Below are 144,179 nucleotides of genomic sequence, written 5' to 3'. Positions count from 1 at the left end.
GGAACCTGGGTGGCTTAGTTAAGTGTCTGACTCTTGATTTTGACTCAGGTCATGATCACAGGGTCATGAGATTGAGCCCCAACTTGGGCTCCATGCTGGGTATGAAGCCTGCTTAAGGTTCTCTATCTCTCCTTCCCCCTCTACCCTCTTTCCTCCCTCTCTCTCTCTCTCTCTCAAAAAAAAAAAAAAGAAAGAAAGAAAGAAAGAAAGAAAGAAAGAAAGAAAGAAAGAAAAAAAGTTCTGCATTAAAGATCGATTTTTTTTGAGATTATAAGACAAATATAAGTATTGTGCAATAGTGTCATGATAAAAATACTGTTCTGACAGTCCTATAAGGCAGACATGGACTTGCAACTGGATTGGAACTCCTTTACCATACAAGCAATATTCTACTAATAGAGAGATACTATAGTATCAAATTTTAGAAATTATTTTAAATCCACATGTAGATTAAATGAACCACAAAAATTTTGTGATAAGGTTATAATGAATACCAAAAGGTCCTTCAATACAGCAGTATACCTGATCTCTTACCTACCCATTATCAATGTGATTTTTAAAATTCTTGTATCTTTGAAAAACTACTTTACACAGGGATTAAAACCTCTTTTATAAATGAGCCCTAAAAACCTTTCTCTCCAAATTTGTTCAAAGCCAATTAGGATTCTTTATTATAGTCAAGGAATACAGCACCAAAATCATGAAATAGTAAAGCTATTAGAAATCTGCAAATATTAGATGAAATATCACAAAAATATCTTTGCTAAGTGACCTCACAGCCCCCCCAAAAGTGAAATTTCTGGGTGTCATGTCAATAGCCATGCCCCTCAGTGAAAGCAAACTAAAATTAGAAATCTCCCATCAGGGATCCCTGGGTGTCTCAGCAGTTTAGCGCTACCTTTGGCCCAGGGCGTGATCCTGGAGTTCCGGAATGGAGTCCCACATCGCGCTACCTGCAGGGAGCCTGCTTCTCCCTCTGTCTGTGTCACTGCCTCTCTCTGTGTGTCTCTCATGAATGAATAAATAAAAAGCAATCTTAAAAAAAAAAAGAAAGAAAGAAATTTCCCATCAAGGAAGGAAGCAAGCAAGCAAGAATTTAAAAAGGAAGCCTATCTCTTATCTCTTTCAGATTCTGATGGGGAAATGCAAATGTTTAGATTTTGAATTTTCTCTTCCTCCCTGGTATAAGAGTCTCCAAGACAATAAATTGACATATACATTAGAACATGTTAGGGGCTGGTGATACCTTAGAAAGTCTAGCAGAGCAAGCACAAAACACCTTAGAGATTCTCAACAGAAGAAAAAACAACTTAGCTAAAAATTATGACTCACACAAGGAAAAGCTCTAGACAATAAGCTAATATTTAATGGAAGGATTAAAAAGCACATTAGACAGCTGAATAGAGAACGAGTGAATCAGAAAACGATTTTAAGGAAATTATCTAAAATACAAGACCTTAAAGAGAAAGACATAACAATGAATATAAGAGGTTAAAACAAATGCAGGACTGAATCAAGTGGTCCTATACATGTCTAACTGGAGTTCTAAGAAGAGGCAGTTCTGGGAAGAGCTGGGTCACTTCCTAAGTAGGATAAATGAAGTAGTGAACCTTAGATTATCACCTAAGAAGCTTTAAAATTAACAAAAAACAGTGCCTAGACCTCCACACCCATCCACTCCACCCTAAGATTTTATTTTATTTTTTTTTTAATTTTTTTTTTAATTTTTTATTTATTTATGATAGTCACAGAGAGAGAGAGAGAGGCAGAGACACAGGCGGAGGGAGAAGCAGGCTCCATGCACCGGGAGCCTGATGTGGGATTCGATCCCGGGTCTCCAGGATCGCGCCCTGGGCCAAAGGCAGGCGCCAAACCGCTGCGCCACCCAGGGATCCCCACCCTAAGATTTTAGAATTGTTGTGTGGTGGGTCAAGGTATCTATGTTTTCCTCAAAGCTTCCTAAGCTCTTTTAGTGAGCATCCAGGGTTGAAAAGCTGTGATGCATACCTACAAATAGCTAGTTAAACCACTGAACAAAAATAAAGAGAAAAATGTTTAAAAATAGCCATAAAAGGGCACTTGGGTGGCTCAGTTGGTTGTCTACCTTTGGCTCAGGTCGTGATCCCAGGGTCCTGGGACTGAGTTCTGCATCAGGCACCCTGCTCCGCAGGGAGCCTGCCTCTCTTTCCTCTATGTCTCTCATGAATACATAAAATCTTAAAAAAAAAACAAAAAACAAAAAAAAAACAGGGCAGCCCCAGTGGCTCAGCGGTTTAGTGCCGCCTTCAGTCCATGGCATGATCCTGGAGACCTGGGATGGAGTCCCACATCAGGCTCCCTACATGGAGCCTACTCCTCCCTCTGCCTGTGTCTGTGCCCCTCTGTGTGTGTGTGTGTGTCTCATGAATTAAAAAAAAACAAAAAAAAAAACAGAGAAGTAATTTTACCTACAAATAACCAAGACTGACAACAGACTTCTCAAAAGAAGCCAAAAGAATAAAACAGTGCCTTCAAAGTGTTGAGAAAAAAATAACTGCCAACCTAAACTTCTAGATAGCTTGCAATTGTGATAATGAAATAGACATTTTTAGTCAAAATCTGAGAGGTTACCATTTATAAAGCTTTGTGGAAATAGCTACAAAAAAGGGGAATGCTTCAAGAAGAGCAACACTAAATACAGAATGGAATGGGATACAAGAAGAAATTCAAAACATAAAAGCAAAACACAACAAACCGCTGCTGCCAGCTACACTCCCATTTCATATTTCTTTCCTTTCCTAAGTAATCACCAGTATGAAATCTTTCTGGTCATCCATCCTGCTAGTTCATAAACGTGACCAAAGTGACCTGTTTTTAAAATAAGAACAAACAAGATGGGCCCCACCCTACATATACTATAATTCTAGGAATATGGACTTTTTACAGTAGGCTCCACACTGGGTGAGACTTAAACTCACGATCCTGAGATCAAAGTATGAGCTAAGATCAAGAGTCAGGGGCTTAACCAACTGAGCCACCCAGGCACCCTAAGGGCAGACGGTTTTTTACAAGCCTACTACACCAAGAAGATAATCAGATTTAGAGATGTTAGATTCTAGCATTTTCTTCATAAACCAGTTCTCAAAGTATGGTTCCTTAAATGGCAGCATCACCATTACCTGGGAACTTGGCGGAAATACAAATTCTCAGGACCCACCTCAGATCTGCTTTATTAGAAAATCTGGGTATGGACTCAGCAACCATGCTTGAACAGGCCCTCCAGGTGATTCTGATGTCAGCTCAAGTTTGAGAAAGCTGCTTTAGTTTCATGCTCATATTATTCTGTTCACACTTTTACATGAACAAAAGTAATGCTGTCTTACCCATAAAATCTTTCCATTTAGTACTATAGAGCAATGTTCTGTGGTTAAGCAATTCCCATATATTCTTAATCTTTTCAATGAATTTTCTTTGCATCTTTTGCCTTAACTGAACCTAGTCCACTTCTCTTATACAGTCCTCACATAAAAGCTATTCACTCTCTCAAACCATGTAGCTCAGGCTCTGGCAAGTGAGGTCCACTCATTCCCTAGTAACTCCAAAAACATTTGGATAAAGATCTGGCCTTTTCTGAAACTCTCTAATCTTCATGCCTTTTCAACTGTGGATGACACTAACTTCCAAATTTCTCATGATGTTCAGACCAGAGAACCCAATGATTACCCAACATTCCCATTTGGATGATGCAAAGAAACCACAAACTCAATACATAAAAATCTAAACCTGTCATGTTGTCCAACTCTGTTCTTCCTACATTTTCTATATGAATATTTCTATATTTCTATATTAGATTAGAAAATATTTCATATTTTCTATATGAATGGACCACCACTTATCTATCCAATTATCCAAGTCCAAAACCTGAAAATAAATCATCGATGAAATCCCTTATTAAACATTGAATTAAACACCCACTATTATCAATTTCACCTTGTACAAATAAATTATCATCCCTAACTAGACACCCTATACATCAATAACCTCTTAACTGCTCACTAGCCCCTCCAGTACTGCACTCCTCCAGTTCATTTTACAATCCCGAAATTTCAAAAACATTTTTAAACCATGTGGTAACTTATGGAATGTAAATTATGTTCCAGTTTTTAAAAATCATGTGATCTTACAGTTTTAATACTTCTATTATTTTAAATCATCTTTAAATACAAGCTTTTACAACCAGCTCTTTAACTCTATTGTTCTGGGTCACCAACTTATTGACAGTTTATCATAACTATGTAACACAAAGAACATCAATCAAAAAAGTATCAAATTAAATACAAATTAATTCTTAAAACTTAAGAGCTATAATTGGTAATTTCATTTATGTAAACTTTACTGCAATAAATTTTTTGTTATAAACATTTGTTGAAGTGCCATTATTTATAAGATGAGCAAACTAAGAACACTGTAAATTTTTTTTTAACTCAAGGAAAGTAAACATTTTAGATTTTGAGAAGATGAAAACTCACCATACACACCTGTAGGAGTAGAATTGTTCATGGTAAAAGGTCCGTTAATAACACCAGAAGAAAGAAGCTCATCAGATCCCCGCTGGAAAGCAAGGGCAATATTATATTAATAAAGCAAGCCTTGGATAATGGTCTACATTTACTACCAGAACTATCAAAAGTTAATATTACTTTGTCTGAATATCAAGGCATTTAAGGAGAAGTCCTTAAGAATCACAAAACCTAAAGGTTGGAAGTAAATTTTACAGAAGAAAAATTATTGCATACCCACAGGTTATTAAAAAAATTTCTATCACATAAATGGGGACATAATCCTGCAACCCTTTTTGAACACACCCTATCTTCAGATGTTATATTTGAAGTATCAAAAATCATATTTAGGGGCTTCACAAAACTGTTTTTCTAACTTATTTTAAAGTAGATTTAGTATATTAAAATGTTAAGTTTTTGTAGTATATTTATTTCTAAGTACTCATGTGAAAATAATTTGTGTAGTACCCACTAAGAATCCCCATTTCTTCATATCTATGCATTTTTTTAAGTTGAACACAAAGATGCAATTTATTTCTATGCTGACCAAATCCTTTAAAATCTGTGATTTTTTATTTTATTTTTATTTATTTATTATTTTTTTTAAATCTGTGATTTTTTAAAAAAGATTTTATTTATTTGAGAAAGCCAGCATACACAAGTAGTGAAGAGCAGAAGGGGAGAGGAAAGACTCTCAAGCCACTAAGCGGAGATATATCTCAGGACCCTGAGATCATGACCTGAGCCAAAACCAAGAGTCGGAAGCTTAACAGACTGAGCCACTCAGTTTTATATCTAGAACTTTCTAAGAAAAAGAAAAAAGGAGGAAAAAAATTCTCATTATTAATCCTAAGAAAAATTTAAGATAAAAAGAAAATGACAAAAGGGGTATCTGGATAGCTCAGTGGGTTAAGTGTCTCTGCCTTTGGCTTAGGTCATGATCTTAGAGTCCTGGGCTCAAGCCCTGCATCAGGCTCTATGATCACCATACTGTCTGCTTCTCCTTACTCTCCCTCTATTCGCACGCACTCTCTCTCTCTCAAATAAATAAATAAAATCTTTTAAAAATGACAAAAGAGGGGATCCCTGGGTGGCGCAGTGGTTTGGCGCTTGCCTTTGGCCCAGGGCGCGATCCTGGAGCCCCGGGATCGAGTCCCACATCGGGCTCCCGGTGCATGGAGCCTGCTTCTCCCTCTGCCTGTGTCTCTGCCTCTCTCTCTCTCTCTGTGACTATCATAAATAAATAAAAAAAAAAAAATTAAAAATGACAAAAGAGTTCAACAGGCATCTAACAAAGTGGTAGACTTAATTTTTGTTCCAAAGTATTTGCACTTTCTCCTTTTCCTGTGAAAGGATTTTTCACCCCCATCCATGGTCATGTGACTTGTAATGCCTCCTGTGAGAGAATACTTCCTTCACCCACTGACACTGAGCATGGTTTTGTGATATGCTTGGCCTGTGGAATATGAATAAACATGACCTATACTAAACCCAAGCAGAAGCTTCAAAAGATATTAGTAGTTTCTGTAAATCCTTTCCTCTTTTCCTCTGAAATAAGAGCATATTCCAAATAGAGGATGCTCTTTCAGCTTGATTTTCAGAATAAGAACACATAGCTTCATAACAGCCACCAACACTGTAAGTGAGCCAGAAATAAACATTTTTTTCTAACCAATATCTAAGTGACCAATATCATATCCAATAAACATATGAAAAGATGATTAATCTCACTGGTTATTAGAGAAATGAGAGTTAAATCCACAATAAAACTACATATTAAAAAAGACTGACAATATCAAGAGTTGATAACAATGTGAAGCATCAGAACTAGTAAGTTGTTAGTTGAAGTGCAAGTTAGCACAACTCTGGAAAACTGACCTAATATACTGAAGTTGAATATATGACTATCCTACAATCCTTATGTATTTTACTTCAACGGATATACTCAAGAGATTGCATGCTTACGTGAACCTAAACATATAAAAATGTTCTCAGCAGCATTATTTCTACTCATCAAATTGCAAATAACCAAATGTTATCAACGACAGAATGGACAGATTTTTTTCCTAAGTAAATGAAAACATTTTTATTTAAATTCAATTAATTAACATATAGTGTACTATTAGTTTCAGAGGTACAGTTCAGTGATTTATCAGTCTTATATAACACCCAGTGCTCATTATATCACATGCCCTCTTTAATGTCCACTACCCTGTTATCCCACCCCCCCACCCCCACTCCCCTCAGCCAACCCTGTTTGTTTCCTATGATTAAGAGTCTCTTGGGACACCTGGGTGGCTCCATGGCTGAGCATCTGCCTTTGGCTCAGGTCATGATCCCAGGGTCCTGTGACGGAGACCTGCCATCAGGCTCCCCGTGGCAAGCCTGCTTCTCTGTCAGCCTAGGTCTCTGCCTCTCTCTGTCTCTCATGAATAAATAAATAAAATCTTTTTTTTTTTTAAGTCTCTTATGATTTGTTTCCCTCTGTGATTTAGTCTTATTTTTCCCTCCCTTCCCCTATGATCCTGTTTTGTTTCTTAAATTCCACGTAAGTGAAATTGCAAATTGTCTTTCTCTGATTGACTTATTTCACTTAGCATAATTATCCTCTAGTTCCATCCATGTCATTGCAAATGACAAAATTTCCTATTTTTTGATGGCTGAGTAATAATCCATTGTGTGTGTGTGTGTGTGTGTGTGTGTACACACACACACACACACATCTTTATTCATCTGTCGATAGACACCTGGGCTCTTTCCATAGCTTGTGTATTATAGACATTGCTGCTATAAACGTTGGGGTGCAGGTGCCCCTTCATATCGCTACATTTGCATCTTTGGGGAAAATATCTAGTAGTGCAATTGCTTGGTCATAGGGTAGCTCTATTTTCAATTTTTTGAGGAACCTCTGTGCTGTTTTCCAGAGTGGCTGTACCAGCTATGCATTCCCATCAACAGTGTGAGAATACATAGATTTTTGTAATTCGTGATTTATAGTATTAAGAATGAACTACTGCTCCATGTAATAATATAGATGAATCTCACAAGAAGTCAGTCACCAAAGAATATATACTATACTGCTGCATTTATCTTGAGTTCAAAACTATGGTCAAAACTAAATTACACATTAGACAACAATGAACCTGGACCACTTTCTTATACCATATACAAAAATAAAGTCAAAATGGATTAAAGACCTAAATTTGAGATCTGAAAAAAATAAAATCATAAAACTGTAAAAGTCCTAAATTCTTTGACATCGACCATAGCAACTTCTTTCTAAATATGTCTCCTGAATCAAGGGAGACAAAAAAATAAACTATTGGAACTATATCAAAATAAAAAGCTTCTGTACACCAAAGGAAACAACACAATTAAAAGGCATTCTATGGAACAGGAGAAGATATTTGCAAATGATATATCAAGTAAAGGGTTAGTATCCAAATATATAAAGAAATGATACTACTCAACACCCCAAAAACAAATAATACAATTAAAACATGGACAGAAGACATGAACATTTTCTCAAGAAAACACAGAGAGCTAACAGACACATGAAAACATCACTCATCATGAGAGAAATGCAAATCAAAACTACAATGAGTTATCATCTCACACTTGTCAGATCTTACCAACAGGTGGAGAAACAAAAGGTGCTGGCAAGGATGTGGAGAAAGGGGAATCCTTGCACTGTCAGGGGGAATGCAAACTGGTGCAATCACTGTGAAACACATTGTAGAGGTTCCTTTAAAAAGTTAAAAATAGTACCCTACAATCCAGCAACAGCACTATTTGCCTAAAGAATACAAAAATACTAATTAAAGGAATACATGCACCCCAATATTTACAGTAGTGTTAATCTACAACAGCCAAATTATGGAAACTGCCCAAGTGTCCACCAAGTAATGAAGGGACAAAGATGTGTGTGGTGTGTGTACACACACACAATGGAATATTATTCAGCCATAAAAAGAAGGAAATCTTGTCATTTGCAACGACATGGATGGAGCTAGAAACTATTATGCAAAGCAAAGTAAGTCATAGAAAGACAAATATAATATGATTTTACTCATATGTGGACTTTAAGAAACAAATGAGCAAAGGGAAAAAAGAGAGGCAAACAAAGAAACAGATTCTTATTATAGAGAACAAAAGGATGGCTACAGAACAAAAGGAAGTGGGTGGAGGGGAATATTTAATAAATAGGTGATAGAGATTAACACTGCACTTGTGATTGAGCACAGGGTGATATATGAAAGTAGAGAATCACTACGCTGTATACCTGAAACTAGTATTACACTGTATGTTAACTGGAATTTTTTTTTTTTAAGATTTATTTATTTGAAAGAAAGACAGGTAGATCAGGAGGGGGAGGAGGAGGAACGGAGGGAGAGGGAGAAGCAGACTCCCCGCTGAGCAGGGAGTCTGCAGGGCTCAATCCCAGGACCCTGAGATCATGACCTGAGCCTAAGGCAGATGTTTAACCTAACCGTTTGAGCCACCCAGGTGCCCCTGTTAATTGGAATTTAAATAAAAGCTTTAAAAGCCAAAAAAAAAAAAAAAAAAAAACTATTATACTTCAAGGGACATCATCAAAAAATGAAAACACAAGCTGGAGGATGGGAGAAAATATCTGCAAAAGCTAAGTAATAAAAAGACAACCTAATTAAAAAATAGGCAAGGGATGCCTGGGTGGCTCAGTGTCTGACTCTCCCTTTGGCTCAGATCGTGATCCCAGGGTCCTGGAATTGAGTGCCCCATCTGGCTCACCATATAGAGTCTGCTTCTCCCTCTACCTATGTCTCTGCCTCTCTCATGAATAAATATTTAAAATCTTTAAAAAATAAAAATAAAAAATAGGCAAAAAGCATTTGAAAAGACATTTCTCCAAAGATGGACAAAATGGCCTACAAACACATGAAAAGATACTCAACATCATTAGACATTAAGGAAATGCACATTTTAAAACCACAGAGAACACTTCAAATAAAATTTAAGACTGTGACATCACCGCATACCTATCAGAACAATTAGAATAAGGAACAGTGACAATATCAAATGTAGGTGGAGATATGCAAGAAAGTGGATCTCTCATACATTGCTGACAGGAATGGTACAGCCACTTGGAACAGCTTGATGATTTCTTTATAAAAATGAAATATACACAGTAATCTCAAACGACTGTATTCTCAAAATGAAAATTCACATATTCTATGATTTTAACATTCTCAAAATGACAAAATTATAGAGATGGAAGAGACTAATGGTTGCAAGGGAGCAGAAATGGTTGGGGGGAGGTAATGGGCATGATTGTAAAAGGGTACCAGAAGGGAGATCTTTGTGATGACTGATCAATTCTGTTTCTTGATGGTGTTAACTTGACACATGCAATAAAATGAAACAATTATAAATAGGCATTGTATCAATGTCAAGTCTTTGTTTTGATAGTGTACTATACTTAAAATGTAACCACTGGAGGAAACTGTGAAGGGTACACAAGACCCCTCCACAGTATCTTTACATCTCTAAATTTTTTCCAAATACACAGTTAAAAAAACAAAAACAAAACAATGAGAGGGGTGTATCATTCTGAGCCAGAGGATTCCTATTGACTTGAGACTTGCCAGCCTAAAATAGTCCTTACCAATACCTATGCTGAATCAATCCTCAAGGGATAAGAAAAGATTGATCAAGCTGCCAACTAACTACAGTTCATTCTCAAGAGTTCATGCCTATACAGTGGTGATCCAAAAGGCCTACCTTCAAAGGCAGACAACATTCAAAAAAACATAAAACAAAACAAACAGAAAACCCCACAAAGGATCAATCAAAAGGCAACACACAGTAGAAAAATTACAAAACTCTAAATTATGAGTAAATAAGAGTGTTGTAAAATGAAAAAAAATTAAGAAAATGTAACAGCTGCTCCTAAAGAAAATGTAAAGGGATACAACAGCTCAAAGGAATGGAAAGTAAGAATTCTACCAAAGGATTTAACAGATAGATTGATGAAAAAAAGAATAAAGCAGTGTCATGAAAGTCAGCCACTACAAAGGGAAGTGAGCTAAAAGGGAAGTGAGCTAAAAGTACAACACACCTTTCTGCCACCCAAAGAAGAATCAACCTCCCCTGTGAGGAACCAACTCTTACTCTAAAATTTCAATATGAAAAAACTAACAAAGGACAAATTTTCAGGAAAGAACTCCCTTGAAGCGCATGAGATGACTTAAAATGCGTCTAGCGAAGGTGTCAAACTGTTAACACAGACCCCACGGTGCTTGACAGCTAAGATCCAAAAGAATTATCTGCAGTCTTCTTAATGCACACATGCCATTTCAGTTTCCATCTGGGGAGAGAACAGAGTTACTCATGGTTCTGTTTCTATCTCATTCAATAAACTGTTAACTCATTTCCTAACCAGGAAATCATCAATCAACCACTAACATGAAATTGTCTGCTGCTTATTGAATCAAGTCTAAACTTACTGCAGTGGTTATTAAAAGCTCAAACCAGGACCTCCTACTCAAGTTGCTGTCTTATCATTTGCCCCAGACACATCATCTTTATTCTTGCCTCTTTATGCTATTCTTCACCTCAAACACTACCCCTCCACTATACATCCATTCCTGCCTCCTGATCACAGATAAATAATATCACATCCTTGAAAATTTTCCTATCCCCAAATGAAGAGGTTGAACTTAATTTTGATTGTCTTGTGGCATTAAAATGTATGTTTTAGGATTTTAGCACACTTGCATAATATATTCTTCCTATATGTATAACCATCAGTATCACACATTTTGTCAAATATGTAAACAAAGTTTATTTTCATCCACTTTGAAGTCAATTATTGCATCTTACAATTGATTATATTTCCCCATAGTCTACAGCATATCGTCAGGTACATTACATGTAACGGCTCTCTGCCATAGTTATGCATTATAATCATATAACTAGTTTAAAATAAATACTAAGAAAAATAAATAAATAAAATAAAATAAATACTATTTGGGGTGCCTGGATGGCTCAGGGGTTGAGCATCTGCCTTCGGCTCAGGGCGTGATCCCAGAGTACCCAGGATCGAGTCCCACGCTAGACTCCCTGCAGAAAGCCTGCTTCTCCCTCTGCCTGTGTCTCTGCCTCTCTCTGTGTCTCTCTCATGAATAAATAAATCTTAAAATAAAATAAAATAAAATAAATAAAATAAAATAAAATAAAATAAAATAAAATAAATAAAATAAAATATAAAAACTATTTATCAGGTCCCACTCCAAAGATTCTTAACCAATAGGTCTAGGCTGAGGCAGAACCTGTATATTTCCAAAGCTCTGATGTGTACCCAACTACAAACTACTATAAAGAAAGTTGTGATAAATAAAGAAACCTAATAGTAAAGTGGTTTAAAATATAGTCTTGGGGATCCCTGGGTGGCGCAGTGGTTTGGCGCTTGCCTTTGGCCCAGGGCGCGATCCTGGAGACCCGGGATCGAGTCCCACATCGGGCTCCCGCTGCATGGAGCCTGTTTCTCCCTCTGCCTGTGTCTCTGCCTCTCTCTCTGTCTCTCTGTGACTATCATAAATAAATAAAAATTTTAAAAAAATTAAAATATAGTCTTATAGACCATATTTAGGTTTGAACAGCTTCCACAACCTTAAATTTACCGTTGTATGATACTACGTATTATTTAACCTAAGGCTCAGTTTGCTCAACTATAAAAAAAGGATCATAATGGTACCCATCCTCACGGGTCACTGAAGATTAATATTTCTAACACATAGGTATACTTAAACACTGGCAATAAACACAAATGATTAATTACCCAGTCTACCCAGTCATTTTCCAAAGTTACATGTATTCACTGTAATTAGTATTATATAACAATCTCCAAAAGGTGAAAGGCATCATTGTTTCAATAAAGAAAACTTTCTAGAGTTTTAAAAAGAAATGTCACCTTCCATTCTAAAAAAAAAAAAAAAAAAAAACAAAGATTAAAAAACCCTGATGACTTTTTAATAGGTTTTATTTATTTATTCATGAGAGACACACAGAGAGAGGCAGAGACATAGGCAGAGGGAGAAGCAGACTCCATGCAGGGAGCCCAACGTAGGACTCCAACCTGAGGTCCCAGGATCACGCCCTGGGCTAAAGGCAGGCGCTCAGGCATCCAGATGACTTGATTTTGATAAAACAGGCTTAAAAACTGAAAGCAATGCTTTCCGCATTTTACGTAACAAACTCTTATATAATATATATCCATTTCTAATAAATAAAATTGAAACCCTCTTTGTATAGGATTACATAGGAGATCTAATAAGGTCCCATATGATTGACCTCTGGGAATGAGAGGTGTATGTCGGCCTGGGCATTAGGACTTTTCCTGCAGTGCTCTGTTAAGATCTATTAAGAGGAAAAACAAAAAACAAAAAAGAGTAAAAATTTTCACGATAACCACCCTTGTTTACGCAACTTTGCATACTTATTCAATTATCTCAGAATAAATCTATAGATGTTAAATAGCCAGATTTTTATAATTCATTTTAAGTGCATTTTGCAAAGTTATAATATGAATCTATGCACCTCTCTGTAATCCTTTTATAACTGATAAGCTTTTGCTACATTTTTATTCTTCATAATTATTTCTAATGGATTCTTAAAACTTTAAAATGGCATATTTAACTATCCCATTATTAAATATTAGTGTTACTGTAATTTATTGATACCATAAATTATGCTACATTACTTCATTTAGAATGTAGTATTTTCTGTATCTTGTATTCTATTCAAAATAAATATTCAGGGGATCCCTGGGTGGCTCAGGGGTTTGGGGCCTGCCTTCGGCCCCGCGCGTGATCCTGAGGACTCGGGATCAAGCCCCACGTCGGGCTCCCTGCATGGAGTCTGCTTCTCCCTCTGCCTGTGGCTCTGCTTCTCGCTTTGCCTGGGTCTCTGCCTCTCTCTGTGTGTCTCTCATGAATAAATAAATAAGATCTTTAAAAAAATAAATAATAAATATTCATCAGAAGTGAAATAAATATTTTTCCTTTGTGAGCATAAAATTAAGACTGCAAGAAATCTCTGGTTCCTACTCAACAATGTAGAGTAACTTCAAGTTATTACTACACTCCAAATGACTAGTAAGAAGTGTTTTTATTTCTATAGGGGTCTTTCAAATATTATTAGAATTAGCACATAACCACTTCCTTTTATATTACTCAGAGTTTGATTCACAGTTCCTGTACTAAAGAATTTAATCTTGCCAATGAGAGGTCTGGCTTTTGCCTTCTCCTCCTGGGGGGTAATCTCTAAACCCCAGGAAAGTTATGCCTAAAAGAACGGTCTTTTTTTTTTTCTTTTTAAACTCGGAGGCTTTAGGTCACTGCCAGTCTTAGGGTAGGGACAGACCCCCCCCAAAAAAAATCAACATGTGATTTAGGGTGGATGTTGGCTTTCGGTCATGCCTGAAGACTGAGATTAGCTTCAAAGGCAATCAATAATAATGACTATTTGAAAGAGCTTCTAGACAAAAAATATACTTAATCACTAAAGCGCAAGTGAACTTCTGTATTTGACAATACTACTTAAGGGCTGCCACACACTGATGCTGAAAAAATAATGTGTCCTGATGCCATAAAGAGAGGACAAAGGATGCTCTGTGTTTAGTATTTCCCCAGTCTTGGCCATATGTGTTTCTTCTCTCGGCTTCAATCTATATCCTTTCCCTGTAATAACCAGTAACCATGACTGCAACAGCTTTCGGTGAGCTGCATAAATCCTTCTAGCAAATTATGGGACCTCACCACAGGGCTTTGGAAATCCTCGAGACTTAAAACTGGTGTCAAAAGTGAGGGTAGTCCTCTATGGACTATGTTCCCTAACTTCGCAGTTGGCCTAATTCCTCTCATGGTTAAATGATGAATCAATCAAATATAATAAAACTCTTCATTTAACAGATTTTTAAAACTTTATTCTTTTTTTTTTTTTTAAACTTTATTCTTAACCTCTCAATGGCCATTTGGATTTCTAACTTATAAGAGAAAAATTTAGCCTAAAATGTAATCAAGGGGCACTTGGGTGGCTCAGTTGGTTAAGGATCTGCCTTCGGCGGGGTCCTGTGATGGAGCCCGGTATCCAGCTCCCTACTCATCAAGGAGTCTGCTTCTCTCTCTGCCTCTATCCCTCCTCCTCCCCACTCATGCTCGCTCTCTAAAAATAAAATATCTTGGGATGCCTATGTGGCTCAGCGGTTGAGCATCTGCCTTTGGCTCAGGGCGTGATTCTGGGATCCAGGATTGAGTCCCACATTGGGCTCCCTGTGGGAAGCCTGCTTCCCGCTCTGCCTGTGTCTCTGCCTCTCTCTGTCTCTCATGAATAAATAAATAAATCTTTTTTAAAAATCCTTAAAATAAATACATAAATAAACACATGATGGTGGGATTCCTGGGTGGCTCAGCAGTTGAGCGTCTGCCTTCAGCTCAGGGTGTGATCCCAGGATCCGGGATCAAGTCCCACATCGGGCTCCTCACAGGGAGCCTTCTTCTCCCTCAGCCTATGTCTCTGCCTCTCTCTCTATGTCTCTCATGAATAAATAAATAAAACCTTTTTTAAAAATAAAATAAATACATGATCAAATATTCAAGTATAGAAAAACCAGAGTAATTTAAATTCATGACATTTTAAATAAATTAATATAACATCTGAACTGTCATATTCATTGCTTCCACAGGAAATATAAACTGTCATAATAAGAAATTAATGAACACTGCAGAGGCTACAAAATAAAAACATTTAAATCTGATAATTCTACTAGATCTTTCAAGAGTAACAGGAGATGCTTTTAAAAGAAAGTATGTCCAAAATTACACAGAAGTAAAACAAAACACTATCGAGTAAAGTGTTAGAATGACTTTTATTTTTTATACTTAATACACAAGAAAAAAGATTTGATCCTAAAATTTCATACCTAAAAATTCTGTTTTATATCAGAAAAAGGGCTATTCATTATAAAAAATAAATCATATTTCTCAAATAATATGTATTTTGACCCTAATAATTTCAGGATTGATAAAAAAAAAAAAAAGGCAAGTCGAGCAAAAGGGGCTTACATTTGAAAATGCAGTCATAGAAAAAGCATTCTGATAATCAAAATTTACTGGCTAAGCTTCCCCCCCAAGAATTCATTTTCAAGTTACAGAAAACAAAGGTTTAATATTACAAAGCTCAAATCCCAAAATTCTTATTACTTTGTAAAAGCTCTGTAAAAGATGAGAAAAACTCAATTAGTTCTCTATTACTTTAAACATTCCCTTCTTTTAAAAAGCAGCTTTTCTTCCCTAGACATAATTCTTTCTCTTGAAAACACATCACCACCTATAATTACAGACTACTTCAGTACAAAAAGAAATTTCTGAAAACTACTTAATATTTATATCTTAAGTGTCTGAAAAGCAATTTTCCAATATAGTAAGTAAAGAGCAATGCAGAACTAGGTAAATTGAGTATCTCTCACAAGGGCTGACTACTATGACATTATAGATTAAGAGATGGGTGGAAAATAAGCAGGATAAAGACTCCTGTGTTACCAATAAACAAATTAACATTATAGAAAAAGGCTCAAACAAGCCAAATAAAGAAGACATCATGGGCAGTGGGCTGTATGAAAACACTGGATCAACAGTCTCCTTAGAAACACGCAGTAAATTTACGTAAATGCAGCAGTTGCTCTGTGGACTTATTAGCTCTCTGGCTAAGTCAACACACCAATCAGCTTCACAGCCTCAACTATCAATTACTGAAGTTCTCTCCTGTTCAAGAATAATGAAATACAAAGGACCAACAAAGGAAAGGAATATTGTAATTAAGCAGCACAAATAAAATGTGTCATTATCAAATTTGATGGGAAGTGGTTTTAGTTAGCATTATAGAAACATTACTAATGTGATAGAAGGCAATCCACACAACTGAGAAATAGTAACATGTAAGGAAGATTCTGAAAATAAACCATTAATTACAGGTTAAATTTCAGACTATACCTAAAATGCATATGAAATTCAGACTAGTATATCATTTGTTTTACCCTATTAAGACACATACATTTTATGGTATGACCATAAAAAATAAGACTATCAAAATTACCTCAGAATTGTCTATAATCCTAGTACTTTTTTAAATAAAAGAATCTTAAATATTGAAAATTAATATCCAAGTTCTTCCATAAAGCCAAAGTAGCCCCCTCTATTAAATTTCTAGCAGTCTTAGACTTTGTGAACACTTTCCAGAACAGAAAACACATGTTAATCATGCTCTATTAACTGTTTCTCCACACAGAAATAAAAGTGATATGTAAAAGTCTCACCATATTTTATATACTTGTTGATTATGATCTCTTATTACTCACCTTTATATCCTTTTCCACAGAACCTACTATAACATTTTACATGGCATCTATGTTCAAAACTTTTTTGCTTAAAATATGAATTGAAAAAAATGAATAAAAATTACACAGAGAAGGGAATAAACTAAATATTCAGTGAGGCTTTCAGATTAACCATGAGGCAGTAACTTGAATCATTTTTTTTTTAATTCAGTCTTTTGTTAATATTCATCCTTTCACAGCCTCCTGTTACCCAAAGCACATCCAGAACCCAAAGGCACTAGCTATTACTGGTAACTCTATCCCTACAAATGACTTGGAGATCATATTCCCACAAACACTGTGGCCCCATTAACACTCTCCATCTACTAAATGTGTGATTGTGCCTAAACATATTTCTTTAAAAAGTTACCACCACCACCACTCCAAAATAGTTACCACATTGTTCATTTATGATATTTTCCTTTCCAAGGCTGCCATTGTTGAGATTTTAGGACAGTGAGAATTTTAAAAGGCAACAATGGGGCAAATTCTTCAAACATGCAGCTGTGGCAACCTTCAAAATCTCATTTATGAACCAGTTTCAGTAAAATGATCTTGAATACCTTCATTTTATATGGGCATATCAGCAATAAAATATTAACTTTTTTAAAAAAGATTTTATTTATTTATTTGAGAGAGTGAGCAAGTCAGTGAGAGACTGCATGAGGGCACCAGCAAGCACAAGTGGGGGGAGGAGCAGAGGGAGAGATGGATGCAGACTCCCTGCTGAACAGGGAGTTGGATGTGAGGCTCCATCCCAGGACCTTGGGATCATGAACTGAGCCACCTAGGCACCCCAAAAGTTAACTTTCTAAATGACTAAATTATTCCTCCAAAAGCCTAACTCATAACATGCAACCAAAATACCATTCATTTGAATATTTAGTTCCTACTATACAGCACAGCTCATACATCTTGAATTCAATATGTATGATGATTGTCTTAACAAGAAAATTCTTTCATTTAACAAATCCAATAAATATTTACTGAGCACCCAACTATGAAAGCTAGGTCTTTTTTTTCTTTCTTTTTTTTTTTTTTTTTTTTTTTTGAAAGCTAGGTCTTTAACCGCTGGGAAAAATCTCAGTGAATGAGAAAGGAAAAAAAAAAAAAAAAACCTTCCCGTAATGTACGGAGCTTACAATCTTGCAGAAGGAAACAAATAATAAGAAAAAAAATTTATATTATGTACTATGTTTTAAAGTCATAAGTGCTTTTTTAAAAGTAGGATAAGGAACAGCCACAGGTGAAGAGGAGAATTACAATTTTAAACAGGCAGTGAGGGCAGCCCAGGTGGCTCAGCGGTTTAGCGCCGCCTTCAGCCCAAGGCCTGATCCTGGGGTCCCAGGATCCGGTCCCGCATCAGGCTCCCTGCATGGAGCCTGCTTCTCCCTCTGCCTGTGTCTCTACGCCTCTCTCTCTCTCTGTCTCGAATGAATGAATGAATGAATAAATAAATAAATAAATAAATAAATAAATAAAATCTTTAAAAAGAATAAAAGTAAGAATAAACAGGCGGTGAAGGAAAGACTTAAAGTGACATTTAGGCAAAGTCTTTTTTTTTTTTTTTTAAGATTTTATTTATTTATTCATGAGAGACACAAAGAGAGAGAAAGGCAGAGACACAGGCAGAGGGAGAAGCAGGCTCCAGGCAGGGAGCCTGATGTGGGACTCGATCCAGGGACTCCAGGATCATGCCCTGGGCCAAAGGCAAGTGCTAAACTGCTGAGCCACCCAGGGATCCCCCAGGCAAAGTCTTAAAGAAAGTAAGGAGAAAACTATGTAGCTGAGAGAAGAATGTTGTAGGCAGAGAAAATTGATATAGAATGCCTTACATGTTCTAGAAAAGTCTGAGAAGGCAACTGTTACTGGGAGTGAGCAAGGGGAAAACAGAAATAAAGAGATTAGAGGGCATGTAATAGCATGTGTGGCACTGAAGGCCATTCTAAAAAATGCTATTGTGTGACATGAGGAACACAGAGTTTTGAACAGAGGAGTAACATGATCCGATTTACTTTTTAAAGGATCTCTCTGGCTACTGTGTTGAGAATAGTCTGTAATAACACAGAGAGAGAAGCAGAGACTCTAACTCCAGTTAGGGAACTATAATGATAATCCAGATGAGGAGCCACAAGACCAGCAGTTACTGTGGAGAATGGCTGGACTCTCTTTCTCAATAGAAAGATTCACTAATGAATTAGATATGGAGTGGGAGGGATCCCTGGGTGGGCAGCGGTTTAGCGCCTGCCTTTGGCCCAGGGCGCGATCCTGGAGACCCGGGATCGAATCCCACGTCAGGCTCCCGGTGCATGGAGCCTGCTTCTCCCTCTGCCTGTGTCTCTGCCTCTCTCTCTCTCTGTGTGTGACTATCATAAATAAAAAAAAATAAAAAAAAAGAGTTGAACTTATGTAATTTATTGAATACTATACTGAAAATGAAAATCAAAATGTACAAAAAAAATAAATAAAATCAAAATGCTATGGGTACAGAATAGTTTTTAACTATACTGGCTGTTTAACCTTGTGATTGAATGGCTGACTGGGAGCTGCAGCTCTCCTGCTACAGCTACAAAGCATCCTAAGAATATCACACTGCTTATCACTTGCCAAAGAAAAGATCAAAATTCAAGGTATAGTTTCTACAGAATGCATATTGTTTTTGCATAATCATAAAGCTGAAAAATCTTAAACCATCATAAGTTGGGGACCTGTAATCATCCTTTACAAGAGCAAAATAAAAACAAGGATATTTACGGATTACTTAATAAATACTAGGTACTGTTCCATGCACTCTATCATACATATTTCATGTAATCTAAGAAGCCTTCAAATTTTAAGACCTATAATTTTACTCAATATCTAGAAAGAAAAATTGCTGGCAATAAAAACTGGCACTATCGACTAACACACTATTGACTTAAGGACGCACCCCTGATGTCAGAAATGTTAATATTTAAAAGGTGTGCCTGAGAATCAATGAAATATCAAATCCTCACAAAATTGTATCATTCAGTATTATTATGGTGACCAACTGGTTCAAAATATTATATCTTACATATTATTGGTTAAAAACACTATTTCTGGGGCACCTGAGTGGCTCTGTGCTTGAGTGTCTGCCTTTGGCTTAGGTCATGATCCTGGGGTCCTAAGAAAGAGTCTCACATTGGGATCCCCAAGGGAGTCTGTTTCTCCCTCTGCCATTGTCTCTGCCTCTGTCTCTCATGAATAAATATCTTAAAAAAAAAAAAAATACTAGCTCTAGAGTGCTTGGCTGGCTCAGTGCGTAGAGCGACTCTTGGTTTTGGGGTCATAAGTTTGAGCCCCACACTGTATGTTGAGTTTACTTACTAAAAACAAACAAACAAACAAAACCTAGTTCTATTCTTTTCCTTTTTGCATTTTAACTATTTTTTCTTTGGGGAGAAAGAACACAAATGTGCATACACAGGGGCTCCATGTCAGCACAGAGCAGAATCAGTTCTTGATCTCTTGACCGTGAGACTGTGACCTGAGTAGAAATCAAGAATTAAATACTTAACTGACTGAGGTACCCAGGTATCCCCCACATTTGAACTTTTGAGCCTCTTTCAATTACCTTTTTTCCCCTCAAAGTGATAACTAAAGGAGTATTAGTGCGTAACTTTGAAACCACAAGCCTTTATAAACACATGTAAAATAAATCATTGCCAGGCAAGGAGAAAATGTTCTTTCTTTCATTATAGTTACAGAAAAAGAAACACCTCTGGTCATGAAACTGCTTACAAATGTTATTTCTAACAAAGGACTCATAAAAGTTACAAAGGTCTGCGTTTTGGTTAGTTGTCACATTTTACTGCCCTACTAGTAACACTTATATTGATACCTATTTTCTGAAATATATATATGCACTTTTAAGTTTTTTATTAAGTCAACCACTGCAACTTCCCTCTTCTCATATTCATAAACAAAACCTAACAATTTCTTAGGTTTCTCATAACAAAGTGTTGGAAAGATAACGCCAATATAGCAATGAAAAAACTAAGGCACAAATGAGTTATATAACTTAGACAAATCATACTACAAATAGAGTACAAATAAAGTACAAATTAGGATTCAAACCCATGTCGGGCAATTTCAGAGTCTATGCTTTTAATCATTACACTGAACTGCCAAAACATTAACTCATACTATGTTCATAAGAGATTAGTTAAATAAATTACAATATATCCAAGCAATGAAATTCTAGGTAGGTTATTAAAATAATGAAACACAATACTTATCAATCTGAATATAAATTCACATAATACTGTTCGTTTTGAAAGCCACATGTTAGTTATTATATGTAGTTTCCATTTTTGTAAAAATAAAATAATAATAAAGATGTACATTTACCATTAGCATAATGTAAAAGTCTAAAAGCAAATTCACCTACATATTAGCAGGAATTATTATATCTGGCTTTTCTATTTGTTGTGTGTAAATATTAATCAGAGAGAAAGGGGTTATTTTTATTTTGAAAAATAATGAACTTAAAAATTTTGCGAACATGTGTCTCAAGCTCCATACTGGATCTTTCAATCAGATACATTTCATGAGGATTTTTGGCCAATTCTATTACTGACCATTATGATATTACCATCTCAAAAATGTTAACAAATATTTATTTAACTTCTTAAAATAAAATTTCTTTAAAAAAAATAAAATAAAATTTCTCTTTGTATCATTAGTGACCTAACAAGCACCTCTAAACTTTTTAAGAGCCATACTATATGGACTTAAGCTAGTCTTCATGTTTTTCTAGATTAAAAACAAACATTAAGAAATCAGAGTGAATGGTAATGAGCCCTAACATATGGAATTCCAAAGCATCACAAAAAATAGGGCAATGTTCCAACCTCCTTCTGATCTTAGTGAAATTATAAATATACTTTATTACTTAGCAGACTGGAAACTATGCTTAAGTGACTGCTTAAATAGTAATATGCTTAAAATGATACTATTTATTTGTCCTAGAACAAACCAAGTTCCAAATGCTTATAAACCAAATGCTATACGGAATATTAACTTCCTTAAAACCAATACAAGCACGAGGGTATAAAAAAGAGAGCATATGCTTTGCCAACAAACCTCTTTGAATCTAGCCCCTGTCACTTACCGCCTGTTTGATCTAAGGTATTAGGTTACAGTAACATCACAGGTTTGGTATCCTCTTCTTAAAACTGGTCTAATTTTACAATAATTACGCAAAGTTCCTTTTAAAAAAAATGATTTTGGGGTAGCTCAGCGGTTTAGCGCTGCATTCGGCTCGGGGCATGGTCCTGGAGTCCCAGGATTGAGTCCCACGTCGGGCTGCCTGCAGGGAGCCTGCTTCTCCCTCTGCCTGTGTCTCTGCCTCTCTCTCTGTCTCTCATGAATAAATAAATAAAATCTTTACCAAAAAAAAAAAAAAAAAAATTTTATTATTTATTCATGAGAGACAGAGAGACAGGCAGAGACACAGGTAGAGGGAGAAACAGGCTCCCTGCAGGGAGCCCGACGTGGGACTCAATCCCAGGATCATGAGATCATGACCTGAGCCAAAGGCTCAACCACTGAACCACCTAGGTGCCCCGCAAAGTTTCTTTTTTTATAAAAGACTTCTTATGGGCAGCCTGGGTGGCTCAGCGGTTTAGCGCCACCTTCAGCCCAGGTCGTGATCCTGGAGACCCAGGATGGAGTCCCACGTCGGCTCCCTTGCATGGAGCCTGCTTCTCCCTCTGCCTGTGTCTCTGCCTCTCTCTCTCAATCCTCTCTGCGTGTTCTCATGAATAAATAAATAAAATCTTAAAAAAAAAAAAAGGACTTCTTATATAGAGATACCTAGCAAGATAGGAATAATATGCATTTTTTTTATAATCTGGGAGAGAGGGCCATAAGCAGTACTTGTAAATAGAATGCTGATGTTATGTCTGTTTATTCTAGCGATAATTGAGAAAAATCATAGGTTTTAACATCTCCTCAATTATTGCTCCTTGGTTGTTGATGCTATTGCTCCAAATGTCATCATTAGCAATAAAGCCACTGAATGAAGTTTTGTCTGCAGTAATAATGGAACAAAAACCACTGTTAATCTGCCAGTAGTATTCCCTCGTATGTAAAGAGGAAACTCTCCTCTGGCGTTAGTCTCAGCTACCGCCGCTGCTAATAACCTTCTTAAATTATAAAAATCTTAAATTCTATATACATTCATTTTCTCCCTCTCTCCAATTCCCACTCTCACATATACACACATACCCCTATTACTCAAAACATTTTATTTTTTTTTCAAAACAACATTTTAACGTCAATGCCTAGAATTAGCCTCAAGACCAACACCAGGTTCAATAATTCTCTAAAAAAGACTCACAGGACTTGGCATAAAGTTGTGTTCACAGCTAAGACTCATTACAACGGAAGGATACAAACCAAATAAGTAAATGAGAAAGAAAAATGGGGCAAACTCTAGGTACACCAAGTGCAAGCTTCCAAGAGTTCTCTCCTAGTGGAGCCACACACACTTAATTCCTCCATCGATGAACAGTGGTAATACATGTGGAATATTATCTACCAAGGAAGGTCATTAGAGATTCACTGCTCAGGGTTAAGTATCGAAAGCTGGTCACACAGATACCCTCTGCCTAGCATGTGCCAAAATTCCAGACTCCCAGATAGAAAGTATAAACCATATCATTTATACAAACACTCATGAACAATAAGACACTCTTATCATTTAAAGACAAGTCATATCAACGTAAAGAACTATTTACCACCCAGGATTCCGGCCAAGGGCCAACCTTACAAACGGCTGGCTACATTTTCTGTATACTAGCCAATCCCAAATGGCCACACATATCTTAACTTTTCTTGCAGCTCTCTGGTAAGGCTGGAACCCAGACATACTTCTTTAGTTCAGGTTCTAGTTCCATAGCCATTGCTGCTACAGCAGCATTAGCAATGAATTTGAAAAGGGGAGAAACTGGAGGTTTCTGTGCTGCTTCCACTAATCAGAGACAGGACACAGTGTTGTTGTAGGGTTAAATGTGTTAAACAACAGAGGCCTATGGAATCACTCTCTGGATCCAAATCCTAATTCCACTACTTTGTAAGTAAAGGATCAATTATTCTCTCTGTTCTGGTTTCCATTATCTGAGATAAGGAAAATAAAAACATCTTCCTCACAGTGTTGTGACAATTACACACAAAAATACAAATAAAGGACTGAGTAGCAATTATCATTTATAAGGAAGTTTCCCTCCCCTTCTGCCTACTGTTCTCTCTCAGGTTAACTGACAATTAGAATAACCAGGGTCATATACGATCATATTACATTTGCAACAGCTAAAGTACCAAAGTATCATCAATTTACAGTAGAGAAAATGTACTTCATAATAAATCGTATCAAGACAACTGGATAGCCATTTGGAAAAAGATAAAGTTGACCCCGTATCTCACACCACCTCATAAACTCCAAATGAATAAAAATCTAAATGTGAAAAATAATCTTACTAGTATTTAAAAAGATGGATAAATGAATTCCTCTATAAGCACTGAACAGGGAGAGCCTAGTCCTAGGATTTAAAATCCAGAGTTACACTAAAGATAAGCAAACAAATAAATACATAAAATTCAATTATTCAAAAGTCAAAAGCCTCCATAGGCAAAAAAAGTTCCATAAGCAGGTCAAATGACATACTGGGAGTAAATATTTGCAATTCAATTATTTGTAATTTACAAAAAGCTTCTAAATTGAAAAGAAAGATTGAGCCAACAGAAAAGTAAAGGACAAGAACACCCAAAAGAAAGGGGAAGGGTTGGGCAGCCTGGGCTCAGCGGTGTAGCGCCACCTGCAGCCCAAGGCATGATCCTCGAGACCCGGGATCAAGTCCCACGTCGGGCTCCTTGCATGGAGCCTGCTTCTCCCCTCTTCCTGTGTCTCTGCCTCTCTCTCTCTCTCTCTCTCTCTCTCTCTCTCTCGAATAAATAAGTAAAATCTTAAAATAAAAAAGTAAAAGAAAGAGGAAGGGCACCAGGGTGGCTCAGTTGGTTAAGTGTCTGCTTTCAGCTCAGGTCATGGTCCCAGAGCCCTGGGATCCAGCCCCTGGTCAGGTTCCCTACTCAGTGAAGAGCCTGCTTCTCCCTCTTCCTCTGCTCCTTCCCTACCCCTGCCTGTGCTCACGTGCACGTGCGTGCTCTCTCTGCACCCTCTCTTAATATATAAAATATTAACGAGGGGGAGGGTGTGCAGGGATCCAACAACCCTTAAAGAGATTAAAACTAGGCTCTACCTCACTCATAGTAAAATTTAAAAATTTTAAAAACCTAAACTGAGATAATGTTTCTCACCAGTAAGGCAAAAACCCAAGAGTTCAACAGCACAATCTCACCAAGAACTGGGTCATGCAAAATAGTACTACCCCAATGGAGTTTCTGGTCCTGTTTACCTGCAACACATTTAAACTCTGATATAGCAATCCCATGTCTAGACTCTACTTCACAGATACACCTGCATATACATGAAATATCTAAAGATTATTCATGAGGAACTGTTTATTATAGTATAATATTGTTAAAAAAAAAAAACACAAGAGTCCACCAATAGAGAACTTAATGAATTAACTTCTATATCCACAAAATATTTTGCAACTGTTAAAAAATTAGAATTGGAGCAGGGAGCACCTGGCTGGCTCAGTATGTAAAGCATGTGACTCTTGATCCTGGGGTTATGAGTTCAAGCCCCATGCTGAATATAGAGATTACTTTAAAAAATAAAAATATTGGGATGCCTAGGTGGCTCAGCTGTTGAGCATCCGCCTTTAGCTCAGGCGTGATCCTGGGTCTGGGGATCAAGTCCCGCATCGCACTCCCTGCATGGAGCCTGCTTCTCCCTCTGCCTACATCTCTGCCTCTCTCTCTCATGAATAAATAAATAAAATATTTAAATAAACAAATCTTTTAAAAAAATATTAATGGGGGGAGGAAACCTCTGAGAAGATCCCTCTGTTTTGTTGAGAAAATCAAAGTGTAGAATAGTGGACATAAATATGCTACCTTTTTATTAGAAGAGGAAGAAAAAAATATGTATACCTGCATAAAAGATACTGGAAAGGTATATAAAAACTAATATAATTGCTACCTTTAGGGAAAGATTAGGACAACACTGCAAATGACACTTCTCTCTCTCTCTCTCTCTCTCTCTCTCTCTATATATATATATATATATATACAGTTGAATTTATTTTATGTTCAATTACTTATGTTCTTTAAACATTTATGAATTACTTTCATCAAATACATACTCTATATCAACTATTAAAGAAGTTTATATGATAAAGCAAATCTCTCTACCCCAATCCTAATCTTTAAACAGTCCTCAGTCTAATAGTTGTCCCCATAACACTAGATAATGTGGTTATACCACTACTTTTGAGTCATCAACTTTAAAAATAAACAAGCTTAACTCTAATATGAAAACTTAAAAATTTAGCATTTAAACTTTTCCATTTTCTTGCCCTCTTAATGTTTGAAATATATCCTATTAATTTTAATTTTTAAATAAATTACCTTTAAATCTTAAACACTATAGTTTTATTGTTTGTCAATCTGACAACCTCTTAATTCTCCATTTTAAAGACAAAGCTGTTAAGCCAAGTAGCTGTTTTCTCCTTCCCTTCCTCTGCCAGCTTCATATATTTTTTTATTCTTAGAGTTGTGACATTCTGCCCTGCAACAAAAGCATTCTAGGCTTCCTTGACTCATGTCCTGTCCAAAGTTTGACTCAAAGCTAAAAAATCAATAAACAGTATTTGCATCTTTATAACTATGTAAATATTGTTCAAGGACACATAATCCTTACCACATTTCACTTTTTACTCTACAGTCTAATATCATAACCTTAGGACCACTTAAAAAAAAAAAAAAAAACTATTCCTAGAATCAAGATCAAGTGGTTTCTTTATTACATTCCATCTCTTAATATCACACCACATTCTAATTTGGTTCAGAGTTAGATCATGATTTCCTTTCTTTTTGTTGCTTCCTCCTGCTTTAACCAAGAATGCTTTCTAGGCCTTCTGAACAGCTATTAGCCCAAGTCGTCTTTTTACTCTTCTGGGTTGGCTTAACTTTTTTTTTTTTTGAACTTGTGTCTTCATTGTCCTAGTTTACTTTATCATTTTGCCAGGGTATATCCTTAACCACTTAAATGATGGTAAACTTCTAAGGCAAACTCTGGATCCATACATGTCTGAAAATTCTTATCTTCACAGCTGAACCCTCATAATTAATCATTTGACTTAGTAAAAAAAACAAAATTTCTGGGTTAAAAATTGTCCTAAGAAAATTATAAACACTATTCCATTTTCATTTAGCACATAGTGTGGCTGATAAGATGTCTGACATTTCTTTGAAGATGACTTGTTTTTTCCCACCTGAAAACTTTCACAGTCATGTCTTCATGGAATTCTAAAATTTTACAGTAACTATCTTAGGTGATGGTCCCTTTGTACTCATTGTACTTGGTAATAAACAAGTTAGTCTAAGACCTGAAATTAGCATGAATTATTAACTCCCGTCTCCAAAACCAACATGGAGAAACTACAGATGTGTGGATTTCAGGAATCAAAATAATGAGAGAAACCCTGAGAAAGTTGAAGACCAATCTGAACTGGTGCATAGGGGAGGGATAATGCAGATGAGTAGCTACAGACTGCAGCTGAGAATCCAAAGGTCTCAGTGTGAGGACAAGTTGGAGGAAAGCTTTCTGAATTCTGTTCTTGCCTAAAAACACTCTCAGAGATACAAAGCCTCACCAAATTTGTCACACAGAGATACAAAATGTTATATTTTTTTTGGAAAAAAAGCACTCAAATCGATTGAAAAGCAAAACTAAGAGATGATGTAAGAGATATAAAAAATAAAACTGATCAGGTATCTTGCTGAAGTTTATATTGTTAGAAAAAAAAAAAAAGTCGAGAGGCACCTGGGTGGTTCAGTTGGTTTGGGCCTCTGACTCTTTTTTGGCTCAGGTCATGATCTCAGGGTCACACTGACTCTCTGCTGAGAGTCAGATTCCAATCTATTACTCCCTCTGCCCCTCCCACCCTACCCCCAGCTCATACATGCTCTGTAAAATAAACAGATCCTTAAACAAAAAAAAGCTGAGTCCTAGAGAAAATGAGAAGCATGTATAATCCAAAACTAAAATTCTGGATCATCATCATTATGATGAAATATAATAAGGGAAAAAAAAAACAACAGTTGAGTTGAAATGTCAAAATACATGCCTCTTACAAACCAATAGAACATACAAAATATGACCAGAAAAAAACAATACAATCAATAACCTGAGTTAATAGAAACACTGACTGCTAAAACAGACATCCAGCTAAGAATATACACTTACAAAAAGATACTGTACTAGGTTGGCAAACTTTACTTGTAAAGAGCCAAATATTTAAGTATTTTAGGCTTTGCAGGTCATAGGGTCTCTAATGCAACTAACTACACAAAAGCAACCACAGACAATAGAAAAATGAATGAGCGTGACTGTGTTCCATAAAACATCATTTACAGACACTGAAACTCAAATCTCATCTATTTTTTTCACCTGTCACAAGACACAGTAATCTTTCAATTTCTTTTCTTTTTTTTTTTTTTTTTTTTTTTTTTTACTATTTGGAAGTGTAAAAAACACTTTAGCATTTAGCTTTCAGGATGTATAAAAACAGACGGCAATGAACTCTAACCCTTGGGTCATAGTTTGCCAATTCCTGAGTTAGTTCATAAAAGAAATCTCAATATATATATAATCCAAAAGATATATTGAACAGAGGCTCTACATAAAATTAGAAACATTAACAGAAGAGTAGCTAATGTTTGGAAACTAAAATTTTAACATACATTATCTTGAGTTAAAAAGAACATTTTTTTAAATCATAAGAAAAATGTAAAAATACTTAAGATACAATGAAAACACAAACTTGCAGTTTCCAGTTTTAATACTTTAAGATAAATTTACGGCTGAAACAGGAAATTTAAAAATAAGTGGGTTAAACATCCAATTCAAAAACGTAAAAAAAAAGAGCAAGAGAATGAACCCAAACAAACATGAAAGAAAAAATTTTAAAGAACAGAAAACAAAATCAAGAACTGAAAAATAACTTAAAGATTAATAAAAACCCAAAGCTGGTTCTTTCATAAGAATACCTGAGCCTCTGGCATAAAAGATCAAGGACAGAAGAAGCAATTCAGAACAAAAAAATAAATAACTGAAGACTACAGCTTAAAAATTGACGTATTATAAACCGCAGAATAATAAACTTATGAAATGAATAATCAAATGAATGCATTCCTAGAAAAATATAAAATTCCAAAATTAGTGTTGAGAGGAAACAGAGAGCTTGAGTTAAACCATATGAATTAAAGATATTGAATTAATAAATAAAGACCTCCCATCTTCTACTCTCAACCCAGACCCAGATTTACAAGTGAGATCAATCAAACTTTCAAGGGAAAAACAACAGATTTACAGTAGAAACCCTGGCAAACACAACCTTAAACAAGTGATCAAAATTAACATTACAAGTAATAGGACAAATCAACATCCTTTACCTTCTAATACAATACACTGAGAAGATCATAACATCATTTCTGTGGTATTCCTGCCAAAAATACACAACCTAAATCTAGCTACAAAAGGAATAGGTAAACTTAAATACATAAGAAAGCAAAAATTGACACAACTACAAAGAAACAAAAAACTCATATTTACGGATGGAAATGCCAACATTCTCTCCTCTTTCAGTAATTAACAATTCAAAAAGAAAGAAAATCAGTAAGTCTATCAGAAAACTTGCATTTTATTTTCTTTTAAAAGTAATCTGTATACCAAACACGGGGTTCAAACTCACAACCTTGAAATCAAAAGCTGGATGCTCTACTGACTGAGCCAACAAGGCACCCCAGAAGACTTGAATTTTCAACCAACTTATCTTACTGACATTTATAAGGCAATACGCTCAACAAACATAAACTATATAGTCTCTACAAATGAATATAGACCATTCATACAGACCATAAGCTTGACATTAAATTTCAGGAAACCTAAAAAGACTGAAATGATACAGGGGTACTTGGGTGGCTCAGTTGGTTAAGCATCTACCTTCCATTCAGGTCATGATCCCCTAGTCCTGGGATGGAGCCCTGAATTGGGCTCCCTGCTCAGCAGGCAGTCTACTTTTTCCCCTCCCTCTGTCATCCTCCTCCTCTGCTTGTGCTCTAATTTAAAAAAAGGGGGGGGGGGATTAAAATGATATAAAGTAACATTAAAAAACAGTAACATGGAGACGCCAGGGTGGCTCAGTGGTTGAGCGTCTGCCTTTGGCCCAGTGCATGATCCTGGAAGTCCTTGGATGAGTCCCACATCAGGCTCCCTGCAGGGAGCCTGTTTCTCCTCTCTCTGCCTGTGTCTCTGCCTCTCTCTCTCTGTCTCTCATTAATCAATGAATAAATAAATCTTAAAAAACAAAACAGTAACATGAAGATATCTGGAAAAACTCAAAATATTTAGAAATTAAACCACACATTTAGAAACAATCACGGATCACAGGAAAAGTAATAGAAAATATTTTTTTAAAAAATAAAAATAAATAAATTTTTATAAATGAAGGAAAGAAAGAAAGAAAGAAAGAGAAAAAAGAAAGAAAAATATTTTAAACTGAGTGAAAATAAAAACCCAGTATATCAGGGGCGCCTGGTGGCTCAGTCAGTTACGTGTCCAACTCTTGGTTTTGGCATGGGTGGTGATCTCATGGGTTGTGGGATCAAGCCCCTTCTTGGGTTCCCTGCACAGCAGAGAGTCTACTTGGAGATTCTTTCCCTCTATCCCTCCCCCTACTAAAGCACACCAGTATGTTGGGACGCCTGGGTAGCTCAGGGGCTGAGTGGGGCTGAGTGTCTCTGTCTGCCTTTGGCTCAGGGCAAGATTCTGGGCTGGGGATCAAGTCCCACCTTGGACTCCCTGCAAGGAGCCTACCTCTCTGTGTCTCTCACAAATAAATAAATAAAATCTTAAAAAAAAAAAAAAAAAACCAGTTTGACAAAATATGTAGGATACAGCAAAAGAAACTTAACAACTGAATTAACACAGAATCTATTTTTATTTTTTTTTAATTTTTTATTTATTTATGATAGTCACAGAGAGAGAGAGAGAGAGGCAGAGACACAGGCAGAGGGAGAAGCAGGCTCCATGCACCGGGAGCCCAACGTGGGATTCGATCCCGGGTCTCCAGGATCGCGCCCTGGGCCAAAGGCAGGCGCCAAACCGCTGCGCCACCCAGGGTTCCCAGAATCTATTTTTAAAAACTGAACTCATAATTAAAAACTTTACGACACACACAAAAATGCACCCATAAATAGCTGCACTGAATTTTGTCAAAGATTAAGGAATAAATAATATTTTATACAAACTTTTTATGAAAAGGAATATTTTCTAACTCACGTCAGCTTTGGTCATCTGATATTTTCTATCCTTCAAGGAATTTGAACATTCAAGTTACATATCTCCTACTTCCTTGCAGTTTTATTTACTCTCAATAAAAATGAAAACAGAACAAAGCAAACTCAAGATGTGGCTAAAGCTGTGCTTAGAGGAAAATTTATAGCAGTAAACTGATTACATTTAAAAATCTCAGGTGAAAATATCAAGTGTTGGTGAGAATTTGTAACAACAGTAACTCTCAAACACTGCCATTACTAATCTAGAACTATCTAATAAAGCTGAACATGTGCATTATCCCTACACCACTCTACTTTTTCTCTTCTGAAGTAGTAAGCAAACCTCTGGTCCCCACTGCCTAGTGTTCACATACAGGTGTTAATACCCTACCCTTCAGTGTAGGCTACGCTACACCTAGTGACATTAACTCTAAGAACAGAATACTTTAGCAAAAGTAAATAGGTTGCCCCCTCCCAGATGAAGTCGCAAAAGACTGACTCCTGCTTTACTTGGTTACTTGAGAGAAAGAAATTGCTGAGGCAAGCTGCACTACAGAGACACCCACATGGCAAGGAATTGAGGGCAGCCTTTAGCCAACAACAAATGAGAAAGTGAGGCCCTCAAGTCAACAGCACAGGAGAAACTGACTCCTGTCAAACATGTGAGTAAGCTTGGAAGATTCTTCCACAGAAGATGACTGCAGCATCTACCAACACCTAGATAAGTCACGTGCAAGAGCCCCAAAGTTAGAGTACTCAGCTAAGCCACACCCAGATTCCTGACCCACAGAAAATATGAGAATAAATCTTAATAATAAAGAGTGAAAGTGATGAAATAGAAAGGCCAAACAAGGAAAAAAATAAATGAAACCCAAAATTGCCTTTTGAAAAAAATTGGTAATATTGGAAACCTCTACCTACATCAATCAGCAAACAAAACGAACGAACGAACGAACGAACGAAAGAAAGAAAGAAAGAAAGAAAGAAAGAAAGAAAGAAAACATGAATTACTAATATTAAAACCGAAAAGAGGGCAGCACGGGTGGCTGAGCCGTTTAGTGCCGCTTTCACTCCAGGGCCTGATCCTGGAGTCCCGGGATCAAGTCCCATGTCGGGCTCCCTCCATACAGCCTGCTTCTCCCTCTGCCTGTGTCTCTGCCTCTCTCTCTCTCTGGGTCTCTCATGAATAGATGAATGAATCTTTAAAAAAAAAAAAAAAAAAACGAAAATATGGAAATCATTACAGGTCCTAGAGATTAACAAGATAAGGAAAGATGAACAATTTTATGCCCATAAACAATTTAGCGCAATGTATAAATTCCTTCAAAGATCCAAATCCAACATGCATTCATGTTAATAAAAAACAGCAATGAACAGAAAAATTTTTTAACATGAGAAAGGCATCTAAGAAAAACCTACAGCTAACAAAAATGGACTGCTTTCCCTTATAAGCAGGAATAAGATTAAGGAATGTTGTCACCTCTACTTAGCATTATACTAAGGTCTCAAATTTTGGATTACGGGAAGAAAAAAAGTCATCCAGATTGGAAAGGGAGAAATAAAACTATAATCACAGATGACATGATCCTGTACATAAAAAAAAAAAAAAAATCCTACGCAATTTAAAAAAATACAGTAACAGCAATGTCATAAGTAACAAAGTAAATGTGCAAAGTATTTCTATATATCAACAAGAATACACAATTTACCATACTAAAATAAGAGGCAACATTTAAAATATACATGTAAACCTGTACAGTGAAAACTACAAAACATAACTAGAATTACAGAAGACCTAAAAAACTGAGATACTCTGTTCCACAGAATACAAGACTCAGAATGGTTTTAATGTCAACTTTTCCCTAACTGACCTATGTAGTCTGTGTAATCCCAGTCATTATCCCAGCTTCTAAATAGAAACTGACAAGCTGACTGTAAATTCTTAAGTAAAATGCAAATGACTTAGTATAGCTAAAACAATATTGATAAACAAAAACAAAGTTGAAGGACTTAACAGTACTTGATTTTAAGATGCACTATAAATCAATTGTTAACAAGACAGTGTGATATTAACATAATAAATAGATAATGGATTAAAAAATCAGTGTGCACTCACAGAGAGTGAGCTGATTTTCAAGTAATGGTACCAACACAACTCATTACAAAATCGAAAATCTTTTCAACAAAAGGGGTCCAACTAACTTAAGATAACCACATGGAAACAAGTCAATCTCCACATCTACCACACACCACGCACAAAAAGCATATATGAGATTCATCTCAGATCTAGCCTTTTTTAAAAAGATCATTTATTTATTTATTCATGAGAGACATAGAGGCAGAGACATAGGCAGAGGGAGAAGCTGGCTCCCTGCGGGGAGCCCGATGTGGGACTCAATCGAGGACCCCAGGGATCACGCCCTAGGCCAAAGGCAGACGCTCAACCGCTGAGCCACCCAGTGGCCCCTCAGACCTAATCTTTTATAAAAGTTCAAAGTACAGGGCAGCCTCGGTTGTGGTTTAGCGCCACCTTTAGCCCAGGGCCTGATCCTGGAGTCCTCACTCTGCCTGTCTCTCTCTTTCTCTCTCTGCGTCTCTCATGAATAAATAAATTTTTTAAATCTTTAAATTAAAAAAAAAGTTCAAAGTACGGGCTTCTTAAAGCAAACAGAGTATCTTTATATCCTTGGGATGAGCAGATTTCTCAGACTAGAACAGAAAGCTATAACCAAAAAAAAAGAAATTTTTCAAAATTAAAATTTTCTATTTATCAAAACATTAAGAAATCAGCAGCTAAGCAACAGACTAAGAAAAAATATTCACAACGCATATATCTGAAAGAGGACTTATACCTAGAATATAGGTATATATTCAAAGAATATATCTCTCTTCAAATAGAGTTCAAATAAAGAAAATATTGAAGATCCCAGGGAAAAAACAGAGGGGAAAGACACCTTACAGACATACAGAGGAATAAAGGTAAGAATTACAGGTTTTTTCTCATCAGAAACAATGCAAGCTTCAAGAAAGTAGAATGAAATATTTAAAGTATCAAGGGAAGGAAAAAAAAAAAAAAACACCACTAACCTAGATTTCTACATGAAAAACATCCTCAAAAGTAAAGGAGGGGGCACCTGGGTTGCTTATTCAGTTAAGTTTCTGACTCTTGGTGTCAGCTGAGGTCTAGATGTAAGTTCAAGCCCTGTGCTGGGCTCCACGCTGGGCATGGAGCCTACTTTGAAAAGGAAAAAGTAAAGGAGAAATAAAGACTTTCTCAAACAAAAACAAAGAATTGATTGTCAGTAGACCTGTTCTACAATAAATGTTAAAAGAAGTTCTTTGGAGGGGCACCTGGGTAGCTCAGATAGTTAAGTGGCTGCCTTCTGCTCAGGTCCTGTTCTCAGGGCCCTGAGATCAAGGACTGCATCTGGCTCCCTCCTAAAGCTCCCCTGCTCAAAAAAAAGTTCTTTGGAGAGAAGGAAAATTACACACATCAGAAACTCAGACCCACATAAGCAAAGGAAGACTGTGGAAGAAGAGATTAAGGTAAAATAAAATATTTTATACATCTTATTCCTAATTGATCTAAAAAACAAGTGTCATAACAGTAACAATGTATTGAATGATTATTCCACTTGGTTAAGTAAAATGAAGGATAATAATGTCATAAGAGACAGGAAGGAATAAATGAAAATGCTGCCATAAAGTAACTGCACACTGAAGCAGTGTAGTGTTAAAGGTGGATTTTGAGGAGTTGTAAATGTATATGGCATGCACTACAATGTATAGGGCAACCACTAAAAAAAGGTTTAAAATTAATACGCTAAGAGGAGATAAATGAAATCATACAAATTGTTCAATTAAAACCAAAGACGGTGGGCAGCCTGGGTGGCTCAGTGGTTTAGCGCTGTCTTCAGCCCAGGGCGTGATCCTGGAGACCTGGGATGGAGTCCCATGTCAGGCTCCCTGCGTGGAGCCTGCTCCTACCTCTCTGCCTGTGTCTCTGCATCTTTTCTCTCTGTGTCTCTCATGAATAAATAAATAAAATCCTTTTTAAAAAAATTTAAAAAATAAATACAACCAAAGAAGGCAAAAAATGAGAGGAAGAAAATAAAAACAAAGAACAAGTCAATGAACAGTATTAAAAAGAAAATCGCAGCCCCAAAATGGCATCACTTAAGACAAATCACCAAATCTTGACTTAATACCTAACCTAATGGCAGTTTCAACCTCCCCCAGAATTGTCTTAACCCGGTCAGTCAGGAATTTTCTGATCAGCATCAACGAGGTAATCCTTCCCACAGCCCTCTCAATCTCCCAAAGGAAGATGAGGTAATCTGCATAATAAGACCCCAATAAAGAAGGTGATCTTGCCTAAACAATCCTTTCTTTTGCTAATAACTTCTTGCCCCACCTTCCTTCCTATGAAAACCTTCCTTCTATGTTGTACAACACCTTAAAGCTCCCCTCTATTTATTAGTTGGGATACTGCCTGATTCATCAATCACTTATTAATAAATCCAACAGATCTTCAAATTTACCAGATTGATTTTGTGTAACAACAGAAAACAGTTATGACAAGGTAGATATTAGTCCAAGTAAATCATCCCTTGACGTGTGAATGGTCTATGTACACCAATTAAAAGAAAGACTGTCAGAAAGGATTAAACAAAGACCCTGCTAGGGGCACCTCTGTGGCTCAGCCTATTAAATATCTACTTTCAGCTCAGGTCATGATCCCAGAGTTCTGGGATCCAGCCCAGCATTGGCTCCCCTACTCAGCGGGGGAGCTTGCTTTCCCTCTCCCCTTCACCTCAAATGCAGTCATCCTTGTTTGCTTGCTTACCTTCTCAAATAAATAAAATCTTTTTTTTTTTAAGGCCTTACCATAATGCTGTCTTCAGAAACCACTTTTTTTTTTTTTTTCAGTTTTTCATCTATTTATTTAAGTAACCTCTACACCCAATGTAGAGCTGGAACTCACAATCCCGAGATCAACCAAGAGTTGCAGGCTTTTCTGACAAAGCCAGCCACGCACAACAAAGAAATCTATTTTTAAAAAAATAGGTAGGGGCGCCTGGGTCACTCAGTCTGTTAAGCTCAGGTCATGATTTCAGGGTCCTGGGATGGAGCCCTGCTCGGGCTCCCTAATTAGCAGGATATCTGCTTCTCCCTCTGCCCCTCCCAACTGCTGGTGTGCGCTCTCTCCGCTACCTCTCTCAAATAAATAAATAAGACCTCTTAAATATAATAATAATTTTTTTTTAATTGGAAAAAGGGGCTTCTGGGTGATATAATCGGTTAAGCAGCCCACTCTTGGTTTCAGTTCGGGTCAGGTCATGATCTCAGGGTCCCGAGATCAAGCCCTAGGTGGGGCTCTGTGCCAAAGCGGAGTCTGCCTAAGACTCTTTCTCCCTCTACCCCTCCCTCCATGCCCTCTCTCACCGCCCCCCCCCCGCAAAATAAATAAATAAATAAATAAATAAATAAATAAATAAATAAATAAATCTTTTAAAAAAATATATAAAAGCATTAACAGACACTGATAAAAAGATAAGTGAATGGCTAAAAACACATGAAAAAGGTAGAAAAAAACCTAAAAGGTTCGTTAGCCATTTTGGTTACACCCGCTAGAATGGATAAAAGTGAAGACCGGCAATATCATGTGTAAACAAGGATGTGGGCAAACTAAACTCTAATACGAAGCTAGTTAGAGTATAAAGCGGTATAACATTTAACAAAATAGTCTGACAGTTTCTTTCAAATTTAAACATACACATTATCTAATTCTACTCCCAGATATGGTGTAGAATTAAACATACATCTACCCAGACACAAATGCTTATAGCCACTTTATTCATAATAGCCCAAATCTGTAAAGAACCCAAACCTCTACCAACAGGAGAATAGATTTTTAAATACTGTAACATATTTACATAATAGAATACTCTCAGAAGGGCAGCCCCGGTGGCGCAGCGGTTTGGCGCAGCCTGCAGCCTGGGGTGTGATCCTGGAGACCAGGGATCGAGCCCCATGTCAGGCTCCCAGCATGGAGCCTGCTTCTCCCTCTGCCTGTGTCTCTGCCTCTCTCTTTGCTCTCTCTGAATGAATGAATAAATAAATCTTTAAAAAAAAAAAAAAGAATACTCTCAGAAATTAAAAAAAAAAAAAAGACGGGATCCCTGGGTGGCGCAGCGGTTTGGCGCCTGCCCTTGGCCCAGGGCGCGATCCTGGAGACCCGGGATCGAATCCCACATCAGGCTCCCGGGGCATGGAGCCTGCTTCTCCCTCCGCCTGTGTCTCTGTCTCTCTCTCTCTCTCTGTGACTATCATAAATAAATAAAAAATTAAAAAAAAAAAAAAATTTAAAAAAAAAAAATTCTTAAAAAAAAAAAATAAATAAAAAAAAAAAAAAAAAGAACTACTAATACAGGTAACATGGCCGAATCTAAAAATCATTTTGTAAAAAAAATTAAATAAATAAATAAATAAAAATCATTTTGTTAAGAGGCACCTAGTTGGTTCAGTCAGTTGAGCTACCACTTGAGCAAGGGGACTCTTGGTTTCGGCTCAGGTGGTGGTGATCTCAAGGTCCTGAGATGGGGCCAAGACAGTTCAAAGTCTGCAGAGAACTCTCTCTACCTCTCCACCCACCCTGTCTCCCTCTAAAATAAAATACATCTATAAATAAATACATACATACTAAAAATCATTTTGCTGAGTAAAAGAAGCCAGACATCAAAGAGCTTACACTGTATATATGATGTGCAAATGTTTTATTCCATTTACATTAAGTTCAGAAACAAAATTAATCTATGATGATAGAAATCAGGACAGTTGTCTAGAAAGAGTCTGTAAAAAGACAACAACGAACATTTTGGAGTGATGTTCTATTGCCTTGACTGGGGAGTAGGAAACTCAGGTAGATACATTTGTCAAAATGTATTGCACTATATCCTTGAGAACTGTGCATTTCACTCTATGTAAATTAAAACTCAATTTTAAAAAATGTCCAGCAAAGGCTTTCTATACTTTGTATATATCAAACGAAGCTTTTTCTGAAAAGGGCCAGAAAGTAAATATTTTAGGCTTTGTGGTTATATGATCTCTGCTACAATTATTCAACTCTATCATTCTAATCGTGAAAGTCATCAGACAATATGGAATTAGCATGGCTGTGTTCCAACAAAACTATTTACAAAACAGGTGGCAAGCTGGATTTGGTCCACAGGTTGTACTTTGCTAAGCTCTACTCAAGCAAATAAAAAATTGATCTTCAAAATTAATTTAAATATGCTATATTGTTTTCTCCTTTATATTGACAGGCATGCTAATTATTAGAAGCCAATTTCAGTCCTTACTAAAGGTGAGTTTTTATATATTCATCTAATCATTTAAAACAGGAAGACTACACAGAAAATGCTTGGAATATCATTTTTAAAAATAATGTTTTAGGGGCGCCTGGGTGACTCTGTTGGTTAACAGGCCAGATTCTTGATTTCAGCTCAGGTCATGATCTCGACGTCATGAGACTCAGCAGCATCAGGCTCCTGGACTCAATGGGGAGTCTGCTTCTCTCCCTCAGCCCCTTCCTCCACTCATATGAGAGAGAAACAGAAAGAATATGAACGGGGGAAGGGGCACAGGAAGAGGGACAAGCAGACTCACTGCAGAGTAGGGAGTCCGACAGGGACTCTGAGATCATAACCTGAAACAAAGTTGGACTCAACGGACTGAGCCACCCAGGTGCCTCAAAATCATTTGTTTTAATAACTACTATCATATTTTGGAAAAATAACCATAAATATGGGAAATACTTGAGTTTGGCATAAACTAGTTAGTAAAATAAGCTGGAAATTTAAAATACACTTAGGTATACACACAAAAAGCTATGTTACCCACAATGCTGACAGTTTGTTTTATCTGCTATAATAAAGTTCTGGACACATGTTCATTATCAGTCATCTCTAAAAACAATTCAGCTTTCTTTTCCTAAAATAAAGGATTTCATATTTAAGGGTATTTTTAATTCTTTAAAAGCTGGTTTTAAAAGTGAAATTCATATTATTTCTCTGAATCTGGGAAAGCCAACTTTATGGAGCATAACCTGAAATCCACTCTTCCCACTGGCTAAAACTATTTGTTGTATCATATTCAAATAGCAAACAGAGGAAGGTAAGTAACTGACATTCTTAAGGGACTCATTTAATTTGCTAATTTTGGTTTATATAATCTAGATGAATTATGAGCCTTCTTACTAGCCTATTACCTGGTAACTAAACTCTTTGGATGGGATCCAAAAGAAGTAGAAAATCTTAGGACAAATTCTCCATATAATGAGTAATTTTACAGACATTTCCAGTATTTAACTCTACAAAAATATAGGTTGCCTAAATCAGCTTATCTTTTCTGAGTAGGATCTATGTTTTCAAAGTGCTTGCTGCTAAACAGGTAGTCAGAAATCCAAATCATGTATTCAAATTTGAATGCCATGCCTAATCTTTTTATCAAGATATATTTTCCCCACAATAAAAAAGACATAATACTCCAAGCATAATTTCTCAACTCAAAAATGGTAAATTTTTTTTTAATGTTTCCTGTATTCATTTTTGCCAGATAAACTCTAGAATCACAAATTACATTTTGGATAAGACCAAACATTCACTTTAAATATCCTTTCCCTCACAGGTACCTACAGACACCGAAAGTGATCCTAGATAGGAGCCTGCAGTTTCTAATCTCTTAGTGTCATTCCCAAAAGAGAAACTGACCTAAACGTCTGTGGGGGGGGGGGGGGGGGGGAGGAGGAGGAAGAGGAGGAGGAGGAGGAGAAGAAGGCGGCCAGCATCTCACTAAAGAAGTTCCTCCATTTATTTTCAATTCATGAAATATGTTCAAAGTTTGCCAAAACAAGCTAACTCCACCCTACTTCAAAAGACAGTAAAAGCAGTAGTTCCCAATTATGTTAATCTCAGAATCCTATTGTTAGTTTCATATGCTATTATGTTTATTTTTTAAGGTATTTTAAGAATACGGGCATCACCACCAGATCCAGTAACTGCAAATGTGGAAGTGCTGAAATTGCTAGCAAGAAGAGATGATGAAGAGATGGAAGACAGAAAGTGGTCAAACAACTTCACATAAAGTACTTATAAACATGAATTATTTATTTTTGTTCCCTCTAGTAATCCAAACTATAAGTGACCTCTAGAACTAGATTCTCTACTCAGCTATATATTAAATACCAAATTACTAAAGGAAACTTTAAAACACTCGTTTATATTTTAAAAGCCTCATAGTGATTAAACATTGTTTACTTGATTTATATTTTGGAATTCAATAAATAAGACTGATAAAACTTAAGTGACTTAACTTAGAAGAATTATTACTGTAAAATATTAATTTTCCAGCTCTCCTGTTCACTTTCTTTCTAGACAGACCAGACCCCTTATTATTAGCAGCTAGTTATTACACAAAAAAAAAGAAAGAAAAAAAAAAAAAAAGGTCAGGCTTTGGAACCAGGAAGACATGGGTTTGAACTCTGGTGCACCACACCCTGAAAACAAACTTTCTGAAACTATCTTTACATCTCTAAAATGGGAATTTATTAATACCTACCTTGAAGGACTGTTATAATTAGTGAAATATGTGTAAAGCAGTTGGCACATACTAGGAACTGAAGAAACTTTAGCTGCTATTATTATTTTACTACTCATAAGTACATCCAAGAGGAGATATAAGAACAAACATGATAGGTTTTGTTCTAGGCTAGGCTACACTTAACTGCTACATTTAACTGCCGCAGTTAAACTGCTACATTTAACTGATAAAACAAAACAAAACAAAATCAAATAAACACAACTCTGATAGTTCATGTAAAATTTGGAGCTGAACTTTTTTTGTTCACAATTTAAGTATATAATATTGTATACCCCTCTTTATAAATATGTAAAATCTAAATCAGCTACAGATCCACTTATTTTGAAACTAAATAAAAATGAAAGGTTATTATCACACAATAAAACAGAATAACTTTATGAACAGGTTAGATGATATAATCACTGGGGGGGGGGGGCGGGGGAATGCGGAAACTAAGATTTTAAAAGGCTTATGAAAGGATAGTAAAAGAGTCCTACCTTTAAACCGACTGCTATAAGATCTGTAACAACACTGTATGGAAAAAGTAAAAAGAGAAAATGGAAAACAAAGTTAGAGAACAAGTTTTTAAAAGACAGAGATAATAAAATTAAAGAAAAAAGAAAAGCATTATAATAATAAAAATTAATAAAAATAAGAATGTGATGAGTTGTGAAATGTTAATGCAAAGAAAAGTGATGGGACAGTCTAGCAACAGCAGAGTGTAAAAGCAAAGCTTTCACTACAAGGAGCAAATAGCAAATCAAATTATTTTAGTATTTATTAAAGTATAGCTGTGTGTCAATAAGTAATACGTGTTTATCCATTTACCTCTATTTAACAAATCCAAATCAAAACTCAAAATCGCCAAAGTTCATTATTTTAAATCACTGGCCTCAATTACCATATTTAAGATTTTAAGTGAAATTTTAAGCTAGTGAGTGGCTTTTAAAGAAATAGAAGGTATCTTGCAAATTTGCATCTACCACCCAAAACAGCTCACCAAAATATAGCTAATACAGTCTCTCAAAACTAAAATAAATGCAAATATCAAATTTCAGACATGAAAATTTTCAAAGATCTGCTTTTTGAAAAAACTCCACCACATCAAAACTGTGTTTAAGTATAAATTATCTCAGGAGGAAATCAACACGTTACACACACACACACACACACAAAAGACAGTTGGGATTTGAGGAAGAACTAGAAAGACAGACTGGACTGGTGGTTTGTTGTTTCTTTTTTAACTCTCCAAAATAATGAAAACGGGTCTTTTCAGGTTGTGGGAAAATGCAGAAAGTTAACGAGCCTCCTGAAAGCAAACATTCACTGTGTTCAAAACCACATCCCTTAACCCCAAGGTGTATAAACTCCTACAAACTTCTTTCCAAACAAAAATCTATCTTTTCTCATCCCAAGGAAATCATCTGCAGTAACAGTGTACCTATCTCCTAAGAGAAAGCTCCAACTATATTCTATATATTGTTAATAACCTATAATGCCATTACTTAATAAAAGTAAACAAATTTATGACGCTAGATTGTTCAATGATGCAAACTGCTTTGAAAAATAACCATGTCGATTTTTTATTTTTCCTTACAGACTTCTGAAACTTGAAATTCATTTATCTGAAACTTAAATGTAACAAATAACCCGTTTGTGCAGAGAAAATAAGATGGTATCGGTCCTGAACCTACCTTCCAGAATGTCTTACTGCCCCACATACTTAAACCAACAAACTCATTCTTAGCTTTAAAACCATATAATAGGATGAAGAGAGTTATTACACCATCTGAAAGAGCAGGTTTGCGCTTCTCAGTTACCCAAGAATTTAACAGCCGAGACGCAGAACTCGAGTCCTCTTTGTCATCACTATAAATTGTCCAACACAAAAAGCTACACTGCTTCCACAGCTCGAGTCCAACCGTCCAACGACAATGCCTTCGACACAGGGAGACACTAATTTCACAGCCTCCCTGAACTGAAATATCGGCGTCATCACACAAATAAGGAAAACACCCAACTTTGCACACCTCTGAGCTGTAACTGAATGAGGTGACGTGAAATGAAAGAGTTTTCGACAAACGCTCTCGGAAAAGTTTCAACTAAAGAATGAAAATAGCTTCAATTAGCTTAAAACGAAACACAGAACCTCACCACCCTCAATGAAATCTGCAATCGCATTCTAACGCCCGCAGCCGCGTGCAATTAGCATTCAAATGAGTTGATCTAAATACCACAAGGATTTAATGTCACAAAAGTAGATAAATGAGGTCTAACGAAGGCGAAAACTGTTGGAAGATCCCATTGTCTTTGCACAGACAGGAGGGCAACAGTCATCAACTGGATGGTAACACGCACGCGGCTCTTACCGTTTACGCAAGTTCCACGTATCCTACGACCTAGGGATTTGCAGATATCTTGTCCTCAAAAAGCAAGTAAAAGGCCAGACAAAACCTCAAATACGTAAGGAGAATAAGTTAAGTGGACGTGCAAGCTCTAATAGAACTGGAGAGGTCTTAAAAACCTTGAGATACATATGCCACCTTCAATCCACCAAGACCCTAATCCAGCCGTTTCTTGGAACGCGATACGATACGCCAGGTCCCACGCCATATCCCTGGGTCCTCGGAAATGTTTCTATCAGTGATCCCGTATCTGTTTTGATCACGGACCTCGGTAACTTTTAGAGCGTCTGAAAGCTGCCCGAATATTGCAGAAATTCAAGAAGTTTCTTTGGGGGGGGAGGGGGCCGTGGGGGGGGGGGCGGAGTCCACGGTCGCCAGGTCCAGACGCCCGGTGTACAGAGGTCGTGCGCACAGCGCGCAGCCCGGGTCCGAGACCGCGGCGGGCGGGACCCCCCCGAAGCCCCCCCCGCAGCCCCGCCCCGCCCGTCGCCCCCCCCCGCGGGGGGCCCCCCGGCTTCGCGACCAGGTCGCCGCCCAGACGTGCCCCGACGCGTGCGCTCGCCTCCCCGCCAGGGGAAGCTCCGGCGCTCGCCCCACCTCACCGGTAAACAGCAACTCCCCGAGCGGGAGCACGCCCGCCCCGAGCGCCGCCTCCGCCTCCCCCAGCGCAGCGCACCATTTTCTGAGAGGAAGTGCCGGCAGGCCGGGCCGGGCTCCCCGGACCCCGCGCGCCGAGGGCGGACCCCGGCGCCCGGCGGCGGCACCCGGCTGTCCTCCGCTTCCGGGTGCGAGGCTGTGAAGGGGCGGACATTGCGGGGGCGCCTCGGGGGGCGGGCGGCTGGAGAGGCGGCGGCGGCGGACCGCCCCTGCGATGCGGGGCGCCCGGAAGCCCCGCCGTCGGGCTCGGCCGGGGGTCGCGCGTCCGGCCGCGGAGCCGAAAGGAAGCGGGGCAGGCGCAGCCGCTGCGCCTCCGAGGACTTACCCATCCATGGCCCAGACGGAGGAGCGCACGGCGCGGGGACTGACGGGCTCACCGCGAGCGGAGGGCGGAGGCGGCGGCAGCCGGGCGGCTCCGGGGACGGGCGAGCGGCGCCTCTCCGGAGCCCCGCCGGCTGGGAGGTGGAGGAGAGTGGGAAACAGGGGCGGAGACCAGGGACGCTCCCGCCACCGCCGCGCCCCCGCGTCCCCACCCCGCAGGCGCGTCCCCGCCTCGCCTCGCCCCGCCCCCGTGCGTCGACGCCCTCCCTCCGCCCCGCCCCCCGGCGGCCTCGGGCTCGGCCCCAGGGCGCCCTCTCCAGGCCGCCGCCCGAAGGCCCCGCCTCCCGGCCTGTGTCCCCCGCGCGCACGCGCGCCTCGCCCCCGCCTCCCGCCTGCGTCCACGGGAGCGCGCGCCTTGTGCTGCCCGCTTCGCCGCCCCGCCCGCGGGCCCCGCCGGCCTCCCCGCGCCGCCGCCGCCGCCGCCGCCGCCGCCCGGCCGCCGGGCTCGGGCCCCGCCGTCCCGCCGCGGGGAGAGCGCTGCAGACCCGGCCCTGGAGCGTAGGTAGGCGTGTGCCGCCGGGACCCCCGAACCGCGGCGGGCTGGTGGGCGGGGCTGGCGGGGGCGGGGCCGCGCGCACCCGGGGCCCTGCAACCCCCGGGGGGGCTCGGGTTCGGGACCCGGGCGGGGCCGTCGGGGGTCCCCCCCCCCCCCGGATCCTGGGAGTCGGCTGCTGGGACCGCACCGGCCCGATGGCTGTGGCTGGATTGAAAGGAACGAGACCGCCGGAACTTGAGGACCTCTCGGGGGTGTACAGCCTTACAGCCGCTGGCTGCTGGGTTTGAATTCATCTGGAACACTCTTTGCACAATGTGCAATGCCCACTATGTTGCCAGCATTTTATATAGTTTTGTATGTTCCTCCGTATAAAGCAACAAACAGGGCGGCCCGGGTGGCTCAGCGGTTCAGCGCGGCCTTCAGCCCGGGGCGTGACCCTGGAGCCCGGGGATCGAGTCCCCCGTCGGGCTCCCTGCATGGGGCCTGCTTCTCCCTCTGCCTGTCTCTGCCCCCCACCCCTCTCTGTGTCTCTCATGAATAAATAAATAAAATCTTTACAAAAGAAAAGAAAGAAAAGCAAATCCCACGAGGGAGAGAGTATTCCTTTCTTTTTTTTTTCAGATGAAAATGTAGACACTGATTGAGGTGCCCACAACTTCACAGCCATTAGAGCCCCTTCCTCTCGTCTGAGCAAAATTATGCTTATAACTAGTGGCAACTCGCTTGTTTTCCCTTTCATAGTTTGTCTAGTTCTAAAATTCCGTGATTTTTCAATTCACAGATCATCAAAACTTGAGCCACTAAACGCTGTCCTCGACCAAATTCCTAACCTGGGTATTAAGAAGGGGGTGCTCCCTCTCAGCCTCCTCATTTGAAAAGTAGCAAGAGGCTCCATCCTTTATCCTTGCTAATATATCCTGCTTTTAAATAAGTAGGTGCTACTAAGACAACTTAAAACTGTCGGTTCATCCATCATGAAGTCATTATTTATTGAGTGTTTACTATGTGCCAAGCACTGCAGGTATAACCAAGAAAATCAGCTTCCAGCTTTTATGGTTGAATGGATTCCTGGATCGCTTTATTCTTGGCCCCCCCCCCAAAAAAATTTTTTTTTCAAATAGCTCAGGTCTCTGGGACCCTATTTTTAAAAAACTGTATCTTACTCCAATCACTGTTTCCAAAAGACGAAATGTATTTTGTATGTTAAATCCAAGTATTAAGTTGCAGTTGTAAACATTGCCACCCCACATTGCCAGATGGTTGTTAAAAATATGAGCAAGACCAGTCCTTGATGCAATCTTGATATTGTTGTTTTGGAGATATAGTCTGTTGATGAAATGTCTTTAATATTTTTTTAGCTACACAAGTAACATAAACATACATGCTCCTTTTGCAAAATTGAAATAGTATTAAATATTAGAAATGTATGGTTATATTTCCTCACAATCTACCCCCTACCCATGATAACCAGTGCAAAAATTCTGTGAGTATGCTCCTAGACCCTCACCGTTTTTATTTGTTCTTTTTCCTTAAAAATTCTAGAGATTTTTTCATAGCAGTACTTTTCATCTACTCAATTTGAGTTTTTTACATTTCTTTTTATTTTCTCTTTGTAAGTAAATTTTTTTCAAATTTTTATTTTAATTATCGTTAGTTAACATACAGTGCAATATTGGTTTAAGGAGCAGAATTCAGTGGTTCATCACTTAAATACAACATCCAGTGCTCATCATAACAAGTCCCCTCCTTAATACCCGTCACCCATCTAGCGTAGCCCATCTCTCACCCACCTCCAACCGTCAACCCTCAGTTTGTTCTCGACCACTAAAAGTCTCTTTGGGGGGCTTTTAAGGGGTCAGTTGGTAGCCTGCCTTTGGCTCAGGTCATGATCTCAGGGTCCTGGGATCAAGCCTCAAAGCAACCTCACAACATTAGTATCAGGCTCCCTACTCAGCAGGGAGTCGTCTTCTCCCTCTCCCTCTGTGCCTCCACCCTGCTTACTCTCTTGCTCTCTCTCCCAGTTAAATAAATAAAATCTTAAAAAAAAAAAAAGTCTCCTATGGTTTGTTTCCTTCCCTCTTTTTTCTCTCTGATATGTTCATCTGTTTATTTATTAAATTCCACATATGAGTGAAATCATATGATACTTGTCTTTGTCTGATTTATTTTGCCTAGCATAATACACCCTAGCTCCATCCACATCATTGCAACTTAATTCATTTTAATACTGCATAGTATATCATAATTTCATGTACTGTAATTTATTTAACCTTTTGCAAAATAATGGAAGTTTACATTGTTTCTAATTATTTGAAATAACAATATTGCAAAGATCATTGTATATGTATGAGCATCTTCGCACACATGATTATTTCCTGGAAGAAATTCCTAGAAGTAGAATTGCAGAACAAAGGGTATAAACATTTTCAAATTTGATAAATATTGCCAAAATGATTCCGAAAAAACTACCACTTTACATTTCCTTTATTCAAAGAACAGAGTTGTCTTTTTCTTAGTCCCATGCCTTAAGATAGTTGACAAATACCAGTAGTAAAAAATAAATGTGAAGTCAATCTGAAACTCCTATTACTAACAATAACTGCAGTCTCCCATGTAAAAATAGTGTCCCTGACTAAAATGAACAACTGATGTTTCCTAAAAACTTAACATCCCATTTTACAACAGAAGCCTAGATAGAAGAAAACAGCTCACAACACAAGCAAGGTAAACCTTGCTGTTTCCCTTGCCGCTTGGTCATAAATTCAAAAGACTTTTTTGCTGATTAAGCTCCCTAAATTGGTAAATCCCTCTGATTCAGAACAGTGGACAGAATGGAATTTAGGTGGTCTTAGACCACTTTTAGAATCCTCGCTATTCCCGTAGTCAATATGGCATGGGAAAATTACAGCCTTCTATAATCTCAGCAAAAGTTTCTGAGTTTGCAGAATGTTGGGATATCATCCACATGACCTATCTTGTCATGAGAACTTGATGTTCTACATAGCAGCTTTTTGATAGTGAAGAGAGTAACATGTTATCTATTTGCTGAATGTGCCTTACTTTTGAAAAGTAACATAGTTATGATAACTTAGTTTATATATTTTCTAAGGTTTTACTTCTTTGTGTTTTTGTTCTAATTTGTCTAAGAAATTCCCCTGAAACACCTTCACTGAGAAGAGAGGCACCCCACACACACCCAGTTATGTTTGGACAAAATGTAACCTTCGAACATTTGCTTTATGGCATTCCAGTAAGCAGTGACAGTTAACATTTAACTAATATTACCCTATTCGTATTTACAGGTAAGGCTTCTTAAGACATCCATGTAATAGATGCTAGTATAGGTCAAAAATAAGATCAGCCATTAGGTGAATCTGGAAAGTGGACATTATAATATTTTATCCCATGATAAATATAAAAATTATAATCATTAACAAGTGTTCCTTATGATACAAACATCTGGAATTGTACTGAGGGAAAAAAGCTAAATTCAAAAGGTTACATTATTATATGATACCATTCATACATAATATTCTCAAAATGAACAAACTACAGAGATGGAGAACAGATTAGTGGTTGCCAGGGTTTAGGAACCGGGGTGGGAGGGTATAGAAAGACAAGAGGGTGGATGTGACTGTAACAGAGTAGCAAGGAGATGTTTGTGGCAATAGAATAGTTCTGCATCCTGATTGTGGGACTGGTTATACAAGTGTACACCTGATGAAATTGCATAGAATTTTAGACACATAAGTGCATATAAAACTAGCAAAATCTGAATAAAATTTGTGGATGTTGGGATGCCTGGGTGTTTCAGTGGTTGAGCATCTGCCTTCGGCCCAGGGCGTGACACTGGGGTCCTGGGATCAGGTCCCATGTCAGGCTCCCTGCATAGAGCCTGTGTCTCCACCACTCTCTCTCGCTCTGTGTCTCTCATGAATAAATAAATAAAATCTTTTTAAAAAGATAAAAATTAAAAAAAAAAGATTTGTGGATGTTACTGATGTCAATGTCCTGGTTTTGTTACAGATAAGATGTTACCATTGGAGGAAACTGGGTGAGAGTACACAGGACCTCTTTGTACTGACTTTTCAACTTAATGTGAATCTACAGTTATTTCAAAATAAAAGAAATCTTGCAGAATGTTCCCTTAACACTTGTTATTTGTTCAATAGTTAAGCAAAGCAAACTTCAAAGGCTTAAGAAAAATGTGTGGGAGTATAATTCATATTTTTCAGAATACATCACCTTAGTAGTCAAACTGGGTTATAATAGCTTACACAAACACACACAAAAAATAGCTTACACACACGGAGTCTAACAGACTGCCCGATCTATTGAACTGTGAGCCTGAATTTAAAGTCCTTTCTAAGGGCATCTGGGAGGCTCAGCAGTAGAGCATCTGCCCTTGGCTCAGGTCATGATCCCGGGGTCCCAGGATCGAATCTCACATCAGGCTCCCTACAGGGAGCCTGCTTCTCCCTCTGCCTGTGTCTTTCCCTCTCTCTGTGTGTCTCTCATGAATAAATAAATAAAACCTCAAAAATAAATAAGTAAAGTCCTTTCTAACTGAGGAGGCTTGAAAATGTCTCCTACTGACTGACGTCTCCTACCAGGTGTCATGTCCATTTTCCTTGACCTGTGCCTGACCCTGACATAATCATCTCCACATGAAAGTCTGCTATGACCAATGCCTGGTTCAGGGGACTCCAAAGTTTGCATGAAAGGTGCAACATGTCACCTATCACTGTCCCAGAGTAGGAACTGCCAACCCATGTCAAAGTTGCATTGGATTTTCCAGAGCACTTTTCTGAAAGGCGGAATTCCTTTCCCCTATTTGTCATACTCTATCACCTAGGTCCCACTGTCCCTCAAAGTTTTTATTTTTTTATCTTTTTTAATATTTTTTTGTAAATTTATTTTTTATTGGTGTTCAATTTGCCAACATATAGAATAACACCCAGTGCTCATCCCATCAAGTGCCCCCCTCAGTGCCCGTCACCCAGTCCCCTTTCACCCCCGCCCACCTCCCCTTTCACCACCCCTAGTTCGTTTCCCCGAGTTAGGAGTCTTTATGTTCTGTCTCCCTTCCTGATATTTCCCAACATTTCTTTTCCCTTCTTTATATTCCCTTTCACTATTATTTATATTCCTCAAATGAATGAGAACATATAATGTTTGTCCTTCTCCGATTGACTTACTTCACTCAGCATAATACCCTCCAGTTCCATCCGCGTCGAAGCAAATGGTGGGTATTTGTCGTTTCTAATGGCTAAGGGATATTCCATTGTATACATGGACCACAGCTTCTTTGTCCATTCATCTTTCCATGGACACCAAGGCTCCTTCCACAGTTTGGCTATTGTGGACATTGCTGCTATCAACATCGGGGTGCAGGTGTCCCAGCGTTTCACTGCATCTGTATCTTTGGGGTAAATCCCCAGGAGTGCAATTGCTGGGTCATAGGGCAGATCTATTTTTAACTCTTTGAGGAACCTCCACACAGTTTTCCAGAGTGGTTGCACCAGTTCACATTCCCACCAACAGTGCAGGAGGGTTCCCCTTTCTCCACATCCTCTCCAACATTTGTGGTTTCCTGCCTTGTTAATTTTCCCCATTCTCACTGGTGTGAGGTGGTATCTCATTGTGGTTTTGATTTGTATTTCCCTGATGGCCAGTGATGCGGAGCATTTTCTCATGTGCGTGTTGGCCACGTCTATGTCTTCCTCTGTGAGATTTCTGTTCATGTCTTTTGCCCATTTCATTATTGGATTGTTTATTTCTTTGCTGTTGTTTAATAAGTTCTAGACCACTCTCTTGCACCATACACAAAGATAAACTCAAAATGGATGAAAGATCTAAATGTGAGACAAGATTCCATCAAAATCCTAGAGGAGAACACAGGCAACACCCTTTTTGAACTTGGCCACAGTAACTTCTTGCAAGATACATCCATGAAGGCAAGAGAAACAAAAGCAAAAATGAACGATTGGGACTTCATCAAGATAAGAAGCTTTTGCACAGCAAAAGATACAGTCAACAAAACTAAAAGACAATCTACAGAATGGGAGAAGATATTTGCAAATGACATATTAGATAAAGGGCTAGTATCCAAGATCTACAAAGTTTTTAATAAAACAGCATTTTTCCATTTTTAGTCACAGAAAATCATTTAGGATTTAGACCTGGGTTTAGGGGCTAGGTTAGAGAACCACCTGAGTGATGATCACCACAGTGTTCCAAGTGTCATGATTCCCCAAAGCACCAACATTTTGTCCTTAAAACTCATGGGCACCACTCTCTACCCTGAAGGTGCATTCTTAACCTAGGAGATTCCTTGACCCCACTTAGAAGTCCATCTTCTGGAAACAGAGGTCGGCACTCCTCTTCAGATATGCTCAAGTATATTTCCTCCCATTTATTTCCAAGCTGAGATGCCTAGTGCCACAAAAAGAATTCCATTCACCAACTTTAATTATCAAAGAACTAGAAAAGGGACATTGTTTAAGTAAAGGAACACCTCTGCCTATGTAATCAAATGAACAACAGTGTGCAATGGTTAAGAATGTGATCTAGAGCCAGCCTACCTCATTTAGAATCTTAGATCTTCATGAAGTCTGTGTAGCATTGCATTGCACTGGCCCAGTTCCTCATGAAGCAGAATTTCCCAGCCATTGCCATCTGCTGTGGAATGCTTTGGGAGGAGAAACTTTCTTAGGACCAGCAGTTTAAAGATGTTCAGTGATGAATTCTTGTGACTACAAACCTATTTGGCTCAGGCATGGACATTAACCTACTGAATATTGCTTTTTTTTTTGAAAATTGCTTTTTTTTTAAGACTTTATTTTTTCATGAGAGATACAGAGAGAATGGCAGAGACATAGACAGGCTCCCTACAGGGAGCCTGATGTGGGACTTGATCCCAGGACCCCGGGATCACAACCTGAGCCAAAGGCAGATGCTCAACCACTGAGCCACCCAGGTTCCCCTGAACATTGCCTTTAACAATGACATGCCTGAGGATTCTAACACCTGCCTGTATTATGTGGTCAGAGCAGGCCTCTTTAGCACTATGGGCTTGACCATCATGTTTGTGTCAGATGAGAACGAGGCCAAGATCCTCAAGGCCTTGCAGGATTGCTTTGGGATCAGCATTAGCAAGCTGCCTGCCATGACAGACATTTCATCATACATCGAATAGATGCAGTAGAGGAAGCCCACCCATTCTGGAATGTGCCTGTCTCTCTCTCTTTGGGAGACAAAACCAGGTGTGGGAGTGAAGGTGACACTACTGCCACCCATCCCCAACCCCCACCCCATGGCTTCCCTCTTTTGCATTACCACCACTCCTAAACAGTCATCTCCTGATTTGTGTATTAAGTTTTTAAGAGTTTATAGACCAGGGATGCCTGGGTGGCTCAGTGGTTGAGCATCTGCCTTCAACTCAGGTCGTGATCCTGGGGTCCTGGAATCGAGGCCCATATTGGGCTCCCTGCAGGGATCCTGCTTCTCCCTCTGCCTATGTCTCTGCCTCTCTCTGTGTGTCTCTTATGAATAAATAAAATCTCTTAAAAAAATTTTTAAAAAAGGAGTTTTAGACCAGCACTTGCTAAAAGTATAAGCTGGGACAAGTTACTTAACCTCTCTGCTTCAGCTTCTTGAACTGTAAAGAGGGGATAGTAATAGTATTTATAACTTTTGGGAAGGTTTAAATGAATACAAGAAAAGTGCTTAACATGGTATTTAGCATCTGGTAATGCCCCATATGTTTACAGTCATTAGTCATCATTACTTTGTATTACTATTACAAGCTTACAAAGCAACAGAATTCCTGGAGAGTGTAATTTGAGAATCATTTATTTATCATTTTATCAGTTAGCCTCAACAGTGGAATGCTGCTGCTCTGTAAACTGTTACTAGTCCCTAACAAGAAAAGAATGGAATAAGAAAAAGTGTCTGGGAACTCATAGAAGTTTGACAGAGAAATATTATTTCTGTTGAATCTAATAAAAAATTGGATTAATTTCTTTGTTTTTTATTTCAATTCTTAGTTATTTTTATCATGGTTTTACAAAAGTATTACTCCGCAAAGGATTGGAAGTTTTTTGAAAAAATGCTCCTTCACCACAATTTAAGAGGCACTAATCTACTATTTCTCAAGATATATGGATCTCTCTCTCTCTCTTTTTTTTCAAATATTTTATTTATTTATTTAACAGAGAGAGAGCACCAAACAAGTGGAGCAGAGGCAGAGGGAGAAGCAGACTCCCCTCTGAGCAGGGAGCCTGATGTGAGGCTCAGTTCCAGAATCCCAAGATCATGGCCTGAGCCAAAGGCAGACACTTCACTGCCTGAGCCACCCAGGTGCCCCAATGGATCCTTTAAAAAAAAAAATCAGTTTTTTATTTTCTTATTTTATGAATGACATCTGAGTAATATAATGAATATATGAATATGCTATTTGAGAGTTGTTCTTTAACTTTTACTGTAGAAATTTTCAAACATACAAATAAATGGTAGTTTAATGACCTCCAACTACCAATCACTGATAATTTTAAATCACTGATAATCTGTAAAACTAAAAACTATCAGTGTAGATCAGTGATTCTCAAACTTAAATGTGCATCAGAATCATTTGGAGGGCTTGTTAAACAGAAATTGGTTGTTCCTGATTCAGAGGTGGGGACCAAACGTGCATTTCTAGCAGATTCCCACACGTTACTGACACTGCTGATAGCCTGAGAAGCAAACTTTAAGAATCCTTGATGTAAAGGGTTGAGATTTTCTGTAATCCCTACCTCAGGTATTGGACCCTTAGCCTAAAGCATGAGTTTCTTGCTAGTCACATATAGGTAGAATATTCCCAGGAACTTTTTTTCTAACCTGAGCTCACAGGACATACGTTTTCAGACTTACCCTTGGGCTATCCACTTCTTGAGAATGGATAACTGATTTCTGCCCTTGTCTCCCTCTTCATATTCTTGTTTCTTTTTTTCCTTTTTCTCATGAACAACCCAAGTGTCTATAAGGTTTGTTTCACTTGGTGATCACTTTCTTTCACTTAGGCGATACTCAGAATATTTAGTAACTGGTACTAAATGGGTATCTCTCATTCAAAATAGATGGCCTTGCAGCTGAAAACTTTTGGGACGCCTGGGTGGCTCAGGGCGGGATCCTGGTCCAGGGATTGAGTCCCTCATCTGGCTGTCTGTGAGGAGCCTGCTTCTCCCTCTGCCTATGTCTCTGCCTCTCTCTGTGTCTCTCATGAATAAATAAATAAAATCTTAAAAAATATATATGTCCTTAAAGAAAAAGTAAGGCCAAACTTTTGTATATTAGCTGAATACTTACATGGATATAACTTCACTACAATGGGCTATGACAATGACTCAATTGTATCATATAACTTTTTGTTAGTTTTTTTTTTTTAATAAATTATTTATTTATTTATTTATTTATTATAGTCACACAGAGAGAGAGAGAGAGAGAGGCAGAGACACAGGCAGAGGGAGAAGCAGGCTCCATGCACCGGGAGCCCGATGTGGGATTCGGTCCCGGGTCTCCAGGATCGCGCCCTGGGCCAAAGGCAGGTGCCAAACCGCTGCGCCACCCAGGGATCCCAACTTTTTGTTTGTTTTTTAAGATTTTATTTATTTATTCATGAGAGACAGACAGACAGACAGAGAAGCAGAGACACAGGCAGAGGGAGAAGCATGCTCCCTGCAGGGAGCCCGAAGTGGGACTTGATCCCTGGACTCCAGGATCACGCCCTGAGCCTAAGGCAGACGCTTAACTGCTGAGCCACCCAGGCATCCCTGTATCATATAACTTTCTAAATACCTTCATTTTTTTTTAACATGCCATGATATCATTTGTCCTCTATCTGGATCAAATTCATCACATATACCAAGCCTCTCTATTCTTTTCATATTAGCCCAACACAATTAAAGTGACACTAATGGATGAGGAAGCAAACGTTAATTACAAATGTAAACACTAGATTTACATGACAGCACTTTGTTATAAAATAGTTATCCACATGACCTAGAGTATACTTATATAACATTTAAGATATATAAACAACAAATGTGAAAAACTGAAACATTCTTGCAGAAAACCCTCAGACTTCCACGAATGTGTTCATAGGCCCATTTAAGAAACATTTGCCTGGAGCAGTTTCTCAAACTTGAGTCATTCCAATACCTGGTCAATGATTCTCTATCCATGAACCATCTTTACTTTTGTTTACTTAACATTCTTTTTTGAATCACCTCACTCTTTTTACTTATTTCTTAATTTTTTTAAAGATTTTATTTATTTATTCATGAGAGACACACAGAGAGGCAGAGACATAGGCAGAGGGAGAAGCAGGCTGCCTGCAGGGAGCTGGATGCGGATCTCGATCCCAGGACCCTGGGATCACACCCTGAGCCGAAGGCAAATGCTCAACTGCTGAGCCACTCAGGTATCCCTTACTTAATTTTTTAAAAGGAAATTTTGTTACCATTGTCATAAATGGAAAATCAGTATCATTTGCCATAAGAGCCATCATAAATAAGAAGAGATACAATAAAAACAGAAAATGTTATTAAGTTCTAGCTAGCTATTATTAATTGGAATTGGCCCTTGGCCAAAGGCCTATCTCTCTTTTGGTTAAAAATTTTAACAAGTATTGGTGTAAAAGGCATACTAGCACCAAAACGAAAATGTTCTTCTATTTCCAGCTTTCTAAAAAATTCCTCAGGTAGATATTAAGTTTAATATACAAGTAGATGTTGCATTTTGGCTTTTGAGATTATCTAGATGGCTAATATATGATTGTAAGATTATCGTATAGTTTTTTTTTCCTTTTTCCTTTTATTTATTTATTTTAAGATTTATTTATTTATTATTTTGGAGAGCAAGAAAGAGCACAAGGAGGAAGGGCAAAGGGGAAGGTGAGAGAATCTCAAGCAGACTTCTCACTGAGTGCTGAGCCTGATGTAGGGCTCAATCTCTTGACCCTGAGATCAAGACCTGAGCTGAAATCAAGAGTTGGACATTTAACTGACCATGCCACCCAGGTGCCCCTCTCCTTTCTTCTTTTAATGTAGATAATTATCATAGATTTTTCTCCTGTCAATATATTCTTGCATTCACAGAATAAAATGTACTTTGTTGAAGTATGTATTTTTAAATACATTAGTTCATTTGTTAATACTTTTATTACACCTTTAATATCTCTATTAATAAATGAAATTGCTTTAGAGTTTTTGTTGTCTGTTCAGTTTTAGTATCAGAATTATGGCAACTTCTGCTGGTAAATTAGAAGATCTAGTTTTAGTTCCACTAGTGGTTATCTTTAAACTTTAAATAATATACTTAAATCATCATCCTCAGAAGCAAAAATGTTATTTATTGACTCCACTCTGAGAAATGAAAAAGTTAGCCCTCATACTAAGTCTCATGACTCTTTCATTATGGTCAGCCTCATCAGAGTATTACTATTTTCACATTCTGTAAATTTTCTGTTAAGAATTATAACTATCCTGGGGCACCTGGGTGGCTCAGTCAGTTAAGCATCTGCCTTGTATTGAGGTCATGATCCTAGAGTCCTGGGATCAAGCCCTGTGTCAGGCTCCCCGCTCAGAAGGAGTCTGTTTCTCCCTCTGCCCCTCACCCTGCTCATGCTCTATCTCTCTCTCAAATAAATAAATAAAAATTAAAAAAAGAATAACTATTACATTAAACTATATATTCACATCTAGGTGGATTAATGTTCATTGATATTTGTGTTTTTTGTTTTGTTTTATTTATTTATGAGAGACGCAGAGACACAGGCAGAGGGAAAAGCAGGTTCCATGCAAGGAGCCTGACATGGGACTCGATCCTGGGTCGAGGCCCTGGGCTGAAGATGGAGCTAAACCACTGAGCCACCCAGGTTGCCCAATATTTGGGTTTTTTAAATTTTTAAAAAAGATTTTATTTATTTATTCATGAGAGACACAGAGAGAGGCACAGACATAGGTAGAGGGAGAAGCAGGCTCCCCCCCGGGGAGCCTGATGTGGGGCTGGACCCCAGGACCCCAGGACCCCCACCTGAGCCAAAGGCAGACACTCAACCACTGAGCCACCCAGGCGTCCTGATAGTTATGTTTTTTCTTAATTCGTCTTTCAGTTAGCAGAATTAGATCTTCAACAATCTTTTTTAAAAGACATCATGTGTTATCTGTTTCCTGTGTCCTTATGATTCTATTAACTTCTCTACATTAAAACTTCAGTGAAGAAATATTGAGTCACTGGCCTCTCCCAGAAAACCCTGTGGCTATAACCCTACCATATTCTAGCATTTAAAACTATGATGGAAAAGATTCAAGCCAGTGTTTTCCTTCTAAAGTTGTTGGGTTGGTTTTTTTTCTTAAGATTTTATTTTTAAGTAATCTCTACACCCATCCTCAGGCTCAAAACCACAACCCCGAGATCAAGAGTCACATGCTCCATGGCCTGAGCCAGCTGGGCACCCCCAAGCCAGTCTTCTATATGAACTATTTCTTTAGGCAGATGCATAAAGAAGCCTTCTTCATCTTTGAGATTTAGATAATTATTTAGAATATGCCTTATTTTTCTCTCTCTGTCTCTCTGCCTCTCTGTGTATCTATCATAAATAAATTAACAAACAAACAAACAAATAAATATATAAAACCTTAAAAAAAAAAAGAGGCAGATGCCTGGGTGTCTCACTGGTTGAGCGTCTGTCTTCAGCTCAGGGTGAGATCCTGGTTCGGGGATCGAGTCCTGCATCAGGCTCCCTGAAAGGAGCCTGCTTCTCCCTCTGGCTGTCTCTCTGCCTCTCTCTCTCTGTGTCCCTCATGAATAAATAAATAAAATATTTAAAAAGAAAAAAGAAATATGCCTTATTTTGAATATGTTAATTTTTCTAGAAACAATCTTTTTTAAAAAAGATTATTTGTTCATGAGAGACACAGAGAGAGAGAGAGGCAAAGACATAGGCAGAGGGAGAGGCAGGCTCCCTATGGGAAGCCAGACATGGGACTCGATCCCAAGACCCTGGGATCACGACCTGAAGGCAGATGCCCAACCACTGAGCCACCCAGGTGTCCCTCTAGAAACGATCTTATAGACAATTCTCTGATTATATACCCATTTTTTCCCTGTTTGACTATTACTATTTATCTACTGGTTTGCAGGTACCTGAATTGAACTTACGTGAGTTCGCTCCTTGGTGAGTCAGATAGAAACTACATCAGGTGGAGTTGGCACACAAAGGAAACTTCATCTGCAGCAAATAAGGAGATCCCAGGGAACAATTTCCAAAGCTGAGACTCCCCAAGCAAGGGTTAGAGTTCCTTTTAATTAGAGTTAGAATGAATATTTAGATAGGAGAGCCTTGTCACCTATGAAGAGGCAGGCCTGAAGGAAACATGCCTAAACATACATTGTATATGTTATGTGAATGCAACTTGTGCTCCTCCTTGAACAGAGATTTTAGTATTATAATGAGGTAAAGGTAATTGTCCGTCATTCTATGGGTCACTCCATTGTCCATCTGCACTGACGTGAGTCTGTAGTTAAGATCAAACTGATCTGGGCATTCTGGTCCTGCTGGAATTCTTTGTCAGGACAGTCATTGCTTGAGGGGTAGTTTGTGTTTCCATCATGGGATGCTATACCCCTCAGATCTTTTGCCTGACTTAAGAGATAAGCTGTAAATAAGAGCTTAAGAAAAAAAAACATGGGACAAAGGTCAGTAGGTACAAGCAGGTGAGTGATACTTGTCAGGTCTTGGGTTTAGCTGGTGACAGTGTCCCTGGCATCTGCAGTAGGTGTCTTCTTCCAGAATCTGTCTTCTCTCTTCATTTTCTTTATGGTGTTTTTTAAAAATTTTATTTGGTTAAGTAATATCTACACTCAGTGTGGAGCTTGAACTCAAGACCCTGAGATCAAGAGTCTCATGCTCTTCCCACTGAGCCAGCTAGGCGTCCCTTAATGGTGTCTTTTGATGAAAAGAAACTCTTAATTTTAACAAGTAAAATTTATTGATCTTTTTTTTGTTTATAGTTTGGGGCTTCAGCTCGTTTCTATTCAGTATTATACTGTAGTTCCCTGTGAAGTAAAGATAAGAAACAGAAACAAAGGATAGGAATATTGGAAAGGAGAAAATAAATCGCCATTATTTGCAGTTGAAATAATTATGTAGAAAGTCTAAAAGTATGTTAAAATTATTAAAATTAATGAGAGTTTAATAAGAGTCTAGGTATTAAGATGAATATGTAAAAATCAATCGTATTTGTATATACTAGCAACAACAGTTAGAAAATATCATTTATTTTTTAAAAGATTTATTTATTCATTTGAGAGAGAGAGAATGAGCAAGGGGGGAAGGGCAGAGGGAGAGGGAGAGAGAATCTGAAGCAGTTTCTGTGTGGAGCAGGGAACCTGATGCAGGGCTCGATCCCAGGACCCCAAGATCATGACCAGAGCCAAGATCAAGAGTCGGCTTTCCAACCAACTGAGCCACACAGGTGCCTCAGAAACATCCTTCAGAAATGGCAATACTGGGCAGCCCGGGTGGCTCAGCGGTTTAGTGCTGCCTTTAGCCCAGGGTGTGATCCTGGAGACCCGGGATCGAGCCCCATGTCAGGCTCCCTGCATGGAGCCTGCTTCTCCCTCTGCCTATGTCTCTGCCTCTCTCTCTCTCTCTCTCTCTCTCTCTCTCTCTCTCTGTGTGTGCGTCTATCATGAATAAATAAAATTAAAAAAAAAAAAAAGAAATGGCAATACCATTGCCACAGAACTATAGAACTATAACGGTTAAAATGACAAATTTTATCTTAGGTATATTTTACCATCAAAAAAATGCAAAAAAAGATGCCATTACATTTTGTTACAGTAATAAAAAGGGGCACCTAGATGGCTCAGTGGATTGAGTGTCTGACTGTGGCTTAGGTCATGAGGTCAGGGTCCTGGGATTGAGCCCTGCATCAGGTTCCATGCTCAATGGGGAGTCTGCTTCTTCTCTCCTTCTGCCCCTCCCCCTGCTCATGCTCTGTCTCTCAAAATAAATAAATAAAATCTGTAAAATAATAATAATAAAAATAAAGGTAAGATACTGAGGAATATGTCCAACCAAATATCTGTAATTCCTATGGAAAGAAAAAATGAAACTGTATTAGGAAAGACTCAGTTTAACCCACGTGACATATCCTGTTTATAGACTAGAGGATAGTAAATTGTAAAGATATAATTTCCCAAAAGGATCTATAAATTAAAAAAAAATCTCAAAAGATTTTCCTAGGAATTTGGTGAAATGATTTCTAGAATAGCCAAGACAATCTTGAGAATAACATGTAAGAGGACTTGCTTCACCAAGTATTAAGACGCATAATAAAATTAAACAATCCAGAAAAAATGTGTTGCCATAAGGGATAGGCAAGTTGTCTAGTGGAACAGATCTGGCTGTATATGAAAATTTGATGTAGGATAAAGGAAGCATTTATTTTTTTTAATTTTGGATTTTTTAAAAAGATTTTATTTATCCATTTGAGAGAGAGTGTGTGAGCAAGGGGAGGGGCAAAGGGAAAGGGAGAAGCAGACTTCCTGCTGAGTGCAGAGCCCAACCTAAGGCTCAAACCCAGGACCCTGAGCTCATGATGAGCCAAAGTCAGATGCTTAACTGATTAAGCCACCCAGGTGCCCATCACAAGAAGCATTTACTTCAATTGGAGGGAAAAAGTGGAAAGTTGATACCTATCTCATTCCAAATACAGTATCAACCTCATACATACAATAAGTAGCTCCAGGGATCCCTGGGTGGCGCAGCGGTTTAGGCGCCTGCCTTTGGCCCAGGGCGCGATCCTGGAGACCCGGATCGAATCCCACGTCAGGCTCCCGGTGCATGGAGCCTGCTTCTCCCTCTGCCTGTGTCTCTGCCTCTCTCTCTCTCTCTGTGACTATCATAAATAAAAAAAAATAAATAAGTAGCTCCAGATGACTAAATATTGAGCGGCAAAACTTTCAAGCTTCTAGAGAATATTTAGGAGACCATCTTTATGACTTTATGATAGAAAGAGAGTTCTTGGGACACCTGGGTGGCTGAGTGGTTGAGCACCTGCCTTTGGCCCAGGGCGTGATCCTGGAGTCCCAGGATTGAGTCCCACAACGGGCTCCCCACAAGGAGCCTGCTTCTCCCTCTGCCTATGTCTCTGCCTCTCTCTCTGTCTCTCATGAATAAATGAATAAAATCTTTAAAAACAAACAAAAAGTTATATGATACAATTGAGTCATTGTCATAGCCCATTGTAGTGAAGTTATATCATTTATACCATTTGTTTAAAGTTAAAAAGCAAGCACAAACAAAGCTAACCAATGTATCACATACACACACAATTTTATAAAAGATGACAAGAGTGGGATGCCTGGGTGGCTCAGTTAATTAAGCATCTTGAATCTTGGTTTTGGCTCAGGTCATGATCTGGGGTCATGGGATCTAGCCCTACATCATGTTCTCTATTTGGCGCAAAGTCTGCTCCAGATTCCCTCTCATTCTCCCTCTTCTTCTTCCCCTGCTAGTGCGCTCTCTCTAAAATACATAAATAAAATCTCTTAAAAAAAAAAAAGATGACAAGGAAAAGATAAAAATAAAGCTCAGCATAGTGGTTACTTCTGGGGAGGAGGTAGTGATGTAGGATCAAGAGAAGCACATGATTCATTTCTAGTCCTTTAACTGGGTTACAGTTTTACAAATATTTATTATTATCTCATAATTTATATATAATTTATAATTTATATATATTACACATATTTTGGATGTATTGAATTATTCTACCCACACATATACACAAAATCTAGCCCATTTTTGTCAGCAGTGATATATGTCCCTACACCTCATTCCTTAGGGCAAAGTTTCTCAACCTCAGCACAATTAATATTTTGGATCTGGTAGTTTTTGAGAAGGGAGTTGTACTATCTTGTATATTGTGGAATGATTAGCAGAAACCCAGACTAGATGCTAGTACCACTCCCCTCCCAAATGTGAATGTGACAACTGAAAATGATATTCACAAATGTCTTCTGGTTAGCAAAATCCATTTAGAACCATTGCCTTGGAGATTTATCCTTATGTTCAATCATTTAAAATGATGGGTTTTTTAAAAAACAAATTATGTCATGTTGTAAGATTTTAAGATTTATTTATTTATTTATTTATTTATTTATTTATTTGAGAGAGAGAGCACCATTGGAGAGGAGGGGCATAGTAAATGGGAGAAGACTCTGTGTTGAGCTGGGAGCCCAACATGGGATTTGATCCCAGGACTCGAGGATCATGACCTGAGCCAAAGGCAGTCACTTACCTGAGACACCAGGTGCCCCTAAGATTTTTTTTGAAAGATTTTATTTATTTATTCATGAGAGACACACACAGAGACAGAGAGGCAGAGACACAAGCAGAGAGAGAAGCAGGCTCCATGCAGGGACCCTGATGTGGGACTCGATCCCGGGTCTCCAGGATCAGGCCCTGGGCTGAAGGCAGCTGAACTACCCAGGCTGCCCCCCTAAGATTTTAAAACTTTTTAAAGAAATTTTATTTTTCAGAGAAGTTTTAGATTTACAGAAAAATTGTGAAGATAGTGCAGAATTTTTACACGTCCTACACCTAATTTTTGATGTTATTAACATCTTACAGTGTAGGGTAGATTAGTCATAATTAATGAACCTATATTGAATAACACTGTTATTAACTAAAGACACTATTTTATTAAGATTTCCTTAGTTGGGCAGCCCGGGTGGCTCAGTGGTTTAGCACTGCTTTCCAGCCAGCGGTTTAGCACTGCTTCTCTCTATCTGTTTCTCGAATAAATAAATAAAATATTTTTTAAAATTTTCCTTAGTTTTTTACTGAATGTTGTTTTTCTGCTTCAGGATTTCATCTAAGACACCACATTACATTTAGGCATCATGTCCCTTGAGGACCCTCTTGGCTGTGACAGTCTCAGACTTTCCTTTTTTTTTTGATGACCTTGATAGTTTTTTTTTAAGATTTTATTTATTTATTCATGAGACACAGAGACAGAGAGAGGCAGAGACACAGGCAGAGGGAGAAGCAGACTCCACGCAGGGAGTCTGACGTGGGACTTGATCCCAGGACTCCAGGATCATGCCCTGGGCTGAAGGCGGCACTAAACCGCTGAGCCACCCGGGCTGCCCTGACCTTGATAGTTTTGAGGAGTATTGCTCAGGTGTTTTGTGCAATGTTCTTCAACTGGGACTTGTATGGTGTGTGTGTGTGTGGGGGGGTTTGATGGTTAGACCAGGGTTTTAGGTTTTTAAGGGAGAGACCACAAAGATAAAGTGCCATTTTCATCATGCTATATCAAAAGCATGTATTATTGGGCCACCTGACTGGCTTAGTCGGTGGAGCGTGCAACTCTTGATCTCAGAGTTGTAAGCTTGAGCCCCACGTTTGATGTAGAGATTACTTAAAAATAAACCTTTAGGGGCACATGGGGGCTCAGTTGGTTAAGTGTCTGACTCTTGGTTTCAGCTCAGGTCATGATCTCAAGGTTGTGGGATCGAGCCCCGTGTCAGGCTCTGCACTCTGTGCAGAGTCTGCTTGGGATTCTCTCCCTTTCTGTGTGTGTGTGTGTGTGTGTGTGTGTGTGTGTGTGTGTGTGCTTGCTCTCTCTCTCTCAAATAAATAAAATATTAAAAAAATAAAATCCTTAAAACAAAAGGGCAAGTATCATCAACATGACTTATCACAGTTGATACTGACTTCAATCATCTAGCAGAGGTCATGTTTCTCAGCTCCCTTCATTGTAAAATCATTTCCCCCCCTTTTCCTTTTTCCTACTGTACTATTTTCCTACTGTACTCTTTGGGAGATGTCATTTTATTACAGCCCATACTTAAGGATGGGGAGTTATTCTCCATCTTCTTAAGGCAGCAGAATTAACTATTTGGAATTAAACTATTTGGACAATGTAACACACAGTTTGGAATTAAACTATTTGGAATTCTTCTACACAGGAAATTTGTTATTTCTCCCCACTTATTTATTTATTCAATCATATAATTATATCAGTATGGACTCAAAATATGTATTTTATACTTTGGTTGCAATTCAATACCACTTTATTTTGTTGCCCAAATTGTTCCAGCTTTGACCATTGGGAGGTCTTTCAGTTGACTTCTATGCTCCTTTGACATACTTCCTCCAATGTGGGTTTTTTGTTGTTTGTTTTCATTTTTCAGCAACTCCTAATTTTCTGCCACTACAGAATGTTTCAGACTCATCTTGCATATTTTCTGCTCTAGCTCTAGGATTGGTCATTTCTCTTAGTAACATTCATTCTTTTCACTGGAGTATAATATTAGAAATCAAATCTAAGGGGTAGCTGGCTGGCTCAGTCAGAAGAGCATACAACTGTTAATATTGGGGTTGTAAGTTTGAACCCCCACATTGGGTGTAGAGATTACTTAAAAATCTTAAAAATAGAAAGAGAAAAAGATATCAAATCTGATTTCTAGGGCAGCGTGGGTGGCTCAGCGGTTTAGCGCTGCCTTCGGCCCAGGGCCTGGGCCGGAGACCTGGGATTGAGTCCCATGTCAGGCTCCCTGCATGGAGCCTGCTTCTTCCTCTGCCTCTCTCTCATTCTCTGTCTCTGTCTCTCTCTCTTTCATGAATAAATAAAATCTTTTTAAAAACTCTGATTTCTAGGTGTTCTCATTTCTATTGGAATTAAGATTGATTTTTTTAGTTTGAGAGTTTCACTTTAGAATGTTATAGGATTTTTATCTTATAGTCAGTGTTTATTTACTCTGCTCAGTTTACTTTGATCAACAGTTGCAGATCTGTCTTGTACATCACTTTTAATCTTTTAACTGCCCCTCACTTTCCAGTTTCAATTATAAGTCAGGAAACTGAATTCCGGAAAATTAAAATGTGTGTTACATTGTCTCTTCCTCAATTCTACCTTCCTTGCCATCTGAGAATGGATGCCAAGGTGGCCTTAATTTTTCCATGGTCCACTCATGTCCCTCATGCTTTCAGGTTACTGTTGGACCTTTATGACCATCTCATTTACTTTCTAAAAATGGCACTGAATTACTATTTAGAGGAAATGTTTATCAAATCTCATTGCTTTCCTTAATTTGGGTACAAATTGGAAGGTATTCTTCATAGTCTAAATGGTAGGATTATGGTAGTTCCCTAGTTTCGTTATACTTGAAATTTTCTTCTCTGGCTTTGGTTCATTTCTGTTCACTTTCCCAGACTTCCATCTTCCCTGGAAGTTATATAATTATTAATGACTTTCATTAAAATATTTCTACTTTTCCTTTCACCAGCCCTTAACATGTTGTCCCTTACTTTTTCTACCCCTCACTGGTTAGTTCACATGTGATTCACCTCAGTTTTCAAAGAAGGGAGGGTGAGAGGGGTAGCAGAGAAAAAGAGGCAACTCCCTTTTTTTTTTCTTCTTTTCCATTTAACCAGGTACTTACCAACTCTTCCTCCCTGAAATGAAATTAGTCTGCTATATTGAGTTGATTTACTTTTCCTGCCTTGTTATTCCATTTGTCTATCGACATGTGAAGTTGATACATATTTTAGATGCCTACAATATTGTAAAAGTTCTATACAGGACAAAATAGTCCCATCTTAGGCATCTGAGAACATATCGCAATCAGAAATATAAATTTTATTTTGCAACTAGAACAAGCCCTTTAGTCTGGCCACTAATTCAAACCTTCTCTAGATTTTTTGACATAACTCTTTAACAAAGAGCCAAATAGATTGGTTAGAGTATATTTTCTTTTTCCTCATTTGCCTTTTATTGAAATATTAGCCTGTGCAAAAAGCAGATCATAGTTCATAAGGTCAGTGGAAAGGTTCATGGGATGCCAGACAACTGAATAGAGCTGTTGTTCTCCCTCCCCAATATATTTCTAAAAAAATGTTTAACTGCAGATAATCCCATGGGGTGCACCAGGCAAATGTTCAACCTTGAACAGGCAAACAAACAAAAGGTCAATAGCAGAAAAACAAAAGAACAATCTGGAACACTTCTCTATGAAGATATGTTATTTAGGTAACTGGAAAAGCAAATGTCTCCACCCCCTTCCCCATCCATGAGGGTTGAGGATCACTTCTATCAGAGGATAATAAGTCCTCATATAACTTTTCTTCTCCTAGGGAAGTGGGAGTGTGAGACCCTAATCAAAAATTTAATTTAGCAGAGGGAGGTAGGATGACACTGACAAGAATTTCATTTGGCACAGAGTTAAGACATGCAGTTAATTCCCAAGCTTGATATTTGTGTATTAAAGTTGTGGCCATTAATGATAGATGGCTCAATTATGGGCCTGATTCTTATGCTAACTTTGAATGGTTTTATTTGTTTTTTTAGTGTCTATAGGGCACGGTTTGAAAGCTAGATTTAAAAAAAAAAAGAACTGCTGTGGTCATCAAGACAGTGTGGTACTGGCACAAAAACAGACACATAGATCAATGGAACAGAATAGAGAACCCAGAAGTGGACCCTGAAATGTACGGTCATCTAATATTCGATAAAGGAGGAAAGACTATCCATTGGAAGAAAGACAGTCTCTTCAATAAATGGTGCTGGGAAAATTGGACATCCACATGCAGAAGAATGAAACTGGACCACTCTCTTTCACCATACACAAAGATAAACTCAAAATGGATGAGAGATCTAAATGTGAGACAAGATTCCATCAAAATCCTAGAGGAGAACACAGGCAACACCCTTTTTGAACTCGGCCACAGTAACTTCTTGCAAGATACATCCACGAAGGCAAAAGAAACAAAAGCAAAAATGAACTATTGGGACTTCATCAAGATAAGAAGCTTTTGCACAGCAAAGGATACAGTCAACAAAACTAAAAGACAACCTACAGAATGGGAGAAGATATTTGCAAATGACCTATCAGATAAAGGGCTAGTTTCCAAGATCTATAAAGAACTTATTAAACTCAACACCAAAGAAACAAACAATCCAATCATGAAATGGGCAAAAGACATGAAGAGAAATCTCACAGAGGAAGACATGGACATGGCCAACAAGCACATGAGAAAATGCTCTGCATCACTTGCCATCAGGGAAATACAAATCAAAACCACAATGAGATACCACCTCACACCAGTGAGAATGGGGAAAATTAACAAGGCAGGAAACAACAAATGTTGGAGAGGATGCGGAGAAAAGGGAACCCTCTTACACTGTTGGTGGGAATGTGAACTGGTGCAGCCACTCTGGAAAACTGTGTGGAGGTTCCTCAAAGAGTTAAAAATAGACCTGCCCTACGACCCAGCAATTGCACTCTTGGGGATTTACCCCAAAGATTCAGATGTAATGAAACGTCGGGACACCTGCACCCCGATGTTTCTATCAGCAATGGCCACAATAGCCAAACTGTGGAAGGAGCCTCGGTGTCCATCGAAAGATGAATGGATAAAGAAGATGTGGTTTATGTATACAATGGAATATTACTCAGCAATTAGAAACGACAAATACCCACCATTTGCTTCAACGTGGATGGAACTGGAGGGTATTATGCTCTGTGCAGTAAGTCATTCGGAGAAGGACAAACAGTGTATGTTCTCATTCATTTGGGGAATATGAATAATAGTGAAAGGGAATATAAAGGAAGGGAAAAGAAATGTTGGGAAATATCAGGAAGGGAGACAGAACATAAAGACTCCTAACTCGGGGAAACGAACTAGGGGTGGTGGAAGGGGAGGAGGGCGGGTGTTGGAGGGGAATGGGTGACGGGCACTGAGGTGGACACTTGACGGGATGAGCACTGGGTGTTTTTCTGTATGTTGGTAAATTGAACACCAATAAAAGTTAATTAAAAAAAAATAAAAAAAATAAAAAAAAAAGAACTGACGTTATTCTGCAAAATAAAATGCTGTATTTATAGTGAGCAGGGATGAAGCCATGTTGATTATAGAAGAGTCAAGTGTTTCTTTCTCAGCTTGCTAAGGATACCTATACTAGCAGTAGAGTGCTGTGTCACAGAATTAATGCATGACTTTGGGAGACGTGGCTGTGTTTGGCAGAACAGTTGTATACTGGATACCAGGAGAAATTCAGCGGAAATATCTCCACGGGAACTGGACTTGGAAAACCCACACCCAACCTAGACTCTCTTGCTTAAGTTATATTCAAAACAGAATGAATAATTCAGACTTGAGAAAATGTATAGCCTATGAAAAGAGGTTGGATCCTGATATAAGACCAACTCCTAGGGGTGCTTGGATGGCTCAGCAGTTGAGCATCTGCCTTTGGTTCAGGGCATGATCCCAGGCTCCTCGCAGAGAGCCTGCTTCTCCCTCTGCCTATGTCTCTGCCTCTCTATATATATCTCTTATAAGTAAATAAATAAAATCTTTAAAAAAAAAAAAAAAAAGACGAACTCCTGTGAGCAGGGCATGGGATTTCCTAAAAGGGGATGGAAATACTAAAAGCAATTTTTGTTTTTAAGAACTTATGATCCTGAGATCAAGACCTGAGCTGAGATCAAGAGCCAAACACTTAACTGAATGAGCCACCCAGGAGCCCCTAAAAGCAGTTTTGAAGGAGGAAGTTTGAACAATATTGATGCCCTTAGAGAGAAGAGCAGATATGAAGGCAAGGAGCAAAGCTAGGGATTTGGATATGCTCAAGAGGGAATCCCCTTTGCAATGGTTTGCATTCTTTTGGTACTTTTGCCTTGAGATAGGGTATCATTTAAGCATTAGGTACAGATGCACATAACAGTAAACAAAAAATAAGTATCTTAAACTAGATAAAGATTAATTTCTCCTGCAAAAGGAGTCTAGAAGTAGTAGTTTAGGGACTATTATGGCATTCCATGTTCATTAGTGACCCAGTCTCCCTTTTATTACGTGAGCATGTGGTTTTCATTCTTGAGATCACAAAATGGCTGGAAGCTCCTTAAAGAAGCTTTCGCAGAAGTCCATTGCAATATCTCCCACTTATGCCCATATATTACCACATAATATGGTAACATGGCCACTCCTAGTTACAAGGCAGGCTGAGAGATGCAGGGTTTTTTCTGGGCATATTGATACCTCCAATAATAGATACTATTGGGGATACCTGGGTGGCTCAGTCAGTTAAGCATCTGCTTTCAGCTCAGGTCATGATCTCAGGGTCCTGGGATCCAGCCCCATGTTGAGTTCCCTGCTCAGCAGGGAGTCTGCTTCTCTCTCTCCCTCTGTGTACCCTCTCTCTCTCAAATAAATAGATAAAATCTTTTTTAAAAGATACTGTTGGGCAGCCCTGGTGGCTCAGCAGTTTAGCACTGCCTTCAGCCCAGGGCATGATCCTGGAGACCCAGGATCAAGTCCCACGTCTTGGGAGTCTGCTTCTCCCTCTACTTGTGCCTCTCTGTGTCTTTCATGATTAAATAAATAAAATCTTTTAAAAAAACTGTTGGTAAAAAAAAAGTGGATAATTTTTGGATACTGTTCGTAAAAAAGTGGATAATTCATAATAGGTATTGGAAATATCATCTCTGACATGGCAGTTGTCCCATAAAACATAAAGTTAATTGTTTTATACATGTAATTATATATATGTAATTCCCTCGTGTAAGCCTCAACTCTTTGGTTGAGAGTCATGTGCAGATGGTACAGTAAATAAATGAACAGGCAAAAAAGTAACATAAGGCATTATCCACACATCTACATACCCATTCTACTCACTACTTGCATTCATGCAAGTGAGCACTTGTCTACTGAGGGAACTGTTTCCTGGAATTCTAAGAGATGGCAGCTGTAAAGTGAGGAAAACCCACAGTGTGCCAGTAGACTATCAGAAGGCCAGGTGGAAAGCTCAGGAGGGTACTGAGACAACTGCTCCCCATCCTACCTTTCTTCATTGAATCTTATAGGAGAAAGCTTACCTTTGAAGGAGTCACAGGAAAGGGGAAGACTAATCCCTACTATGATGCAATATAGATAGAGCTATTCCAAATATCACATCCAGAAATAACATCTAGAAGAAAAGAGACAATCTATTCTGTAGTTTCCCTTCCTTCCTTCTTTCCTTCCTTCCTTCCCTCCCTCCCTCGCTCCTTCCTTCCTTCCTTCCTTCCTTCCTTCCTTCCTTCCTTCCAAGATCTATTTATTTGAGAGAGAGAGAGAGAGAGAGAGAGAGAGAGAGAGAGAGCATGAGTGGGGGAGGAGCAGAGGGTGAGGGAGAGAGAGAATCTCAAGCAGACTCCCCACTGAGGGCAGAGCCCAACATAGGGCTCGATCTCATGAGATTGAGATCATGACCTGGGCCAAAATCAAGAGACTGGGCCACCCAGGTGCTCCTGTGGTCTCTTTCTTAAAATAAGAAAATCTTTCCCAGCAGACCTCACATTTGCCAGAACTAGATAACATGTCTACTTCTAAAGGCATGGGCAAGGGGAATGGGATTACACTGACTCTAATTGAGAGTAATTAGAGTTACTCTCAATCTTGGCTGCATATTTGAATCACTCGAGGTGAGGAGCTTTAAAATAAATACCACCTATGTATACTCTATACCAACTTAATTAGAATCTCTGGCAGTAAGACCCAGACATCAGATTTTTAAAAAGATCCCCAAGTGATTTCAATTTGCAAACAAGGTTGAGAACTACCAGCCTACACCTTTTCGTGCTCCAGTAAGCATTAGCCTTACCTGGAAACTTGTGAGAACTACAAATTCTTCAACTCCTCTGTCTAAGACCTAGTTAATTAGAAACTCTGGAGGTTGGGCTTATTAATCTGTGTTTTACAAAACTCTTCTGTTGATTTCAGTGCACATTAAAGTTTAAGAACCCTTGACTTAGACTAATCAAGATTTTATTCTAAACTGTAGTTACAGTTACCTTTTCTGAAGCATGGATGAGTAAAACTAGCAAGGACAACAAATTGAAAAGCATGGGCAGGCAATAAATAATCTCATCTCTAAGCATTTTCTTTCACTTAAAACATAAAACTTTTTAGTTTGAATTGATTTCAAGCTTATAAGAAAGTTGTAACAAAGAGAGAAAGGAATTCTCGTACATCTTTACTCCAAATCACCAATTTTTAACATTTTCCTACATTTGTTTCACCATAACCACTTCTCCATTACACACACACACATACACACTTAAGAGTTGATGAATATTAATTTCCTCTTATTCCTTAATACTTCATACTAGGAACACAGACAGTCTCTTACATTACCCCAGTAGTTATCAAGTTCAGGAAATTTATCATTGATGCAATACTTTACTCTGTAATACACATTCCAATTTGTCGACTGTGCTAGAGCAAATCTTTTTTGTATAGAATCCAGTCTAGGATCGTGTGTTGCATTAGTTGTAATGTCTTTTTTAGTCTTATTTAATCTTTTTTTTAAGATTTTATTTATTTATTCATGAGAGACACACAGAGAGAGGCAGAGAGACACAGGCAGAGGGAGAAGCAGGCTCCATTCAGGGAGTCTGATGTGGGACTCTTATCTGGGGACCCAAGGATCACGCCCTGAGCCAAAGGCAAATGCTCAATTGCTGAGCCACCCAGGTTTCCCAGTCTTGTTTAATCTATTACAGCTCTTCAGCCTCTCATTTTTCTCTTAATGACATTGACATTTTTTATTTCTCATCTACCTCTGTGATGATGTAGACAATCAGGGAAATTTCGTCCTCCAGAGGACATTCAGCAATTTCTGGAGTGTCAAAATTGGAAGGGCTAGGATGGTGGTATTGATTGCACAACAATGTGAATGTACTCAAGTCACTGAACTATACACTTGAAAATGGTTAACATGGTAAATTTAAGTTATGCATCTAAACATACATACATGGGAATATGGGCTATAGCATCCAGGGGGTAAAGGCCAGTAATGTTGCTAAACATTCTGCAATACACATGACAAACTTCTACAACAAAGGATTATCCAGCCCAAGGGGTCAATAGCCCCAAGGTTGAGAAATCCTGGTCTAAGTTGTAGTTGACCCTTGAACAATGCAGGGGTTAGGGGCACTGATGCCCACATAATCAAAAATCCATGTGTAACTTATGACTCCCCAGAAACTTAACTACTAACAGTCTACTATTGACCAGAAGACTTGCCAATAACATCAACAGTCTATTAACACATATTTTCTATGTTCCATGTACTATATACTGTATTCTTTTTTTTTTTTTAAGATTTTATTTATTCATGAGAGACACAGAGAGAGAGGCAGAGGGAGAGGTAGGCTCCCCATGGGGAGCCTGATGTGGGACTCCATCCCGGGACCCGGGATCACACCCTGAGCCAAAGGCAGATGCTTTGGGCCTTCGGCTGGGCCACCCACATGTCCCTATATACTGTATTCTTATAAAGTAAACCAGAGAAAATAAAATGTTAAAATCATAAGAGAAAATACATTTACAGGACTATACTGCATTTATCGAAAAAAATCCATGTAGATGTGGACTTACACAGTTCAAATCAGTTAATACAGTCAACTGTATTAACACAACCTTGCTAAACTGTATTGTGTATATCCATTGAACAAACAGTCTCACTTCTAGGAATGTATTCTGAGGAAAAATGAGTAGTGAACAATGATGCATGCACGAATGTTTTTATTGGAGACAATGTGGAAACAACTAAAATGTCCATCACAAATGAAAATGGTAAAATTAATTTCAGTATATTCATATAAAAGAAAACTATGCATTTGTTTTTTTTAAAAAAGTCAAGGTATAGGTGCCTGGGTGGCTTAGTCAGTTAAGCATATGACTTGATTTCAGCTCAGGTCATGATCTTGGGGTCCTGGGGTCCAGCCCCTTGTTAGGCTCTATGTTCAGTGGGGAGTCTGCTTGAGATTCTTTCTCCCTCTCCTACTGCCCCTCACCTGGCTCACACTCGCTGTCTCCAAATTAAAAAAAAAAATTAAAAATAAATAGTCAAGGTAAACTTTTAGGTGTAAACTTGGAAAAATGTCTATGATACATTAAGTAAAACAAAAAGTTTCCAAAACAATATAGTATATATATAATCTCCCCTATGATTTATAAATGATCAAAACCTATATAAAAATTTCAGATTTGCTTTTTCTCTTCTGGTCCATAGGCTCTTGGGGAGGCGCGGACTTTGATGCAGACATGGCCAAGTCCAAGAACCACACCATGCACAACCATCACAAAAATGGCACAGAAATGGCATCCAGAAACCCCGGTCACAAAGATATGAATCTCTTAAGGGGTTAGACCCCAAGTTCCTGAGGGACATGCGCTTTGCCAAGAAGCACAACAAGAAGGGCCTGAAGAAGATGCAGGCCAGCAATGCCAAGGCCATGACTGTACGTGCCGAGGCTATCGAGGCCCTTGTCAAGCCCAAGGAGGTCAAGCCCAAGATCCTAAAGGGCGGCAGCCGCAAGCTCAACCGACTTGCCTACATAGCTCATCCCAAGCTCCGAAACGTGCTTGAGCCCGCATTGCCAAAGGTCTCAGGCTCCGCCGGCCAAAGTCCAAGGCCAAGGCTCAAACCAAGGCCCAGGCTGCAGCTATGGCCCTGGCTCTGGCTCCTGCTTCTACTCCTGCAGCGCAGGCCCCCAAAGGTGCCCAGGCCCCCACAAAGGCTCCAGTGTAGAGTCTTCTGCCTGCCAGTGTGAGGACGCAAGGACTGGTATGACCCCTGGGCTTCTGTCTACATGGGCCTGGTGTCCTCTTGTGCTATTTGTACAAATAAACCTGCGGCAGGATCTGTCCAAAAAAAATTTTTTTTTTCAGACTTAAAGGATACATACTAAAATGTTAATAATTATCTCTGAAGGATGGTATTAAGATGGAAATTTTCACTTTCTATAGATTGTTGTAGTCCTGTATTATCAGAAAGATAAAGACATTTAAATACAGCTTGGAGGTTAATAACAGTTACTAATAAAATAGTGACTGGGAATAATTCTTTGAGAAACAAAAGGTACTGCTAGCAGGTCTATGGGGAAGATTTGGTACATTTTCAGAAAGAACTGCCATACACAAAACCCCAAGGATTTCCCCATTTAACCTGGACCAGGGTGAGCTGTCTTGTGGGTGAAGAAAATGGAAAGTTTCAAGAGCCCCCTGACTTTTCTAAAGCGATTAAAAGCATGTGCATTGTATTGTTGGCCTCTAACTATCATTAATTAGTAATTTTATATTTGGAGAAGCCCAGGATATCTTAAAAGTCAAGTTGAAAAATCACAATGGTAAATAACACACTAAAGCAGTGTTTTCCAAATAGTAAGCTATAATCCATTAATGAATCATCCAAATAATTTAGTATATTATGATCAACTTGATAGAATATAATAGATTCAATAAAATAGAAAACTGTGTGTCTTGGGTCTGGATGAAAAATTTCTTTATGGGGGTACCTGGATGGCTCAGTTGGTTGAGCATCTGACTCTTAGTTTTAGCTCAGGTCATGACCTCAGGGTCATGAGATAAAGCCCCGCATCAGTCTCCACACTAGGTAGGGAGTCTGCTTGAGATTCTCTCTCCCTCTGTTCCTCCCTCCCTCTCTCTCAAATAAATAATCTTTAAAAAATTTCTTTATGTGGCTGCGGCCAACACATTTGAATGTTACTGCATTATATACTCAAAAATATATTCTTAGGGTGCCTGGGTGACTTATTTGGTTAAGGATCTAGCTTTTGGTTTCAGCTCAGGTCATGATCAGGGTTCTGGGATTAAGCCCTGTGTCAGGTTCCCCACTCAGCAGGGAGTCTGCTTGAGGATTCTTTCCCTCTTCTTCTGCCCCTCCCCCTGCTTACACTCTTTCTCTAAAAAAATTAATCTTTAAAAAAATATATATATTCTTATGCAAGATAGAGTTAGAAGAGACCTTATTTGATAATTTAAGGTTAAAGTTCTCGATGTTATACCGTTTTAAAAGTTTTTTATTTAACTAATCTCTACACCCAACATTGGGCTTGAACTCTTAACCCTGAGGTCAAGAGTCACATGCTCTTCTGACTGAGCCAGCCAGGTGCTCCTCAACGTCATATCTTCTGATATTTCAACTTAATTCTGCATTCTTAATTTCTCATGCATTTGGAAATTACTTTTTAGTATTGGCAGTATTATTAATTTAAATAATAATATAAAAGAATTAAGGTATCACATCCTGTTTTTAAGGATTTTTTTAAAAAAGATTTTATTTATTTATTCATGAGAGACACAGAGAGAGAGGCAGAGATGTAGGCAGAAGGAGAAGTAGACTCTGCTGAGCAGGGAGCCCACTGTGGGACTCAAACCCTGGACCCCAGGGATCACGCCCTGAGCCGAAGGAAGATGCTCAACCATTGAGTCACCCAGGCACCCCTTCTTTAAGGAATTTACAATTTAAAATATGCCTCCTCTTATTTCCCGGTTCTGAGAATTCTGTAGAGAATTTCATGCTATTTTTGCCTTAATCCAACTAAGATTATAATAGTATGTCACAATATTGTTAATTAACGTTTTGCTTATACCATTTTGAATTTTAAAATAACAGTGCCATCTGGTGGTTCTTCTGAACATGTTTATATTTCTCTTGGGGATATATCAAAAAGTGAATTGCTCTTTTGCATGTGGATATCCAGTAGGTGGCAATTTTAACTTTTTGAGGAGCTGCAAAACTGTTTCCCAAAGTGGCTATGCCTTTTGACATTCCCAACAATGAATGAGGGTTCCAATTTCTCCACATCCTGGCTTACTTATTTTCCATATTTTCTATTATAACTATTCTAGTATGCATAAAGTGGAATCTCATTGTAGTTTTGATTTGCAGCTCCCTAGTAACTAATGCTTTGGGCATCTTTTCATGTGCTTGCTGACCACTTGCATATATTCTTTGGAAAAATACCTATCCAGATCCTTTGTTCATTTTTTTAAAAAAGATTTTATTTATTTATTTATTTTAGCGTGAGCTAGAGAGAGGGGACATGTGTGCATCAGCAGGAAGAGGGGCAGAGGCAAAGGGATAGAATCCCCAGCGGACTCTGAGCTTGCCTGAAGAGCCCTACCTAGGGCTCCATCTCATCACCTTGAGATCATGACCTGAGCCAAAATCATAAGTCAGATGCTTAACCAACCAAGCCACCCAGGAGCCCGTGCTCACTTTTTAGTCGGGTTGTTCGCCTTTTTGTTGCTGAGTTTTAAGAATTTTCTATATATTCTAGATACCAGACCTTATTGGATATATGTTTGTATTTTATCCCATTCTGTAGATTGTCTTTTCTTTTTTAAAAGGATTTATTTACTTATTCATGAGAGACACAGAGAGAGAGGCAGAGACATAGGCAAAGGGACAAGCAAGCTCCCCGCAGGGAGCTTGATGGGAGACTCAAACCCCGATCCTGGGGTCACACCTGGAGCTGAAGGCAGATGCTCAACCACTGAGACCCCCAGGAGTCCCTGTGGGTTGTTTTCACTTTCTTAAGTGCAAGGTAAGTTTTGCATTGAATGGTCCCTATCAACACTCTTCTTGAAACATCTAATACCTACAACAGTCTGAATAACACCTTGGCGTTTCCTCATTCCTCCCACACAGGCAGACCTCCTCTTTTTTGTCCTGCTGTATCTCCAGTGACCAGCATGAACTAGGTGCTACCACTTGTTGAATAAACAAATTCTGTAATTTCTAAGGACAATATCAAGGATGGCCAATTCAAATGCCTATAGGAAGCTGGCAACACACATGAATTAACAGAACCATTTAGGGCTTGCAGTAAGCGGAGGCATACGAACCCTATTTCCAAACTAGTTCAACTAGTCCTCATTTAACAACCTCATCATCCTGTTCTACCCTCCCAAAATACACTATCTCGGGAGGCCTGGGTGGCTCAGCGGTGGAGCGTCTGCCTTTGGCTCGAGGCGTGATCCCAGAACCCGGAACCGAGTCCCACATCGGGCTCCTTGCGGGGAGCCTGCTTCTCCTCTGCCTGTGTCTCTGACTCTCTGTGTCTGTCATGAATAAATAAATAAAATCTTTAAAAAAAATTAATTAAAAAAACACACTAGGGTCCGCTTGTGATGAGCGCTAGGTGTTGCATGGAAGTGTTCAATCACTACATTGTACCCTTGAAACTATTATCACACTGTATGTTAACTGGAATTTAAATAAACACTTAAAAAAAAAAAAAAAAAAACCCCGCAATACTAGATCCCAGAATTCACCTTATTCCTGCACTGAGTTTGGGAGTTTCTTCCGGAAGACCATTGCTAACTATGCATGCTCCCCCCAGACTGCTGCAAAGCGCTCAGCCCCAGAAGCTGCGGCTCATCACTGGGCGATGCGCGGACAGGCGAGGGCCGCCAGCCGTGGGCCGCAGCCCGGGGGAGGATGCGACCGTGGCCGGCTTCGGGAGCAAGCGAGGACGACGGCGCCCTCGGTGCTGCGCGCGCAGGAGCCAGGCACCGGGTTCGGGCGGGGGAGGGAGCCCGCAGGTCAGCCTCTGCAGAGAAGCGGCCCCGCGCCCTCCACGAGGTCCCGAGGGCGCGACTGCAACCGCCACCCCACGCGCGGGAAAAGCGCACGCAGGTAGCGGCTGACGCGCGCACTACGCCCGCGGCGGGCGGGACGCCGATTGTCCCCGCAGAGCCCCGCGACGCGCGCGGGGCGGAGCCGCCTTTCTTCCTCAGCGCCTGCGCAGAGAGAGCGCGTCCAGGGGCCGGGCGGGGGCGGGGAAGGCGGAAACTAGCGCCGAGCGCCGGGAGCCCGCTGCGTGCGCAGGCGCACTCCGAGGGCCGCCGCTCCTGGGAGCGCCCGCTCGCCGCCGGCCTCCGGGCGGGGCCTCGAGGGACTGGGGCTAAATGAGGAGAGGAGGCCCGCGTCTCCGGGTCCGCTCGCCGCCGCCGCCGTCGCCGCCGCCTCTGCTCTGAGGAAACCATGTTACCCAACACCGGGTAAGGGCACGACGGGAGGCGCGGCCGGGCGGAGCGGGCGGCTCGGGGGTCGCGCGGCCCGGGCCCGGGGGAGCGCGCGACCCCCGCTGTGTGTGGAGAGCGGGGCCTCGCGAGGGGGAAGCCGGAGCCGTGTGCTTCGGGGTGGCGGCCGCGGGCGGGCCTCTGGCTCCCCGAGGGACGGGGTCTGGAGCTCGAGGTGAAAGGTCGCCGGAAGGCTCGCGGGGCTGGCGCCTCGCTTGTCCCCGACGCTCCCCCCGAATATCCACGTCACAAAGGGCTGTTTGAAGAGGTGATCTTCAAGTTCGTGACACGTGAAACTCGTCCTTCATAGGGGCGTCCTTTTCGCGGGGGCGCTTCACTGAAGTCTTCAAAAAATGCTGGTAAAACACACGTACACAACGTCTACCATCCTGACCATTTTTTTAAAAAAATATTTTATTTACTCATGAGAGACACTGGCAGAGGGAGAAACAGGCTCCACGCAGGGAGCCCGACGTGGGACTCGATCCCGGGACTCCAGGATCACACCCTGGGCCGAAGGCAGATGCTAAACCACTGAGCCCCCCGGGCTGCCTCATCTTAACCATTTTTAAGCTCTTAACCATTTTTAGGCATAGTTAGTGTATTCACATTGCCCGCAGCCGTTCTCCAGAACTTTCTCAACTTGCAAAAGAAACTCTATAGGCGGGGCACCTGGGTGGCTCAGTGGTTGAGAAGTCAGCCTTCACCTCAGGGCGTGATCCTGGGGTCCGGGGATCGAGTCCCCCACGGGGAGCCTGCTTCTCCCTCTGTGTCTCTGCCTCTCTCTCTGTCTCTCTCATGAATAAAGAAATAAAATTGCAAAAAGAAAGAAACTCTATACCCATTAAACAACTCCCCCTTTCCCTCCAGCTGCTGGCAAACCACCATTCTACTTTCTGTTTTTACAAAGTGTACCGGTCTTCAGGGCAGCGATTTGTGTGTTTTGTAATTTGCTTGAAGCAAACAGGCACGTGGCCAAAAGACTTACAAAAGCTCAAAAGGGTATAGAGTAAAAAGTGAGTTTCTCCATCCTTCACGTTCAGTTTCTCAGTGACTCTCTGGTATGTTTTCAGAGATAGGCTATGCATATACACATTTGTACACCACCCTAAACATGCACAGGCACACATAGTCACGCACTCCGCCTTTTTTTTTTTTTTTTTTTTTTTTAAGATTTTAGTTATTTATTCATGAGAGACACAGAGAGAGAGGCAGAGACACAGGCAGAGGGAGAAGCAGGCTCCATGCAGGGAGCCACATGCTGGACTCCGATAGGTTTCCAGGATCACACCCTGAGCTGAAGGCAGACACTCAACCACTGAACCACCCAGGTGTCCCGGCATCACTTTTACAAATAGTAGAAAACTCCCTTTTGGGCCTTGCCATTTTTACTTAGTATGTCCTGGGATACACATACATTTTAGGTATGCAGATCTTCTTTCTCTTTTAGTGGTAACATGGTATTTTGTCGATGTTCCATAATTTACTTAAAACAATCACCTATCCCTGGATACCAGATCATTTCTAGTTTTTTTGTTACTGCATGTTTGCTGCAGTGATTAACCTTGTATCCACTGCTTGCACATTTTTGAGTGTATCTCTATAACAAATTCCTGGAGGTGAAGTTCCTGGATAAAAAAGTATATGAACAGGGATCCCCGGGTGGTTCAGTGGTTTCACACCTGCCTTCAGCCCAGGGCATGATCCTGGGGTCCTGGGATCGACGAGTCCCACGTAGGGCTCCCTGCATGAAGCCTGCCTCTCCCTTTGCCTGAGTCTCTGCCTGCCTCTCTGTCTCTCTGTCTCTCTCTCTCTCTCTCTCTCTGTTTCTCATGAATAAATAAATAAAATCTTAAAAAAAAAAAGTATGAACGTTACACTGGCTAATATCCTCGGCGCTCCAAAGAGGTTGAATATCCAAAAGGATGAATGAAGTTTCCTAATCCAGCAGGTTGGCAGACAACAAAATGCTTGATAATAAAAGTATTTGTTTTGATTTGCTTTTCTTTTTTAAAACTGTTAACAAAATATTTTTATCACATTTACTCTGATTTTGAGGTACCAGAGAAGTTTGGTAAATTGTAGTGTAGATTAACTCCACATTAGCAAGTTTTAGCTGTCCGCCAATGGTACTGACAAATTTGGACTCTTTCTTGCCCCTTTGGTTCTAATGCTTTTGAGCTGGAGAGGCTTCCTTGTAGCACAGCCCCTGGGTTTCAGGCTAAAGGTAAAAACCGTCTTTGCCTTTATTTCTGCCACTGCCTGAGACTGTGTAAGGAAAAAAATGTCCTTTACCCTACTGGGAATCAATCCAGCTAGACCAAAGGCAAAGGGATAAGGCTTTTAAAGCAATAGTGGACACATTTTCCTCTCAATACTTCCATTAAAAAAAAAAAAAAACTTTATTATTTTTTTAAGATTTTTATTTATTTATTCATGCGAGACACAGAGAGGGGCAGAGACACATAGGCAGAGGGAGAAGCAGGCTACCTGCGGGGAGCCCAATATGGGACTTGATCCCAGGACCCCGGGATCATGACATTCAACCACTGAGCCACCCAGGTGCCCTATTATTTTTTAAATATTTTATTTATTTATTTGAGAGAGGGGGGCAGAGGGACAGGGAGAAGCAGGCTCCTGTCTAAGCAGGGAGCCTCATGCGGGACTCGATCCCAGGACCCCAGGGTATCAGCATCTTGACCTGAGCCAAAGGCAGATGCTTAATTATCTGAGCCACCCAGGCACTCCAAGGTATAGGATTTCTATTTTTCACATTTAATGTAGGAATTTTAATGTGTAAATAACTTACAATGTGAAGTGAAAAAAATTTTACCATTCCCTCAAATAATATAAGAACCTAGAAGAATGGGACACCTGGGTAGCTCATGATTACAATTCAAAAAATTAACACTAATTCCTCAATATCATCTACTACCTATCCATTTTCAAAGTCTTATAACTATCTCAAAGATGTCTTTTTAAGTTGGTTTTATCAAATCGGGATCCTGTAAGGACCTCACATTGCATTTAGTTGCTAGATCTTATAAGTCTCTCTTGATCTGTAACAGCTTCCCTTCCACTTTCTTTTCTTTTTTCTTTTTTTAAGACTTTATTTTTTTATTCGTAGAGACACAGAGGGGGGGGGGGGTGGTGCAGAGACACAGGCAGAGGGAGAAGCAGGCACCATGCAGAGAGCCTAGAGTGGGACTGGATCCAGGGTTTCCAGGATCACGCCCTGGGCTGCAGGCTGCGCTAAACCGCTGCGCCACCAGGGCTGCCCCCCTTCCACTTTCTTTATGCCATTTATTTGCTGAAGAATATAGATAATTTGTCCTGTGGGAGAGTCCATCTTCTGGATTTGAGACTTCTCATTTTCGTTGCTATTATACTGTATTACTTGCAGATTTTTGCCTATGTATAGAAATAAAATTTTCTTCATTGACTTTTCATTGAATTTGAAAATTTGTCAAACTCTTATTAAATCTAGTAATTTAATTACACATTATTTTGGTTTTCTATGTAATCATGTAAACTACAAATAATAATATTAGCATTATTTCTTTCACTTCAATCCAAAGTGTTTCTTTCTTTCTCATGCCTTATTTATTCAAAGAAGAAATGTTCCCAGATGGAAGGTTTGATATACAAGAATACATAAAAAATACTAAAATAAAAGAAACAAAAAATAGAAATAAAAAGTTATGGTAAATTAAGTACAGAAATCTAAAGTGTATTTATAATAATAATTAGTAAAACATAAAGAATAATAAATAATATTTGCACAAAGAATTAAAACATATTACAATAATAGAAATTAAAAACCAGACTGATTTGAGTTTTACTTTTCTAGTTTTTTTTTTAAAGCTAGTTGTTTGTAAAGCTATTAGTTAAGACAGTGAAATCCATGTAGACCAGTGGAACAGAAGAGAAAGCCTTAGAAATGGCTCTTTATTTATGGAGACTCATCTTGACAAAGCTAGAATTGAAGATCTATGGGAAAGTTGGGCTTTTTAGACTGGGACAGTTGGTTGTCCACATTGAAAAGAATGTAATTGGGTCCCTACCTCAACTCATACATAAAAGTTAATTCTAGGTAGGTTTAAGACTAGTATTTAAAAAATAAACCCTAAATTGTTTGAAAGACAAATTAATACAGTTGTGGTTAGGGAAGGATTTTTTGTTTTAAACGCAAAGCATTGGCTATAAAAGAAAAGATTCATAAATTCTACATGAAAATGAAGAATTTCTACTTATCAAAAGATATAGGGGCACCTGAGTGGCTCAGTTAGTTAAGCATCTGACTTTGGCTTAGGTCATGATCTCAGGGTTGTGAAATGGAATGCTGAGTCATCATCGTGGTCATTGGGCTCCCTTTTCAGTGGGGAGTCTGCTCTCCCTCTGCCCCTTCCCCCGCTCATTCATTCATTCTCTCTCTCTCAATAAATAAATAAAATCTTTAAAAAAAAAAAAAGAAGAACACCTGAGTGGCTCAGCATTTGAGCATCTGCCTTGGCTCATGGGATCCAGGATCGAGTTCCTCATCGGGCTTCCTGCAGGGAGCGTGCTTCTCCCTCTGCCTGTGTCTCTGCCTCTATCCGTGTCTCATGAATAAATAAATAAATCTTTTTAAAAAAAAATCTTAAAAAAAAAAAGGACACTATCAAGGTGTAGTGAAAAGGCAAGCCACAAATGAGAAGATTTTTAAAGTACATATGATTTATAAATACATGTACTACACATATTTAAATATGTAGATATATATGACTTTGCATTTACATATATGAATACATTTTTGGTAAAGTTTATTTTTAGTAATCTCTATACCCAGTGTGGGGCTTGAGTGAGCCAGCCAACTGCCCCAGTATATGAATATTTACATAGTTTTATAATTTACATTTAAATATTTATAATTAATCTATACAATTTATTTTAAATATAATTTATGAATCGTTTGTAATTTTAAGATGAACAAAACTGATAGGAATTATAAAGAAGAACATGACTGTTAACATATAAAAATTAGCCTTCTTAGTAATCAGGGAAATGTAATTAAAACAACACTGAGATACCATTTCCATTTCGTATCTATCAAATTGGCAAAAAAAAATTTTTGGCAAAAATTTTAAATATCTGACATTAAATGTTGGGGAAATGTGGAGCTATGGAAACTTTCATATATTGCTGCTAGTAGGAATATTAACTGCTTTGGAAAGAGGTTTGGCATTACTTGGGAAAGTTGAACTTCAGTGTTTCAGTTATCTGTTGCTGTTTAGCAAATACTCCAAAACGTAATGGTTTATTTTTATTTGTTTTTTAGAAGATTTTTATTCATCCATTCATGAGAGACACAGAGAGAGAGAGGCAGAGACACAGGCAGAGGGAGAAGCAGACTCCATGCAGGGAGCCACATGCTGGACTCCGATAGGTTTCCAGGATCACACCCTGAGCTGAAGGCAGACACTCAACCACTGAACCACCCAGGTGTCCCGGCATCACTTTTACAAATAGTAGAAAACTCCCTTTTGGGCCTTGCCATTTTTACTTAGTATGTCCTGGGATACACATACATTTTAGGTATGCAGATCTTCTTTCTCTTTTAGTGGTAACATGGTATTTTGTCGATGTTCCATAATTTACTTAAAACAATCACCTATCCCTGGATACCAGATCATTTCTAGTTTTTTTGTTACTGCATGTTTGCTGCAGTGATTAACCTTGTATCCACTGCTTGCACATTTTTGAGTGTATCTCTATAACAAATTCCTGGAGGTGAAGTTCCTGGATAAAAAAGTATATGAACAGGGATCCCCGGGTGGTTCAGTGGTTTCACACCTGCCTTCAGCCCAGGGCATGATCCTGGGGTCCTGGGATCGACGAGTCCCACGTAGGGCTCCCTGCATGAAGCCTGCCTCTCCCTTTGCCTGAGTCTCTGCCTGCCTCTCTGTCTCTCTCTCTCTCTCTCTCTCTCTCTCTCTCATGAATAAATAAATAAAATCTTAAAAAAAAAATGTATGAACGTTACACTGGCTAATATCCTCGGCGCTCCAAAGAGGTTGAATATCCAAAAGGATGAATGAAGTTTCCTAATCCAGCAGGTTGGCAGACAACAAAATGCTTGATAATAAAAGTATTTGTTTTGATTTGCTTTTCTTTTTTAAAACTGTTAACAAAAATTTTTATCACATTTACTCTGATTTTGAGGTACCAGAGAAGTTTGGTAAATTGTAGTGTAGATTAACTCCACATTAGCAAGTTTTAGCTGTCCGCCAATGGTACTGACAAATTTGGACTCTTTCTTGCCCCCTTTGGTTCTAATGCTTTTGAGCTGGAGAGGCTTCCTTGTAGCACAGCCCCTGGGTTTCAGGCTAAAGGTAAAAACCGTCTTTGCCTTTATTTCTGCCACTGCCTGAGACTGTGTAAGGAAAAAAATGTCCTTTACCCTACTGGGAATCAATCCAGCTAGACCAAAGGCAAAGGGATAAGGCTTTTAAAGCAATAGTGGACACATTTTCCTCTCAATACTTCCATTAAAAAAAAAAAAAACTTTATTATTTTTTTAAGATTTTTATTTATTTATTCATGCGAGACACAGAGAGGGGCAGAGACACATAGGCAGAGGGAGAAGCAGGCTACCTGCGGGGAGCCCAATATGGGACTTGATCCCAGGACCCCGGGATCATGACATTCAACCACTGAGCCACCCAGGTGCCCTATTATTTTTTAAATATTTTATTTATTTATTTGAGAGAGGGGGGCAGAGGGACAGGGAGAAGCAGGCTCCTGTCTAAGCAGGGAGCCTCATGCGGGACTCGATCCCAGGACCCCAGGGTATCAGCATCTTGACCTGAGCCAAAGGCAGATGCTTAATTATCTGAGCCACCCAGGCACTCCAAGGTATAGGATTTCTATTTTTCACATTTAATGTAGGAATTTTAATGTGTAAATAACTTACAATGTGAAGTGAAAAAAATTTTACCATTCCCTCAAATAATATAAGAACCTAGAAGAATGGGACACCTGGGTAGCTCATGATTACAATTCAAAAAATTAACAGTAATTCCTCAATATCATCTACTACCTATCCATTTTCAAAGTCTTATAACTATCTCAAAGATGTCTTTTTAAGTTGGTTTTATCAAATCGGGATCCTGTAAGGACCTCACATTGCATTTAGTTGCTAGATCTTATAAGTCTCTCTTGATCTGTAACAGCTTCCCTTCCACTTTCTTTTTTCTTTTTTTAAGACTTTATTTTTTTATTCGTAGAGACACAGAGAGAGGGGGGGTGGTGGTGCAGAGACACAGGCAGAGGGAGAAGCAGGCACCATGCAGAGAGCCTGGAGTGGGACTGGATCCAGGGTTTCCAGGATCACGCCCTGGGCTGCAGGCGGCGCTAAACCTCTGCGCCACCAGGGCTGCCCCCCTTCCACTTTCTTTATGTCATTTATTTGCTGAAGAATATAGATCATTTGTCCTGTGGGAGAGTCCATCTTCTGGATTTGAGACTTCTCATTTTCGTTGCTATTATACTGTATTACTTGCAGATTTTTGCCTATGTATAGAAATAAAATTTTCTTCATTGACTTTTCATTGAGTTTGAAAATTTGTCAAACTCTTATTAAATCTGGTAATTTAATTACACATTATTTTGGTTTTCTATGTAATCATGTAAACTACAAATAATAATATTAGCATTATTTCTTTCACTTCAATCCAAAGTGTTTCTTTCTTTCTCATGCCTTATTTATTCAAAGAAGAAATGTTCCCAGATGGAAGGTTTGATATACAAGAATACATAAAAAATACTAAAATAAAAGAAACAAAAAATAGAAATAAAAAGTTATGGTAAATTAAGTACAGAAATCTAAAGTGTATTTATAATAATAATTAGTAAAACATAAAGAATAATAAATAATATTTGCACAAAGAATTAAAACATATTACAATAATAGAAATTAAAAACCAGACTGATTTGAGTTTTACTTTTCTAGTTTTTTTTTTAAAGCTAGTTGTTTGTAAAGCTATTAGTTAAGACAGTGAAATCCATGTAGACCAGTGGAACAGAAGAGAAAGCCTTAGAAATGGCTCTTTATTTATGGAGACTCATCTTGACAAAGCTAGAATTGAAGATCTATGGGAAAGTTGGGCTTTTTAGACTGGGACAGTTGGTTGTCCACATTGAAAAGAATGTAATTGGGTCCCTACCTCAACTCATACATAAAAGTTAATTCTAGGTAGGTTTAAGACTAGTATTTAAAAAATAAACCCTAAATTGTTTGAAAGACAAATTAATACAGTTGTGGTTAGGGAAGGATTTTTTGTTTTAAACGCAAAGCATTGGCTATAAAAGAAAAGATTCATAAATTCTACATGAAAATGAAGAATTTCTACTTATCAAAAGATATAGGGGCACCTGAGTGGCTCAGTTAGTTAAGCATCTGACTTTGGCTCAGGTCATGATCTCAGGGTTGTGAAATGGAATGCTGAGTCATCATCGTGGTCATTGGGCTCCCTTTTCAGTGGGGAGTCTGCTCTCCCTCTGCCCCTTCCCCCGCTCATTCATTCATTCTCTCTCTCTCAATAAATAAATAAAATCTTTAAAAAAAAAAAAGAAGAACACCTGAGTGGCTCAGCATTTGAGCATCTGCCTTGGCTCATGGGATCCAGGATCGAGTTCCTCATCCGGCTTCCTGCAGGGAGCGTGCTTCTCCCTCTGCCTGTGTCTCTGCCTCTATCCGTGTCTCATGAATAAATAAATAAATCTTTTTAAAAAAAAATCTTAAAAAAAAAAAGGACACTATCAAGGTGTAGTGAAAAGGCAAGCCACAAATGAGAAGATTTTTAAAGTACATATGATTTATAAATACATGTACTACACATATTTAAATATGTAGATATATATGACTTTGCATTTACATATATGAATACATTTTTGGTAAAGTTTATTTTTAGTAATCTCTATACCCAGTGTGGGGCTTGAGTGAGCCAGCCAACTGCCCCAGTATATGAATATTTACATAGTTTTATAATTTACATTTAAATATTTATAATTAATCTATACAATTTATTTTAAATATAATTTATGAATCGTTTGTAATTTTAAGATGAACAAAACTGATAGGAATTATAAAGAAGAACATGACTGTTAACATATAAAAATTAGCCTTCTTAGTAATCAGGGAAATGTAATTAAAACAACACTGAGATACCATTTCCATTTCGTATCTATCAAATTGGCAAAAAAAATTTTTTGGCAAAAATTTTAAATATCTGACATTAAATGTTGGGGAAATGTGGAGCTATGGAAACTTTCATATATTGCTGCTAGTAGGAATATTAACTGCTTTGGAAAGAGGTTTGGCATTACTTGGGAAAGTTGAACTTCAGTGTTTCAGTTATCTGTTGCTGTTTAGCAAATACTCCAAAACGTAATGGTTTATTTTTATTTGTTTTTTAGAAGATTTTTATTCATCCATTCATGAGAGACACAGAGAGAGAGAGGCAGAGACACAGGCAGAGGGAGAAGCAGGCTCCCCAAACCTGATGTGGGACTCAGTCCAGGGGAGACACAGAGAGACAGATACGATATAGGCAGAGGGAGAAGCAGGCTCCCTCCAGGGAGCCTGATGTGGGACTTGATCCCAAGACCCCAGGATCACGTTCTGAGTCAAAGGCAGACGTTCAACCGCTGAGCCACCCAGGCACCCCATAAAACGTAATGTTTTAAAACAACAGTGATTTTTTTTTTTTTTTTTTTTATCCACAGTTCTTGAGTTAACTGGGTTTTTCTGCTCTGTATACTTTAAATTGAGGTCATTGATACAGTTGCATTTAGCTGAGTCCTTAGCTGGGGCTGAAACATCCTAAAACAGCCTCTCACCCTCCAGGGCCTCTCTCACTTGACCTGTCATCATTTGGTAATTTGTTCCACTTTGTATCATAGCATCTCGCTAAGAGACAGTGGAGACTGCCAGCCACCTTACAGTGTGGGGTTGGAAATCAGAATATCACTTTCATTACATTCTATTGCTCAAAAAAAGTCAAAAAGCTAACCCAGACTCAAGGGGAAGGGAAAAATACATTCTTCCTCTTGATGAAAGGAATGCCAAAGGACTTGTGACGATGCTTGATCTACAACAGTAGCCTGTAATCCAGCAGCTTCACCAATAGGTTGATATGCCCTAGAGAAACTCTTGCACATGTGACTGGAAAAAGTGAACAATAATATTTTTTTTAATTTTTTATTTATTTATGATAGTCACAGAGAGAGAGAGAGAGAGAGAGAGAGAGGCAGAGACATAGGCAGAGGGAGAAGCAGGCTCCATGCATCGGGAGCCTGATGTGGGATTCGATCCCGGGTCTCCAGGATCGCGCCCTGGGCCAAAGACAAGCGCCAAACCGCTGCGCCACCCAGGGATCCCGAACAATAATATTTTTAGCAACATTGTTCATAATAGACAAAAAAAGAAAACTGGAAACCATCACCCAAATCTATAAATAGTAGAACGAATAAACAATTTGTAGTATGTTCATATGGAGATACTATGTATTAATTAAAATAATGTAGTTATCTGCACCAACATGGATAAATCTCCACACAATGTTTTGTGAAAGAAGTAAATCCTACAGTTCCATACTGTATGAATCCATTATATAAAGTTCAGTTAAAATTAAATAGTGTATTGGGACGCCTGGGTGGCTCAGTGGTTGAGCATCTGACTGGCTCAGGTGGTGATCCTGGGGTCTTGGGACCCACATCAGGCTTCCCGAAGGGAGCCTGCTTCTCCCTCTGCCTATATCATATCTGCCTCTTTGTGTCTCTCATGAATAAATAAATAAAATCTTAAAAAAAAAGACACTTTAAAAATTTTTTTTTATTTTATTTTTATTTATTTTTTATTTATTTTTTATTTATTTATGATAGTCACAGAGAGAGAGAAAGAGAGAGGGAGGCAGAGACACAGGCAGAGGGAGAAGCAGGCTCCATGCACTGGGAGCCCGACGTGGGATTCGATCTCGGGTCTCCAGGATCGCACCCTGGGCCAAAGGCAGGCGCCAAACCGCTGCGCCACCCAGGGATCCCCCCCCCCCTTTTTTTTTTTTTTTAAATTAAAGTATGTTACTTAGACATTGGTTAGGCAAGCATTTTTTTTTTTAAAGTGATCTCTGCCCAATATGGGGCTTGAACTCCCGACCCCAAGATCAAGAGTTACAATGCTGTACTGATTGAACCAGCCAGGCACCCCAGGCAAGCTTTTCCTGAAAAGGGCCAGATAGTAAATATTTTAGGCTTCATAGGTGAAAGGCAAAATTGGAGGTAGTATGTAGGCAATGAAATGTGTATGTAACGTATGTATAAGTGTATCTATATATATCTAAGACAATGCATAATGAGAAAACCAATTTCCACAATATTTTTTATTAGTGAAATTCAAAAGAGCAGTTTTTTTGGCAATACAATGAGAAGAATGAAATTCTTTTTGCGGAGGAAGAGAGGGTTTATTGAGTGGCTTGTTGAGTGGCTGCAAACAAATTAATTCTCTCACAGTTCCAGAGGCTAGATGTCTGAAATCTAAAATCAGGGTGTCAGCCAGGATATTCTCCCCTGAAATTCTGGGTAGAACTCTTCCTTGCCTCTTCCACAGTGTGAGAGAGCTTCTGGTGACAGCCAGCAATTCTTTGCATTCTTACCTTGCATCACTCCAATCTCTCCCTCCTTCATCAGATGATATTCTTATATGTGGATCTGTACATAGTCTTCTCTCCTCGTTTCCAGTCATACTGAATTAAAGGCCCACCCGAATCCAATATGTCCTCCATCTTATCTAATTATATCTGCAACAATTCTCTTTCTAAATAAGGTCGCATCCTGGGGTACTAGAGGTTAGCACTTCAGCATATCCTTTTGGGTAGGTACAACTCAAGACACAGCAGGGAGGTAATGTTTGGCTTCATCGGGGTTCAAAATTAGTGTTCCTTATCATCAAATTGATCATAAATGTTCATCTGTAAAAGCTATTCTTAGCTTTAGGACTATATACAAACAGATGGAGGGTCAGATTTGGCCCTTAGGTTAGGCATAGAGGTGTTGGTATAAGAAATAGTAAAAAACAAAACAAAAAACGGGAATAAAGGAATAGACTAGTGGCTTTTGGAGTATTGGTAATATTCCTGTTTCTCTTTTCTTGCAACTCATTTTATTCTATATATATATTAGTTTACATGCTTTTTGTATGTTTGCTGTATTTCACTAATAATAGTCACCACCTCTTGGTCTCTTCCCTTCTCCACTCCCCAGCTTTCCTACCAAAACATTTATTTCTTACTTTAAAACCCTTCCCCATGTTTCCCTCTGATCTTTTCTGAGGTGTAAATCCTATAGATCTTGGCAGGAACCTTATGTTCTTATTGGTTAACGAGTCTGTGTAGTTATACTCCCCTATCTCTTTGTGATTGTCACTTTCACCGTATTTACCCTCCTCAGAGAAGGTTTTGTTTTTGTTTTTTAAGTAGGCTCCATGCCCAGCATGAAGCCCAACAGGGGCTTAAACTTAGGACCCTGAGATCAAGAACTGAGCTGAGATAAAAAGTCAGATGCTTAACGACTGAGCCACCCAGGTGCCCCATCACAATCAATTTTAAAACCTTTTCATCATCTTCGAAAAAGGCCCTACACTCCTTAGCTATCAACTCCAACCCCCTCCACCCCTAGTCCTCAGCAGCCACCATCCTTGTGACTCAGATTACCTTTTCTGGACATTTCGTATAAATGGAATTGTACAGTCTATGGTCCTTTGTGACTGGCTTCTCTCACTTAGCGTAATGTTTTCAGGGTTCATCCATGTAGCATGGATCAGTACTTCCTTTCTTTTTATTGTTGAATATATTCCTTTGTGGATATACTGCAATTAATTAAGTAATTAACTTAATCAGGGAATTAAGTAATTAAATTAATAAATAAATAAAGCTTTTATTTATTTATTCATGAGAGACACAGAGAGAGGCAGAGACATAAGCAGAGGGAGAAGCAGGCTCCATGCAGGGAGCCTGACGTGGGACTCGATCCTGGAACTCCAGGATCACGCCCTGGGTCAAAGGCAGGTGCCAAACCGTTGAGCCATCCAGGGATCCCCTCAGTTATAATAATTTATAAATCATTGTGCAGTGGCAGTATTACAGAGCTATTTGCTGTCAGGGAGGGAGGGTGGTTTAGAGAAAGTTTTAGAGGAGAAAACACATAATGTGAAAAGATGCAGAAGTTTCCTCTTAATAAGTAAATAAAACTTGAGGTTTCTTATGAGGTCATATTTGTTCTGTTGTAGGAAGCTAGCAGGATGTACAGTTTTTATCACAGGTGCAAGCCGTGGCATTGGCAAAGCTATTGCGTTGAAAGCAGCAAAGGATGGAGCAAACATTGTCATTGCTGCAAAGACTACCCACGCACACCCCAAGCTTCCAGGCACAATCTTTACTGCTGCTGAAGAAAGTGAGTGAATGTGACCATGCCATTTCGTGACATGTCCTAACCATGGTTTCAATACATAGAGAATTTGCGGGAGAGTTTAATTTTAGCTATTTGAAAGCTGCTCTGAAAATAATTTTGTCTGGTTAAAGAAGTATTTTGTTACCTTAGAGCACTGATTCAGGAACTTTTTTCCCAGCACTTTTTTTTTTTTTTTTAAGATTTTATTTATTTATTTGAGAGAGAGAGAGAGAAAAAAGAAAGCACAGAGGGAGAGAGAGGAGAAGCAGATTCCCCACCAAGCAGGGAGCTCAACGCGGGGCTCTATCCCAGGACCCCCGGTATCATGACATGAACTGAAGGTAGACACTTAACTAACTGAGCCACCCAGGCTCCCCCAGCATTTTTGAATGATGTGAGAGACTCTCCTCAAAAATTATGTCTCTTGAGGGCAGTGATTCTTGTATCTGTGCAGAGAATAGGGAATAGGGGGAGTGGAAATGAGAAGCGGGTGATGTAAACACTTTGAAAAAGCTCTCCATTCTATTTATACTGTGCCATTTGAAACTCATTGTCTTAATACTTTTGGTTCACAAATAATTATCAAGTGCTTATATTCAAGGCATTGTGCGCTAGGCATAGTATCAGGAAGGAGGGCTTAAAATTCAACTTCAAGGGCAGCCCTGGTGGCACAGCGGTTTAGCGCCGCCTGCAGCCCTGGGTGTGGATTCTGGAGACCCAGGATCAAGTCCAACATCAGGCTCCCTGCATGGAGCCTGCTTCTCCTTCTGCCTGTGTCTCTGCCTCTCTCTCTCTTTCTCTGTGTCTCTTATGAATAAATAGATAAAATCTTAAAAAAAAAAATTCAACTTCAGTTAATATTGCTAGTTTTGTTAGTCATGTTAATAGCCTCATGGTTATGTTAGGGGAACACATATGAGGTATTTATAAATAAGATGATACCTGGGATTTATTTTAAAATACACACCAGCCAAAAACAGGATTGGGGGTAAAAAAAAATTAAACAAGGGGCCCCTGGGTGGCTCAGTTGGTTGAGCATTTGCTTTTGGCTTGGGTCATGGTCCAGAGGTCCTGGGATCAAGTCTCACATTAGGTTTCCTGCTCAGCAGGGAGTCTGCTTCTCCCTCTCCCCCTCCCCTTGCTCATTCTTGTGCATTCTCTCTCTCTCTCTGAAATGAATAAATAGGGGATCCCTGGGTGGCTCAGCAGTTTGGTGCCTGCCTTTGGCCCAGGGCGTGATCCTGAAGTCCCAGGATCGAGTCCCACATCAGGCTCCCTGTGTGGAGCCTGCTTCTCCCTCTGCCTATGTCTCTGCCTCTCTCTCTGTGTGTCTCTCATGAATAAATAAATAAAATCTTTAAAAAAATGAAATGAATAAATCTTTTAAAAACTTAACTGTCAGAGCATTGACAATCATTGAAGATAGGTGATAGATTAATGGTAATTTATTATACTCTTATTTATGTTTTTGCATATTTCTTGAAATTTCATGATAAAGGTTTTTATTTTTATTTTATTTTTTAAAGATTTATTTATTCATGATAGAAGTAGAGAGAGAGAGAGAGGCAGAGATACAGGAGGAGGAGTAAGCAGGCCCATGTCGGGAGCCTGACATGGGACTCGATCCCGGGACTCCAGGATCGTGCCCTGGGCCAAAGGCAGACGCGAAACCGCTGAGCCACCCGGGGATCCCCCATGATAAAGGTTTTTAAAATTAACTTCCGTTTTTCTTTTTTCAATTAATTTTTTTTTAAGATTTTACTTATTTATTCATGAGACACACACACACACACACACACACACACACACACAGAGGCAGAGACACAGGCAGAGGGAAAAGCAGGCTCCATGCAGGGAGCCCGATGTGAGACTCCATCCTGGGATTCCAGGGTCATGACCTGAGCTGAAGGCAGACTCTCAACCACTGAGCCACCCAGGTGGGCATCCCAACTTCCTTTTTTTCTTAGCTTTTAATATAATTTTTTTTTTATTACCTTTTTATTTTTTATTTTTTGTTTTTTTAAAGATTTATTTATTTATTTTAGGGAAAGAGCTCATGAGAGTGGGGAAGAGGTAGAGAGAGAGAGAATCCTCAAACAGACTCCCTGCCGAGCATTGATTCCGAGCAGGGCTTGTTCCATGACCCATGACATCATGACCCAAGCTGAAACCAAGAGCCACCCTGACACTCCCCTCCCTTTTTCTCATTTTTTACTATAAATGAGACTATAGAGACTGAGGCTAGATATGGATTAGTCTGTTCTGTGGAGTGGAGTCACTAGTAGTTATAAGAACATAGTTATTTTTATTGGTTTTCTGAAAATAAGGTGCTTACTTGATTCATATTAAAATGAAAAGTTAAAAAAAATAAATAAAATGAAAAGTTTAGTATTTGAATGCCTCAGTGCTTTTTTGTTTGTTTATCCTTTGTAGTTGAAGCAGCTGGAGGAAAGGCCTTGCCATGTGCTGTTGATGTGAGAGATGAACAGCAAATCAGTAATGCAGTGGAGAAAGCAGTGGAGCGATTTGGAGGTAATGCCTTAATTCTGAAATAATTATTGAATATTGTAACTATACATTTTAAAAAATTGTCTTAATATCCTTAGTCTTTGGAGTATAACCAGATAATGAGTATTTGCTTATGTAGAGATGCAGCTTAAAACCATCTGATGACTTTGTTGTTGATAAAAATTATTTTGAATAATATAACACATCTACCATTCAAAATAAGGTTAAGCCCTTGACAATAAGATATCTAACCAACTAGTTTGGTTAGATCACATCCTCTTGCCTCTCTTTAATTAATGTAACCATCATTTGATAACTTTCTGAGATTTATTGGATAAAGTGTAGATAACCTACTGGTATTCAAGATATTTTATGTTCTGATCTCAACACTTTTTGGTCCCCTCTTTTTTCTCTGCCCCTGTATAAACACTTTATTCTTCCCTAAATAGTTTACTTCCTTATCCTTGCCTTGAAGTTTTTGCCTCTTAACTTTTTCTCTTCCCCATCCTGAGTCTTCTTTAGTGCCCATCTCTGCATCTCCAGTCCTGCCTGAAATGTTCCCTTCTCTGTCTTTTGAAATCCCACCTTTCTGTAGTTAAATCTCATCTCCTTCATGAAGCCAATTTCCTCACCATGCCAACTAATCAGAAGTGTATTTTTCGGGGGGGGGGGGGGTGAATGGGTGGCGGGCAGTGAGGGGGACACTTGACGGGATGAGCACTGAGTGTTATTCTGTATGTTGGTAAATTGAACACCAATAAAAAATTAATTTATTAAAAAATTTATTAAAAAAGTGTATTTTTCTTTCTCTGAATTCCTAAAACATGCCTTTGATCCTTGTACTATTTTATTTTTTTTAAAGATTTGTTTTATTTTAGAGAGGGGGAGGGACAGAGAGAGAGAGAGAGAATCTCAGACAGACTTCCCACTGAGGGTGGAGCCTGATGTGGGGTTTGATCTCACAACCATGAAATTCTGGCCTGAGCTAAAATCAAAAGTAGGATGCTTGGCTGACTGAGCCACCCAGGCGCCCCTGTTAAACTACTTTAGATCTTAGTATTTTTTGTCCTCAATTAGTTCATAAACTTTTACAAGGCAGGTGTTGGGGGTTGAGCTAAAGCTTTAATGGTATTATAGCAAGGTACCTGGCTGTGTCCAAATCCTGCCCAAACTATTGCCACTTTTCCCTCTGCCTCCCATAATATTGCAGAGACTATATGTACATGTGAAAGATAGTGACCAGTGGGGAAAAGAGATATTTTTTTTTCAAGATTTACTCATTTATTTATGATAGACATAGAGAGAGAGAGGCAGAGACACAGGAGGAGGGAGAAGCAGGCTCCATGCCGGGAGCCCGACGCAGGACTCGATCCCGGGACTCCAGGATCGTGCCCTGGGCCAAAGGCAAGCGCCAAACCACTGAGCCACCCAGGGATCCCGGAAAAGAGATATTTTATTGTTAGCATGGCTTGTGCTTATAATCTTTGGTGCAGAGTGCTGTGTTATAAATGACTGGGAAAAATAAATGAATGAATGAATGAATGACTGGAGCACAGTTTTGCCTCAAGTGGGGCCACTATCTTTAAATCCAAAGTCTTAGAGTACCTGGGTGGCTCAGGTGGGCTCAGGTCAAGCCCCATACTGGTTCCTGGCTCAGTGGGGAGTCTATTTCTCCCTCTCTTTCTGTGCCCCCTCCCTCCTGTGCCCCCCCCCCCCGCCCCACTTCTGCAAGTATGTGCAGGTGTTTCTCTGTCTCTCAAATAAATAAAAATCTTTAAAAAAAATCCAAAGTCTTACCCCTAGCTGACAAAGTAATGTGAATGCCCATGTGAGAAGAGGAGAGAGAATGTAAAATTGCTTTTTTCTTACTGATGGGACCACAAGTGTGGAAGAGAAGGAGAGGAAGCCACATTCATGTGCAGGACCTTTTATCTAAAATGACTTCACCTGCTAGTAAAAGTGACCAATTAGTGTTAATTAAGATTTGACCTTATTTAAACATTTCTAGGGAAGAATTAAGGGAGAAAGAAGATGGGGTAGATAGGGGCTTTACCTTTCTCTATAATCATTCAGTGTTATTTTTTTCTGTTGATCCATTGTGTGCATCAACTGAGGGTATGTTTATCCTTCCAGGAGAATGAGATCATCAGTTATGGGGGAAGGGGCTGCCACCACCTTTGTCTAAGCCCTACTATCCTTCCTTTTGTCCTATAATTCTGGAGAATGTGAGCAGTTCAAATATTGTCAGGACTGTCCCAAGAAACCTCTGAATTGGGTCAAGACAGGATATAAAAGATACTCAAAAAAGTTATACAGGCCTAGAATTCACCCCCTGTTTGACTTCCCATCTTGAATTCTAGCTGTACTGTCTATCCTGGGTCACCAGAAAGTTATACATTATATAGTACATGATGGCAAAGCCGAGTAACATGCTAGAGTGTCCAAATGGAAAGTACCTCCACTTGCCAGTATTGGGCTCTTACAGAGAGATTGAAGTCTCAAAAATTATTATTTTTTAAAGATTTTATTTATTTATTCACGAGAAACAGAGAGGCAGAGACATAGGTAGACAGAGAAGTAGGCTCCGTGCAGGGAGCCCAGTGTGGGACTCGATCCTGGGACTCCAGATCACACCCTGGGCCGAAGGCAGGCGCTAAACTGCTGAGCCACCCAGGTGTCCTGAAATCTCAAAAATTAATTTCTTCTTGTTACCACAGAGAACTTAAGGACCCAAATTGAAATATCTTGGAAGAATTAAAGCCCAGAAATTTCTGCTTTCCAATTTTCTTTCTCTGTTTTATGCCAGCCAAAGAGCTTTCATTCAGAAACATGGGTAGTCTGGATTTAAAAATTATTTTCACAGGTCTTTGCTACTTGGGAAGGTAACTTTCATTATGTTCATTCTAAAAAGTTGGTAGTCACAGGATTTAGAACTCATCTCAGATATACAGGTGATTTACTTGAGTTTTGTTATAACAAAGCTGTACAATGTAATATAGTTGATTGAATCCAAAGTTATTCAGAGGACACATTTTAAAATATTAGCAACACAGACTTTATATAAAAGAATATAGAAATTGGGGATTGAAAATGTGATGAAGATTTTAAAATACTACTTATGAAGAAAGGGTACTTATGACTTAAATGTTATAGTGAGTATAACAGCCTTATTTATATGATTATCTACATATTGTGAGAGAGAGGCATGGCAAAGTTAAGAGGATAACAAAAAATGTTTATTGCAATGGTGTAACCCCAGCAGAAGTTGTCATATTTTTATTTGATGGAATATTAAATGCTATTTATTTATTTATTTTAAATATTTTATTTATTAGAGACAGAGAGAGAGAGAGGCAGAGACACAGGCAGAGGGAGAAGCAAGCTCCATGCAGGGAGCCTGATGTGGACTCCATCCCAGGTCTCCAGGATCATGCCCTGGGCTGAAGGCGGCGCTAAACCACTAAGCCACCCGGCTGCCCTTAAGTGCCCTTTAAAAAGAATTATGAATCATGTAGAAATAGATGTGTTTAAGATACTTTTGTATTTTACTATATTCATTTAACATTTTTTAACAAAACTTGTAACCAAACTTTTAAACAAAATATGTTACATATAGAGAGACTATAACAGAATATGCATAAATAGTGATTATTCTAGATTAATTTTATTTTGTGTATGAATTACTTAAACTTTGATGATTTGCTAGAATTGAAAATTCACTCTAGGTCTTTTCTCTTTTCCCAGTTCCTAAGGCCAGGAAGGACCCCTTTTATTTAAATAAGTGTCTTAGAGAGAAGGGAGACCTTGGAAGTAAGCTTGGAAGGAGAGAAGGCCTTGGAAAGATGCTAGGGAGGAGGGAAGGTTTTAAGGCAATTAACTTAAGGTTCTTGGAGGCAAGGAGGGAAGACCAGAAGGTAAGAGAACAAATAGAAATGGAAGCTACAAACTACCAAGGATTAATCCTCCTCGTATTTTCACATGGAGTTCTGGTAGTTGGCTTTCTCCATTTTGTTAGTGAAAATCATCAGGTCTTGCATTGGTGGGTTAGTCTTATTATCTAAAAGAAGTATTTGCGAACCAGCTTAGAGGTCAACTATATAGAATAAATGTTCTTCTGTTATAAAGTTTAAATTATGTTAACAGGAAATTTATTATTTGAAAACAGGAATTGATATTTTGGTGAATAATGCCAGTGCTATTAGCTTGACCAACACATTGGAAACTCCTACGAAGAGAGTCGATTTGATGATGAATGTCAACACCAGAGGCACCTATCTGACGTAAGTTAGAGTGGTTGGGGAGAACCTTATAGTGTGTTCTCAGAGCACTAGTTGTAAACAGATTTGCACCAGAATAATAATACAGCTTAAAACCTAGTCATTTATGGAGCACCTGGATGGTAAGGTCGGTTAAGTGTCCCGACTCTTAGTTTCCGCTCAGGTCCTGATCTCAGGGTCATGAGATCAAGTATGATGGGCTCTGTGCTCAGCATGGAGACTGCTTCAGACTCTCACTTCTCCCTCTACTCCTCCCTGCTGGGTACGCAAGCTCATGCTCTCACACATACATGCATTCTCTCTTTCAAATAAATAAATATTTAAAAATAAATGAATGAATGAATAAAACCTAGTCAGTTATTATAAAGGACTAAAAGTGCTCCAAATCAGTAAATGGTATTTTATTTTGTTTTTAAGATTTTTAAAAAAATTTATACATTAGAGAGCGAGAGCAGGGAGGGGTTGGGAGAGAGGGAGAAGCAGACTCCCCGCTGAGCAGGGAGCCCATTTTGGGGCTCCATTCCAGGACCCAGGGATTATGACGTAAGCTGAAGGCAGATGCTTAACCAACTGAGCCACTCAGGTGCCCCAGTAAATGGTATTTTAAATAGTTTGATTCAGAGGCACCTAGGTGGCTCAGTGGTTGAGCATCTCTCTGCATTTGGCTCAGGTTGTGATCCCGGGGTCCTGGGATTGAGTCCCACATCAGGCTTCCCATGGGGAGCCTGCTTCTCCCTCTGTCTATGTCTCTGCCTGTCTTTTTGTATCTCTCATGAATAAATAAATAAAATCTTAAAATAAATAAATAGTTTTATTCAGAGCCCTTTTTCTCTATGAATTTAATAAAGCTTATAGCTCAAGCATTTCCAAACATTTGCATGAATCAATATATACATACATAACAACTCTTCTGATTATTCAAATCAGCAGTAGTCTTTCCTTCCTCTGAAAAACACTGGTTGTAGTTATGTAAATAACAGGAACCTCATTATGAATCACATTTTTTTTTTCATTTTTACTATTTTTAATTTTAATTCCTGTATAGTTAACATATAGTATTATGTTAGTTTCAAGTGTTTGTGAATCATATTTTAATGTAACAAAAGGCTAATGCTGTCTTCAGGAATATCAGGAAATAGAGAATACAGAATGAGACCAAATGTAGTCTCAATCTGTTCTGGATTGATCAGACAATCTACTTGTTTTGTTTGTTTGTTTTTTAAGATTTTATTTATTCATGAGAGACAGAGTGAGAGAGGCAGAGGGAGAAGGAGAAGCAGGCTCCCCGCTGAGCAGGGAGCTCCATGCCGGGCTCATCCCAGGACCCCAGAATTGTGACCTGAGCTAAAGACAGATGCTTAACTGACTGAGCCACCCTTATGCCTCCAGACAGCCCACTCTTTTTTGTCCATTTTTAAAATTTTTGTTTTAAGATTTTATTTATTTATTCATAGAGACAGAGAGAGGGAGAGACACAGGCAGAGGGAGAAGCAGGCTCCACGCAGGAAGCCCAACATGGGACTCCATCTTCGGGTCTCCAGGATCACGCTCTGGGCTGAAGATGGCGCTAAACCTCTGAGCCACCTGGGCTGCCCCTTTTTTGTCCATTTTTTATCTGTTTATTTACCCTCGGGTTCTGTCATATTTTTCATGTGGATGTAAGGAAAGATTAGCATAGAACTTGTTTGCTTTGTTTGTATCTTCTATGTATTTGCTTCACATGTATACATAGAATCGGTGGTTAAAGGACCTTGGGCTTTGGAGTTAGACTCCTTTGAGTATGTGTTATCTATGACTTTGTGCAGGTAACTTCTTGCAGATTCTGTTTCCTCATTTGTTAAAATGGGATGATGAAGTAAGTCATAAGGTTGGCCATGAGGATTAAATGTAAAATTTGTTGTTAGTCTGGAAATCTATTTTGTTGGGTCTGCAAAACTGGGCCCTCACAATGTGAAACAATGTGTTTTTACTAGCTCCTTTATTAGTTCAGAATTTTATTAGTTGCCCATATGAAAATGATCAGATTTATACAAAAATCTGGAATTGTGGCTTTCTTGAAATGTTGGAAAACCTGGCTGCAGCACACCCACGTGGCAGCAGTTAGCTGCTATAGCTGAGTGGCAGAGTATCAACTGCCTCATTACAGGCATTAGCATTAATTAGCCTTTTGTTACATTACAGTGTGATTAATAGACACCTGAAGCTGAGGACAGACCATTTTCATCTTCTTGTGTGCTTGTCCTTCTGTTTTTCTTAAAGAGGGAAGTAAAATATTTCTCATACCCATGTGTCTGAAGTGAGAAAATGAGACATATGCCAAGAGGGCCATATGTTCAAGTAAAATGAGGGAGAGCTTACTTCTTTATAGATGTGGGGCATGTTTTTATAAATTCGTTATGTAAAGTATATATCGTTTTTGAATGGAAACCACAGTGAATCAAACCACAGTTAAGAACTATGGCAAACATACAGAAAAGATTGTGGTGAAAAACTTAAGTAGAAAAAGGACTAACACTTCAATAGGATTTGTGTTTATTTTCAAATAAAATAAGCAGTGCCGCTCTGTGATGCAGTCATGTGTTACATGAAGAAACTGTCTGGGCCTCAAAATCTTTTACAGATGGTAACTTTGTGAAAGAATTTTGATTAAATATAAACACTCATTTAGACAAGCATTTAAAAATATAAACCTAACCTAACTGTTGCTCAGCATGTTGAATTAAGGCTTAGAAGGACATGATTTGTGAAAGTTAAATCATTTGAGGTAATTTCGATTTTAAATGATGGAGCCACAGATCTAAATATTCTACTCACCAAGTTTTATTTATTTAAGGTATCGGCAGAATTTTGATGTGATTAAAAACACTTTTAGACTAGTATTCATGACATGAGCATGGAAGTGACTTCTTAAATGTTGAGAAATGTCTTAGGATGTTTAATGTAGGGGATCCCTGGGTGGTGCAGCAGTTTAGCGCCTGCCTTTGGCCCAGGGCGCGATCCTGGAGACCCGGGATCGAATCCCACATCGGGCTCCCGGTGCATGGAGCTTGCTTCTCCCTCTGCCTGTGTCTCTGCCTCTCTCTCTCTCTCTGTGACTATCATAAATAAATTAAAAATAAATAAATAAATAAATAAATAAATAAATAGGATGTTTAATGTAGATTTGTCAAAATTATGGTAACATAACTATAGACAGCGCTCTTGCAATGGTCAGTGTTAACTTTAAGCTCTAATGGTCAGTGTTAGCTTTAAACTTACTAAACTAATGTAGAAATGTTTCACAGAGATGCAGAAATAATTTTGTTCATCATATTGTTCATTGGGAATTGCTCTTGATAAAAAGTTAAAAATGGACTATGTTATGAATTTTAAGGACTAAATGCATTTCTTTGGTTTGAACCACAGTTAAATGCTTTACTGATATGGACTACAAACATGATCATCTGCTCTGTTATAAGATTATGTGGCTATGATATATTGTTGAAGAGATTTTAGTTTTAATTTGAAAGAAATCAACTCTCTTTTTGTCACCCATGAGAGAATTCCCAACTCAATTCCCATACAAAGATTGGATCAAAGACTTAGCTTTTTCAGTTGACATTATGACTAACATAAACACAAATGTCGGATTCTCATTGCTCATTCCTTGTGAAATTCTGTCTTTGGAAAGCCTGTTTGGCAAGAACAACCTGGCCCCTTTCCTGTAACATGATCGTTTTCCAAGAATGAAACTGATGGCTTAAACTACATTTCTGCAGTTGTCAAGTTTGAAGGTTCAGTTCAAAACAAAGCAAAAAAAAACCCCCTGATTTCAAACTATGAGCAAATGAACTAACCTTGTTCAGGTACCTTTCTCAATGAATACTGCTTGTGTAGTTGGAGAATTATAGATGGAACATATAAGCCATAGGGCATTCATATACTAAAAACTAAATATGAGTACATTGAAGTAGCAGGTCTACAAATATCTCTGGAGTAGTTACTCTAAAATTAAAACTCTTTTTAAAAGCAAAAATTCTATTCATTGTTGAAAGCTCCTATATTTAGGAACAGTTTTGTTTTGTTTTTTAATTTTAGGAGTTTTTTTTTTTTAAGATTTTATTTATTCATGAGGGATGCAGAGAGAGAGAGAGAGAGAGAGAGAGGCAGACACAGGCAGAGGGAGAAGCAGTCTCCACACAGGGAGCCCGATGCGGGACTTGATCCCAGGTCTCCAGGATCACACCCTGGGCTGAAGGCGGCGCTAAACCGCTGAGCCATAAGGGCTGCCCCCTGTTGTTGTTGTTGTTGTTTTTTAAGTTTGTTTTTTTTAATTTTATTTATTTATTCATAGAGACACACACACACACAGAGGCAGAGACACTGGCAGAGGGAGAAGCAGGCTCCATGTAGGCAGCCTGACGTGGGACTCGATCCAGGGTCTCCATGATCACGCCCTGGGCTGCAGGCGGCGCTAAACCGCTGCACCACCAGGGCTGCCCCCTGTTGTTGTTTTTAAAGTAGGCTCACACCCAACATAGGGCTTGAACTCATGACCCTGAGATCAAGAGTCACATGCTCTACCAACTGAGACAGCCAGTTACCCTGGAACTAAATATTTTTCCCAGTTAAAGGCATATTGCAATGCCAAAAGAAAGACCTGCTGTTGACCTTTGGATTAAAGAAAAAGTGGCCGGTTTTTTGGTTCTATGTGAAAGTTATAAGGTATTAAAGAGTAAATTGAGGGGCGTTTGCCCTTGGGCCCTGCTCATGCTGTCTCTGAAATAAATAAGTACATACATACATACATACATACATACCTTTAAAAATAAAAGAAAATTGATAAACATTTTGTTTTTATTTGGTGACACCCATATAGTCATGGAGGGAAGCATAGATTGTTTTCTCAGGCAAGCTTGAGGAGTACCGTCAGGGAGAGCATGGGGGAAAGGCCCAAAGAACTACCTTTTGGGAGGTTTCAGCAAGGATCTAGAGCTATTTCCTGATTCCTGGCACCCAGGGCCCTGTGACTTGTGTCACAGGTTTAGAGAAACAGGGTTGGAAGGCAGAGATGAGGTAGAAGGCAAACCCTTAGTTTGTGTTTTTAAGTTTTAATTAAATGCAGAACCTCTAGTGTTATATGTGTTTGTATCATGTTAAATACTTACAGAAATTCAGTAATAAACTTTAATTGTATTTCTGAACAGTTTTTTTTCCTGTACCCAGCTCACTTTATTCATTTACTCAAATGTCCCATAGGCATTTGAGCTTATAACTCTAATTAAGTAAAATAATTATGTAATAGAAATAAGTGCAGTGCCTAGCCCTCAGTAAATTTTCAGTAAGTTTAACTATTTAGCTGAAACTATTAGTATTTAAGTGTGGTGCTAATGGTCTTTAAAATGTAAAATTGGCCATGATGCTATTAAAAATGCAGCTGATTTAGGATTAGTAATGCTGAAGGTCAGGCAGGCAGAGTGCAGGTAGAAAGGTTTTGTCAGATCAAAGGAGAAGCCCATGTTTATAATGTAAATGAAATGAGCTTTTTCCCTGGATGTAAAATGTAGTCATGGTCTTTTTGCCTGGAATAGATTTGATTTTTCCTGTTGAAATTTTGAGGTGCAGCTTCATTGTTTTAATGAATGTCAGCTGTAATAATGTTTGCCTCTCCCCAGCTCACCCCCATGAAAGTGAAACACTTTTGGAAAGAAAAAACAATATATATAAAACCCTTTAGTGATGTTGATTGTATTTCGTTTCTAGACCTGAAAAGACCTTGCAGATGGTAGCAAGAATGTTGTACATTAGTTAATAAAAAAACTGACAGGAGAAGAATCAACTAGTTCAAAGTCCTAGAAATAGGGGATCCCTGGGTGGCGCAGCGGTTTAGTGCCTGCCTTTGGCCCAGGGCGCGATCCTGGAGACCCGGGATCGAGTCCCACATCGGGCTCCCGGTGCATGGAACTTGCTTCTCCCTCTGCCTGTGTCTCTGCCTCTCTCTCTCTCACTGTGTGCCTATCATGAATTAAAAAAAAAAAAAAAAAAAAAAAAGTCCTAGAAATAATTGAATGTGAAATAAAACTAAAAGCTAGTATTTTTTTCCTTTTTTTCTCTTTCTACTTCAAATACTTTAAGGCTATACAAATTTTAAGGTACAATATGCTCTAGTTTAATAACACAGTGTAGTTTAATCATTAATAAATTAAAAATAGGGGATCCCTGGGTGGCTCAGCGGTTTGACGCCTGCCTTTGGCCCAGGGCACGATCCTGGAGTCCCGGGATCTAGTCCCACATCGGGCTCCCGGCATGGAGCCTGCTTCTCCCTCCTCCTGTGTTTCTGCCTCTCTCTCTCTCTATGTCTATGTCTATCATAAATAAATAAATAAAATCTTTAAAATTAATTAATTAATTAATTAAAAATATTGAACCTGAGTTTAAAAAAATTAATTACCTGCTTTTTTGAACAGTTTCTTAAAAAAACATATAAAAGCTAAGTTTTTATATGCAGTATGCCCAAAGGCATACTGTATTGCATATTGGTACAAGTTAAATTTGGGAATGTATTAGGAGTTGTGTTATTAAATTACAGTCCCAGCATAGTAGGAATACCAACCACACCTACTAAGATGAGATAAGCCAGCATATGTAATACTAATAATAGCAGTTTATTTCATGTTTAACATGTGTACTCTTTTAAGTAGTTCCTGTTTACCATCTCATTTTAATCCTTTGGTCAGTCCTACATGGTAGCAGGTATTACCAACATTTACTGATGAGAAAACTGAGAATTAGAATAGAATATATGCTGCCTAAGATCACCCAATGAAGAGGAAGAAAGAGGATTTGAACCCATAGTACTGCCCATGCTGTTGGCAGGGACATTAACTCACTGAAAATTATGAGTGCACATGCACACACGTTTTGTCTCTTGGGAGGAGAATTGGAAAGATGTAGTTGAAAGTAACCTCAGTTGAATTTAAGGCTGATATGCCAAGGATTTGAGTATTTTTATTCATCAGATCATTTTGTCAGGCCATTAAGCAGAATTTCGAAGAATGAAAATTATTGCTTTTCCTACCTTCATTCTAGAAAAGTAAACACAAAAGTACCCTACAGATTCCTGACCACGTTTAGTTGCTTTGTAGAAGTACTTTAAAATATAATTTTAGGGGCACCTGGGTCGCTCAGTTGGTTAAGCATCTGACTTCTGGTTTTGGCTCTGGTCATGATCTTGGAGTTCTGAGATGGAGCCCCTGCATCAGGCTCTGTGCTCAGCAGGGAGTCTACTTGAGATTCTCCCTCTCCCTCTGCCCTTCCACTCATGCACACTCCCTCTCAAATAAAATCTTTGGAAATAAAAATAGAATATAATTTTGAAGTGGGGAAGTTGTTAGAAAGCTATTAACTTGATGTGTTTTCTTTTGCTTTTAGATCTAAAGCATGCATTCCTTATTTGAAAAAGAGTAAAATTGCTCATATCCTCAATCTCAGCCCACCACTGAACCTAAATCCAATGTGGTTCAAACAGCACTGTGGTAGGTGGTATGTTGAGGGGATGATTTGTTTGGTTAATTTGTTTTGTGTTAAATCAGTGTATCTATAATGTAATCCCATTTTTACATAGCATTCAACATTAAATTTTCTGTGCAGAATCAGCACATTGGAAACTAGATTCTTAATCTTTTACCTATAATTTAAAATACTGAGGTTATAACTTACATTCAATAGCATGCACCGATATTAATGGTTAAATTTGGTAAGTTTTGACAAATGAATATACCTGTATAACCAATACCCAAATCAAGTTACGGATTTCCATCATTCCAGAAAGCTCCCTCAAGTCCCAATGGGTGTGTTTTATTGTATTTAACTTATTCTCCAATGAAGTTGGTTAGAAACTATGAAGTACTTTTTCTTTCACCACAAACTAATGATTTGAGGTGAGTATGCATTAAATTGCAAGATTTATAGAGGTGCCTCCTTTAAAATAGTTACATCAGATATTCCTCCTTTGTACATAATTCACTAAAATTTGGACAGGTAATTGGAATAGAAAGCCACAGGGCAAAACCGAAAGTTCTGTTTTGATTAGGTTAAACAAATTTTCAACTTTTTGTTCTTATTTTACTAGCAGTATAGCCATAGAAAGTGGTTATTGATACTCACAAATTAGTTTCTTAATTAAGTACTATTCTTTGTGGTTTCTTTCAGCTTATACCATTGCTAAGTATGGTATGTCTATGTGTGTGCTTGGGATGGCAGAAGAATTTAAGGGTGAAATTGCAGTCAATGCATTATGGCCTAAAACAGGTATGTACTTAAAAAATTCAGTTACTGGATTCTCATTTATTGCCCTTGACACTTTTGAGGTACATCTTGGATAAAGGGGAAATAAGTTAAACAAGTTTTTTAAAAGGTTAAACTTTTTTGAGAGAACGAGCTTGTGGGGGCATGTACACAAGAGCATGAATGCCTGCATGAGTGTGGTGGGGAGACGGGGGCAGAAGGAGAGGAAGAGAGAATCTTAAGCAGGCTCCTTGCCCAGCAGGGAGCCTGACTTGGGGCTAAATCTCACAACCCTGAGATCATGACCTGGGCAAAATCAAGAACTAGACACTCAACTGACTGTACCACCCAGGTGCCCCCGAAACTCTCTTTTTAAAACTTAGAAGTTGGAGGAGGGTGAAATATGGAAGTAATTGAATTCTGAAGGGCTAATACAAGCATAAGAAAATAGGGGAAGGAAAAGTATTCTAATAATTTTTAAAGTCTCATCTTGGGGCAACCACAATTCTAGATGGTATGTTTTTTTAAAAATTATATTTTCTGTTGGTGGCTAGGGTATAGAAGTGCTTTTGGATATTAAAGTTATAGACAACTACTATACTTACCTATTTGTTTTATTTTAAATTAAGTTTTTTTATTCCAGTATAGTTAACATTTATTACATTAGTTTCAGGTGTTCACTTTAGTAACTAAACAATTCTCTACAGTACTCAGTGCTCATCAAAATAAGTGTACTCTTGGGGCACCTGTGTGGCTCAGTCGGCAAAGCATCTGCCTTCTGCTCAGGTCATGATCCTGGAGTCCTGGGATCAAGTCCCAAGTCCCCCTGAGCAGGGAGCCAGCTTCTCCTTCTTCTCCCCCACTTGTGCTCCCTGTCACTATCTCTGTCTCTCTCAAATAAATAAAATCTTTTTAAAAATTAGATTCATGTACTTTTAATCTGCTTCACTTTTCACCCATCCCATTACCAAGATCTCCCTTTATTAACAATCAGTTTGTTCTGTATACTTGAAAGTCTGTTTCTTGGGCACTTGGGTGCCTCAGATGGTTAAGCATCTGCCTTGGGCTCAGGTCATGAGCCCAGGGTCCTGGGACCAAGCTCCACATCGAGCTCCCTGCTCAGTGGGGAGTCTGCTTCTCCCTCTCCCTCTCTCTTGTGTTCTGTCAAATAAATAAATAAAATTGGGATGCCTGGGTGGCTCAGCGGTTGGGCATCTGCCTTCAGCTCAGGGCGTGATCCTGGGATGCCTGGATCAAGTCCTACATGGGGCTCCTTGCACGGAGCCTGCTTCTCTCTCTGCCTATTCTCTGCCTCTCTCTGTGTATCTTTTATGAGTAAATAAATAAAATTTTTTTAAAAATCTTTTTTTTTTTTAAAGAGTGTTTCTTGGTTTGTCTCTTTTTCCCCCATGTTTTACTCATTTGTTTTCTTTAATTCCACTTGAGTGAAATGATATGGTATTTGTCTTTATTTGACTGACTTATTTCACTTAGCATTATATTCTCCAGCTCCATCCATGTGATCAGATATTTTTTCTGCAGTTGGTTATTCAAATCAGGATATAAACAAGTTTAACACAGTACGTCTGTTTGGTATGTTTTTTCACTTATAGTAGTTACACTTTTAATTTTTTTTCCTTGCCACTGATTTCTTGAAAAACCAGGTCATTTATAGAATTTCCAACATTCTGGTTTTCCAGATCTCTTCCCTCTTGTGTCTTTTAACATGTTTCTTTATTGTTTAAGGATGTTTATGTTGTTTATTCCTATTTTTTCTTCTGGAATATTGTTTATTCATTTGTTGCTCAACAGATATTTATTGGACAGTTACCATGTGGCAGACATTGTGCAGGGCATTGTGGATACTTTTTTAGCCTTTTCAACAAATAGATGACTAGGTTGGTAAGAGTTGACCATGAAACCCATTTATTTATTTATTTATTTATTTTTAATTTTTATTTATTTATGATAGTCACAGAGAGAGAGAGAGGCAGAGACACAGGCAGAGGGAGAAGCAGGTTCCATGCACCGGGAGCCTGACGCGGGATTCAATCCCGTGTCTACCAGGATCGCGCCCTGGGCCAAAGGCAGGTGCCAAACCGCTGCGCCACCCAGGGATCCCATGAAACCCATTTAATCCAGCATTTTATAGTGTTAGGGGTACTCTTGAACTGAGTTGTGACATATAACAGTGTGAAACTAACCCAGAGTTCTACTTTAGGGACATTTGAGGGATTTCTTTTATCTTATTCCCATCTGCTGTCTGCGGGGTGAAGGGGTTTCGTCAGCTTCAAACAGAAGTGAAAGGGCCAATGACCTGTAGTATTGATGGCAGGGAAATGAGGGGCTGTGGGTGAGAATGTATGGAGCATGGGGGCGTGTTGCTAATGTAACTTTTAGGAGAATATAGCTGTTGCAACCACCTCTGTAGTCCCCACTTTTCTTCTAAGGGCTCCAATAATCAATTTTTTTTTAAAGATTTTATTTATTCATGAGAGACACAGAGAGAGAGGCAGAGAGACAGGCAGAGGAAGAAGCAGGCTCCATACAGGGAGCCTGATGTGGAACTCGATCCTGGGACTCCAGAATCACGCCCTGGGCCGAAGGCAGGCGCTTAACCATTGAGCCACTCCCCTCCAAGAATTGATCCCCTCCAAGAATAAATTTTTAAAAATTGTTTTCTTCTGCTATTTGAGATTTCTTTCTTCCCTGGCCCACTGTGGAATTAGAACCATGTTTTATTGCTTTTTCATTTCCTTTATGTTTCCATGGTAGACACAGTTCTTTAAAGATTTTCTGGAGTGATAATCTTTGCAGTGGGGCAAAAGGTGAAAGTGAAAAAGTGCTTCTATGCTGTTTTCCAAAGTACACGTCAAGACTCATTGGCGAGTCATGAAATCAATTTTGTGGATTGTGAAATTGAGTTAGAAGGTAGCAGCCAGAATTTTGTTGTTTTATTTCTAATGGAATAAGATAGAAAATATCAGGGGGCATTGCTGATAGAATTGTTTCATATACAAACGAACATATATGTATTTGTGAGTGTTTATGTAGGTATTATGTACTCTTAGTAATATTGGTAAAAAGTATTACTGATTATGGATCACAGTTAAAAACTTTAAAAAGCTCACGCTTTACTGTGCTGTTCTTCTTCAACTTACTTTGCTTCTCTCCCTTCTCAGCCTCCTCCTCCTCCCACTGCAGACTTCGCTGTTGTCGGTAGTGAGACTCAGGCAGGCAGTTAGAAAGGGAGGTCTCCCAGATACAAAGTCCTAACAGTATTTTCCCATTTTTTTGTACCTCTGTTATGTTACTTGTTGTTTCTGTTCATTCATCTTCCAAACATCTTTATATGCCAGGCACAGTTCTCTGCACTATTTACTCATTGTGCTTCCAAGGGTAATTTATTGTCTACCTGAGTATAAGATATTAAGGGGTACTAACATGAATGAAAGTTTACTATTTAGAGTGGTTACCGTCATCTGCACTTAGTCTTTCCCTCCTCAGCTCTACTCCCCTAACCTTTTGGTCTTTGGGATCCTGGGTTAACAAAGTTAGAAACAGCCTAGTCTGACTCTTAAGAATTTTAGATTTTATTCATACAACAGGTAATTATTAGACACCTATTATGTGCCAGGCTCTGTTCTAGTTGTTTAATATACATCAGAGAACAAAACAGACAAGCTGTATCCTTTTGGAACTTAGAGTTTAATTGGGAGAGATACAATAGATGGTTAACATAATAGTAAAGTATGTAGACAGTGGTAATCTAATAGGAAAAAAATGGAACAAAGTAAGGGGAATTGGGAGTCTCAGGTACTGGAAGGACAGATTGCAGGGGGTTTTTTTTTGTATTTTTTTTTTTTTAAGATTTTATTTATTTATTCATGAGCGAGGGAAAGAGAGGCAGAGACACAGGCAGAGGGAGAAGCAGGCTTCATGCAGGGAGCCCGACGTGGAACTCGATCCTGGGTCTCCAGGATCAGGCCCTGGGCTGAAGGCGGTGCTAAACCACTGAGCCACCCTGGCTGCCCTGCTGCTGATAGTTCTTATAAGATGGGGACTGACCCCTGGATTTAATAGTCTGTATATCTCCCTCACATAACTTAACAACATTTGTAATTAAACTATTGATTTTATAACTTAGTTCAATGTCTTTCTTGCTAGAATATTTTCTTGAAGGCAGAGACAGTATCTGCTTTGTTCACTTTATTATAGTCACTGTAAACATTCAGTAACTATTTGATGAATTCGTGAATGTACAGTAAAATTACCTCCTGCCTAGCTCCAAAATAGACCTTTTGAGCAGAACATTGCATGAAAGGGAATGTGGAGGACACTACCAGCATTGACATGAGAAATCAGCTCACTGCCAGCATCTTTGCTTTAGCTCTGAGATAATCATTTTAGAAGTTTTACTATACATCTTGGAACCATTGATATTACTTGGGGCCTAGACTTAATGGCATTGTAAATTGAATTTACAGTCCTATTCCTTGAAATACATGACATTATGAATTATGTACAGGATACTTTTGAAAGAGCAAGAGAGGACACCTGGGTGCCTCAGCGGTTGAGCATCTGCCTTCGGCTTAGGGTGTGATCTCGGGATCTGGGATTTAGTCCCACATCAGGCTCCCCACAGGGAGCCTGCTTCTCCCTCTGCCTATGTCTCTGCCTCTCTCTGTCTCTCATGAATAAATAAATAAATCTTAAAAAAAAATAAATAAAAGAACAAGAGGGCCATGTAGTTGTGGTTAAAGGTTATGAAAGAAGATTTTCTGATAAAGGTAAACAATTGAAAATGAAGGAGATTTTGTAATCAGCAAGAATTGGACAAGGTGTTCCTGGTAGGGGGTGCAACAAAGGCCATGGTATGAGAAAATACTGTGGTGGAACTGTCAAGGAATTTGATACTGGTGTATGTATGTATGTATGATAGATGGGCTGTGGGTTTTTTCCCACTGAACTTGAGCAGTTGTCTGGAATGTTGGGTAGGTGTGAGGTTGAGGGGTGCTGGCTGGGCAGGGGGTGCTGAATGAGCTAAGCCCCAGGTCTTGATTGCCAAGTTTAGGAGCTTGAATTTTACCTTGTATTCAGGACAGAGCCACTTCAGAATTTTAGAAGCAGGAGAGCAGAGGAAAAATGGAGTGATAGGGTTGCTGATGAGTTTAAGGAGTTTAATTTGGGGCAGCCTGGGTGGCTCAGCTTAGTGTCACCTTCAGCCCAGGGTGTGATCCTGGAGACCCGGGATCGAGTCTCATGTTGGGCTCCCTTGCATGGAGCCTGCTTCTCCCTCTGCCTGTGTCTCTGCCTCTCTCTCTGTGTCTCTCATGAATAAATAAATAAAATCTTTTTTAAAAAAAGTTTAATTTGGCATCTAAATGGATGGTTTAGAAGATCATAGAGGAGGCAGAAATGCTAGCTAGGATATTGAGTTATTCATGACTGAGACAATGAAAATGGATTTGAGAGGGTGTCCAGGCCTCAGGCTGTTTGTGAGACCTCTATTTAAAAAAGCATGTTTTCTCTTCCAAGGCTGTGTAGAGCAGTCCTCTCTATGCTTACTGGGACCAGAAATAATCTCCCAACATTATTCCCTTCATGGAAAAGGAGATTTATTGCACTTAATGGAATGGACACAGTGTAACCTCTGAAAACTATAATCAGAACAGTGCCCTAGTCCACTCTTTGTCCTTTCTGGCTTCATGTTCCTTCTGTTCACTGGCCACATTTTCCCTTCTGAATTTAGAACTTCTCACCCCATTGAATTCAACACATCCAGAGGAGTCGGAGAACAGGCCTTAGTAGTTTAATAACAGGAGGCTCTCAAGCCCCAGCTAGGTCAGCTTAAGAAGTATAAAAGTATAACTTTTAGGAGTTTTGGGACGCCTGGGTGGCTCAGCAGTTGAGCATCTGCCTTCGGCTCAGGGCGTGATCCTGGAATTCTGGGATCCAGTCCCACATCGGGCTCCATTTGGGGAGCCTGCTTCTCCCTCTGCCTATGTCTCTGTCTTCTCTCTGTGTCTCTTAGAGATTTTTTAAGTCTTTTTAAAAAAGTATTACTTGTTCTTTTTACAAGACTGACTTCATAGTTTGTGTCAAAATGGAGGGTGAGGTGGGGAGAAGGGAAGTGGGCTGCTATTCAAAATGCCTGCTGCCTCTTACCTCTTGAGTGGTCAGAATGAGTGTGACAGAAGAGGAAAGTATACTTTGAAATAGACCTCACATGGGCTAGGGTGAGGAGCCAGGGAATCCAGCTGTTGATCACAGAACTGACAGCAGAGAGGAAGATTAAGAGAAGTATCAGAGGAATCCCTGGGTGGCTCAGCGGTTTGGCGCCTGCCTTTGGCCCGGGGAGCGATCCTGAGGTCCCGGGATCGAGTCCTGAGTTGGGCTCCCGGCATGGAGCCTGCTTCTCCCTCTGCCTGTGTCTCTGCCTCCCTCTCTCTCTCTCTGTGCCTATCATGAATAAATAAATAAATCTTAAAAAAAAAAAAAGTATCAGAACAGCTGCAGTCCTCTGTCACCTGGACCGCATTATAAATAGACGTGGGAACTCAGCTAACCAGGGAGGTCAGGACAATAAGATAATAGCTGGCCTCCATGGTGCTGGAAATCAAAACTAGTTTCCTGGTTTTTTAAGGGACTTGGTTACCAACTTGTTTAAATAGCAGTTTATATATATTTCATTGATCCTGAGATGCCCATGTTTTCACATTTTTACATCTTTGATAGCAGGATGCTCTTACTATTAATGACGTACTGTAGTTTAATTGCAGGTGTTCTTTTTTCTTAGCGGTACACTTTATGATCAATGATATCTTTGGTTCAGGAGTACACAAAGAATATGTGTATGCCTTTGGGGGCTGGCAGGTGTTAAAGAGGTGAGACAAACTCTCTTTCCAGTGGAGGAGTCAAAGGCAATGCTCATGTTTTAAGTCTGCTATGCTCTCTCTATGTTTATGTGAAAGAACATCTTTGGTCAATATTTTTTTTAAGGTTTTATTTATTTATTTGAGAAGAGATGGAGCATGAGGAGAGGCAGAAGAAGAAGGAGAAGCAGACTTCTTGTTGAGCAGGAAGCCTGATGCAGGGCTCTATCCCAGGACCCTGGGATCATGACCTGAGCCAAAGGCAGACGCTTAACCAACTGAGCCACTCAGGTGCCTCTCTTTGGTTGATATTAAGGCTGTTGTTACTCTGTGCTTTGAGCAGCTTGCAATCAGGAGAATCAATTGAAACTATTAGATACTTCTCCAATTATTTCTTAATAATAATTAAGTTCTAGGGTCATCTTTAGGATTCTTGTGATCCAAGGCATAACAGGTTTCATGAAAATTTTTGCTTATTTTCTTTTCAGAAATTTCATTTGATGTATCCCACTGAGAACTTGCTTCTGTTACCAGTTTTATAACTTATTAGGGCAGCCTACGACATTGCAAAATGTTTCTTGAAAATAACTCTGGCTTATTTCCTGATTTTTGAGCATCTCTGCCTTCTTTGGTATCTTCTGTAGAAAGATTACTGAAGTAAAGATAGGTTGTTTGGGAAAATCATTCATTGTTCTTAAGTTGTGTACATATTTGTACACATGAATATGCAGGACACATGTATACATCCATGACATATTCTTAATTTAGAGTTTCTAAGAATTCTTATTCATATGGTCTACACTGAGATTAAAGTGTAAGCATATGCATACAGTTATAAGGTACACTATATTGACATTTTTTAAAGTTTATTTATTTTAAGTAACCTCTACATCCAGTGTGGGGCTTAAACTCATGGCCCAGAGCCCAAGAGTCCCATGCTATCCTGGCCAGGCACTTATATTGATTTTTTTTTTATTGAAATATTTTTAGAAAAATTCTACAGTTAGGGTGCCTGGGTGACTCGGTTGGTTACATGTCTGACTCTTTTTTTTTTTTTTTTAATTTTTTAAAATTTTTTTTACTTATTTATGATAGTCACACAGGGAGAGAGAGAGAGAGAGAGAGGCAGAGACATAGGCAGAGGGAGAAGCAGGCTCCATGCACCGGGAGCCCAACGTGGGACTCGATCCCAGGTCTCCAGGATCGCGCCCTGGGCCAAAGGCAGGCGCCAAACTGCTGTGCCACCCAGGGATCCCACGTGTCTGACTCTTGATTTCAGCTTGGGTCATGATCTCATGGTCTGGAGATCAGACCCTGTGTTGGGCTCTGCATTCAGCATGGAGCCTCCTTGGGATTCTCTCTTCCTCCTTCCATCCTTCCCCACTGCCTGCATGCTCATTTCTTCGTGGTCTCTCAAAAAGAAAAAAAAAAATTCTGCAGTTTATGGGAGTGAGATAACTGAAGTCTAAGAATGTTGGTTAATATTGATCATATGACCCTTTAGATTCATGGTGGTTAAGATCCTGGCTCTGAAGTCAAGCTGTTAGGTGTTTGAATTTTAGCTCCTGTAACCTTGGACAGGTTACTTAACTCCTCTGTGTGAGTGCTCTCCTCTGTAAAACAGGAATAATAACAGTACCTACCTCATAGAATTCATTCGGATAACTAATGTAGCATATGTAGCAGCATGCCTAGCATAAGATGCACTTGATAAATATTAGCAGCCATTTTTTATTGATAAAGTATCACATCAAGAGCAAGACCAGAGCTCTTGAACTATTGGTTAAATAAAAAATTTCTTCCTAGTAAAGGAACTATAGTTAAAAGGTAGGGACATATTTTCTAACTCGGTGCTTTTAGGATATTCCCCAAGTTAATTGTGCTGTCTTTGAAGTAGGGATGTGTGCTAGAATGTGATCACCATGAAGGTATCTGTTTTGTCTGTTCTATCAACTCATTTGTCCCCAATCCCTGCAATAGTGCCTGACTCCATCACTATATGTTGAATAAATGAAAGGAGATCAGTGGCTATTAAAGCTATAAACTTCATCTTGTGGACTGAATTATGTAAATTATTCCATTACGTAATGATTTAAAATGATGGTTTAACAGTGGTATGGAGAGAACTTTTAAATTACTAGAAACTGGGGGCTCCTGAGTGGCTCAGTGGTTGAACATTTGCCTTGGGCTCGGGGCGTGATCCCAGGGTCCTGGAATCAAGTCCCACATCAGGCTTCCCTGTAGGGAGCCTGCTTCTCCCTCTGCCTATGTCTCTGCCTCTTTCTCTATCTCTCATGAGCAAATAAAATCTTTAAAAAATTACTAGAAACTGAAACCTAAGGTACATTTAAACAAGCTGATTTCATTGTTCGAAATATAAGCTAAAATATATTTAAGTAAATTGAGATAAGTTACTGTTCACAATTTTGAGTATGTATAATTAATAGTGTGCTATGAAGGGTAGAATTTCAAGTTACCTCATAAAAAAACATAGAATTTAAAAATTGCACCTAAAACAAGGGGGCACGTCGGTGGCTCAGTTGGTTAAGTAGAGTCTGCCTTCAACGTAGGTCATGATTGCTGGGTCCTAGGATCACGTACTACATTAGGCTCCTTGCTCAGCAGGAAGTCTGCTTCTCCCTCTGCCCCTCCCACTCCCCCCTGCACATGCTTACTCGCTCTCTCAAATAAATAAAATCTTTTAAAAAAATTATATGCACCTAAAACAGTAAATATTATATGCACATATTAATAGTAATTATCTCTGAGTAGGGGATTATAGATAATTTTTAAATACTTCCTTTGCTTCTCGTTATTTTCTGGTATTTCCTGTATTAAAGTAGTACCTGATGGGCAGCCCTGGTGGCGCAGTGGTTTAGCGCAGTGGTTTAGCGCCGTGGTTTAGCGCCGCCTTCAGCCCAGGGCATGATCCTGGAGACCGTCCCACATCGGGCTCCCTGCATGGAGCCTGCTTCTCCCTCTGCGTGTGTCTCTGCCTCTCTCTCTCTCTGTGTCTCTATGATAGATAGATAGATAGATAGATAGATAAATAAATAAAAATAAAATAAAATAAAATAAAATAAAAAAATAAAATAGTACCTGAGCTTAAAAGGGACCACAAAAAAAATCCAGCTAGTATTTATTGAGTGCTTATGATACATTTGTCATTGCTTTAGCCACTAGGCATACAGTGATGAACAAGAAAAACAAAGACTCTATATTCTTTTTTTAAATAATTTTTTAGTTTTTAATTTAAAAAAATTTTTAAAGATATTATTTGAGAGAGAATGTGAGAGAGAACACAAATAAGGAGGAGGGGCAGAGGGAGAGGCAGAAGCAGAAGTAGACTTCCTGATGAGCAGGGAGCCTGACTCAGGGCTCGATCTCAGGAACCAGGGAGCATGACCTGAGCTGAAGGCAGACACTTAACTGACTGAGCCACCCAGGTGCCCCTAGAAAAAAAAATTTTTTTATTAGTTTTTTATTTAAATCAAAGCCTCTATATTCTAATAGAGGGGTGAGACAGTAAACTTAGGAAATGAGCTCTATATTTAGAGACAGGAAACCGAGGCCCATAGAGGTTCGAGTGACTTGCCAAAAACCACAACATAGTTGGCCTAACAGTCCTGCTCACCTGACTGACTTCTCGGTGCTTTTTCTGTTATACCTTCTTGGTTTTCTTAACATTCAAGAATCAAATGCAAATTCTAGAGCATTCTAAATCTGAAGTCTAATTGAATTTTGCTGTGAGTCTCACAAAGGCGTTTTGTTTTATGAGGTAGTGTTGTGTAGAGTAAGGATTGTGTGTTTTCTACCCACTTCTGTCAGCAGAAAATCCCTTAAGCTCTCTGGACCTTGTTTTCATCACCTGTGAAATAAAGAGATCAGCTGTCTTGTTACTTCTACAGTCCTGTTATTTGATTTGGAGTTCTGTATGTGTGTTCTCTCTGCAGCCATCCACACCGCTGCTATGGATATGCTGGGAGGATCTGGTATTGAAAGCCAGTGTAGAAAAGTTGATATCATTGCCGATGCTGCCTATTCCATTTTTAAAAAGCCAAAAAGTTTTACTGGAAACTTTATTATTGATGAAAATATCTTAAGAGAAGAAGGAATAAAAAATTTTGACATCTATGCAATTAAACCAGGTAATGCTTACAGTTTCTAAAAGTAGTGATGTATTTTTCTACATTGCCTTCAAGAAACACTTACCTGTTTTGTATGCACGTTTGTGTGATTACAAAACTACTATGTTCTTTTAAAAGCCAACCTCCTAATGAAGAGGAAGACCATACTAACTTCAAAAAGAAAGGAAAAATAGAAGTGAATTGAGAGCTTTTTAAGTGATGTACAGATACAGAAGGCACATCAGCTAATAGCCATTTCCAGATCTTGAAACTGAAACTGAAAATTGGTTTTTAACGTTGGTCTTAAAATCACAAAGTAAAGACTTTATTCAAAGATGTGGTAATAGGTGATACGAGAGTGAGTCTCCTATGAAAACTTTTTAGGAATATGGACTCTTTCAAATATTTTTCTCTTAAGGGCAGTCTCTTAAGAGCAGCTAGCTTACTGGATGGTGAGATGAGTGAACAGTCTGCCCTTTGTACAGTCTGCCCTATGATTTGAGAAGTTCTCAGTAGGCCCCCTTGTTCAAAAATCATTCTTCCTCTCTGAAATTGAAGGTGATGATGGTGATAATGAGATCTTTATGTATAAAACATAATCTGTATTAAATGAGACAATATAGCTGTGAGAGATATTTATTTGTGCTGAAGTGTATTTTAAATATTATTCATTAGGTTGCACTTCCACATGTGTGTATTTGTGTCCCCCCCGTCTGTCTCTTCAGTTTAACTGAATTAGATTAAATAGCTTTTTATGGTTTTACAAAGCAGTTGTGTGGGGTTTTGTTTTGTTTTTACATTTTATTTATTCACAAGAGACACAGAGAGGCAGAGACATAAGTGGTGGGAGAAGCAGGTTCCCTGCGGGGAGCCTGATGTGGGGACTTAATCCCAGGACCCGGGGATCATGACCTGAGCCAAAGGCAGACAGTCAACCACTGAGCCACCCAGGTGTCCCACAGAGCAATTTAATATATTTGCCCTTCACAGCAATCCTGTGAGGGAAGCAGTATTATTAGGGATTAAGAGCATAGAGTTTGAGAGAAGACGACCTAGGTTCAGATTCTAGTTCAGCTGCTCACTAGCTGTGTGACTTCAGGCATGTCACCCACTTACTCTGAGCTTCACTTTCCTTATTCGTCAAGTTAAGGGAATAACAACTTCCACGCAGGATGTTTGTAAGAAAAAAATGCAGTAATGTGTATAATGTGCTTGGCACAGTGCCTGGCATATGATACAATCACAGTATCCAGCAGTTAATATTTACGGTAGAAAAACAGGCCCAAAGAAATTAATCTTTGCCTTGGAGCAGTCGTCTAATAAGGGACAGAACTTAAACCAGATCCAGGTCTTCTGGGTCCTGGTACAATGTAATTATTACTTTAGGTTTTAAAAACACAGTGTCATTGTGCACAAAGTCTTAAATTTAAGATTAAAAATCTTATCAAGTGTTGAGAACTTAAGATGGGTATTTTGATAAATGTTAGGATATAACAAAGACCAGTGCATTCCTGCAGTTTTTTTAATATTCTGAGAGGGACAGAGATGGGAAACAAGTCCTTCTCAATGAGGAACCCCCTTCTCCCAGGGGGCCAGGTGAGTCCGGGGCACTCTGGAGAGATGTAGGGCAGAAGGGTTGGATAGAATGGATGGTGAGAAGGGGGCACAGCCTCCTGGGAGAGCAGCTGTGAAGCACAACATAATTTGGTTGGATCTTAGAGATGAAATTTGCCATAGTAAAGGAGAATAACTTGGTTATGGGAAAAGTATTTTAGCTTTGTGAATGTCAAGTGGTTTGACGGTTCTCATGGGAGTCTTTTCCATTGCACTAGGATGATCATTACAATAAAAACATACAATGTTCACTAAACAGGTGTTAAAATCTTAATATATTAGAGTTGTCATAGTAACCTGATTTTTTTTTTTTTTTTTTGGGTCAATTTCCAGGCCATCCCTTGTTACCAGATTTCTTCTTAGATGAACACCCGGATATAATTACCAAGAAAGTGGAATCACGTGGTAGGTATAGACCATATTTTATGTAGGAAAATAAAGATGCTAACTATTTTATTTCTTTCAGAATATTTTTATTTTATTTTATTTATGTATTCATAGAAAGAGAGAGAGGCAGAGACACAGGCAGAGGGAGAAGCAGGCTCCATGCAGGGAGCCTGATGTGGGATTCGATCCTGGGTCTCCAGGATCATGCCCTGGACTGAAGGCGGCGCTAAACCACTGAGCCACCTGGGCTGCCCATCTTTCAGAATATTAAATTGGACATTCTTGCCTTATGCTTTTAAGCTATTTTGTAGTTTAAACTAGACAAGTAATATATGGTCTTTGTTAATTCAAGCAAAGATTATCTTTTCCTTCTACGAGTAAGAAGTTCTTAATACATTCTTTTCATTTGTTTTTTTTTAAAAAGTCTAAAAAGAAAACAAACCCTTTTAAAGGCTTTAGTTCTTTTTCTTGGCACTGTCTTTAGGTATTTCATGTTGATGTGTTATTTTATTTTGAAGAAAAATGTGTCGATGAGAGTACACCAAATATTCTCAGAGTTCATGCTGTATGGAAGAAATTAACTTCAGAGGAGGTTTTGGTTTTACCTTATTTTGTTTTTGTAATTTAGGAACAATAGCTTCCTTTGATTGGTCCAGAGTTTACATTTTAGTCCTTGTGTTCTGACTTTATGCCACTAGCTTACTGAAAGATGTCAGAAGACACACTTTAACAAATAGCCATGAGAAGAAGTTCTCTCATGGTTTATTAACAAGAATCGCTTCTCCTGGGCTCTTACCTTATTTTTATCTTATAGACACAGTGACTCTCCTAAGTGATCACAGATTCTTTAGATGGCTACAAAGAAATTTAAGAACAAATTTCCTGTATACTTCCGTAGCAAATTTATAGAACCTTATACCACAGTGCATTTCAGTGCCAACCTTTTTTCTGGCTTCCTCTTTTCTATCTTTTTCTTTTCTTTGTCCAAATTTTTGGAGATAGTTTAAAAAACTACTTATAAATGGCAACTTTGGGGATCCCTGGGTGGCTCAATGGTTTGGCACCTGCCTTCGGCCCGGGGCATTATCCTGGAGTCCCGGGAACAAGTCCCACATTGGCTCCCTGCATGGAGCCTGCTTCTCCCTCTGCCTATGTCTCTGCTTCTCTCTTTGTCTTTCATGAAGAAATAAAAATCTTTTTTTTTAAAGGCAACTTTTCTATCATAAAAAACTTGAAAAATATACAGCTTATGAAAGTCTAAAAGAGTCTAGACTTCAGGGTAGGTAGGCAAGAGCAAAATGCTGTTTTTTTTTGTTTTGTTTTGTTTTGTTTATCACCCTGATAATGGATTTGCACTCATTTAGATTCCAAATTTAAATTAATAAGAACTACTTATTGATCACATATATTCATTTTGTTTTTCAACATATTTATTGAGCACTACTATGTTTCAAACACTATGCTAAATCCTTTGCATTTACTATCTCATTGAACACTTATGAGCCTACAAGGCAAGTATTATTATCTTCGTTTTACATCCGAAATCATGCATGTGGCAGAACCAGGATTTAATTTGTAGTTTCTGATTGCAAAGCCCATAGCCATAAACAGTAAACTTAAATTGCTTTTCTAACTCCCAAATACTTAATGTCCTTTAAATTAGCATATTTCCCTGCAGTAATCCAATTTATTAATTTATGATGAGGAGTTGCCATCTCATGGACTAAATGCGTAGTTGGTATAATCAGCCCATTCTCTCCCTTGGGTCATAATGACATAGGGAACAGAATTGTAATCAGAAGGTTGTTTCATGACTGTAGAATCAGAATGAGAGAGGTTAGATAAGTAAAGTATAAGATACACTTCTCTTGAAATTTGATGTTTGTTAGCATCAAATTTTGATAGAAGCAATTTTGCCTGTGGAATCAGAATATATCAGGTGTATTGACTGCATTCCATATATCCATCTCCGCATGAGGGATGCCCTCATCCTTGAGGTCACAATACTCCCATTCCCTTGGCTAAAGCTTCTCTTCCCCATATGCTGCTGGACAGAGCATTTGCTGCTGTAGCTCTTTTCTCTATTCTTCCTTGTTCATGCAATTCTATTCAATAGTTTTTTAGGTACATTAATATATTCACATAGGTAATCATCCAGTATATCTGGCCTGAAATCTAACATCTCTTTCAGGTGATGTTTTTTTTTTAGTCCATATCCACATCCACTGTATGTTGACTTCACACTTTCTCTTTCATTGTGTAATCCCTCCGTCATCAACTGGGGGAATGGCTCACCTTTTAGGTTAATAATCCTATTAACATTTGATTGTACCTTTTCTGGTTATTTGTGCTGTGTATGTTTGTTTTATATATAATGTATTTGTAGCTTATGAAGTATATTGTAAACTATGCACATAATTTTAAATGTGTGTCTTTTCTCATATTAAAGACAGTACTTCTTCATTGATCTCCCCTCCTCCCTGCTCCACCTCATTGCAACACAGGGAGCCCAGGGAGCCCCGTTTGTTCAGTTTATTGTTGGCTTTTCTTTGTAGTTTTAACTGCTTCTGTTCCAGTTATTTTGGATTCTCCCCAGAAACACTTACTCTTAGCGTAGCTGTCCTTCTCCTTTCCCTTGTATTTGTCACCACCTTTTATTATTTCTATCTTATTGTTCTTTCCTTCTGCATCCTGGGAGACCTTTCTAAGTTTGTACTGTATATCGCTGATAAGACTTTTGACGGGGTGCCTGCCTGGCTCATTGAGTAAAACGTACAACTCTTGATCTTGATGTTATGAATTGAAGCCCACGTTGGGTGTGGAGTCTACATTGAAAAAAAAAAAGATCTTTGACACTTTTCATCTCTTCCCTATGGCCTATAGTGTTTCTTTTATTTTTGCTGTCGTACTTTTTGTTTCTCATGTGCTCTGTTTCCTTTTTCATTTTTTTCTATTATCTTTTCATCCCAGCCAGTTATATATGACTTTGTGCCCCTGTCTCATAGAGTTTTCATGTGGAGGAATCCTTGTGGATTTCATAGTGAATTATTTTTATAGATGGATTTTTTTTTTCTCTTCAATGGTACACTGTTTTTCATAGGCATCAGGTTACTCCCCCCACCCCGCCCCGTTAAATCATTTCCAGATTGGGAGCTATCTCTAGAGCTAGTACAATCAAATGACAGAGGTGCATGGATTGCTTTTGGCTCCACTCCCTGTCCATCTGGTGGAATTCCCTTCCAAAGCTGTAGCTTCTGTTGTAGTACCTGTTAGGCATATAGCTGGTGCCAGTGTGCAGGATTGACATGGGACTTTCTTTTACCTCCTACTATTTCCTGCATGCCCTGCTCCCAAGGTTCTTCCTCTCCCCATTTTTATCAGTAACCCTTTGGGACTTGTACTCCCTAGGATGAATCACTTCAAGGCTCCCCCTACTGTCTGCTCCTCTGATATTTGGGAACTACAAGCTTTGAAATTGGATTTGAAAGATGGAGGTGGGGACACCTGAGTGACTCAGTGGTTGAGCGTCTGCCTTTGGCTCAGGTGTAATCCCAGGACCCGGGACCGGGTCCCACATGGGGCTCCCTGCAGGGAGCCTCCTTCTCTCTCCCTCTGCCTGTGTCTCTGCCTCTCTATCTCTCATGAATAAATAAATAAAATCTTAAAAAAATAAAAAGAAGAAAGATGGAGGCGTTCTTAAAAGGCTGCATTATAGAACAGCTAGTCTTCTAGCTGATACAAGCCCAGAGTCTGGTCCAGAGGTTTAAAAATATGGAAAGCTATCTTCTTTGTTTAGGTGAGTAGAGCAATTCTTTCTCTGAGCTCTTTCATGAAGCAAAGCACAGGCAGTCCTATGTTGTTAGGCTGGCTCTGTCTACTTTAGAGTTATTGAACATTTCTTCCTAGATTCTGACAGTAGATTGTAAGTCTAAGTGATATTTAGTATTTTGTTCACATGTTTATATTTAAGTGTAAAGTTAGGAGAGGGTATGACAGCGGCTGCTTTTTTTTTTTTTTTTTTTGGTTACTGAAATGCTCTTTCTCATTAAAGCTTACATATTTGTACCTTTCAAGAAAATTACTTTTTTAATATTGTATTTATTTATTCATGAAAAACACAGAGAGATAAGCAGAGACATGGGCAGAGGGAGAAGCAGGCTCCTTGCAGGGAGCCTGATGCAAGACTAGATCCCCAGACCCTGGGATCAAACCCTGAGCCAAAGGCAGACACTCAACTGCTGAGCCACCCAGGTGTCCCACTACTGACTTGTTTTGTTTTGTGGTTTGTTTGTTTGTTTGTTTGTTTTGGTCTCCTGTAGTTTTATTCTCTTGTGCAAAGTCATTATGCCATGTCTTAATATTCCCAATGATAAATTATGCAATTTACATAAAAGAAACCTTACACTAAAGTTTTTGCTGCAATCTCTTTGGCACCACAGGCTCCTGGGGGACTTATTGGTAACCTTTTATTTTTATTTATTTATTTATTTTTATTTATTTATGATAGTCAGAGAGAGAGAGAGAGAGGCAGAGACACAGGCAGAGGGAGAAGCAGGCTCCATGCACCGGGAGCCCGACATGGGATTCGATCCTAGGTCTCCAGGATCGTGCCCTGGGCCAAAGGCAGGCGCCAAACCGTTGCGCCACCCAGGGATCCCCTGATAACCTTTTAAAAAGTTTACTGAGTATAGTTTACACAGAATATTACATTAGTTTTAGGTGTACACATGGTGATTTGACACCTCTATACATTATGCTATGTTCACCACGAGTAGCTACCACATGTCATCATACAGTGTTATTACAATACCACTGACTATATTCCCTGTGTCATACCTTTTATTTTTTTTATGTTGTACCTTTTATCCCTGTGACTTAATCATTCCATAACTGAAAGCCTATACCTCTCACTCTCCTTTACCCTTTCTACCATCCAATTCTTCTGATAACGTTTTGAGCTGTATACTTACGGTCATCATTTACACATATTGTCCCATCAATAAAAAGCAATGCCATGCCAAAGGCAGGGCAGTTGGAGTTGTTTACCCTGGGTGTAGGCAGTAAAGGGGTACATTATCTGTATGAATTTTAAAATAATAAACTGACTGCAAGTTTTTTAAAAAGTGTGTTTCTTCTTTGCTCCGTTGGATCTTGAGGATTTCATCTTTAAGATCTGTTTGGATTTTACCTTGTAAGTAGATAAGGATTTTATCGTTGTTTTTGTTTGTCTCTGGAATCATCATAATGGAAGGTAATTTATACCCAGCAAATCTAGGATACTTTTATATTGCTTCTGTTGTATGATGGAGTATCTTTATGCTATCAATTAGATTTTGTTTAATAACCTTTGATGAGTTACATTGGACAATATGGCTGGGTGTAATTTGAGTTGGAAAGTAAATGGAGATTTAAATTTTAGCCTAAAGCACATATTGGCCTTGGAGTTAATTTAATTAATGAATTGTTCTCACTTGTTTCTGGGGGCAACTGCCAAACTACCCACAAGTGATTCCCGGAGGATAAATATGAAAGGAACAGAGGTTGATAGTGAGAGACAGCTTCATGCTCTGGGAATTGTCTTATGGACTGTAGTTCCCCTGGCTCATTATATGCTGGATGGTTATGGCCAGTGGGTTAAGTGGATAACCTCCATTCCCCTGGCCTTCTGTTTCTAGACGGAGGGAGCAGGGAGGGGGCTTTCATGAGGCTGATAGCCTGACCTCCCTTTTCATCTGGTGGGAGGGACACCAATCTGATGAAACTGGAAGAGGAAACGACTTTCTATGGTTTAGAGCCCTGTGAAGGTTTTCTGAGAAGGTTGTCCCTGGTTTTCACACAATCTTTATTATCAGAGGCATTTCTAAGCCCTGATGGGAGGAGGCAAATTCAATCCAGGAATGAAAGAACTAAGTTCAATATAGAGGCAAAGTTATTAGGAAGTCACTTGGCTATTGATTCAAGCTATAATCTCCATTTCAGCTCCACTGATTTCATGGTTTATATTCTGATTTTGACTCTAGTGTCTTCTTTTCTCATTTGGTTTTAGAACTCGGTGGGAGTGACAGAGGAATAACTAATTATTACTCCTAAAAGTCTGTTTAAGCCTGTTTTTAAAAAAAAAAAAAAAAAAAAGCCACTATAGTTTAGTAGTGGTTTGGGTTTTTTTTTTAACCTAATCTGACAGTAAGCCTTTTATTTGAAGTGTATAAACCATTTACATGTATAATCATAACTGATGTGTTTGGATGTTATCCTATTAATTTGACTTATGCTTTTTGATGTCACCAAATGTATTTAAGGTCATTTTTGTCAAACAAGTCTCATTGGTGGCAAGTCTTTTCTGTTAATTAATTAGTTCTGTGTATAGCCTTACACTGCGTAGGCTTTCAAGCCGTTATAACAATAATATTTTACAGATGTTATTCCGGAATTGAAAGAAGAAAAGCCACAGCCACCACCAAAACAACGTTCTGGAGCTGTGGAAGAAACATTTAGAATTGTTAAGGACTCTCTTAGTGATGATGTTGTTAAAGCCACTCAAGCAGTTTATCAGTTTGAACTCTCAGGTAAGGATGGTATTTGCTAATTTGATGCTTTTATGAAACAGAGTAGGCTATTTCCCTTGGAAGAAAATCAGCCTCTAGTAGCAATCACCTTGATAGTTGGATGTATCCAGAACCCTTAACCCTAGAATGTAGACATTCAAGAATAGCAAATAACTGCTGATTTGTATTCTTGAGTACATCTGGACACATGTAATATAAAATCTCATTACATAGACTTCCAGGTTTTTTTTGTTGTTGTTGTTGTTTTGTTTGTTTTTGTTTTTCGGAGTTTTATACCTTTATTTGACAATCAGCGATTAGTTCTCATCCACATTAACAGTCTGTAGATTTTTGAAAGTGGTGACACTTTCAAGTGTCAAAACCAAGTGGTTTTGAAACCAGCGTGTAGAGCTTGTTTGGTGAATCTTCATCCTCGTTACGTTTTCTGGACAACCACACACGGATACGGTATGGAACATTCCTTATTCCTTTGGCCCAGACAGCTTTGTTGAGCCTGGTGTCAATGCTCACATCTGGAGTTCCCATCTCCTTCATGGCAAATTTCCGGATCTCTTTGAGTGCCCGAGGGGCACGCTTCTTGAAACCCACTCCATGGATACGTTTGTGAATGTCGATGGTGTATTCTCTGGTCACTACCTCGTTGATGGCAGAACGGCCCTTCTTCTTCTCGCCACCCTTCTTTGCGGGAGCCATTCTGCCGGGCCCTAGTTGGAAAGGAAGAGGCTTCCAGTGTTAAATAAATTCTTGGCATAAGTAGGTGAGAGGAAATGCTATGTAGGAGGGCATATGGATCATGACAGGCAGTGTAATACAGTAATGTATCATCATCCACAGCACCTTGCCCTTTTTATCTTTGAAATTATTCAAGTCTGTCTGCACGTAGGCAGTGTTTTCAAACCCCTCAATATTTTTTTTCTCAACATTTTTCTTCTCAGCATTTTTCTTCTCAACTCATATTAATGACAGTTTTAAGAATGAACTACTTCAGTCCCATTGAATGCAAACTTTGACATTATCAGTTCTTTTATCCTTTGTCTCCACTGTTTCCCCTCTCCTTCCTTTTTTCACCTTAGAGCCCATGGTCCATTGCTTTAACCACTCTCTTACCTGTATCCTAAATTTCCTGGACCTTTTGTACTTATGTCACCACCTGTCAGAAGCCTCATCTTGGTTGAATCACACTATCTGGCTGCCCTGCAGTTGCATCCAGGCTGCTCAGTCCTCCTGGGAAAATGGAAAAAACCAGTCACACCACCCAGAGGATCTGTAGCAGTAGAAATTCATCATCACCCTTCTTCAGCTGGAATCTCAGTGGTACCTCAGAATTCTGTATTTCTGTGGTCAGCTTACTGCATTTTCCACAGTGACTATTTTAAAGCTTCTCAGTGTTGCACAAATCTCCCATCTCTCCCGTCACCACTTTCCTACCGGTTTCAGCAGATAACCCCACCTCTTCTTTCACAGTGATCATAGAAACTTGTAGACAAAGTGCTTTAGCTTCCCGTCATCTGATACCAAATCAGCCATTATGAGTATCATTCTTTCTTCCTTCCCAGTAGAACAAAGCTCAGCTCTAGATTTATGCATCTCATGCTTTATTGTTTGTACTGATCATCTGGGATCATGCTAAAATGCATAATCTGATTCAGCATGTCTCAGGGTCTGAATTCTGCATTTCTGACAGGTCTGCAGTCCACAGATCTCACTTAGAGTGGCAAAGTCCTAGATCTCATTTCCTGTGGCCTCCTCAGGGACTTTTTGCTTTTAATTATGCCCTTTATCTCACCTGCACATCCTACCTCCCCAGTGATATTTTAACATTCTCAAAGTCTATTCCATCTTTAAAACAAAACACAATGCCCCTAACCCAGCTTCTACCCCCACCATTCTTCTCCCTTTTAAAAAAAGCCAAACTTCTTTTCTTTTCTTTTCTTTTTTTAAAGATTTTTTATTTATTTATTCATGAGAGAGACACAGAGTGAGAGAGACAGAGACACAGGGAGAGGGAGAAGCAGCCTCCATGCAGGGAGCCTGACATGGAACTCGATCCCAGGACTCCAGGATCAGGCTCTGGACTGAAGGCAGCACTAAGCCGCTGAGCCACCTGGGCTGCCCAGAGCCAAACATGTTTTCATCTACAGTTCACTCTCCTCTCATACCGTATTTCTCCATTCTGCTGAATTTGCTGTCACCAAGGTCCTCAGTGACCTATACCATCAGTGGGCCTTTGTCATTACCTTGTCACCTCTCTACAGCATTTGAAGCTGTTGACTGTGCTTGCCTTCTGGGAGAGCTCCCTTCCTTGGCTTCCCTGACAGCAGCTCTCCTTGCTTTCCTCCTCTGTCTGAAATCATCCTTGTCAGTTACAGACTTGCCCTAGGAAACCTCAAATCACTCACCTGGCTTAAGTGGCCATAGGAAATGATTACTTATATATTTTTTTAAGGCTTTATTTATTTATTCATGAGAGACAGAGAGAGGTAGAGACCTAGGCAGAGGGAGAAGCAGGCTCCTCGCAGGGAGCCCAATGCGGTACTCAATCCCAGGACCCCAAGATCACTCCCTGAGCTGAAGGCAGATGCTCAACCGCTGAACTACCCAGGCATCCCTATGTATCTATATTTCTAGCCTAGTCAGACTTCATTTGACATTTTCACTTGGTTGTCACAAAGATGCCTCAATCTGAACATATCTAAAACAGTTCCCCATTCCCAGCACCTGCCTCAGACACTCCCTATTCAATCTGCTCTTCTTCAGTAGTCCTCTCAGTACAAAATACATCAGTACTTACCCAAAGCCAAAAACTAGCAAATCATTTTTATTATTTTATTTTCTTTTAAAGATTTTATTTATTTATTCATGAGAGAGACACAGAGAGAAAGAGGTAGAGACACAGGCAGAGAGAGAAGCAGGCTCCATGCAGGGAAGCCAATGGTGGGACTCGATCCTGGGACTCCAGGATCACGCCCTGGGCTGAAGGTGGCGCTAAACCGCTGAGCCACCCAGTCTGCCCGCAAATCATTTTTAATGCACTCTCTATACCTTTTCCTCAGCATATTCATTTACCCAGGCTTGGGTTTCTGCTTTGAAATTATCTCTCAGGGGCACCTGAGTGGCTCACATGGTTAAGTGTCTGCCTTTGGCTCAGGTCATGATCTCCAGGTTCTGTGATTGAGCCCCACATTGGGCTCCCTGCTCAGTGGAGGGTTTACCTCTCCCCTCTGCCTGTGCTCTCTCTGTCTCTCTGTCTCACTCAAATGAATAAACTCTTTAAAAAGAAAGAAAGGAAAACAAAACAGAAGAAAGAAATTATCTCTCAAGTACACCTACTTTTCCCTATTCTCACTGCTACAATCTTGATCCAGGCACACATCAAGTTCCCAAACTACCCCAGCATCATCCTAACCTGCCTTTTTGCATCCTCTCCAGTATATTCTCCACAGCTATTAGGGTGATCTATTTAAAATACTAACCTATACCATTCTCCTTCCGTGGCATATCCCTTAGGATGAAGTCAGTGAATCTTTCACATGGCCACTACCCCCTGCCTCTGGACTGCTTCATGAGCTCATCTCATGCCACTCTTCATTCTCTTTCTGCCTTCAGTCCTAAATCACTTTTTTTAGTTCTTCTCAAAATCTAGTAATTCTTATCTGATTTTTAAATCTCACCTTCCACTGGACTTGCCTGACTCCACCTTACCCTCCACTTCATTTTGTGTGAGAACCATGTTATTGCTGGACCTTCAGCTCCTAGCCCAGTGTCTGGCTTGTAAAAACTTGATAAATATCTACTGAATTTGATAGAGGCATGAGGTCTTAGCCTAGAAAAGAGCATTATTTAAAATTATTTTAACTGTAGCAGCTATTAAGTTTAAGAAGAACAGGGGGGCATTGGGGCGGCCCGGGTGGCCCAGCGGTTTAGCTCCTGCCTTGGGCCCAGGGCATGGTCCTGGAGTCCCGGGATTGAGTCCTGTGTCAGGCTCCCCACGTGGAGCCTGTTTTTCCCTCTGCCTGTGTCTCTGCCCCCCTCTCTCTGTGTGTGTCTCATGAATAAATAAAATCTTAAAAAAAAAAAAGAACAGGGCTTCTTTGGCTTTTTTTCCTATATCTTTGCATTTTGCATAGGTGAAGATGGTGGAACGTGGTTTCTTGATCTTAAAAGCAAAGGTGGGAATGTCGGATATGGAGAGCCCTCCAGTCAGGCGGATGTGGTGATGAGTATGTCTACTGATGATTTTGTAAAAATGTTTTCAGGTGAGTTTTCAATTTTATTAATTTACTGATTGTTCAAGAAAAATTTAGTTCTAACTTTATTTCTTTCCAGATAATCAAGACTTGTGTTTACAGCAGTAGAATCTAGCGGCTCTTGATGTTAAAGAGCACGTAGTCTTCAGAAGGTTGTTCTTACTGTTTGGTACCTGATCTTACGGTTCCCTCTCCTGCCCCTTCTACTTCAGCTAACAAGTGGGAAGTAGAAGTCAGGATTACCTTTTTGCAGGACTCAGAGACCCATAAGATAATGTTGGGAATAGAGAGGTAATTCAGAAGGACTCCTAGGTGGATTTATTTCTACTAGCTGGACTAAGATTGCCTTTCCAGTAGTACCTGGGACATAGGAGGTGCTGGACTCAGCTGCACCTCATTTACTGAGAGTAATGTCATGCTTTGATCTTGCTGCAACTGTAATGGGAAACAGGCCCTCTCCTGCGGCCCCGTGATGCTCCTTTCTGTGGAGTCTCTAGCCAAGAGAATTTTTGCATACTTTTCTATTCTGTCCATATACCTCTAACTGTGCTAGAGAATTTTAAGGGTAATTTTTTCTACTTTCTACTCTTAGAACACTACAAATGGTAATTGTGACATGCATTTATTAGAAATGACACTTTAAAGCATTATAATATTTTAAAAAGGTTCGCTTAATCTATAAATGCTATTCGTTCTTTGTTCCGTTTTAATTTTCATAAATTCAAGAAAACAGTGTGTACTCTGTGTCCTATAGATCTTGCTTTCCAGTTGTAATCCAGGATGTTAGTGGCCTATCTGAGCCAGTCTGTGTATGTTACTAATGATTGAAGTCTTCAACTTTTCCTTTTTTTTTTTTTTTAAAGATTTATTTATTTTAGAGTGAGAGTCCGTGAGTGGGGTGTAGGGGTAGAGGGACAGAATCTTCAACCAGACTCCCCACTGAGCGCAGAGCCCAAAACAGGTCTCCGTGTCACAGCCCATGAGATCATGACCTGAGCTGAAACCAAGAGCCGGATGCTTAACCGAATTAGCCACCCAAGCACCTGTTTTTGTTTTTTTTTTTTTTACAGTAGTATTAAATAATTCATGGTACAAAATCAGAAAGCATGCTTAAGAAATAGCAAAATAAAGATACTTCTCTTTTTTTTTTTTTTAAGATTCATTTATTTTCTAAGAGAATGAGCGCATGAGCAGCAGGAGGGACAGAGAGAATCTCTAGCAGACTCCACACTAAGTGCGGAACCTGACATAGGACTGTATCCCAGGACCCCGAGATCATGACCTGAGCTGAAATCAGGTCATGCCACCTAACTGACAAAGCCACCCAAGCACCCCTAATCAAGATAAAGATACTTCTTTATCACACTACCGAGATATCAACCATCACTTGATTTTGGTGTAGAGTCATATATATTTCTGCGAATATATATACATACACACATATGCTTATAAAAATAGGATTATAGCATTACTATTGTTTGGTAATCTTTTTCACACACATTATAACATCTTACAGTGTTAATAGTTAATCTTTCTAGTCATTTCTTTTTAAGATTTTATTTATTCCTATGACAGAGCACAAGCAGGGGGAGTGGTAGGCAGAAGGAAAGAGAGAAGCAGGCTCCCAGTTGAGCAGGGAGCCCAGCATGGGGTCTGATCCCAGGACCTGAGGTAAAGGCTGATGCTCAACTGACTGAGCCACCCAGACACCCTCTCTAGTCATTTTCAATATTGTCTTTAGTGTGTTAGTATTCCAACAACTCTGGCTTCATAAAACTTAAAGTGCTTTGGACATACTAGATGCTCAGTAAATGTTGGCAAATTCACATTTTATAAATAAGTAATATTTTGAATTTAAAGATCATTTAAAATAAAAATTGTCAATTTCTAAACTGACATAATAATTATAGCTAATATGCATTGTATGATTACTATGAGTTAATACTCCATGTAATGCTTTGAGAGGAAAAAAAATTTTAAGATTTATTTATTTATTCATGAGAGACACACAGAGAGAGAGGGGGGTAGAGACATAGACAGAGGGAGAAGCAGGCTCCTTGTAGGGAGCCCAATGCAGGACTTGATCCCGGATCCTGGGATCACGCCCTGAGTGGAGGCAGCCACTCAACCACTGAGCCACCCAGGCATCCCTATCTTTTCCATTTTAAAAAAATGGAGACTGAGGCATTGATAGATTAAGTAATTAACCCAAGGTCACATAGTGAAGAAATGTTGAAGCCAAAATTTGAGTCCAGGCTCTTAGGCTCTACTCTTTTAATCATTATGCTACTCTGCCATCTAAAGGTGAGTCAGATGACTTCTTTAATTTACATTTTATTTATGTAACATAAACCTATAATAATGGGCTTTCTATTTATGTCTTTCTGTGAATGTGCTCCTGGATTGATTAGGGGAAGTCAGATAAATGAGTAGCTAAAAGAAAAAAAGTATTCTTACAGCAACAGTGAGTGTGCATCTGCTTTTTATGTCCTTTTGTTCCTACTCTTTATCCCATCTGCTTTCCTTTGAAGGGGCACAATTTAAACCTTATATCCTAGTATGATTTCTCTCTTAAGAAACTATAGCCATTTCTGACCTAATTTCTATAATGGATACTTTATAAATATAAAAACTTTAAGCAACTAGTGATCATCTAAATCAAAATCTCCTTTTGGCCAGTAGAGGCCACTGTATGGTAAAGCATTATAATAGAAAGGAAATATATTGTGTAAGATTACCTGTTTAGGAACATAAAGACTCCTAACTCGGGGAAACGAGCTAGGGGTGGTGGAAGGGGAGGAGGGCGGGTGTTGGAGGGGAATGGGTGACGGGCACTGAGGTGGACACTTGACGGGATGAGCACTGGGTGTTTTTCTGTATGTTGGTAAATTGAACACCAATAAAAATTAATTAAAAAAAAAAAAAAGATTACCTGTTTAGGGATGCCTGTGGCTTAGTGATTGAGTGTCCACCTTTGGCTCAGGGTGTGATCCTGGGTTCCTGGGATCGAGTCCCACATTGGGCTCCCGGCATGGGGCCTGCTTCTCCGCTGCCTGTGTCTCTGCCTCTTTCTCTCTCATGAATTAAAAAAACAAAAAAGGTTACCTGTTTAATATATTGGGATCCCTGGGTGGCGCAGCGGTTTGGCACCTGCCTTTGGCCCGGGGCGCGATCCTGGAGACCCGGGATCGAATCCCACGTCGGGTTCCCGGTGCATGGAGCCTGCTTCTCCCTCTGCCTGTCTCTGCCTCTCTCTCTCTCTCTATGTGACTATCATGAATAAATAAATAAAAATCTTTAAAAAAGAAATGAAGAGATAAAATGCAGAGGATTTTTAAAAAAAAAAAAAGAGGAGAGATTATATATAGGTTATTGTGCTTACTAGCTATTTTTTAAACAATAATATTGAGGTATAATTTACATAGCATAAAATCTATCCAGTATAAGTATGCATGATTTATATATATAGTTGTACAGCCATCACTTACAGTGCATTTCTGTCACCCCAGAAAATTCTCTCATGTCTCTTTGTAATCATTCCCCATTTTTAACCCTTGGCTAACCAAACACTATTTTGTTTCCTGTCTCTATAGATTTCTCGTTATGTAAATGAAATCAAGCAGTATATAGTCCTTTGTATCTGGCTCCTTTCACTTACCATAAGGCTTTGAGATTCATCCATTCATGTTGTAGCATGTATTAATAGTTCATTTCCTTTTTATTGCTGAATAATATTCTGTATGGGTATACTACATATTATTTATCCACTCACCAGCTGGTGGACATTTGCATTATTTCAGGTTTTTGGCTGTTATGAATAATGCTGCTTTGAGTATTGTCATAGGTGTATTTGGGTGGATGTATATTTTCATTTCTCTCAGATTCCTAAGAGTGGAATTGGTGGGTCATATGGTGAGATATATATATCTTATATATACCATATGTATATATACCATATGTGTATTGTATATATACACATACACCATATATTTGGAGAAACTACCAAACCATTTGCTAAAGTGGCTGTACTGATTTTACATTCTCATTAGTAATATATGAAGGTTTTAATTTCTCCAGATTCTCACCAAAACTTATTAGTGTTTTTTTTTACAGCTTTATTGACATATAGAACAGAATGACATATAAAACAATGATTTGATTCATGTATATACATTGTTAAATGCATAATGTTAATCAAGCTAATGTGTCAATGAATTAATACATTTATCCTACATAGTTACCTTTTTTATTTTTGTAGTGAGAACATTTTAAGATCTACTCCTAGCAAATTTCAAATATACAATACAGTATTATTAAATATAGTCATCATTCTGTACATTATATCCCCAGGAATTATTCATCTTCTAACTGAAAGTTTATACCCTTTGACCAACGTCTCATTTCTCTCTCCTAACCCATGGCAGCCACCATTTTACTCTCTGCTTCTGGATTCCACTATAAGTGAGATCACACATCTTTGTCTTTCTGCGTTCATCCATATTATCACAAATGGCAGGCAGCGTGTTTGATGTTATAACCATTCTAGTGAGTGTGTGGTGGTATCTCATTGTGACTTCCGTTTGTATTTCCTTAATGTTGAGCATCTTCCCATGTGTTTAATAGCTATTTGCATTTGATGAACTATTCATAACTTTTGCTTGTCTTTAAATTGACTTATTCTTTTATTATTAAATTGCAAGATTCTTTATAAATTCTAGGTGCATGTGATTTGCAAATATTTTCTCTCAGTCTGTCACTTCTCTTTTCATTTTCTTAATGGTGTCTTTTGAGTTAACAAAAGTTTTTTAGATTTGATAAAGTCAAATCCATCAGTTCTTTCTTTTATAGTTTGTGCTTTTTCCCCTAAGTATTTCATTCTTCTTTATGCTATTGTGAATGGAATTATTGTCCTTAATTTTATTTTTGAATTATCTGTTCCTAGTATACATAAATACAATTAGTTTTTGTGTATTGATTTTATATCCTGCAAAAAACCAGTGAAGCCATTTGAGCTTGGGATTTTTTGTGGGAAAAATGTTAAATTATTAATTCAACTTATTATGTGTAACAATAGCTTTTATTTTTAACAGCTTTATTGAGGAATAATTCACATACCCTGCAATTCATCCATTTAAAGGGTACAGTTAAATAGTTGTTAGCATATTCACAGATATTTGCAACCAGCACCACAGTAGCTTTTAGAATGTTTTCATCACCTCAAAAAGAAACTCCATACCCATTAGCTGTTAACCCCATATCTCCCATCTGCATTCAGCTCTGAGCAACCACTGATCTACTTTTTGTGTCTAGATTTCCCTACTCTGGACTTTAATATGAACAGAATAGTATAATACGCGATTTTTTGTGACTAGCTTCTTTTGGCAAGTTTTTTTCTTTTAGCGTGTTTTGAAGTTTCATTATTTATTATTTATTTATTTATTTATTTATTTATTTATTTATTTTAAGATTTTATTTATTTGAGAGAGAGACACACACACAGAGAGCCAGCACAAGAGGGACACAGAGAGGGGCGGAGAGAGAGGGAGAAGCAGACTCTCGCTGAGCAAGGAGCCCGACACAGGGCTTGATCCCAGGACCCTGAGATCATGACCTGGGCCAAAGGCAGACGCTTAACCGACTGAACCACCCAGGCGCTCCAGGGGAGAATCTTAAGCAGACTCCATGCCCAGGCAGACCCTGACTTGGGAATCAATCTTAAAACCCTGAAGATCATGACCTGGAGTCAAAATCAAGAGTCAGACACTTAACCAACTGAAACACCCAGGCACCCCAGAGGGTTGGTTTTTTTTTTTTTTTTAAGGTTTATTTATTTATTTTAGAAAAAGAATGTAGTGGAGAGGGGCAGAGGCAGAAGGGGAAAGAAACTCAAGCAGACTCCACTGAGCATGGAGCCCAATGTGGGGCTTGATCTCATAACCCCAAGATCACAACCGGAGCTGACACCAAGAGTTGGACGCTTAACTGACTTCACCACCTAGGTGTCCCTGTTTTTATTTTTTTAAGGTTTTATTTTTTAAGTAATCTGAATATCCAGTGTGGGGCTCAAACTTATAACCTTGATATCAGAAATCACATGCTCATGCTCTTCTGATTGAACCAGCCTGGTGCCCCTTTTTTTGAGAGTTTTTAGATTTAGCTCACGTATTTAGGCCTCTGACCCATTTTAAGCTAATATTTGTGTATGGTATGAAGTAGAAGCCCAACGTAATTTGTTTGTCTATGGATATCAGTTATCCCAGCACCATTTGTTAAATAGATTATTCTTTTCCCATTGAATGGTCTTGTCAACCTTGTTAAAGATCAGTTGACCATAGATGTTTGGGTTTGTTAAACCCATAAATAAACAGGTAAAGTTAATATAGAATTACCACATGACCAAGCATTTCCACTCCTATATTCAAAAGAAAATAGATACTCAAATATGTGTATATACATGCTCATAGCAGCACTATTCACAGTAGCCAAAAGGTAGAAACAACCCAGATGTCCATCAACAAATGGATAAACAAATTGTGTGTGTGTGTAATGAAATATTATTCAGCCATAGAAAGAAATGAGGTACTGATTCATCATATAATGTGGATGAACCTGGAAAACTTAATGAGTGAAAGGAGTCAGACCCAAAAGATGCCATATTGTATGAATCCTTTCATATGAAACACTAGAATAGTAAATCCATAGACACAGAAAGCGGTTGGTAGTAGCCAGGGCCTAGAAGGAAGGGGAATTGTTAATGCATCATGGGTACAGGGTTTCCTTTTAGCAGGGATGGAAATATTTTGGGACTAGATAGAGGTGATAGTTGTATGACATTGTGACTCCACTTAAGTGCTACTGAATTGTTCACTTTATTTTTTTTTAAGATTTATTTATTTATTTATTCATGATAGACATAGAGAGAGAGAGAGAGAGGCAGAGACACAGGCAGAGGAAGAAGCAGGCTCCATGCCGGGAACCCAACGCGGAACTCGATCCCGGGTCTCCAGGATCGTGCCCTGGGCCAAAGGCAGGCACCAAACCACTGAGCCACCCAGGGATCCCCAATTGTTCACTTTAAAATGGTTAATTTTATGTCATAAATTTCCCTTCATATTTTAGAGTACATATTTTTATTTTATTGAAAAAAATTTTAAGTAATCTCTATACCCAACGTGGAGTTCGAAATCTCGACCCCAAGATCAAGAGTTACACACTCCACTGACTGAGCCAGCCAATTGTTCAGAGTATATATTTTTTTTAAATGTCCTTTGGTCTTTCCCACTTCCACTTCACAGAGGTGTGAAGTCCTTCAGGTCCTTCAGGTCTTTTTGGTATTTCTTTCATTATTTAACTCCACATTTTCCAATGTGATCACATTTCTCAATGTTAGATGTTTACTTACACTGTTTTGTTTAGATTCACTAAAGACTGATAGATAAGATTTAAGTTCTCTTATATAGCACCTTGATTTTACTTTACTTACCCCTTTCCCATCCTTCCAGTATAATTATATCACCTTTTTTTTTTAAGATTTTATTTATTCATGAGAGACACACAGAAGAGAGAGGCAGAGACACAGGCAGAGGGAGAAGCAGGCTCCCTGCAGGGAACCTGACGTGAGACTCGATCCCGGGACCCTGGGATCGCGACCTGAGCCAAAGGCAGACACTCAACCACTGAGCCATCCAGGCGCCCCATCACAGACTCCATGCCCAGGCAGACCCATCACCATTTTGTTTAAATCAATACTCTATGTTTAAATAATCATGATTCTGCTGTAGTTTTACCACTGAGTCAAATAGTAGACTATTACTAGGTTTTCTCTCAGAGAACTTTTCTTTTTCCTGGATATAAATAAATGTCCTATGCCCCCCCCCCCCGCCCCACCTCCGCTAAAATAGGTACAAAGAAACCAAGGAAAATCTTCCCATACTCTTCCCACAATTTTTTGATACAATCTTCCACTCTGCCAAATGTGTCAGATTACTTGTCAATCTACTTTTTTTCCTGGAGCTCTTTGTCTTGTTATAATAGATAAGCTTATTAAGCTTGCTATGCAGCTGTGATCCTAGAAATTTTTAACTCTCTCTATGCTGAGTCTCTTAGTTCTTGTATCCCGTGTTCATTCTTGGTTTATTCTCTTTTGGTGGCACACATTCTCTCACATTCTTTAGTAGCTTCATGAGAAAGGATACATAAAAGGTTGTATAAAACTGTATTCAACCAACACATTGTTTGGCTGGGTAGAGATTTCTAGGTTGAAAGTTACTGTTCTTCAGAATTGTGGAGCCAAGGGATGCCTGGGTGGCTTTGTTGGTTAAGTGTCCGATTCTTGATTTCGGCTCAGTTCACAATCTCAGGATTGTGGGATCAAGCCCCTTTCCCTGTTCACATGCGTGTGTGCGCTCTCGCTCTCTCTCTCTCTCAAACAAATAAATAGAATCTTTAAAAAAAAATCGTGAAGTCATTGCTCCATCTTCTAAAATTACTATTGAGATTTTGATACTATTGTTTTTCTTAATCCAAAAGCTTTAGAATCAGAATGTTCCCTTTCTCTATAGTGGTGTGAATTTTCACAATGATGCAAGGTAGTGTGGTCTTTTTTTTCTTTCATTTTCCTGGGTACTTGACGGGTTCCTTGGGAATACATCCTATATTATTTCTTTGAAAGTTCTCTTAGTTCTCACTTTCTGGAGAAAACATTCAACCTTTGATTCAGTCTTTGATCACCTCTTTCTGCTATTGCATATCTCTCTATATTAAACTTTTTTACTTTTTGAGAGATTGATTCACCTTATTTTTACCTTTTTTTTTTTTTTTTAATAGTAAGGAGAAACTTTATTTGAAAAGGGTATTATGGGGCAGGCCCCGGTGGCTCAGTGCTTTAGCCCCACCTTCAGCCCAAGGCGTGATCCTGGAGACCTGGGATCAAGTCCCATGTCAGGCTCCCTGCATGGAGCCTGCTTCTCCCTCTGCCTGTGTCTCTTCCCCCCCCCCCAAATAGATAGAAGATAGATAGATGATAGATAGATAGATAGATAGATAGATAGATAGATAGATGATAGATATTTCTGGACGGTGGTATATAGAGAAAGACTTTTGCAGTAGTGGGAGAGGGGCAGTAGCAATAGAGAAGATTGATTTTTGTGACCTGAAGATCTACAAGTGACTCTTTCCTATTGTATTTTAATATTATCTCTCAAATTTTTAATTTCCAGGAGTTCACTGTTGTGGTCATTGTTTCTTCTCTTACCTGCCCCTTTCCCACTCACTGGATCCCATTCCATTCCCCTTCTCCTACAACTTTTCTCCCTTCCTGTCGTTTCCTTGCCCCTGCCCCTTTAAGTCTTCTCTGTTTCTCCCTCTTCCCTGTGCTTCTGTTCTTCCTTCTTTCTCTAGCATTCTGTTCTTGATACATTGCTTTTCTGTCTTCTCTTATCGATAAGGACATGAACTATGGAATTCTTTTTTTTTTTTCCATTCACTTTGTTTTAGCGTTCTTCAGTACCTGCATTTGTTTCCTCCAAATAGCTTTTATGCTTTTGGTTTTTTTTTGTCTCCATTTAATGTGCATTCGTCTTTATAGGGAAGGCTCCATAAAGCTGGTGGAAGCTGTGTATGTGTGAGTAGGGCTTAGGGTTTGTGGACAGGTGGGTTTCACTGTAGGGTGAAGGACAGAATGCCAGTTTTCCAGCAAAAGGGCACCCAGATGTCAGTGTTTTATCCATTTCTGGAGGAGCTATTCTGTTCCTTTAAAGAACAAAGATTTTCCAGTATCTTCTATGTAAATGAAAATTATCCCTTAATTTATTATTTGTAAACTTGGGTATTAATATCACATTTCCATGAAATAATGTGCAGCTCAGTTTATGCGTTAAAGAATTGGGCTTGATTCTTTCTATCCCTAAGCAATCTATAATGCTTTGTTACAACTCCTACATAGAATAATTTAAAAGTGTTTAATATCTCAACATATATAAATATGTTAACCCACACTTTTTTTTTTTCCTGTGTGGCTGGGTAGAAGATTACTAATGTACCAGACAAATATTGTGCGTGCTGGAGATATGATCTGTCTATAAATTGGCATCATATAGCTCAGAAAACTATAAATATGAATTAAGGGCACCTGAGTGGCTCAGCTGGTTAAGTGTCCCACTCTTGATTTTGTCTCAGGTCATGATCTCAGGGTTATGGGATCAAGCCCTCTATTGGGCTCCAGCTCCATGACCAGCACAGAGTTTGCTGGAAACTCTTTCCTTCTCCTTTACCCTCTGTCCCTTCCCCCACTCACATGTGTGCTCTCTCTAAAATAAATAAATAAAATCTTTTTTAAAAAAGGGGGAGGGCAGCCCCCGTGGCTTAGTGGTTTAGCACCGCCTTCAGCCCAGGGCGTGATCCTGGAGACCCGGGATCAAGTCCCACATTGGGCTCCCCCTACAGAGTCTGCTTCTCCCTCTGCTTGTGTATCTGCCTCTCTCTCTCTCTCTCTGTCTCTAATAAATAAATAAAATCTTAAAAAAAAAAAAAAAAGATTCAGACACACGAATCTTTGAATTGCAGCATGGCCATATATAAGCTGTGTGACATTGGGCAAGTCAGAATCCTGTCTGAGCCTCGGTTTCCTCATTAATTCCACCATGTGCCAGACCCTGTACTAGCACTAGAATAGGAGTAGCAAATAAAGTTTCCTCCTTCCATGGAGCTTCTTTTATGTTTTATTAACTGCAATTCTGTTTTAATACTCATATTTTATATCCTGGCATTTCTGTGGTTAAAATGCTGCTAACACATACTTTTGTCCATACACTATGTTTTTTAACTCTTTGAGGAACCTCCACACAGTTTTCCAGAGTGGCTGCACCATTTCACACTGTTTTTAATGATAATTTCTTAAGAATATTATATGCATTTACACCTTTTGATTTTTTTAATCTAAACCTGAAATGTTAGAAGTTTAATGAACTATAACAGATTGAAAAAATTAAGATAGTATTTGTTTACTATAATTCATCCAAGGGCCATGTATCCTTTATTTTTTTTCCCATGTATCCTTTAATGTGCTATAACTAGTATATGAATGTCCCATTTTCAGCTCTCTGGTATAATCTTTTGCTGATTGTTGTTTTTACATTATCTAGTATTATAAGATATTGTTAACATCTAAGTCTAGGAATTGGGATTCCCAAGTTACTGATAAAAAAATGGAATAGAAATTTGTGTGCTACAGAGGTTTATAAAACTCAAGGAAATTCTTTTTATAATGCATCTTCTTGAAGTGGTATTTCCGAAAGGACATTAATGGATGCTTCTCCTTCCCTCATTTTCTCATTTTAGGAAAACTAAAACCAACAATGGCATTCATGTCAGGAAAATTGAAGATTAAAGGAAACATGGCCCTAGCAATCAAATTGGAGAAGCTAATGAATCAGATGAATGCCAGGCTGTGAAGGAAAAAGAAAAAAAAAATGTCGATCACTAAGCTCAAAAAATAAAAGGACTCAACAGTTAAAATCTTTTTGTTTTCTTTCCTCTCGTAAGGATATGCATGTTGGTTTTGGGAAAAAAATACAATTTTTGTATCTGTAAGACTTGAAATTGTAATTAAAACAGCTAATTAATCAAACACAAGCTTCATTAAGTGGAATTCTAAGACAGTCTGCCTATCGTATTTTGTGAGTTTTGCTCTCTGAGCATAGATTTCATTCATTGTGGGAAAGGTATGATGAGCAATATATCAGGTTCAAGCAGTAAAATTAGCTCTTTTCAACACTTCGCATATAAAATGAGGTCAACCAGTTTTAATTTTTCTGTTTGGGATTATATGCTAGTGAAATCTTAAATGGTATTTTAGAGTTTTATATAGTTTTAAAAAAAGATCTTCTACAATGCATTGTCAATCACATAAACGACTTAATAAATACTGTTTGTGAAGACTAATGAAACAAAAACTTTTTCATTCTAACGAGCTTTACAAGTATGTTACCTATAGTAAAAATGTTATTAATGTAATTCAGCTAATTACAGTATGTATTGTCATATTAAAGTGTGTAAAAATATCCTAAAATAAAATAACTTCTCCCCAGAAGTATGCACTTGGTCACAGTGTTTGTTTATTTTTTTTTAAAGATTTTATTTATTTACTCATGAGGGACAGGGAGAAGGAGAAGCAGGCTCCATGCAGGGAGCCCCGCGTGGGACTCCATCCCAGGTCTCCAGGATCGCCGCCTGGACAGAAAGGGGCGCTAAACCGCTGAGCCACCCGGGCTGCCTGGTCACAGTGTTTAAAAAAAGAGAACATCAGGGGAATCCCTGGGTGGCTCAGCGACTTAGCGCCTGCTTCAGGCCCAGGGCATGATCCTGGATTCCTGAGATCGAGCCCCATGTCAGGCTCCCTGCATGGATCCTGCTTCTCCCTCTGCCTATATCTCTGCCTCTCTCTCTCTCTCTCATAAATAAATAAAATCTTTTGTTTTTAAAGAACATCAGAATAGATGGTTGTTAAGCACTGAATTGTACACCTCCCAAACTCATTTGATGAAATCCTAACACCCCCCCTCCCCAGACTTTCCTTATTTAGAGATAAGGCCTTGAAAGAAGTGGTTAAGTTAGAATGAGGCTTTTAGGGTGTGCTCTAATCCAGTCTGACTGGGATCCTTCTAAGGAGGAAATTTGGAGATAAAACACAAGGGATGCACACACAAAGGAATGACCATGTGAGAACCAGTGGGGAGGCAGTCCATCTGGAAAGCAAGGAGAGAGGCCTCAGAAGAAACCAAATCTACCAAGACTCCTCTTCTCCAGAACTGGAAGATTTCTGTTGGTTTAGCCACTCAATCTGTATGGTATTTTGTTTTAGCAGCCGCAGCAAACTCATGCAATGGTTTGTCTTCTTACGCTAAAGTTTAAAAAAAGTCATTTCCTTTCATTTTAATGTTAAAAATACTTGCTCACAGGACACCTGGGTGGCTCAGTGGTTGAGCGTCTGCCTTCAGCTCAGGTCGTGATCCCAGGGTCCTGGGATCGAGTCCTGAATGGAGGTCCCTGCATGGAGCCTGCTTCTCCCTCTGCCTGTGTCTGCCTCTCTCTCTGTGTCTCTCATGAATAAATAAAGTCTTAAAAAAAAAACTTGCTCATTGTAATTCCTTTACTTCTCATCTTCCATTCTCTAATATTACTGCACTTAATTCTGACATTTCCTAGAATCATAATATTAGAACATTTAATGTCTGTTTTACAAATGAAACAGGATCAGAGAATGGGAAAAGACTAGCCCAAGGCCAAAATTAATAAAATCCCTATCCAACAAAAACCTCCCAGGATGTTAGCCTTGAATAGAACCCATAAAGACATTACCTCTCCATCCAAGAAGCCCAGATGGATTGCTTTTGGGGTGGCAGCCTTACAACTCCTTTTGCAGCTGCCAGTCACTTCTAGCTCTGTGAAGATCCTGGTCAGGTGTTGCCAGCAGGCTTGTTTTCTACTGAAGTTTATTAAAGCTCTCTCTCTCTCTCTCTTTAAGATTTTATTTATTCATGAGAAAGAGAGACACAGGCAGAGAAGCAGGCTCCATGCCAGGAGCCGATGCAGAACTTGAACCCAGGACCCAGGGATTACACCCTGGGCCGAAGGCAGGTGGTAAACTGCTGAGCCACCCAGGGATCCCCAGAGCTTCTCTCTTTTCTCTGTATTCTCCAAATGGTCTCAAAGCTTTAGGAAAATAAACTATTACGAGACAGGAATTATGGGTTCTAGTAACTAAAACGAACTTGCTGGGGTACCTGGGTGGCTCAAGGGTTGAGTGTCTGCCTTTGGCTCAGGTCTTGATTCTGGGGTCCTGGGATCAAGTCCTGCATCAGGTTCTCTGCAGGGATCCGGCAT

At 39.1% G+C, this 144,179-nt stretch overlaps 2 protein-coding genes and 2 pseudogenes across 12 annotated transcripts in view; 2 read left to right on the top strand and 2 right to left on the bottom strand.

The window, feature by feature from the left end:
* Window positions 1-44,784, bottom strand: part of PTBP3 (polypyrimidine tract binding protein 3) — a 129,453-nt gene extending 84,669 nt beyond the window's left edge. For 2 of the 11 annotated variants that reach the window (XM_041761223.1, XM_041761221.1), the window contains exons 1-2: window positions 43,449-43,829; window positions 4,518-4,590 (exon numbers count right to left, since the gene is read on the bottom strand). Coding sequence is in view for 9 of the 11 variants with exons in the window: in XM_041761221.1 (XP_041617155.1) it covers window positions 4,518-4,539 (22 nt within the window). In the remaining 2 variants the exon portion in view is untranslated. Of the gene's footprint in view, window positions 1-4,508; window positions 4,591-41,576; window positions 41,611-43,448; window positions 43,830-44,086 lie in introns of those variants that run through there. The other 9 variants (XM_041761212.1, XM_041761213.1, XM_041761216.1 and 6 more) reach the window with 9 other exon arrangements.
* A 28,378-nt stretch (window positions 44,785-73,162) lies between these two features.
* LOC121495166 lies at window positions 73,163-73,649 on the top strand (annotated as a pseudogene).
* Window positions 73,650-77,739: 4,090 nt separating this feature from the next.
* On the top strand, window positions 77,740-142,386 carry HSDL2 (hydroxysteroid dehydrogenase like 2). Its single transcript, XM_041762247.1, has 11 exons — window positions 77,740-77,929; window positions 91,272-91,435; window positions 93,866-93,964; window positions 98,106-98,220; window positions 105,628-105,731; window positions 106,408-106,506; window positions 117,311-117,505; window positions 119,432-119,503; window positions 125,902-126,051; window positions 130,179-130,307; window positions 141,636-142,386. Exons 1-11 carry the CDS (start codon window positions 77,913-77,915, stop codon window positions 141,746-141,748), a joined length of 1,257 nt encoding a protein of 418 aa, XP_041618181.1. The 5' UTR covers window positions 77,740-77,912; the 3' UTR covers window positions 141,749-142,386.
* LOC121495016 lies at window positions 126,148-128,275 on the bottom strand (annotated as a pseudogene).
* Window positions 142,387-144,179: the final 1,793 nt, after the last annotated feature.

The sequence above is a fragment of the Vulpes lagopus genome, chromosome 7 (genome assembly GCF_018345385.1).
Source record: "Vulpes lagopus strain Blue_001 chromosome 7, ASM1834538v1, whole genome shotgun sequence".
Classification (NCBI taxonomy): Eukaryota; Metazoa; Chordata; class Mammalia; order Carnivora; family Canidae; genus Vulpes; species Vulpes lagopus.
This window is presented reverse-complemented; position numbering and strand designations above follow the sequence as displayed.

Excerpts from the sequence above, each read along its gene's own strand:
- HSDL2 (XM_041762247.1), top strand. Across the intron at positions 91,436-93,865 it reads CTTTACTGCTGCTGAAGAAA|TTGAAGCAGCTGGAGGAAAG; the intron begins GTGAGTGAATGT and ends TATCCTTTGTAG. Across the intron at positions 130,308-141,635 it reads TTTTGTAAAAATGTTTTCAG|GAAAACTAAAACCAACAATG; the intron begins GTGAGTTTTCAA and ends TTCTCATTTTAG.